The sequence below is a fragment of the Oenanthe melanoleuca genome, chromosome 3 (genome assembly GCF_029582105.1).
Source record: "Oenanthe melanoleuca isolate GR-GAL-2019-014 chromosome 3, OMel1.0, whole genome shotgun sequence".
Classification (NCBI taxonomy): domain Eukaryota; kingdom Metazoa; phylum Chordata; class Aves; order Passeriformes; family Muscicapidae; genus Oenanthe; species Oenanthe melanoleuca.
This window is the reverse complement of record NC_079336.1, coordinates 66,527,559-66,649,454: the sequence shown is the minus strand read 5'-3', so window position 1 is coordinate 66,649,454 and position 121,896 is coordinate 66,527,559. Positions and strand designations below refer to the sequence as shown.

The 121,896-nt window shown below is 38.5% G+C and overlaps 2 protein-coding genes and 1 long non-coding RNA gene across 6 annotated transcripts; 1 reads left to right on the top strand and 2 right to left on the bottom strand.

The window, feature by feature from the left end:
• Positions 1 to 302: 302 nt before the first annotated feature.
• LOC130251525 (uncharacterized) lies at positions 303 to 23,157 on the top strand. 2 transcript variants are annotated; one of them, XR_008840171.1, is made up of 3 exons: positions 303 to 385; positions 4,229 to 4,317; positions 21,496 to 23,157. It is a non-coding gene; the product is annotated as an uncharacterized LOC130251525 (long non-coding RNA). The 2 variants fall into 2 exon arrangements; XR_008840172.1 differs by lacking the exon at positions 21,496 to 23,157 and adding an exon at positions 12,166 to 12,632.
• On the bottom strand, positions 10,056 to 23,680 carry GNG4 (G protein subunit gamma 4). Of its 3 annotated transcripts, none has more exons than XM_056488224.1 (3): positions 23,474 to 23,680; positions 17,134 to 17,239; positions 10,056 to 10,827 (listed from the first exon to the last, which is right to left on the bottom strand). In XM_056488224.1, exons 2-3 carry the CDS (start codon positions 17,227 to 17,229, stop codon positions 10,699 to 10,701), a joined length of 225 nt encoding a protein of 74 aa, XP_056344199.1. In that variant the 5' UTR covers positions 17,230 to 17,239; positions 23,474 to 23,680; the 3' UTR covers positions 10,056 to 10,698. The 3 variants fall into 3 exon arrangements, with proteins under 3 accessions (XP_056344199.1, XP_056344200.1, XP_056344197.1); XM_056488225.1 differs by lacking the exon at positions 23,474 to 23,680 and adding an exon at positions 23,179 to 23,215; XM_056488222.1 differs by lacking the exon at positions 23,474 to 23,680 and adding an exon at positions 17,337 to 17,491.
• Positions 23,681 to 26,688: 3,008 nt separating this feature from the next.
• LYST (lysosomal trafficking regulator) lies at positions 26,689 to 102,561 on the bottom strand. Its single transcript, XM_056488213.1, has 53 exons — positions 102,424 to 102,561; positions 89,355 to 89,439; positions 87,955 to 88,153; positions 86,963 to 87,053; positions 82,883 to 84,959; positions 80,279 to 81,311; positions 79,835 to 79,996; positions 79,042 to 79,198; positions 75,877 to 76,103; positions 75,081 to 75,147; positions 74,162 to 74,271; positions 72,746 to 73,169; positions 71,552 to 71,696; positions 70,590 to 70,763; positions 69,062 to 69,222; positions 67,858 to 68,048; positions 66,227 to 66,472; positions 64,500 to 64,673; positions 64,086 to 64,235; positions 63,346 to 63,483; positions 62,063 to 62,261; positions 60,760 to 60,891; positions 58,110 to 58,740; positions 57,494 to 57,671; positions 56,445 to 56,614; positions 54,822 to 55,052; positions 53,755 to 53,921; positions 53,117 to 53,269; positions 51,718 to 51,909; positions 51,042 to 51,220; positions 49,839 to 50,045; positions 48,326 to 48,502; positions 47,783 to 47,859; positions 46,714 to 46,902; positions 45,840 to 45,985; positions 45,655 to 45,751; positions 44,940 to 45,001; positions 44,525 to 44,580; positions 43,404 to 43,556; positions 42,827 to 43,071; positions 42,091 to 42,157; positions 41,068 to 41,224; positions 40,532 to 40,672; positions 39,916 to 40,133; positions 38,396 to 38,626; positions 37,513 to 37,702; positions 36,495 to 36,631; positions 35,704 to 35,802; positions 32,027 to 32,166; positions 31,630 to 31,727; positions 30,443 to 30,599; positions 30,167 to 30,238; positions 26,689 to 28,793 (listed from the first exon to the last, which is right to left on the bottom strand). The coding sequence occupies exons 3-53, from the start codon at positions 88,144 to 88,146 to the stop codon at positions 28,655 to 28,657; spliced, it is 11,406 nt and encodes a 3,801-aa protein (XP_056344188.1). The 5' UTR covers positions 88,147 to 88,153; positions 89,355 to 89,439; positions 102,424 to 102,561; the 3' UTR covers positions 26,689 to 28,654.
• Between the last annotated feature and the right edge of the window lie 19,335 nt (positions 102,562 to 121,896).

Below are 121,896 nucleotides of genomic sequence, written 5' to 3'. Positions count from 1 at the left end.
CCTTACCTGCCTCTAGATCACGGCCAAGAGTCCTTAAATTCATTATGAAATGTCAATAATCCGAGCTCGGCTTCACCTGCTACCTTCAGCCACCACTCTGAGAAACTCCGTCTGCAGAACTCTGTCCTGGCTAGAAGGGTTCAAATACCATCGGGTGAAGGAGAACACAATATTAGCAGCATCTAGAGAATTTACTTGTCTCTGGTTCTTCTGCACACAGGTAACAAGGAGAAATTTGTTTCGTCAGACTGCCCGAGGATAAATCACCTGAAAAAGTGATGTGGATAAATGAACCAAGACTTCTCAGAATCAGAGATTAACAGAACGGGTCAGGTTGGAAGGGCTCATCTGGTCCAACCTCCCTGGTTGGGAACCCCAAGTTCAGGTGGAACTTTTTGTACTTTTGCCTCTTGTTAATGTATAAACTAGAAGATTATGTGTAGTAGCTGTAAGGCCTAAATTAATAACTGCTGGTGCTAGTCTATTAAAATGCATTAAATTAGTAAAAGAACCTGATCTGTATGAAGTAGAATGGATTTTTTTTTTATTTACAAAAAGAAGACTGATTTTTTTTAAATACCCAAGCCATGAAAAGTGTTTGGTGAACACGTACAGTCCTTTCAAACTGCTTAGTTAAGATTAATTTTCCATCAAGTGGAGTGAGATACTAGAAGGCAAACCAATGATTTTAACCTTTATATATTAGGTTTACAAGCAGCAGGAAAATGTATTGGAAATACATCACTTTTAGTTTGCTGCATACTTAAAATGTATTTAATATGCAATTGGGTACTTGTCAGCAAATAGTAGTACTAGAGAAAGCATTTACACAAAAAAATGCTATGATTAACCACTATTTACATTTGACTTGCCTTTCAGCATGTTTAGCTGCAGAAATAAAAACTGGTCCATCTATTAATATTCATCTATATTTGGCTACATTCCTTGTACCCTATATATTAGGTTCTGCCCCATGCCAGGTGATCTGATGGGGATTGATCTTATAAGCATACATGGGAGTGGTTATTTCTTTGCAGGCAAAACAGAGCACCCAATCCTTTAACATCTTGTTTTTTCTATGGTATTACCTACCATCTTCAAGGATAAGTAACTGTATTTTATACAAACCAGGAGAAACCTGTTTCTCCATATTATACAAACAGGAAATCCAGGTCAAAAGGATGATACATACACATTTTTGTCAGTCAGGTAGGAAATGGTTATTAACACAGTTTAGTTGTAGAGGATTGGCCTTTCCTATTCCATTTTTCTGTTGCATTTCTATGAGATTTTTAAAGCCAAAGATTTTACCTAAGCCTTCCAATTTCATCACCATCTGTATAATACTGACAGTGTGCACCTGTATGTAAATCAGGAGGTGATCAGACCTAACCTTTAACCCAATTTCCAGAAGTTCCCATAAATAAATTTCATTTTGCATTCTTGGGGGCTTTTATGAGGACTAGTATTTTGGCAAAGCAAGCTGATATTGGAGTGTCTAAACACAGCTTCAAGGTGTTGAGTTTTAAACATGCTTTTTAAAAACTGCCCATATAAAAATTCGATTTTTTCCAATATTTAGGAATCATTAATATGTATGCTATCAAAAGAAAAATTGATCTGGTATATAACTTCTAGATAATGTTAAATTACTTTTCTGAAAAACTAAAAAAGTTGAGTTGGGTTATATTTTGATTTAATTCTATAAAAATACACCATTTTCATTATGCTCTTTCTGAGCAGATTTACTCTTCTGACAGTACAGGCTCAGAGGGTACCTCTGGCACACAAAGTAGAGTACAGGCACAACATGTTGGGCACAAGAACTGGAGACAGAAGAGACAGAAATTTTATTCCCCAGGATGCTTGCAAATTTAAGATGCTTCTGTTAAATTTGCAGAGTCCCTCTGGATAAGCATCTCCTGTCTGAGACAGAGAAGACATGATGGATACCAGAGCTGTACTCATGTACCAAAGCTAGCCAGTCCATAGCATTCAGGATTTTTTAAATGATTGTTTGCCTAATTGTTGCCCGGAGTGGGCAGCTGGGATATTTTTAGGACACCAGCAGCAGATGAGAAGAGCAAGAATCAGAGTGGAGCTGTGTATATTTTAGCAGAGTTCATCTCCAGGGAGTTGTGTTTTATTGATCTCTGTGTGCTACATCTGAAAGCAGAGGAAGGTCTCATGAGAGACTTCATTTTGGGGGTTTGGGGCTTAACTTTCTCTCCAGATAGCAGTAACACTGATACATTACTTTTTACAAAATCTTTATGCCTTTAGTTTTTTAAAGAAAAAATATTAAAAGAGATAACACGTCAGGGTATGAAGGCTTTATTTAAAGGGTTGTAAGTTTGCATCCAAATAATGTGTTTTATTATTTTTCCAGTGATCACAATCTAAACAGATTCACTGTCCATATTGAGGATTTATCAATCCTTTCCTTACCTTGCTTAGGGTCTTTACAAGAAATAGATTTTGCTTATCTTCCCAAACAGAAGGAATGTGTTACTGCTTCCCCTTTTGGCTTTCTGATCCAGTGAAGTGCAGATGCAGAGGAGTTCCCAGACTCCTTTTGGAGTGCCTAGTGTTACTCCATCCCAGGTGCAGGATCTGACATTTCACTTGTTAAATTTCATCCCATTAATCACTACCCAGTGTTCCAATCAATCTAGATTCTTCTGTAAAGCCTCCTACAGAGTCAACAGCACCTCCCAGTTTGCTGTCACCAGCAGATCTGTTAATGGTGAGCTCAGCTCCTGCATCTAAGTGTTGATAAATATATTGAACAGAACTGGCTCTAGATGTGAGCCCTGAAAAACTTCCCTGGTCACCAGCCAGATGTGGCCCCTTTCATTATAGCCCTTTGAGCTCTGCCTGCCCTTCAGCCAGTTCTTCACCCAATACATCATGAACCTGTTATCCCACTGTTGGACAACTTATCCAGGAGGGTACTGTGAGAGACAGTATCAAAAGCCTCACTAAAATCCAGAAAAACTACATCCATCTCCTTCCCTTCATCCACTAGGCAGCAACCCTATCACAGGAGCAGATCAAATTAGTTAAACAGAACTTTCCTTTTGAGAACCCATATTGACTGTGTCTGATGACTGCCTTATTCTTTAAATGCTTTTCAGTAGTACACAATATCATCTTAATTTTTCCACTTAACATCTTATGAATTAACTTCTAGTTAAGGAAGTTTTGTTTAAAATTATTTGTCTATTATTTTGCTAAGCTTTTTATTCTTTTAGTTAAGTTTTTGCATCTTCTTGTCTGTTTGGAGGAGTAGCTCTAAGTTTTGCTGAATTAGGTCACAGTTATCCAAACTTACCAATATAGCAATAACAAATTTTACAGTCTAAGTTGACTCCTTGACACCCTCATGACAATCAAAAATAGAAACGGACTCAAAACTACCCGTATGGCAGCAGCTAAATCTTGACAAGCACATCTCAGAGAGCAAACAGGAATGTCTCTCAGAGATGTGGAACATCAAAGACCCAATAATCAGGCAGCAGCCAGCTGGTGGGGTTAGCTATTTCATGTGCAGCTAGAATACAGTTATTTTTAACAAGTGGCACAAAGACTTCAGGATGCATGTACAGAAGAGAATACAGTTTGTAGAAAGTCTTACAGAGACCTACAACAGCAAATACACTTTTAAATCACATACCTGGTAAAGAGATAAGATGCTGGGGATTGAAAAGCAAATTGGCCACAATATTGTTTATCATTTCATTGTTATCCATCACTAGATAGATCATATTCAGGCTACCTTTCATTTAAAATAATTTACATGACCTCTTGCTCTTTTCCCATCATGGTGCTTACTTTGCCCTAGGATGGATGTGATCTGCTGGAGAAAGCACCAGGTGGCTGCTTCATTTGTTGCAGCAAGTGCAAGATTAATGAGGTGGGATCACAAAATAGGGGTTACAAGGCTAAGGGTCATTGCTGCTTGGGAGAACTGACAAGACCAGGAAAATCACAAAGCTAAAAATCTTTCACGTTACCTTTTTTTCCCCCATAGTTTCTATGTGCTTGACTTGCAAAAGGCATTCCAGTTTGTAGAGCTGAGGACTGAGCTGATGGCTGAGCAAGTGGGAACATTGTGTGAGATGGTGAAAGAGCTAACTCTGGAGCAGCAGATACTCACAATCTGTCCAGGCTCTGCCTCAGCTTCCCACTGTAAGATGCAAATAGTTCCACCCTCATATTCCTCCAGGATACTGTGGAGATACTTTGTGAAGCAACCCGTGATGAGCACCACAGAGAAGCTCATCAGGGAACAGTTCTACATGGAAAGCAGAATTTGTGAGTAAATCAGGCCTGGGGCTACACAATGAATAACAACACCAAAATAGTACTGACTAACTGCTCATTAACTGAGCACTGCCTATCCTGTGCCTTGTGGGAATTCCTGCAGTGGCGATCTGGGATAGTAGTACATACAAATGAGAGAAGCAAATGGAATATGCATAAAGAAACCTACCTCTGACATTTCTTAAACAACTGCTTAACTTGGCCTCCTTAATGATCTTTTAATGTACTTTTTCAATTATCCGGATTCTGTTTAAATATCTTCAAATATATTCACTCCCCTGTTGGAAGTATTTGTTTAGCTGGCATGGACAGAACTGTAAAGAAATGTAATCACTTTTATGGCCTTCTAATTTCTATTTCATAGTTGCTTTCTGTAGTAATTTTCCAGAGTGTGAAGCAAACTCAGTACAAAAAGAGCATGTGAAGGCTGAGAAAGAAGACATCAGAAAGGCTGCTATCTCTAACATTCTTTATATTCTCAAAGTTTCTGTAGAGGATTTTTTGCCTTCTGAATCTTAGCACCTGAAGTTTTGTGACTTGGTCTATTTAAGGGTATGATTGACATGTGCATATCAGCACTGCAGGTATATATATTGGAAATCTATTTATGTGTATTGTGTTCTGATGAGTAGGATAGAAGCTGGTATGCTCTCCAGGGAAAAGCCTCTCAGACAAGAATCCACCCTCGTGAACAGTTTTTGCAACAAGAAAGTTAAGGATAAAAAGTCACCTGAACCACATTTACTGGAGACAGATTGTTACACTGTTAATATCTTTGAAGTTACTGCTACTTTAAAGGTTTTTAGAAAGTCACAATAGTTCTTTTCTATAAAATATGGTTTTTTCCTTCCTTGTGCTGAATATTTGTGCATGTCTTTAGAGGATGCCATAGAGAAAGTGAAGGGCTCCAGGACGCCACCTAAAGCTCAAAGACACAAGAGGGTGTGGTGCAGTGAGAAGCTACACGACAAATACGTTTTGTGGAATGGGTGATCTTTTGAAACATCTTTATGCCAGCCTAGTGTATTTTCCATAAAATGCCATTCTAAGCACAAGCAGTGGCCTAAGCTCTGTTCTGGTTGTATTATTGTTCTGTGGCATATGAGGAAGTATTTGGCCCAGACTCCAGTAATTGAAGAACAGCCCCCACCCCCAAAATAAAGACCCAACAGGTAAGAGTGAAGTTGGAGTGTGAAGGATCAGAGCAGCAGTCAGTGAGAGCTGCTGGGTATTCTCTGGGCTGGGGGCTCACTCTGGCCTAGAGCTGAGCCTTACTGCTGTTAGCAGCCACCTCACCTGCTCCAGGGAGCATAAGGCACAACTGGTGTCTCGCCAGCACCAAGGAACAGGACTGAATTAAACTGGAAAATTAACTCCAACTGATACACACAACGACTTCCCCAACTTTTGACGGCGTTTTTAGTCAGACACCTGACCTATTTAGCCAAAGAATGTATTTGTCTTCTGTGTCTTCATAAACTGAGCAGTCTGGAACTGAAGCATGAGGTTTAACTGCACCCCAGCAGTGCAGCACTGCCCCAGTGCCAGGTGAAATCTTACACAATGCAGCCCACAAAAACAGGAGTGCTAGCTGCTTGTTTCAGACAGTTTGTGCATTAATTTAGAATCCCCCTTTTGGTCATTAGTAGTTGGTATTGGAGATTTTCTGTCTTAGTCGGCTGTTTATCATTTTATCAGTAGGTGGCAGTAATAGATGAGCCTGTGTGTTTCTACTTGTAATAGGTATTTGGGAAAGAAAAGACCCAATTTTAGGGTAAAGCTGCTCATTTTGTTTGTTCACAAGCGTGAGTGGTGTAAATGTACTTGACAAACTCAGACGTACATCTTCCTCTAACAGACAGAAATGTTGTTCCCATACCAGTTCTGGTATTTATGGCTGTACTTAATTTAATAGTGCTATAAAGCTGGATTCAATTAGATGCAAATGCACATTATTTACCGAAAGATTAAATGTGCAGGTGCCTGTAAAATTTTATGTAACGCTTATTCTGGTAAGTTTGCACACTCTTTTTCACACATTACTATTTAAGTTAGTCTAATGACTTTAAGTATTAGTTTTCAGTAAAAGAAGCCTGTATTTCCTAGGAACCACTCCTCCCCCAAGTTTTGTTTAGTCTCCTTGACGAAACAAATCCATATTCTGATGCAGACCCAAAGGACAGCCATAATTATGGCATTTTCTAAGAAAATTATGTATACAGATTTTTATCCCTATATAATGAAGAGATAGGAAAACAGATCCTCTGAAAGCACATATTTTGTTACTCCTTTGATATCAGAAATCCAATGGGGTGAGTGACTGCCTTATTGAAGTTTAGGCTTAAAATGCACCTTTACAGATTGTTTTTCCCAAAGTGTTCTTTCCTTCTATTGGAGCTGAATCAGCTGTAAGTCACTACAAAAAAGCCTGGTTACAGCACCCTTATGAATAATTTTTTACCTTAATGCCACTGACAGCCAAGGTTGTATTTATTTTAACCTATGGTGTGAGGTGGAAAAGCTTAGTTTAAACTTTGCTTCATATTTTCCTCCTCCTTTGACCATAATTTCATGGAAGTTAGCTTGCTTATCAGCACCAGCCAAGCACCCTGCTACTAATTTAATACATGATATAGGAAGCAAAGGTGGGAAATTTAGTATATAACAGAGAGGAGGAAAGTTTTTAGGATTGAAATGGTAGCATCTTAAATTCAAAGTAAACCAAGGAGATTAACCTGATGGAGGCAAAACAGCAGCCCCACATGCACTAGTGAGACATTACAATTTACCACCAAGCCGTTGGGAATTCTCATTTTATCAGAGCAGCAAGATTTGGGATATGAAGAAAGATTACTCATAACATGTCCAAACCTCCTTGAATCCAGTTCTGTTCTGAAGTTCTCACTCTGTGAGATGACAGCCCCAACTCACACAGTTAAGAGAGAGCACTCATTACTTTCTGGGCCTGAGCTACAAATAAACAAGCCTAATGGCATATGAAATGAGAGAGCAGTACAGTATTAGGATGGCAGCAGGTCTGGTTTTGTTTTCATTGAAACTAGTAGAAATCAAACAGACCGTTTGATGAAAATATAAACTCCCTGCTTCAGCCTAGAGGAAACCTTTCTGTTAGATAAATCCATGTTTTGGAGAGCTTTTGTTTTATTATGTCATTCTACACTTCATTATTTAATATATATTCATTATTTAGAAAAATATACAAAATAATTCAGATCTTTTTGTGTAGAGCTGAGGCAAGATGCTTCAGCATGAAATTCAAGTATCAATAGCAGATAATCCAAACTGCCTCAAAGGTCAAAGCAGCACAAAATATAATAATGACAAAGACATTTTATGGTTTTCTGGGATTGGAGGAAAATATTTTCTTTTAGATGTTGATTTGTGGATCAAACTGGCATTAAAAAAGAGTGAACCAGATGATGCCATTCTTTTTTCAGAGAGTAAATTTTTTGATAATGTTCTTAAGGAAAGTAATATATTTGTATGCAATTCAAAGCTGTTACAATTTTATTTGAAGTGCTGATCTTTCAAGTTCACCTCACCCTCTTCCCCTTCAAATTACTAATTTGCCAAAAGTATATCTTCATTCAAGGAACTGGTAAACAAGGCCCAAGGATATTAGAGAAAGATGTTCTCTAATGTTTTAATGTTTCACAGTAAGGAATTATGATTCTACAGTTTAACCTCTTCAAACACATTTATAGACATCTTCCTACATAAATATGCACTTTACGGTATTCCATATATTTATTTTTTAAAAAATTAGAAGCATGAAATTATCTTAATAGATACATTTTCTTTTTTTTACCTAATGAAATTTATGAATTGATGAAAGAAGCCACAAATATGGGAACCAGCTATTTAAAACATAACTCCAACACCTTCACAACTCTTTGAAGAAAAATTTTGGAGAAAACCTGAAGATCAAAAGAATTACAGTCTCCTCTTGTGAATAATAATTCTGGATTTTTGTAAATGTGGCTCCTATAACCAGAGACGTTCAAAAGCTCTGAAATGTTTCAATCTCAGGATGTCAGACACTAACCCTAATTGGAAACAGAAAGCAAGCTGTTTGCAATACTGTAATAAGCTGTGGCAATTTTGTTATTTTAGATGGGAATGTTAATGATGAGCCACAAATGCAAGTTGTTACAAAGCCTTTGAGAATAAAGCTGTATGTCCTATATTCTCCTCCCATGCTGTTCCAGTTAAAACCATACATGCGGAAGGACAAATGAAAATGTTGCCATGGTGATCAGAGCAGTTACCAAATCGTGTACACTGTAGGAAGGATTCCCTAAAGAACCTTATTAAGCATTCTGTTGCTCCTTTAAAATAAATATTTTCAGAAAGCCTTTTTTTATTTCACTGTCAATAAAATAGCTACTGAGCTAAACCAAATTTCTCTACCCCCAAAATAAAGACACACCATATGTTAAGAAATATTCTTGTTAAAAGTCAGAAATAGGATTCTTAAACTGAAAACTTTGAAATATGAACCAAGGCTAAGCCTACCAAAAATAAGACCTGTTCAGGACACTTGAATATTATTCAGCAAAGGTATGTCAAGCCTGCTAAGATAATGCTGATGTCTTCAGCTGCCCAGTTAAAAAAACCAAACTTTGAATGAAAGATGTCCCAAAAGCCTATTAGTTAAAAGGAATATGGTTAGGAATATGGTAGGGGTTCTTTACAATAATGTTACATGTGAGACATGAGGTGAGTTCTCATTCCCCTCTCTCGTGTGCCCAGACTAGTAGTTGAACACAGTCAAGTGAGGCACATTATCCAAGTTGAATAGCAAAGAAAACAAAACCTGCACAATGCAGACATCTTGTATTTCCACTGCACTAAACAGGACAACAGACATCGATGGAAATTGCTAAAAATAAGCTGGAGAAGGTACATGCATTTGGGGGAAATGCACATGGCTTTGTTCACCAAGCAGCCCTTTTTAGCATCTAAATTCAGCACTTAAGAATATCCCAAGGCCCTCAGTTCCTCAGCTAGTTTCTTACCTTGCAGGTATTTAAGATGTTTATGAAATACAAGTTTGTGCAGAGGAAGGGAGGACGCTTGATCTGTTATGGGTGGCTGTTCAGAGCCTCAGCTCAGACTGGTGCAGCTCTAATGAAATTGTCTCCTGCCTCGTGGCTGATACATTCTACATATCAGCAACTGCAGTGAGACAACCGCCCTAATGCATCAGATTGGAAGAATTTAATTTTTTTTTTTAATAAGGAGAAGAACAAAAAAAAAAATCTGTAAAGTAACAGTTGCTTCCATCAGTGCCTCGTATGAGCTTAATTTTACTTAATAAAGAAGGCAGTCTTATTTCACACCTCATTCTTTTCCTCTCACTGCACTTTAAAGTAAAAACAAAGAAACATCCCAGAACTTCCACAAATTACTTGCTGACAACTTAACTAATCTGCAGCCACAAAATATACAAACTATCAACAGCACAATGATCTCACTTGCATATCCTAGAACAACATTTACATACCATTAGTCTCCATCCCAATAAAGTCCTACTCTCATGGGCAAAAGCATGTAGAGGGCTGCTCAGAAAATGTAATCCCCCCTCCCTGTGCTGTTCAGGGCAGTTTTACACCCCCCACTAAAGCCCTCAGGACCACTTATTTCACTGTTCAGTTTACTTTCTAAATAATTTAAATCATTATCATTCAAAATAAGATACAAGAAACCACATTTTTTTACAGTTTTATTGATGCAATCCTCGTGTGTGACTATACATCTTCATTCTGCTTGTAGCTACAATGGCACTTTACTAGGATTGGTTTTGTAGTCAAGTTTCTTAGAGTCTTCAAAAAACACGTTTATAGACACCACTTACTGTATAAGACCAATCATTCTAAACATCATAAATCACTGGGACTTTTTCCTCAATAGTGCTACTTGAGGAAAAGGTCACACTACTCTCTTTAGACAGAAATTTGTAAAGGCAATTGAACTGAATTCACCTTCCAAAGAAAATAAGAATGTTAAAAATAGCTTCAAGAATTGGTATGACTCATTTAGGTCCCAGAAAAATCTATGACTGGCAAAGATATCTACAATTTGATACTGTACTTGATATTTTCATTAAGACCAAAAGAATATTTATGAAGAACTGAAGTTAAACTTGTACATTGCTCTGAAAGACAAGCATTACGTTGAATTTTAAGGGCTTTTCTTTTTAATTTTAGGGGGGGTTTTAGCAGAAATTGCACTACCTTTGAAAAATATTGTAGTTAAGGGGTAAGTATTGACATCTGAAGGAAAAAATGCTAAAAGCATGCAACACTGATACCAAGTTTTAGCAGATGACATTTTTAATTGAAAACTGACTCAAAGGATAGTACAAAAGAGTTTCTTCTCCCTAAAGGGATTTTCAGATGCAGGTACAGGAATAATAAGGGGATCTTCTCCAATGTGTGCATCACAATATGCCAATAAATCTGCTGCAGCCTTGGATACCTAATAGAAGAGAAGAGAGAACTACTGTAACACTTAATTCTGAACCAATCTGAATTGCATAAATATTTTTCATAGAACAAATTATAATGGATGCTATCATAAAACAAGGAGTAGATTGCTTTATCCTTTAAATATTAGACACCTCTCTCAATTTGCTCTTCCTAGGCCTAGTAATCCTTTCATACATTTTATCTAACGTAGTGACCATAGAGGTTATCAATTGATATCGCCCATGCTGAGCTGTCCTCTCCATCAGAAGGAGGTCAGGAGCACAGAGTCATTATAACATTTTTATGTCAACTACCCATAAGCAATATGGATTCTCCTTGAAGTGTCTGTTTCTGTAGAGAAACCTGCTTCAGCTCTTAATCCCATTCATTGGTTTTAAGGTTTTCCACACACACTCTCTCTACCCCTTGCTCCTCTGGCTGCCAAATAAAAAGTTCTTTAAGCACATGACCATGGGATTAAAAAGAAATAATAAACCAGGGACAAAACTTGAGCACCATGTGTCATAGCTCTAATTTAAGCTAAATACTGCTCTTTTCAATGAAGAAAGACTAATGTCTTCTGCTCAGTAAATTACTATTAGTAGTCCTTCATTCACAGCATTCATTTAAACTTGAGCACTACCTTAATATTTTTAACTTAATATTTTTATACTTCTAAAATAAAACAATTCTCAACTCTCCAAATTTAGAACATGGCTTTATGCTTACTGAAAAGTTTACGAAAATACAAATACATACAAAAATATAGCAGTGTGTTGAATATTTGCAATGCAAGCTATTTTGCATGAAATGAAAAATGAAATATTAAACCTTGTAATTTTTGCAGCTTTGTACCATAAGAATATTGGTGGCAGTAGGCCACAGTGACTCATTCCTTTTTTCAAGGATTTAGAAAGTATATAAATTTTTTTGTTGTTTTGCTCAGTCAATAAGATATTCACAGCTATCTGTATCTCTTTGTTTTGGTGAATTATTTGGTTTGCAGTATTCTGATAGCTGAGAAAATGAATTCTGGAGTCTTTACAAAGAAGTCTTTTCTCTGAACACCATGACAGCTCGTCCCCCATCAAACACCAACGTCAGCACATTTGCACAACTAGAGTGAAGAGAAGAAACAAATCACATTTCTGGTGTTTTTCTAGCAGGTGTGTCATCAGCTGTAGCTTTAAGCCCTGCTTGCTTTGACATGAACCCAGCCCATAGTAGGTTTCAGATTAGACTCTTGATGTCAATGGGTATTGAATCAGAATTTGCATGAAATTTGAATGAACTTCTGAAGATAGTTACAGCCTCTTTATTTCTTTATTTTCTTTATTTTTAATTTCAGTACGCCTCTATGGAATGCTTAAGCCTATGGAGAACCTGTGGTTGGCACCCCAGTATAGACTATCCCCCTAATGGAGAAAATAAGGGTGTTAAGGTTATTTAAAATTAATTTGTCTTGAATTGGCCTGTAAGACAAAAGGATGCAGAGACACTACACATGAACAAAAGGCTGCTGGGCACAGGTGAAAAATAAAATGGAACAAATCAGAAAAGATGTTCACAAGGACCAGTGCTTCTCAAGAAAGAAGCAAGTAAAGCAAAAATGTGTGGAAAGTTACAGACCTCAAATACAAAGGATTGTAATGATCTTCTTGTAATGATCTTTTTTGTTCCATGCACAGATAAGCAACATCAGCCCAAGCATATTGCTTTTTATTCAATTGAAGAGAAGTGCAATTTCAAACCTCATTCTTAGAAGAGATAAACCAAATAATATAATTTCCTGTTTCTCTGTGTATTGCTGTGCTTTGATATGATATAACAAAAAAAAAAAAAAAAAAAAAGGGTATTTCACTAGAAAAAGCTCAACATACATTTTTGTATCTAACCTGCCCTGTAATGCTGGTAGGAATGTTGTGAAGCAGATTAATACATTCACAGAATCACCTGGGTTGGAAAAGACCTTTGAAATTATCAAGTCCAGCCTTTGACCTAACACCACCTCGTCAACTAGAACATGGCTCTTGGTGCCACATCCAGTCTTTTCTTAACTCCAGGGACAGCAACTCCATCATCTCCCTGGGCACCCCACTCCAATGCCCCATCACCTTTTTCTGCAAAAAGAAACCCTTCCTTCAATGTCAAAGTGTTTAAATCACATTTTAGTTTGCCTTTAAATAATAAGTCAAATTGATTTAGTACAATTTATTTTAAAACAAACCAGCAACAAGAAACTGAGGAACGTGATCATTGTCACAAACTAAACCTGCCCTAGGCCATATAGTTTCATCCTTTAAACAAATAAAAGGTTTTGAGAGGAAAAATCCTCCCACTGGGATTACAGTAGTCATAAAAGTCAATTTTAACCATTTCTTTACTAAAAGCAGAGTAACTTAGGCTTGCACAGTGGAATAATGGCTATTTACAACAGGGAGTTAAATGAGCTGTTCACAGTTCAGGAGCAATGAAAACACGAGTTCCTGCGGCTGTGAGCAATGTTGGCAAAGTCATACCTGTGGCCCAAAAAAGAGCAAAATACAATGTTGCCTCCAGAAAGTTTCCTGCTCTGTGTGATTATTGGGAAGAGCAGTGGCAGAAGGCCTGTGCACCAAGCATGGCACCAAGGCTCCAGCAGGGATGGTGCATTGGCACAGGCAGCACCCAGAGGTGCCCCACGGCCAGGGCTGCGGCCTGTGCTGGACACACTGGTGTGCTGAATACATCCCATTGTGCCATGGAAGGAGTTAAATGGAGCCCGCTCTGTTGTAGCTTTCACTTGCCTCTGGGGTTGCTGGACAGCTTCAAAATAGCTTTTCCTAAGAATTAAAATAAATGCACGTGGTTTGAATATTCAAATAAAGCCAACACATTTATCATGTCAGCTTTCCTAGCAATACGGCTTGGTCTGCAAATTCAAAGTAATTTACACATATTGCAGAAATGGCTAAAGAAAAAAAAATAGACTCCAGTTTGATTGATGAATTCCATCAGAAAGTTAACATTTCATTTTTAAAAAAATCTTTTAAGGTGTATGGATTAGAAGAGATGGAGTATATAGGTTAGGTATCACACTGATCTCACATTTTGTAGAATTACTTTTACTCTCTTTAGCAAAAAACACATCTGGTTATCAAATTAACAAAAAGGAGAAAAGTCCAACAAAACACTCAATTCTGATGCTTTAAAGTATTAGTCTCAGGAGGACTGTGAAATTTTACCATTATATTTCAGAATAGCAGAGGTGATAAAAACTGCCAGAGTTAGAATATCCTGTTAGCTGCATAATAATTATAAGCTTCAGTGACAGGGCAAAATGCTGCAATTACACTGTCTTCTGCCTTGTCATGGATTGTGACTAATTACCGCCCTTGCCACAACAGCCACTCTGCTTATCCTTTATATCTAAAACAAAGAGATTCACACACATTTATTGCCATTCTCACCATTCATCTCTCAACACTATTCAGGACCAGTTAGGAATACTTCCTATCTTCCTAAGGAAAAAGAAAATGGAATGATAACTGATATGCCAAGGGTCTTAAATGTCAGAGCACTCTTGCTTTTCTGCTTGCAAGGAGAAGATTAAGTAGTGCTTTATTCTGAGGACAACTCTGATGAACACCAGTACTAACTTTGATTTCTCAATTTTACTGCTAGCACCTTTAGAAGACACTTTTTTCTGCTAGTCATGAGGTCACTGCGTTCATCTGATTTACTTTGGTGTTTCCTAGCTTGGAAGCTGCACTTCCAGCTTCCTACTTGCTTCTCAGTTGTAACTCTAGCTGTTCCTTTGCCAGGTTAGACAGGTTCAATTATGATTCTTCTGGGATTCCTATGGTTTACAAAAAACCCACAGTAATCCTCCTTCCAAGTACCAATCAATATCCATCCTCCTCTTTCGAGATGTCCTGTTTCTTTCACACCTCAGCAGTGAGCTCTGTTTGTGGAACCTCAGAACATAGCTTAGCTGCTCTGACTGGCTAGAAACTTAATAGGACTTCTTAAATTAGTTGAAAAATCCAGAACACAGTGGGGAATCAGTAACTATCAACATACTTTTAATTACAACATTTTAATCGAGCACACCCAACTCTTGCTGGTTACAGCAGCTACTGTGCATGGGAAACAAAGTGCCTCTGTAGTAGAAAAATAAACTGGAACTTCTGATTTCCCCAGTCAATAACACAGACTCCTCTTCAATGTTAGCAATGTGGTCTTGCCTATTGTGGCAATAACAACTTGTCTATAGCTATTTGCAAAAGAGGGCTTAGTTAAATTATTTGGAAAGCCCTGATCTTCTGTTAAATGTCTAACTTGTTTAATCAGATGCAAAACACCAGAAAAAAAAAAAAAAACAAAAAAAAGAAGTTCATTTATCTACCTTTACAGTGATGATTTCAGGACTTAAAATCTCCTGTTGAAACCACTGGAAAGTCTCTTGGTAAAATTTGGCTGTGCTGAAACACACTTATCTGATTTAAGGTTAAAAAGCCAAGCAGATTTTGAAGGAATAAAAAGCCAGTCAACTGCTTCTCACAATCCCTCATACGCTTGCTCAAAGAAATTCTAGAAATCAAAGCATTTTGAAAAGTTATATTTGTTCAATATTAGTGTAGAAGCCTTCATAATTCTTAAACATGTCAGATTTTCTTTGGTGTGTTTTTGGTCCCAGGCTGTTTCAAAAAGTGAACTAATTGCACTTTCAAGCTACTTGTTTTTAAGGTCTGCCACATTTGCTAATAACTGTGTTCTTTTTAATTAAAAGGACTGTAAAAATAACCTATTTCTTTCTTGCAGCTACATCTTTCTTGCATATGTAATTAAGAATGTTATACACCTAACTAATGAAGCTATTTGCATAACTGGTCTAATGATGTGACAGTTACCACTGCATATATGGAAGGAAGTTTAAGACAATCTACTAAGTATCAACAATTTCAAATGCCAATAAACTGGGCCACATTTTTCCAGCCCTTTCCTCTCTCACCCACACCCTCCCTTGCCAGTTCTGCTCATGCAGCTGCAATCTAACCTGACTTAGGACTAACAAAGGCAGACCTTCTTTTACTGCAGGAAACAAACACCAGTCCCTGTGAACAGGTTATGTGATGAATTTGTGACACACTATGAAATAGAGGAACTACTTTTGCAAATGCAATGGTCTTAAAAAACTAAAAATTAAAAACTGCCACAAAACAGAGCAACTGAAATGTCTTTTTTCATATGAGCAAGACTGACCACTCATGTGAATTGCACTAATGTTTCTGAATTGTAAATACTAATTTTCCAGCTGGTGAGTTTGTGATCTGAGACTATTTTAAAAATCATAAATATATACTACTGTCCCCATGCTGACTACATGCAGACTTTCAGCACACAGCATGGATGGACAAACAAAATGAGTTAAGACTACATGAAGATTTTCATGTACAACATTTCTAAATTGTCCTACTGACTTAATAATCTCAGTTACAGTTTGTAACAACGCAGTTACCCTTTTTTACAGAGAACTGAATAATTACAACACATTACTTTTTAAAGATGGAAAGATGAAAAATTTCTTCCTTGTAGAGACTGGGTTTTTTATTGAAATAATTATTCCCATTTTCAGAGGCAGAGAGCAAAAGAAATGAGTATTGCTTTCTTTAAAAGTACTATGGCATTATTATAGCTTGATATTTCACAAAATTTTAGCCTAGTGGAAAGCAGAAAGATATGCAAGAATAATCCATGGGATTTTTTAGTTAAAAAACCTGAAAACCTCTGTTTAATAGTGTCTTTAATGATAATATTTAATCCACATGTATTTAGAGGCATGATGAAATCAAATCTTCACATACAACAAGTTATCAAGTGGAAAGAATCATAACTGCACACTGCAATCAGACATTTTTTGTGCAATGACATCTACAAAACAAAACAAAGCAATTCAGCTTGTCTCATCATTATTCAAAAATTTTGCAGTATCTTAAAGACTTATTCCAATTCTTAAAGAAGAAAAACCAAGAAACCAGAGCTGCACTTAAATTCAGCTACAGGTGACAAAGAAGAGCGCCCGTGCACCCGCCAGCTGATTTTAAGTATTTCACAAAATACCACTTTTGACAAATGTAACAGACACTCACTCAGAAGCAGACTTGAAGCCAGGCATTGGAAATCACTTCCCTAGAACCCACCAGTCAGTATGTAACTTATTCACAGTACTGAATATTGTTTTATTGCTCAACACAGATTCTTAATTCCTGCATTATTAAAAGCGTGCTGTTCCACAAACTAGTCAGTGAATTCATAATATCAACAATACGTTTACCTTCATTCTATCCATGTATGCTTCCATTTTTAATTGCTCCACAGCTTTCCTGGCTTGAGAAATACTGGTTGTACTGTTTGACACTAGTTCCTTCATTTTGCTTTTCCTGCAAGAGACAAAGTTTAGACCATTTAAAGAACAGATAGCAAATGCAGCAATCGCTGAGAGGACAGTTATCTGAATTTTAACCAACCCTTGCCCACCACATCAACACTGCCAGGCTGTTGGTCATGAATTCAAAGCAGACACTATTTATTTCTCTTCTCTTGCTCTATGGCACCTTATTGCATTACATATTTGCACCCTCAATAGTCAGCATTCTGCCTGCATCCTGCAAATGACATACAAATGCAGAGCACATGACCATGACTTCAGTGTGAAAATGGTTGCCCTGGTTCACGTTGCCAACACAGAACAGCTGTTCACAAACAGACCTTGCAGGCATTGAACAGTTTGGCTCCACACCCCAGTTACACCTAGAAACACCAAAACAAGCCCAGAAATGCATGCAGTGGAAGCGAATGCCCCACTGCTCTCACCAAGCATCAAAGAGGACTTCTAAGATAGAGAGCGAGTCAGAATTGTGACTATCGATAAAAAGTTTAGAAATGAGGTAACAAATTAAGAGGAAATAATGCAGTGGTTTCCGACATTTTGCTTAGACATCCCCAGCAAAGTCCAAAGATGACTAAACCCAGTACAGTACACTGTACAGGATAGGAATGCTTTGTTTTTTAAGAGATCTGCAGCTCTCGGGAAGGGACATCTAGGTAAGGTATGTCAGAATTTGGTTCTGTTGCATTGCTACTCATTGAGGGATTAAATCAACTCAATATCCAGGAGTCCTCAGTACTGTTACCAAATGAGTCGAGACATCCACACTCAGACCTTGACTAGCTTACAATATTTATGCCAGAGGTGGTCTGCATGTTAGACCCCCTTGTGCTGGCACTCTACGCAGCACTGGCCCAGCACAAGGAACAATCACTGTTTTGAAGTCGCTGGAGGTTGGACTAAGGCCACATGGAAAGATGATGGGATACAGATGACCTAGACAGGTCCCAGATGAGTTGTACTACCTCGTGAGACTGGATGTTGAGGTTTCAATCAGGCAACATTCCCCTGTGGTCCTTACCACAAGTGCCACCTGCAGCCAGATTAGTCTGGCACCAAGCCTCAGAAATACAAAGTTCAGCAAAATGCAAATGACACAGGGTGTGAGAGGCAGAAAGGACACATACAAGGAGGCATTCTGCACTGATGCCAAAGGAGTTTTAGGCTCAGGCCTTTCAAAATAAATACTTACACCTTATTTCTGGGTAAGAAACAAACATCTAGAACCACACAAATTTCCCCTCTTGAATCTAGTTAGCTTACCTGATCACTGGGGTGTAAGATACAAACAGAAAATAAATGCTTCTGTAAAAAAACTTGTACATACAATGTCCCTGTTAGACTCAAGAGAAGAACACAATCCATAGTACAGAAAGAATGGAGGAATAATTTTTAAACTACTTTGATTTTCCAAAACTCAAATGCTTAGAGACAAGGAAAAGACAGTTTTTTTCTTCTCACAGCCTGGTATGAAACAGACTGTTTCTAAAAATCAGTAACCTGAGCTGTGAAACAGGATGGTGGAATACAAATGGCATGGTGAGCCATGCTTAACACTAATTTGAAGAAACAATAGAATCTTTTTCCTTCAGGTCTAGTATAAGTCAAGGCGGGGAAATGCTACTTCAGAATATATTAATTGTGCCGAACAAAACAAGAGCTTTAACATATGCCAAGACAAAGAACAGGTTTTCTGCATACACATGTGTCATTTGAATGGAACACAAGTTTCCCCCTTGTGTGCTCTGATGAAATAAAATCGTGTCAGAACACAGCAGGATCTTTGTCTTCATCTTTGTTTACAATTTTCAACTCATATTTCTCACAAGGCATAGGACTGAATACATGTGGAGGAACTGGCTTTGCATAAAATGCCATGTACCATACAAAAATCCACAACCAAGCCACAGCCTCCAATCACTTTTGAGACATGTTTTGACTTGCAGTGGAAAGTCAAACAGCAGAAAGGATCAAGACATTCACAAAAGGAGAAGGTTCTGAATTACTGTTCATCTCTGGACTTTTTATATGACTCAACCCCCTCACTTTTAAGTATCAACCTATCCATAAAAATTAGAATAAACACATTTAGCTTTGTTAACAAAATGATACCCCCCAAGAGTGAATAATTTAAATTTTATCATCTCCACATCTACCTTACTAATAATCGCAAAGTCAAAAAAGTCAAAGTTAAATCAAATCAGAGGCCTTTCTACATTTGCCATACATTTAAATTAAGCTGAATTAAGCAACTGCAACTCCTTGAACAGTCCAGAGAATTGCAGATCTCCCAAGCTTTTCTGGCAATTCAATTAGTCATACTGTAAAAAGTATAAACATTAGAGTTAGACAATTTGAACTGTCACTGGCTACAACAAAGTTGGCAAGAACACTGCTCATAGTACTTCCAGACAGTGTTTAAGCATTTACAGAAGGATTGTGTTAAGTCCATAGTAGAATTTTGAAAAGGCTATTAGGCATAAAAATGCTTCTAAAAATTCTAACCATGTTTCTAAAGCAATGCTACAAAGATAATATATCCTTACCTATATTCTGAAACACGAACTAGGAAAATTTTAAAAAAGAAAATATGTATCTTGCCTAGTGAAGCATTTCACAGAACAAGAAAACACCCACAATATGAGGTTTCATAAAAAAAAGAACTTTAAAAACAAAAAAAAAAAGTCTGCACAAGGCATTTCAGACACTGGAGAAAATTTCCACTTATCCCCAGCAAGAGGTTTGTTTATACTCTGAAGCACAAACATTTGTTCTGTTCCAAATCCTGCTCCAACCTTGGCCTTTACATGCATTTAAATATTTAACTACCATATTTCTGGAAGTGTTTAGCATCCATTTAAGTATTTAATTTCAATTTTTTCCAGACAGGTCTGGTTCCATAACTTTGTGAGACTGACTTCTCATATATGAAGCTATATATACCTCTACCTTCTCTCACTCTCTGCAAACACAGTACATATCTGTGCATCATTTAAGGCCCTGTTACATATGGTGTGATGTTGACAATGAGAATTTTACTCCCTTTCCAACCAGGCTGTGATAAAGGTCCTGGTTGCAGACAAAGCTTTGTATGAGACTTGATTCTGTTCTCCTTAGGAACTATGATAATAACCTTAATATTCTTTGATGAAATAAAATTGTTACTTAGAAGTAAAGCTCTGGAGAAAACAGAAATTTCAATTACAAGAGAATCTATTACAAGCTCATCTCCTGGAATGTGAGGAATCCTCTCCAAGGATGTGTTTCATCTGAGGCTGCAGCCTGACAAATGGATCTGATCTCTCTCTTTAGACGACCCCTCTTACACTGTCCAAGTATTCTCTAGGCCTTTAGTCCCAAAGGAAGGCACATTTATCTTTATATTGTACCTGGGTGAGCGGCCTACGGGATCTGGTTCAAGGCCCCTGCAATGAGCAGGAACATCTTCTACTGTAACAAGTTGCTCAGGGCCCTATCCAAGCTGACTTGGAATGTTTCCAGGGATGGGGCATCCACCATTTCTCTGGGCAACCTGTTACAGTGTTTTACCACACTCATGGTTATTTTTTTCCTTATACCTGGTCTGAATCAACCCTCTTTTAGTTTAAAACTATTACCCCTTGTCCTTTCACAACTGGCCCTGCTAAAAATTCTGTCCCAGTTTTTCTTTTAAGCCTCTTTTTATTACTGTAAGGTTGCAATAAGGTCTCCCTGGAACCTTTGCTTCTCCAGGATGAACAATTCCAACTCTTTCAGATATTCCTCACAAGAGAGGTGCTCCAGCCCCTTGATATCCTGGTGTCCCTCCAGATTAGCTAATCCAGATTAGCTCCAATTGGTAGATCAATGTCCTTCCCAAACTGGGGACCCCAGAGCTGGATGCAGTGTGGGGTCTCACCAGAGCTGAGCAGAGGGGCAGAATCACCTCCCCCGACCTGCTGGCCACATCACTTTTGATGTTTAAAAGGAGTAACTTCTCCCCATCATTTGAATTCCTAAAACCCCTCGAACTAGAAATCCTCACCTGGGTTTGCTATTGCTCATTCCTGGCTGTTTTTATGTTGGATCAATACGGGCACACACAGGTCCTGATAATCACTGTAGTTACAGTGACTGTGCTAACGAGCAGCCTACATGTTACTGCTGCAGCCAGCAGACCTGGGCTGTGTGGGAGCTCATTTATCCAGAGTGTTTTGGTGCAGCACACCGAGTTCACTGACCTGGTCTCTATTGATTCTTTTCTTTTAGGGGAACACCGGCCGCGCTAACCAAGAACAGTGACAGCAGCTACACAGCCCTTTCTAGCCAAGCAGTTTTGCTGACTGGCACCCCACACCAGACAGCCCCTTCCTAAAGCATCACTCCTGAAAGCTGCACAGCGACAGCCTCCCAGCCAGCTGCAGTTTCTGGCATTTTGTTTTTGTTTACCCTACTTCATCATTTTTCTGTGTGCACGTAACTCGTGTGCTGAAGTTCTTAATTTCCCAGGCTCCTAAAAATGCTTGTGAAGAGCAGCTTTTCCTTTGTTTTTACAATGGATGATTGTACCTAACAGCACTTCAAAGGCAAATTTATCTTATGGCAATGCAGAAAGCTGCATAAATATTTGCAGGTATAGCTTGATGCTGCATTTGAGTAAGGAGTGCAACCTTCTCTTACTAAACATTATAAATAATTGTTAGTAAAATGCAGAAAAAGTCTAAAAACTTGAGTAACATAGAAGCAAAATTGAATTTTCAAGCTCTTCGGGATGGATTTCTACAAGTAACAGGGATGAAAAACTGCAATTTCCCCCCTCTAGTTTCAAATGCAATCTTAAAATGCCATACCATAAAAGTGACCTCTAGAATTCAATCTAAAAAGCCTTAAACCAAATTGCTGCCTTAATTTAAAGAGATGGACCTAAAATTACTAGATTATAAAACCTGGGGTTGACAGCTCCAAAGAACACCTTCCACACAAGCTCTGTACTTCTTGGACCACACAGCCCAATAGGAAAGTTAACCCAATCATTCAACTAAATCCCAGTGACTTTAATGGGAATCATCCCTGGATAATGACCCACAAATCACATCCTAAATTGAGGAAAGACCATCACATTTCATTATCCACTTGCAGGAACATAAACAGCAAAATTTATAGTCTCACAGCTGTTCAATGCCAAAGTGGTACACCAAAAAATTCAAAAGAAAAAAAAAGGAAAAGAACTGGAAAGAAACTCAACTTCCCTTGCTATCTCAGTTCTTACTCTAAGATTTACAGCAACTGATGTAGCTCTGTAAAGAGAGAGGCAGGGTAAGGAATCCTTTTCTTTCTCTATCTCATGGCTGCACAAAAAAATACAAGAAAATTACTACAGCTTTTCACTCCGTCTCCTAAGGAGAAGCTTAGTAGTTCAAGCAGAAATTATTATATTAAAGGCAAGAAATATTGTTCACGATAAGGAAAGAATGCAATTTTCATACCATAAGTGTGGTGACTTTGAAAACAACTTCTCCTCATGTAACTGCAAATCAGCCAAACTCCAACAGCTCAGTTCTCATCTAACATACCCAGCCCTATATCCAGTCCAATTGCCAAGTTCCAAAAATTCTTGCCATCATACCCAAATTCTTACTCAAAAATATAATCTTGCTTCTCAACATGAAAAAAAATCAAAGGAAACAATGGCTGAACTAATGTGGTATTTCCCAAGGGCAATCTTTTCGTGCAATATTATTTAGCATAAGCATAAACGTTTTGTGAACATATAGCCCAGCAAATCATCAAAGATTTGGAAAGTCTGAGGCAGAAAGATTATCCCTGGCTACTGTTTTACCTCTTTAGCTAATTCTGAAAGATAGCTGTGAGCTTTCAAAGAAATACACAGGGAATATTGATTACTCCGCTTAAACCCCGCTTAAAACGTATTCGAACGGAATTGTAACCTACAAGGTAGGGAGAGCGCCTCCGGGAAGCTCGGCACTGCATCACCTGCAGGGCAGAAGCGTTTTCCAAGTTGTTATTCCGAGTTTTCTGTCTCGCTGCACTGCCCTAATGGCTCTGCTGTGCAGCAGCTCCCAGCACCGCGCATCAGTGATTACCGCCAGCAGCAGCCGCGCAGCGGGAGCTATTCCTCCGTCAGGGCGAGCCGGGCAGCGGGAAAAGCGGCACTTCCCGGAGCAGGCAGCTGGCGGAGGAGGAACGGGCACGCCGGACAGAGACCCCCTCCCCGCCCGCGGGATACCTGGGCTCGGGGCGGGCTCTCTGAAGGATGCTCCCCGCCGATGGCAGCGACAGCGGAGCCCAAAGCCCAGCGCCGACTCCTGCGGATCTCCGGGAAACTCCGGCTGGCGCGGCCGCCGCCGGCCCTCGTGTACCCGCAGCACCCGCGGGACCAGCGGGCGGAGCGGCCAAGGGACACCGGCGTCCACGGCGAGAGCCCCGCGGAAACCTGGACCCACCCTGCGCCTTCTCCGCCCCTCCCTGCACCTTCTCCCGCCGGGCCCCGGGCACTCCCTCCCTCCCTCCCTCCCCGAGCGGGCGCGCAGGCTGCGGGCGGCCCGGCCGTGGCACATGGCGCTGCGGGGCGGGGCGGCCCCGCGCCCGGCGCCGCCGCCCTCACGCTCCGCCCGCCGCTGTCCCTCCCGATTGCTGCTGGAGCTGCCTCCTGCCCCGGCTCCAGCAGGCGCCGAGCGGTCCTCTGGGTGTTCTCAAACAGAATCACAGATCACAGAAACAACACCAATTAGCTTGGAAAAGGCCTCTGAGGCCATCGAGTCCAGCCTTAGATCGAACACCACTCTCTCAACTGGACCATGGCGATAAGTGCCGTACCCAGTCTTTCCTTAAAAACGTCCGGCGACAGTAACTCCAGCACCTCCCTGGGCAATCCATTCCAAAGTTACCATCTACGTGAAGAAATTCCTCCTACTGCCGAAACTGAACCTCCCCAGGCACGGCTTGAGGCCATTCGCTCTCATCCTGTCACTTGTGGCCTGGGAGAAGAGCCCGGCCCCGCCTGGCTACAGCCTCCTTTCCCCTGGTTGTAGAGCGCAGTAAGGTCTCCCGAGTTTCCTTTTCTCCAGGCTAAACGTCCCGGCTCCTGCAGCCACTCCTCACACGGCCTGAGCTCCCCAAGCTAATTGCCCTTCTCTGAACGGAGCACAGCCCGAATGGCACCGGGGCTTGGGGTGAGAGCCCACAGTGCCTGTGTCCTCACACAGAACTACACAGGGATGGTGCCAACAGCCTGCCGCGAGGAATGGAACTGCTGTGGGAAGGGGGCTCCGTACACTCACCTTGTCAGGGCTGGTATGCCAGAACAATGCAATTCAGCTTCATACGTCTTTTTTTTTATGCTTCTCCTTTCAAGAGCTGTACAGGTCGGCAGCATTTAAAAGTGCCAATTAATATTTTCAACTGAAAATTCTGTCAGACATGATAACCCAGTGGCAGAATCACCAGAGTCTCATTAGTTTTTTCCCCAATGAAATGGCTGTTCCCTCTGGAGGGAAGTATGTTTTCTCCTACTTGCCCTGAGCACTTTTTCTCGTTCCATCCAATGGAGCAGAATTTCTAAGTAACATTTGTTTTCTATATGGAAGAGAACAAGGAAGATTCCTATTTCTAAAGGTGCTTTGGAGCAAGGGTAGCCTCTTCTGAGACAAAGTCAATGGTTTTTGGGGTAGTGATTTGGCAGAAGGAGATGCAACAGGAATTAGGTAAACATCACTAAATATTAATAAGTTCACAGTCTTCCATAACTAGAGTTCCAGAAACTGATGAAAACTTCACTGGCCTGTGCTGCTGCTCTTTCATTCATGTTCAACCACATCACCAGTCTACAAAAGTCCCCATTTCATAGACAAGGGATTTACAAGCTGTTAGACAAACATGTTAGATAGCTCTAATCATGCGACTGTTGTCATCAGAACATTTTTACCAGTGGATTCTAACAATATTGTGACTTAAATAAAAATATAAAGGTGGGAAATGGTTGTTTTAAAATGTATTTTCATCATATACTAGACAGATATTTCTTTTAAACTGCTTTGTTTTAAATCTGCAAACTCTTACCTTCCACCACAACCAGGAGTCTCCCCTACAGGTTCTGAGGCAATACTCATACAGCTAACACAAATTTCTATTCCTTGAATTTACATGAACTTGGCTTGAGTGAGTCTTATATGGGCTTCAATCAATTGCATTAGAGAAGCAGGATTTTTTTTTTCTAGGAATGCTAGCTCAAAGCTGGAGACAGTAAGCAAGCTTCTGTTTTACTCAACTACTTTCTGCTGTGTAGTCCAGAATAATTTAGGAGTTTAATCAGAGCAGCCACATTTCATTTTAATCTTTTTTCAAATATGAAATACACAACAGAGCCTATTACAGAAACCCCAATGCAAAATCAGTGCCTTTCTGACCCCTCTCCAGAGCAGTAATGGCAAATCTCTGAACAGTAGTCACTTGTCAGTAGTTTGTAGCTTAATACAGCAGCAAAGTAAAAAAATGAGGCTTAAATATATAGTGGATAATTTTCAAGGCAAGCAGAGCTTTTAGATAGTAATTGTTTGAGGGTTTTTGTGATAGAGTAGCAGCATATTCCCACATGTGTGACTTCCATTTTCATATGCAAGAAGGAAAAAACCCAATACAGCTTTAAGCAAAAGGCATGAAGACATTAAGAGGTAAACTAAAAGTTTGTTAGTAGCAAGCCAGCAGGTGGGATTTCCCCCACCACTCCATTGTTATCTTTTAATATCATTATTATTATATTTTTGCTTATTTCAGTTCAAGCTTTCTTTCTTTTTTCCTTCTGTTCATTGTCCTAGGTTTGTTTTAGCAGTGGATCTCTAAATGCAAGATCAGGATTCTCTTTCAGTAATGGGCTGGAGATTCCTTCTCCCCACCACAAGTGAATATCCAGCTGTTGCCTCCCATTTCTTACCTTGTCTCTCTGCTATCAGAACAAAGGCCTTGCCCCATGAACCTCTCCCAAACTCTGGCTTCCAGCATAAAGAGCCTCACATCCTGTCAGATGCCTCCCTGAGATCACAGTCTTCAAATTTCCACCCATCCGTCTGAGAATCCATGGAGAAGTTTCTTTTCTGCCTTTGCAGCTCAGACAGGTTTTCAGTGAGAAGGCAGATGGAAGAGAAGGAGAATCTGCTTTGAGAGCCATCATTTCATCCAAATTCTAGTCATGCATCTTATGGGAAGGAAGGACACATGCACACTTGTGCAAAGTGATATGCCTAGTTTCCCACTTCCCATCTTACACTCACCACCTTCAGTATGACAGACACAGGACATAGTCCATAAACAGAACTCTCCCACTACATAATTTTTAAAATGTGAAAGACAAGGGAATCAGCAGAAACTGATATGGAGCAAGGAATGAAAGATTCCCGAAAAGAAAGTTGCAACAAAGCTAAAAACACGTTTCTAATAATCTCAAAATGGTTTGATACAAAGATCTGTTTATTACCCAACAATGTGACAGTATATATACAAAGACAATGTGGAATGTGACATTTACAGGAAATTTAAGTACATCATGCACAGACACTATTGCAATGTTATTTTAATAGTTCCAGAATATTAAGCTGAATAAATATTCCTTGCTTCAAAAAATCATTTTTACTTTTACATAAAAATATATAATATTGCACTCTTTACAAGGCCAGCAGTTTTGCATATTGGTTTGTAACAAGTGGAATTCTACTTTATAAAAAAATAAGCCTTTGTGAGCAACACCCCAAAACAGGGAGCACAAAAGCACCCCAAAACCACAATGTTTTTCTTTTTTCTCTTAAACAAAGCACATCACATCGACATGAGCCAGGAAGCATTTCAGTCTGTATTTGGACCTTACAATAACATTAAGACAGAAAAATATGACTAAAGCCATCCCATACAATGCTGCTACAATAATATGCAGTTTAAAACTCAATCCATACAGTAGGCAGCCACTTGCTTAATCGAATCAACAATGAGCCTTTGTGTCTTGAACTATGAAAACATTTTTAAGTTTTTCTAGTTTGAAAAGTTCTTCAACCAGGAAGTCTCAAGAATTTCTGAAGACTATTTGGAATTTTCAAAACAAGTGTAAAGATTGCTTGTGTGTGTGTGTGACCTTCATCTGAAAATTTCATGTAAAGTGTTCTGAAAGCAGATGAGCATTAAACATGAGAAGATACAGCAGTTTGAATGGCAGTAGCAGAACATGTCAGTGATAAAAAAGCCAAGCAATTCAAAAGGAAAATGTAATTACATCAGACTTGCGTAGCATTCTTGCTTTACCGTTCGCATGACTAGTAGGCACTCAGTCAAGGTGCCAGGTTTAGAGGTCTTAAAATCCATCAACTGAAATACTAATTTTTCATGTGACCTAAGATTTCAAATTTGTTAAGCCGTTCACAGAGGCTTATGTTTCCCCCTCATAAAATAGCACCCAGGAGTACATAACAAATTCGCACAGTGTATCTGTGTGAACCTTTCCAAATTATCTGATGCTTACGAACATTGATTATTCAAGAAGTTAGATTCAAACATTTTACAGTGTATTGAACCTCAATGACACTACAACAGGAGCACATCTGTGCCTTCTTTAACACCTCTTTTTAGAGCTGTGGAAGATAAGCTCTGTGTGTACATAACAGATGTTCTGCCACAGAACTGTGATGGCCAACTATCACAGAGAGTTAAGGAGTTCACATTGCATTGTGATCTAACCACTGTTACATGATGCCATGAGGTATCTACCCATGAGTAAGACAAATTTTACTGTCTTCCATTGCAAAGACTATTACACTAACAGAGAAGATGGCAAAAATTACAAATATAAAGACAGCAGAAATTCAATTTTTTTAGCATTACAATACCATAAGATGGTGCAAAAAGCACCTACTAAGTTCTTTGCTTCTCAAAAAAAGCAATTTTAAGTGGTCATTGATTTTTAAGTTTTGGATTGTTTATCCCAGAGCTAACCATATCCCACTCAAATAATCAGATATACATATGATGACATTTCAATGGATATTTACAGAACTTGATGTTGCAGGTATTTTACATACTAAGAGGGGGAATAAGCATTATCAATTTTTTTAAATACTTCTGTCCAAGAAGTAATTTAAAAAAATACTGTTGGTGCTTCATACTGCAGCATTGAGCGTTTTTTAGTCACTTTGCTGGCATTGGATAATATGACCAGAGCTTCCTGCTGACCTGGATATGCTTCAAGTTTGTGCATGCACATATGCAATCTTGCAAACACTTTTAGGCTGCTCTTTAAACAAAAAATAACCCACCTATTCAGTCATTCTGGAGACATTCAAAGTACTTCTCAGTCCAGTTAAAAAAGAGCTCCTATAACCTACTGGGATTAAAGTGCATCAGAGACATGGGTTAGCAGCAGGCCCCACCATCACCCAGCCGCGTAGCTGCTGAGGAAGGAGTAGAACATGGGCAGCTTCAAGCGCTGCTGGTCCTTGCGGCACCAGGCGATGACATTCCCATCACTGTTAGCCGTGAACAAGTGATGGCCGTCGCAGGAAAATGTAAGGCTGCAAAACAAGGAGAGAGTCTGTCTTTATACCAAATGTGGCTATTTATAATGCTGGAAGACATCAAAGCCCATGAGAGTTCAGCCAACAAAGACAAGCTGTCAGGGGAGGCCCAGTGCCTACATTAACACAGCAATATGTTTGCATATACCTGCTTATCCATTTGTACCCAAACAGGCTGAACTGCAGCTTTGGCTAGCGCTTTTAACATCCCCTGCAGTTTAATACTCATTTCTTTGCAGTGTCACAGGAAAGGGCAGGATTAGTAGCAAAATCCTACCCTCTTCCCTTCTTTTTCTGAGAAGAAAGGATTTTCTGCAAGAGCTCAGTGCCCTCTGAACTTGCTTTGCTGACAAAGGCAGAAACTAAATCCATCAGATTTCATGGCACTGCACAGGACTTTTGTTCAGATGGGCATTTCTTGAGCTGTAACAGGGCTAGGAAAGCTCTTCAGTTATGCCATGGGTAATGTTAGAGAGCATGAAGGACAGCATCCATTTACTGTCACATTTAAGCAGGAAACTTTAAATTATTCAATAGCTACTAAATCGTTATCAACAAGCTCTGTGAAATATGCTGCTTAAGGAGGTAACAAAAACAGACACTGTCAGGCAATCTTTTTAATTTCTAAAAGAGAAAAAAAAAAAAGGCAATTTGGATTTTAAATGGTATTTTACCAACAGTCAAAACAAAAATTTTCAGAATCATTTGTTATTATGCTAACATTAAGATAAAATTTTGGCACAACTCTAAGACCTTTGTGCAGACTTATGTACCACTGGGGATATCAAAGACTCAATCCTTTGACCATTTTCTGAAAACACTTTGGCACGAGAATTCTGCTCATCTAAATCAAGGGGACTCAGAGAAGACTAACAACACAAGCACTCCAAAATGGGAGCTTCCAGGCTACTCTGAGTTTGCCTCTTTCTCCACCATTTCCCTCCAGCATCAGAAAAAATGGAAAAGGCAGCATTTACATTTAATTCTGAGGAAGAAACACTCTGTCTATTTCAGTCTGGCATAGTTAAGATTTTCTCATTTTAACACAGATTCTGAGGAAAAAAAATTTAAAATAAGAGGGCTAGCTATTGTTCAGTTTTCAAGGGAATCCTGCTAACTTCCATCTGCCAGCAGCAGAACCTAGTTATTACTGTCATTACAAATACAGTACACTTGTGCTCACTTTGCTTTCATGAATAATTAGTAGGTTTGCATTGCTCTTTTTAGACATGAGTGTTTACCACCTATTTTCATGTTCAACACTTGAAACTATTTTATTGTGGGGTTTTTTTTTTTTTTTTATTAGTTTGGTTTTCTCCCCCCCAGCTAAAGAGAAAAATGCATTTGCTGTATACTTAGGATCTTTTTACCTTACAATAGGTTTGGCTGACTTCGAAAACGTTATTTCTCGTACTGGCTTCAAGTCCCACGTACTCCACAGTCTGAAAGAAAGAGACATTTTTCTTCACACTTGCTCTTACAAATACTTCAGTGATAAACAATCTATTTAGCAACTGCTAAGACTGGGAGCTGAGTAACAGCTTGTCCACCTTCTTTAAAGCCAAATACCAGCAGGATCTTTGGCTACATGCTCTCAAACTGAGCCTAAGTGATAGAGCATTTTAATAAACATTTCAAACTCTTACCTTACAACTCCATTTTCAAGGCCTCCTGCAATCACATTGACAGACACACCTTCAGGTTGGTTAGAGAAAGCAACAGAGCAAATACTTTCCCTGCAGTGCACGTGTCCAACCAGATCACCATTAACTGTCCAAAGTCTCAAATCACTGCCTCCTCCAACTGCAACAGAATATATAGCACGGGAGTATTATGAAAATAAATCTAGACCAGTTATGTCCATAATATTTAAATATTCCGTGGTAAAGAATTCAACTTCTTGAGAGTTCATTAGGTTTAAATGACTGAGTGATATGTGCAATTACTTCTCTCTCTGAGACAGGAAGCACACATAATGCCAAGTCACTGCAGTAATTTAGAAGCTATCACATCATACTTATGGAACTGCAGTGATTTAGAAGCCATCACATCCTATTGATGGAATATTTTACTTACAAAGCACTATGCAAATTTACTTTTAATGACCAAATTTCATGTACTAACTGGGAAGGCACTAAGATAGAATTCATACCATCTAAGCAGTTGGTTCTCATACCTTAGCTTGCATTTTAAACAAAATACTTAAAAAATAGCAAGCACAGTTCTCTTACCTGGTTATCTGGCATTATTTGGTTCTATCAGTGAGCTAACAAACCAATTACTGCTTTTGCCTTGAAAGGAATTGTCTTAAAAGGAAATGTAATGTCCCTTACTAACTAAAGAATACAATGTTTTGCAGAAAAAAATGTTTTGTGAGCTACAGAAACGGACCTGAAAGTCTCCAAGTAAGTTTAAAAACCTAAATATTGGTTTTCTGAAACTACCAGAATAATGTCCCCTTGTCCTTTAATATCCCTTGCCTGTGCACTGTAATACACGATACTCCCCTGAAGAATTGCACCTTTGACAACAAATCTCTGTTAAAATGAAAGCAGCAAACATCACAAAATGTGAGTCTCTCAGGCACGTTTGAAATTTCAAGTCTTTTTATAAAAAGACCAAGCTGTTTGCCTTTATATCTCTACATTATATTCAAACACCTGCCTAATCACTTGAGAAATTTGTGTATTACTGTGTAAAAAAAAGGAAAATGAGGCTCCTGTGTGACTGAATCCTCAGATGATTAACACACACTCAGTAACTAATTTAATTACAAGTCTCATGATTTATTTGGTCTGCAAGTCAAAACAGCTTTCTTGACTGACAAATATACCTGAATCACAAACTGTTGCAATATCACCAGTGGTTTCACTAGCTGAAACTGCAGTCACAGGACTCTTGTGCCCAGCCAGACTCTGGACGTAGCACAGCCTGAAGAAAACAAAGGGAACTAGCCTAAATATCAGACTCAAACACAGAAAAGGTCCTCTGAGGAAAATATTAAAGAGAATTACATTAATTTCAATCAACATTTTGCACAATCATGGCATTTTTTGTATTTACTGTAAAATTTTAGCACCTTTTATGAGAAAAAACAGTAAGGGTTTGACTTCACAATAATATATACACAGAACAAATTCAACTAACTTCAATGGGGCAAAGACACCCAAGAACAGGAAAACCTGTATTTATAAGAAAGCTATGGGAAAGAGTTACATGTTTACTTGTACCTGTTCAAATCCCATATTATGCAGGTTCCATCTTTGCTGACACTTATCATTATACTGTATGGTTTGCACACAAACAAGCTTGTTATTTCTGCTGTGTGTCCATACAGATGGACTTGCGACTCCATTTCTATCTCTGAAGGCTGAAAAACAGCAAGTTAAGACAATCTGTCATGAAAAAGAAAATTAATGTCTCTTTTTCTAGACACAATAAGCCTAATTTAAGTCTTAGATTTCAAAGAAAAGTTCCCATTGCTTTTAATATCATCATTTGAGCAACTATGTTCATGCTTTATTATGTTCAACACTTTATAATGTGATAAGACATAACTGCCGTTGATGTTCAACTTTGCTTCCAATGCTTTAGCCTCAGCAAATGTATTGATGTGACCTGATGAACCGGAATGAAAAACTAGTGTAGTTCTGTCTCAACTACACAGCTTAATGTTGGCTGATTTGTTTTCTGCAAGATTGCTCTTTCCAGACAGTGAAATGACAGTTTTCAATATTCTATCATCTAGTGGAAGCACTTGGAAACATAAAAGGAAAATCCAGCTTGGAAGTCATCACTCTCTGTACAGCAAATTACCAGGAATTCCTCAATTGGTGCCAAGTTCTTCAAAGATACCAAGTTGGAAAAACATGCAGGAAGTCAAGTTTAAATACAGAAATTGCTACGTAAAAATTAAAGCTGCAAAATTTAACACCAAGCAACACTTTTTATTCAAGTCGTATAATTTGAAATTATTCAGACTTCCTGAAAACTGGCTAAGATGAAGGAGCTGCTTAATCAGAATGCTAATGCTTTATTTAAGACAACTTGCTGTACAGAGATTAGAATAATCTTTGTAAAGGAAGAGAACAGTTTTCTGCTTGTTTTCTCACCCAAATCAGAGCACATCATCTGCATTTTTGTATGAGGGTATAAGATAGCTGGCTATAGCAGGTCTACAAAAAAACCTTGAAAGTTCAAAGAGGCAAGATAAAATTAAACATAAGCTCAAGTCACAATTTGCAGAAAATTTACATCTTTGCACTAAAAGGGCCAATCTAATATATGTAATACTGCAAAAAGCAGTGCACAGTCTGACAACAGAAAGACCTGCTAGTTTGCTCTTGCTGCTGAGCATCTCATCCATGTAAGACATGTACTTTATGAAAGTATCCAGGTGTCATTCTCACTGACACCTCACATATAAATATTCTTCTTTAATCCTTTCTCAGTTAAGAGAAAATTATACCAAAATTTTCTATTACAGCAACAAGACTTGTGTTTTTATGAAGAACTGATTTTGATAACTTTTTTACTCTGCTACTTCCACTTCCTTTAAAAGCGTTTCCTCTTGATCTGCATTTCAACACATGAACTGAAAGCAGCACCCACCTTTAGCAGCTTCTCTCTACCACACTAATAGCAATAGTTTATTGATTCATATAGTAACAATATTGCAATGAGACAAGCTAGAATTCTAAGACCAAGTGTAAGTTCTTAAGTACTTATTAAGTTCTAACTTACTTATAAGTACGTTACTTATAAGTTACTTATAAGTTATTAAGTAACTTAATTTCTAATAAGTCATAAAATAGGTAGTTCTCAAGACTGAAATGTTTTCCCCTTCTTCCCTGTTTTTAGGAGACAACCCCTAAAATGGTATCTAGATGTAAGAAAACATGCATATACATATCTATCTTTAAACAGCAGCTCTTTCTCCCTAGAGCACTCAAATGGGGAATTGAAATGATCACTTCCCAGTTTTACTCAAACAGGTCCTTCAAGTGCACTCTGCTTGCAAGACACCTCTAACAGTCAGCAAGTGAAGGCTGAAATAATGTGTACAGCCAGACACTTGTGGCTGAGGGGCTCATGCAGGTGTGACATTGTCAGCACAGATCACAGTGTCAAAGCAGTACTTCATGGGGTTTTCACCACCACAAGGCAAGGAAAAACAGAGCACCTGAAGCACAACATGGAGCCATTTCTGAATTCTGACAGCATGCCTTTGAGCTCCCATACCAAATTAATAACAGATCTACTTCATGCCCATGCACTGCATTTATACAAATGTGAAACAGGGCGAAATATCCATGTTTCAAGTACTGCATTATAACAAACTGTTCACTTTATCACTGATCAGCTGACAAGATGTATACAGAGCAGATGTCAGGAAGCACATTTGCATTCCCTGCAGACCTGACTTGGGTAACTGACTCAACAACAGGAGCTATGAAACTGACGCAATGTCCCTCTGCCTGGGGCACAAACCTGTCAGTGCTGAGAAATTCAGCAAAGATGGTCTCAAGGAACATCATCTGTGCAGATGAACAAAAATCACTTTTTTCTAGGAAACAGAAGGAACTCAAGAACTATAACCCCACTGACTAGAGTTTCTTTTCAGATTTGCAGAAGGCAAGTATATTTAATTTCTCTTAAAAAAAAATAAAAAATTAACTGGAATCCAAATCTCAGTACAGGTTATTTAGAAGTTCTCTATTCTGGGGAGCAGTTAAGGTGCCTGACTTATGATCCAACTAACTAAAGCTCGCAGGGCTTGAAGCTCTACTTCATTTTCTATACTCAAAGTGCTGCTGAGCTTAGGAAATATGAGTGGCAGATCACCAGAAACTGGAAGAAAGCCAAGGGGGAAAAAAAAAAAAAATCTTAATCGCTGTGTTTATGCTCTTCCTAGTCTAAGCATTTGCTGTTTGCCACTAATGAAAACAGAAAACTGGGTAGGCATAGCAGATCATACCAAGGTTCTCCCTACCTCATGCTAATGTAGGGATTCAAGAGCATCAAGGAGTACACCGCCAAATATGTTTGCCAATACCTGTATCAAGCTACATCTAGGAAATCAATTTAGTTCAGTTGTTGCTATGGGTAATACTGCAGACACATCTAAAATGCACCGCTCAGAAAATTGCCTACTCTTTGTTAAAATTATGGAGAATAGAAGTAACTGCTAAAGTAAGTATGGAACATTCAGATGGAAGCTTCAAAACTCAGTCAGAATCAGATTTTTAATTTGGAGTTCTATTTATACTTTCTATTTATACCACACTTATTAACAAACAGTATTAAGGGACTCTCTACTACTCTCAGAATTTTCCACTAACAGATTAAATAATGCAAGTTACTTTCTCCCTTCCCTACTCACAATTTTTCCCCTTGGAGAATATGACAAAATAAAGAGGCTTGGTGGATAATATATACGCTGTCTGAGAATGCATCCTGGTTCTTGGAGTTAAAGTGCTTTCTGCATTTGAGTTGTTTATTTTGGAGAATTGCATTCCATAGCTTCAGTTAAAGTATTGAAAGGCTCTGTTTCCTTCACAGAAGTTACTCCTTAATGCAGAGAGCTTCAGAGCTTCACTGTTCCAGACAGCTTCAGTTCTAGGCCCTGTCCTGAACACAGTCAGAGCATGTTGTGCACTCAGGTGATAAGGGCTGACCAAAGCTTTATGTAAACAGCAGCTTAAGAAGAACATGTAAGCAAATGTGCCAAGATGTCAGAGGAGCCTTCAAAAATAAGAACTAAAAACATATGTAATTTCTTTTAGCAATTATCCAGAATATGGCTCTTTTTCTCATTTTTCCTGCTGAAAAAAAAAAAAAAAAAAAAAAGACTGGAATACTGAATACACTGAATACTTTATTATGAATTCTATCCAACATAACTTACCGTATTGCTGGTGAATCTGTTCATATACGCTGTGATGACACCAGATTTGCTACCTGTGAACAGCTGACAACTGTCTGGCACCCAAGCACAACTTGTTACCTTGAAAAGACAACCCAAAGCCAAGAAAAAAATCAGACCAGAAAAACTATTCTAACTGCTGTTTTCATTCTGCCACAGCATTTAGTCAAACTGATACTTCATTAGTCATCCTATGAAAAGCGATGTAAAACACCTAAACAAAAGAAATCCAAGAGCTAAGATATAGCTACTCTAGGTTGCATTTGTTACTATTTCAGAAACAGAGTAAAGAGGGAGTTTTATGTAGCCTGGAATTTAGAGCTAAAGAGCAATGAACTAGTGTAGACTTCAAGATCATCCACCAAAATCTTTTTATCAGGGTCTTACCAGTCACTGGATTGTGGCAGAGATCATGCAGCTTTTCCTAACAATCTTTTAGACCATCTTTTTAAATGGATCCTAAACTACAGTGGAGTTGTTCTTCTAACATGAAGCACCTATACGTTTTTTCTGTATTGATTTTTCTTGGGACAGAACTTAAACTTTTTCAAATTCACAGCAATATTCTACAGGAAGGAAAAGCTACAAAAATCAAATTAATTCAAAAGGAATCTTTATCTAGTATAGGAAAACAAGGGAACAAGATACAACAGCAGAGCCATGAGGAACACATTCCAAAGGAAATCAAAAAGATTAAAAGCAAGAGTATCCCACTGCCAAGTCAAGCCAATACTTAAACCACCAATATTAAACAGAGACTGATTTCATTTTACCTGATGGAGCTGTGAGCTCTGTATAAAATTTACTGGAGGCTCACTTTGCTTGCTTTTCAGTCGTAAGATGTTATCAGCATATCCCCAGCTCAGGATCGCTGACCACTGAATGTCAGTGCTGTGCATGCTCCTCACACCTGAGGGAAGGCACACAGGATTGTGTCATGTGCACAGCAAGATTCAATCACTTTAACAGCCAACAACAAAAGTCTCAGGTTCATGTTTTATCACAAGCTAAAATATAATCCCCCCCTCCCAAAGTTTCAAAATAAGGTCTTGTCTGTAATGTATTATAAACAGTTTTCAGAAACTGAACAAACATTCCATCTTCTCCAAAGACAAAGACAATCTGTAACCTGGACAAAACTTTTTTGAAGAAGAGTTGCATCTTTTGAGAACAGAGAAGAGGAACAGACAAAATACCTCCCACCTAGAGAAATGAGTGCTTGTAACTCCAAGGAGAGTATTACTTGTTTTTTGTTGACTAAATGTGAAGTGATTTATTTTTAGAAGGACTGCAGTGTAAGCCACCAAGAAAACAAAAGATTGTGAGAACTTTTTTGTACATTCTCAATAAGAATCCCTCCAAGCAGTTTAACTGAAAGCAGAAGATTCTTCACCTCTGCTTTTTTACTGTTAACTTTTCTCATTGTCTGCCTCTAAAATCCATTTCTTATGTTTCCTTTCTGTTGCCACATGAGTTTTCATCTGTTCTTCAGTTCTTGGACCCAATCTGTTGGCAAGTTCCAAAGTTAAATTCTCATGCTTCAGTCACTTCAATGACAAATATGAACTTAATCACAGAATGCCTCTACTGTAGTTTTGAAAATTATAAGTAAAATCCACACTCCAGTGAAGATACCACACGTGGAAGCTGTTAATGGAATTATAAATTAATCTTTGGCAAAAGCAACTAAACTTGGGAAGTTTGATGAAAAACAATAGTAGCATTAGATTTAATTTTTTATGGCTCATTTCACATATATTGTGTATATAGAGAATAAGCACAAATTCATACCTTGCTCCTTACTATATATCATCAAAAGGCAAAACTTGCTGGACAAACCACAGATAGCTTTAGTTGGTAGAGCCTGGAGAGAGCCAAACCTTTCTCCATGTGGTTGGCTAAAGCAGACAACAGGGTCTGGAGCACTTGGGGAACCAACATATTCTCCCCACTTCAAGCCTTTTATCCATGGTAATGGACTCTGAAACAAGCACAGACAAGGTTCAAATAAATAGAATTTTCAGAAAAGCATAATTTCATTAGTAATGGAGAATGATTCATGACAGTTTCCTGTAAGCAATCACAAGGTAAGGACAGCTGAAGTCTTTACTCTAACACCACTAGAAAGACAAGTTCATAGCACTTTAGTACCATCAGTTAAACTGTTAACTTTAAGGTAGTTCTACTCCTTTAAAGGAGTAGGCAGCAAGCTTCTAGTTCAGTGTAGTTTAGTGAAAAATACAGATCTCTAAATCCAAGGATGCAGTTTCTGACTGGACTTCAGGGAAAACAAGTGCTTGAAGTGAAGAAAGTTTAATTGTCCTACAGCCAGTGAAAAAGCTGAGGATGGAAGAAAGCACAGTATGTGTCTGCTTGCTATAGCTCTGCACACAGATTCTACAATTTATCACTGAAAGTATAAAATTGGTTAACTTAAATGCTTTCCAACACTTATTTCCCAAAACCAAGATAAACTCAGATCTTCGTATACACAAAATATCACAAATGCATGAAGTTAATTTTCACTATCACTTACTAATTTTGTGTATTTTCTTTACAGTACAAAATAGCAAGTAGCACTTTTGGGAAGAAAATTCAAAACCAAGGGTACAAGGTACAACAACGACAGCACATGGATATTAATTAAACCATTTTGCAATTGAAAATTACATACTGGATAAATTATTTCTTTAGTGTGTTCTCTGGTTTCTCTGAAAGCAAACTGCACTAGTAATCCCATGGCAGCAGGAAGTTCTCCTTCCATGATAAGCCTGGATCCAGGTCTACTAACGTGTGCTGCATGAAACAGCTGGCGAGGCGTTTGCCCATATGTTTTTATCATTGTTTCAAGGGCTCTTCTCTGAACAGGATCTTCAACAGCAGAAACATCCATCCCAAAATAGGTCTACAGACAGAAAAGAAAAGGGAGGGGCAAGAATAAGCTTGCCAGGTTTGTCTTTGGAAAAGATTTTGCAACACATACACACAAATTCAGAGGCAGACTATTCAGCTGTTTGCTTAAGGTGTGGACCAGAAGCCATCCCACAATGACTGTGCTGACTAAAGAGCCACTGAGAGCAGCAATCTTGTCACCTCCTCTTTATTGGAATAAACTACCATTTTAAGGATTATCACATAACCTGCTCCTACATATGTGCCATGACTAATTTCTGTCAAAGAGGTTTTCTTTGAGACCTTCACCAATCTGTGCAAAACTGGAAGGGAGGGTTGCTGATGATAAACAAAAGAACTGGAAAGAGTTGGAGAAGTTTGTTTTCATTACCTCTTTTTAATGAGCATATTAAAGCTCTCTTTTGGAGTAGGGAAGGACAAAGAAACCTCATACTTCAAGAGAGTGGAAATTTTTTCCTTCGATTTGTCTTTTTCATGCCTCTCCAATTGTGCACCACACACTTTTCCTCAGTCACACCAAAGGCCTTGACTTTTCACTTTAAAAAATGATGAACACACAAACCTAATATTTGAAGCTCATGGTACTAACTAAATCAATACTTAAGCACAAAAAGAGTAAAACAAAGGGAAGTATTTGGATGGCTACTTGAAAAAGCCATCACTGCCAAACACTACCATTTTATATGCTTTTCCAGCCAAAGAACAAACACTCAAAACATTTAAAAGTAAGGATTGAAGCTAAAGAATGCAATTCAAGATATCCATGTTGCAATTAACCAGTAAAACTCTGGAATTCTCTACATCAAATGAAGACTTTTTTGAAATTAAACTTACTGTAGAGAAAAATGCTCATTAGAGTGACAGAACAGGATGTGTATGAAGGAAAACACCATGAGCTCAGGACTATTTAAATCCTATCAAAAGCTGCAGCAGCACCTGCCTAAATTAAAGGCTTTTGAATTACGAGGAAGCAAATACACACAGTTACAACAATCAGAATGCTGCAAACAACTATCCACAAGGTCTAAACCCCAGACCTGATCATCCCCCACACCTAGCTCAAGGCAAGAAAGACGAACAAAAAAAATCACTAAGTCTCACAATACCCCCTGGGATCTTACAGTTCAATATTGAAATGGTTAAAGCCTTCTCTTATTCTTCAAGATTTCACGAGTGAGGGATCTTGTTTCATGCTTGATGTTTTCAAGCAAGTCAGACCAAACTCTCCCCCATCAAGTTACTAAGGACAGTGAACAAACACACTGCTTAACAAATACTTACTGCAGGATGAAAGACATTAATAGCCTGAACAGAGGCCTTGCCTTTTTGCTTATAACCAAACACCAAGTCAATCCAGTGGCAGATTGTCTGAGAAACATGATCAGACTCCAAAGCCTGACGATGAATCAAGATGAACAGACGAGGATCGTTACGGGCCCAGGGTGGAAGATTGACGTGGTTAACTCTGTCACCATTTTGACGCACACCAAAATCAAAACCTAGAAGCAAGGGAGTGAATATTCCAACATTTTAGTTTTACACAAAAAACTAAGGTCTACAGGGTTCTACAAAACTCAACAATTAAACACAGTGATTAGCAATCAACAAAGCAGCATCCTTAACAAGTCCCTCCAAAACACATTCAGCTGTACTCATTCAAATGGAAAAATAAGAAAACAGCAAACTCCTTTGCCCTGCTGACAAAATTAGGGAAAAATTTAGCTTAATTCCTACATAACAGTTTTTTTAGCATATCCCACAAATTTGTGCCAGATTTCTCCCATATATCTACTACTTAGCATATTCAGCCAAGGTATATAAATGTTCTCAGTTTCAACCCATAAGCTCAATCACATAACTCTTTTGGGTATATAGTTGTGTTGTCCTCTTAGTATACCTTCTCTGTTAACTAGAAAGTCGGGAAGGTAGAAAAATTCTGGTATAAGCTCCTTTACGTCAGTCATTGATTCATACGAAGAGAGGCGCCAGGTTGTATTGGTAGAGTGAAAAGTTCTGTCTGGGATGTCAAAACTTTGATCTGTAAAGAAATCCAAACTCAATTGTTACATTGATGATGGACACTAACAGTTGCACATCTGCAACTTCACGTAGTTAACTGCTCTCTAGTTAGCTGAGAACATTTAGAATTCTCTTATTTTAATTGCTATGTGTTACACATGAGCTGCAAGTCAAATAGAGGTCAGCTTTTTATGCTACAGAAACTAAGGTATAAACATCAGATGACCAGGTTTATGGTCTAGCTTGATAATTTCAACAATGGAACTAACTGTTAAAGCATAGCAGGTTTAATTTTACCAGGCTCAGCAATCTGTAATTGGAAAATCTATGCTAAATAGGGTAACATATAGCATTCCTGGGTTTTTGGAATAAGGCCCCAATGTAAAAGACAAGCAAAAGCAAATGCAACCTTACCTTGATAAGCTAAAAACATTTTAGTAAAAGGTGGCAGCCTAACTAGGAAATGAAGTACAGTTCCACTGTTAGAATAATGAGATCCATAGTGATATGGTTGTACAGGGGGCATTGGATCATCCTCTCGTGCTCCTTTACGGTACTCTTCTTCTAAATACTAGAAAAAGAAGAGAATAAAAAAAATAAAATCACAAACTTCCTCCTTAGATGCATTCCAACAACAAAAATAGGAGCTTTTCTAAATCGCTCAGGAATAAGCTCTCAAACTTTTCAGAAACATACATTCAAAAGTGATCTGGAACCAAATACACTTGTAAATATCTGAAGACAATCCAATTAAGTATCCAAGTCTTTAGCCAGTTTAAATGGCCTATTTTCCATTATTTATTACTTTTTGCTTTTCCCCACTCCCCCATCTTGTTTTCTAACACAGCAGTCACAGAAAAAACAGTGTTTGCAAATAATACATTAGAGCACAGTGATACAGACAAGTTTTAAAGTCCAGCTGCAGATGCTTTAATTCCCCAGTATGTTACTATTTCCTACAGCCTTTAAAACATTTTCAAGAGAAAAAAAAAATCAAAAAGCACCATTATCATAGTAGGGCATGTTAAAATAACAGTACTTGAGGGAAAACAGCCTTTCTCTTATCAAACAGAACAAATAGCTACAAATTCCATCAAAGTAATGCCAACTAAACAGCAGTAAATTATCTTCCTGATCTTTAGGGATCTTTAAATGTATACAAGCTCCAATATAAGGTGGTACCCATTTAAATTCTTCAAGAGTACCACATGGATGGGCTAAATTGATTTGTGATTTCAGGTAGAGAAAAAAACCACAAGTTCAAAGCATTTTATAAAACAATTCCCAAGAAATGTTTCCTGTTACTGGAAATAAGAGTTCGGTAGCCATGTAATACTGTATTTGCAGTTTCTTCTCTGCCAGTAAACGAATGTTACAAAAACTAAAGCCACTGTGTCATTTATAAATGGGACAAAGGCAAGAAGTTATCCAAATTACCTTGTAAGTATCCACATAACGATCTTCTTTTTCTTTAGACTGCACAGCAATTGGTTTGACCAGGTTTCTGCAACAGAAGCAGTACTGATATGTTGTAATTCTTATTACAATATTGATTCACATCATTAAGAATAACACCTTTAACATAATACTTTGGAGGTAAGTTCAGAAAATAAGAAATCAACTTCTAGTTAGTGCTAAAGGCACACTCAGATCCACAGCACAGTAACAGACAAGCAAATGCCAAGCACCTCAGTCAAATCAGAGGCACCCTATAAATGCAAAGACTTAGTGCACACAAATGTTAAATCAGCATAACAGAAATTTATTAGGGTAGGACAATTTACTTGAATCCATTCAAATGAAGACTGATTTTGTAACTGGCCAAGTAATTTACGGTATTATTTCCTTTTGTATTTAATTTTTGCTAATTGGCCTGGAAATCTGTAATAATAGTATTTTAAACATACAGCTTCTATTTAATTCTGTGAATTATACATATCTTACACTGTTGTAGTAAGCCTGATACACTGCATTTGAAGCTACAAACCTGTTTTATTTCAATATCTCAGGCAGAGCAGCCACTTACTGTAAAAGCATAAGTTATTAGAGATAAGACTTGCCCCTGAAGTTCCATTTGTGTGCGTGTGCAGTTTAGTACAATTAAGCTAGAAATTTATATAGTATGATCAGTTCAAGTATTTGGAAAAAAAGAGTTTTATGCATTCCATATTACCTATATACTGAGGGATCATTTAGGTCCAGCGTTTCATTGGTGTAGTCAGAAAGTATAAAAGGAAATACTGGATATTGCATGAGATCATTGAAGGAACGACCCGCATGTTTGTTTAAATGAGTCAGATATTCAAAGTTAGTAATCTGTCCTGTGCACCACAGGTGGGTCAAAGCAGTAATGTTTCCATATTCCAAAAGGTTAGGCAAATTGTTAGTCAAGATGTTGTGGTACACATCATCACGGACCTAGAAGAAAACACCATAGATTTAATCACACAATTTAAAAGTTTAAAACTATCAAGAGTAAGTTTCTTTCATTTTGTATATTTCCAGGTATCTGCTGTAATAGAATAATGTCTAGTATCACTAAGATTCTTTAATGTCATAATATATCAGAGATGTGTTTTACAACATGCCTATGATTGTCCAGAAGCCTAGGCAAGTTCTTACAAAAGTATTAGGCAGAATTTAATTAGTCCATGCAACAGGTCTCCTTAAAAACCTAATGCATGAATATACATATTATAAAACCACAGTGAAATGCTTTGGTGTATTACTCTGCATTGGTGCCACAGTACCTTTGTGTTATCAAAAGCCAGGAGTAAAGTTCTGCCATTTGTTAGAAAGATTTCCACAGCATTGTCTCTTAACTGCCACCAGCGCTTATGAACTTCCTTAATTTCCTCATAGGTCCAAGAAAATGATGCTGGCTCAGTTTCTCCATGAAAACTCTGTAGAATTTGCAATTTAGAAAGTAATTTTACATAGTAAATTTTCCAAACAAGAAACTGTGTAATGCAGGCACTTTAATAACATTACAGCATAAAGCAAACTTTAAAACACTGCTGTGATTTTCTTTAGCTACTTTCCCCATCCTCCACTCTCCTCAAGGCAGTAGGTAAAGCATGACACATGCTCCTCAGCTGCTCCAGTTCCCTACCCAGCACTAGGAAGACATTTTCAATGTCTCTTAAGCTAAAAATATTGGACAGCCGATCAGAGCAAGCAAACCTTTGCTGCAAATCCCAGCTCTGACAGTTCTGTGAAGGACAAAGCAGTTGGTAGCTTCTTAAACCACAGGAACTGTTTGGTAGATGCAAGAAAGAGCTCTGTAAAAGCAGTTTAAAGCTTTCAGTAATGCAATCCATATCTTGATTACTTTTACATGTCTGTTAGATGTGTAAACAATTTACACATCAGAGTCTTCATGTATCAGGAGGATTAGCTCAGCTCCCATTTCCTTCTTGAAACAATCCTCTTGCACAGAAAAAGGGAGGAGCTAAAACATCATATATATTGTAAAATTCAAAAATGAGATGCTGTGGAGCATGATTCATACACCTGTGCCTTTCTCTACTTCATACTGCTCCACCTTCCACTAAGGCAAGTTGTCAGGTGCAGATGAAAGCAACTGTGCATTTTGCTGATGAACTCAAAGCAATGGACTGCAAGATGCAGGAGCCTCTCACATCACCTGTTCCTCATTCCCTCCCAGTCCCAGATTTTCTTTTTTTCTGCTATTTTCACCAATTCCATAGCCAGGGTCAACAGAAGCAACACAAACCAAACTCATCCATTTGGCTAGCTTTGTCCAGAGATCTCTAACTCTAGTACTACTAGCACTGAAATTGCTGAAGAAGAAAACTACTCGGCCATAGTTTGGAAAATTTAAAGCTGGACAATATGTTCTAGCACTTACCGAATTTTCAATTGTGTCTGAAGCATTATCTTCAACAAAATACATGCCACATTTTCCTACAGCAAAAAATAGTTATGAAAAGGTACATGATATTGCACAATACCTCTTTGGGTTATGTAGACAGTATTCAAGAGTTAAGAGTGCTAAGAATAGTATCTGGGGCAAGACAGTACTTGACAGAAATACAATTTATCATTCCACATCTTTTAGCAAGTGGCCTGAAGATCTTAAAACTTACTGGCAGTTCAAAGAGCACTCATGAAAACAGTGGAGAAGAAAGGCAAAACTGATATATAAACTATTTAAACCACAAAGCCAGGCAACAGCTCAATTACTTATAATAAATTAGCCAGGTTTATATATACAGCAGACTTACACCAAAAATATATTTCTAAAGACTGAATCTTCTACTTACCTAGTAACAGTTCACCAGCAGTTTCTCTAGAAGGTGCTACACTTACACATCTTCGATTGACTCTGAAATATTCCAAAGTAGAAATGCTTATGGATTATGGAAATGCCTATCCTTATTGATTTATGTACCTTTCAGCAAACCTAAAACCAACCTAAACCAAACAGCCTCCAAGGTTACAGCTGAAGGAAAGCTGTCCAACAACATGACTAATGGTTCATATCCCAAAGAAGGAAAGAAAACAGAACCTCAACTTTCTAGACTTGCTTATGAGTGTATTTGTACTTATTTCTTTGCATGACCTCTGCAGTTATTTTAGGCTGCATTAGTGCCTGTAACAGGTGGCAAATTGAAACAACTGCAGAGCTGAATAATGCAGTTATAAAAGCAGAGAGGATGGAAAGAGAACTTGCTTTTGAACTCTGATGGAAAGACCTACCAGATCTTAGATATCTAGGACAGGCAGTTCTACTAAGCAAAAACAGGAGATCTCATCAGGTTATCCCACAAGTCCTATCTACAGCACACCAGATGGTATTTGGTAGCTCTAGTCTTTTGCTTTTGAGTAAAGCAAACTGCCTACTATTTTTGACACTAGCCTCATTTCCCACTTTATTTTTTAAAAAATATTTTTAAGACAAAAAAATGTTTTTTAGACAACTGTTTTATTTGACTGGGAAAAGACAGAAAAGGGAAGCAAGTGCCATCCAAAACTTACCTTATATGTTCACTTGCAGCTTTGTCCTTAACAGTAGAGGAGTGAGAAGAATGTGTTTTGTCTTCAAATAAGTAAGACAATGGAGTTTTTATCATACCTATAAAGACATGAAAAATAATAAGGTAGTAACAGTCATTACAATTCAGACATGATGCTACATTCAGCATTGAAAATGTTTTAATTACCTTCCTGTTTTTGCCTGTCTGGGAGAAGGTATTTGTTTGGAATAGTTAGGTAGCACCTCTGCAAGCGGCGTCTCTCTCTGTTTGGGCCCTCTGTTGGATCCAGTTGCCAAGAAGTTGGATAATAGACTGGGTCATACCAGAGTGCTCTGATAAAAAGATACATATTACGAGTTTGTCAACAGAGGCAGTATATGTGCTTATTAATTCTGTTCTTTTTTAACTAGTAGAAAGGCAGAAGTTGTACAGAAGTACACTGTGCAATTATACCTGAAAAAGTATTAAACTGATTTCTGTAGTTCATTTTCATGAGCTATTCCACTGAATGACTTTTCACAAGCTGCTACTGTAAGACTGTTCTTGAAGCTACTCACTCTAATGAAGACAGCAATAGAATGCATCCAATGCTATTTTGAAAACTCTGCTGCTGCGAACATGAGATAATACTAGTTCTACAGTGGTGAAAATACCATAGTTTGGTTTCTTGTCAACATTAACATCCTTTGTTATACACTGTTTAGTGAACAGAGTATCTAGATGCTAATGTGAATAACATGACCCAAAAAATATTTTTTTATTCCATCTATATTGTGCAAGATTTGAAAACTTCAGGACACTCTTCATTGTATTAGGCACAGCAAAATGTCTATGACGAAGAAAACTGTCTAAATGGGATAGAAACACTACTTGGCTACTGATCCTAAAAGATAAGGTAAAACAAAGAAATCAAGTCTTTTACAAGTCTAACTATCAGATGGTTAGCATAAGCAATTCCAATTTTAATATCATCTCCATTTCACATGCCTCTGAGTAGAATGAGAAGTGCATGTCAGGCATCAAGTCTCTCTCACTTTCTCACCGAGATGAGAAAACTCACCGATCATGGGTAAGCTGCTGAACAAGTTCCTGCCAATGTCTGCTGGCACTTAGCTCTGCCTTATACATCCCCCTGATGTGCTGGATTACTTTCTTCCTTTCCATTCCTTGTGACAGCGACACAGCTTGTGTGATGTCTCCAGCTATTTTAGAAATGTCTTTAGATTTTGTATCTAGACGCTGAAAGAGACTGAGGAGAAGAATTATGTTCTAAAATGCCAAATAAACAGTGAAAAGGGAAAGACACCAAAATGCTTCTCAAAATACAATCAGTTTGGCAGTTGATATGTAGAGTTCTTTTTACAGCAGAACAACTTAGCCTACATAATGAGATTCATGAGTACCTTCTGCTTCTTAGTCATCAAAAAACCTATTACTTTAGGCCAAAGACAAGCCAGTCAGAAGATCAACAGCTATGTATTAACGTGCTTGACTAATTCATGTATACTCATTACAATCAAAATCTGGAGTAAAGACACTAATTTACCACTGATTAAATCTCCTAAGTCATTTAAATAATAGTCTTAACACCTGTCTGCATGGACTTGACTAAGCTGACCTTTACAGCTACTGCACTTGCCTACTTCAAAGCACATTGTGTGTGCATCTCAAATCTGATTTTTATGGCAAAGCCTCCAATTTAGATTAATGAAAAGCTCAATCTACTACAATGTATGGAAATTTACAATTATGCCAAGGAGCAGTAGTCTACATAATTCACAAAAATATTCAAATTGTATACTGAATACAATATTTCGTTAGTTGCAGGGACATTTAATTGCACAGACCACAGCAACAGTGACTGGACAGAGGTATAGTCAGAAAATTAAGGGTGAAATGCCAAATGTGCAAAAAACCAATTTGGTATTGAGCTTCACACAATGCCATTTATTATGCAACCTACCAAAATGCATATGCCTATAATATAACAGTACACTTAAAAGCCCAAAAACTAGTGATGCTGTAATTTGAAAACCCCATTGATAATAATCACACAGGAAACTTTGCAATCGGAAGTGCTGAACAGAGAATATTTCTCAAAGTTCTCGCAGCCCCTCTAAGGTACTTACTTCTGCCGATTATTAGCCATCGTCTTCTCCCACGCAGCTTTGTTTACACCTTCTTCCATCTCATATTTCTTCTGATCCTGAATGGAAGTTTTACACATTACTTTTCTCAGATGGACAAAATAAAGAAGAGGAGGCAAAAGGGTATGCCAGTTTTAAAAAGGAAGAGTGACAAAACTGTTCAGCTGATATCTTCACAGCATTTAAAACCAGCAAGGCTTCATTTTGGTTACTGCCATTTTATTATATTTATACACAATTTTTCTCTTTGCAAGAAATCAAAAATTATTTTCTTGAAAATAAGAGATACTAGTAGCTTATTATGAACTCCCATCTTCCTCTGAATTAAATAATATGTTTAACCAAGAAGCTTGTGAGCTTACTGTGAAGAGCTGAAAGTATGTGAGAGAATTATTGAGAACCCAAAGAGAATTCCCAAAAGAATAAGCCATGCACCAAAGAACAATATGCAGTTAAACCGTGATCCCATATAAAACAACTGTCTCAAATACACCAGATTTTAAAGCAAATTTTTTATTCACAAACCTCTTTCAAAGCTTTTATTAAATCCGGTTTCGGTCGTGGGCTCAGTGGAATGCATTTATAACCACAACTTTTCAATGTATTCATTAAATCTCCTGCTGCTCTTTGCTGTTCTTTGGTCATTCCATTGCTGTGATTGTGCATTAACTCATACAAATAGAACACCAATTTAGGCCCATGCTAGAAGATGAAAAGAAGGAAAGAGGAGAATACAGCTGTATGGTCATGCTTGTTTCCACAACACTGAGCAGTATTTTCCCCTCTACTTTTATTTCTTTTTCTAGTCAGACCATGCAGATTTCTTCTACTTATTCTCTAATTTAAAGAAAAAGACAACTTTAATGGTTAAAGATAAACTTTCATAAAACTAGAAAAACATGCTAAATTTTATCCTCACATGATAAAATTTGCCCCAGGATCTTGTGACTTTTCAAATGGCTTGAAAGAAAACTGTTTCTTCCCCCAGTACTCAGATCCTGCAGCCTTATTTATACTTCAGGAAATATGTTCCAGAGGCTTCTAATTTTGCCTGCCACGAACACTACACTTCATTTGATTAATCAAATTAGAGCTGACAGATAATGAAGTTAAGCAGACAAAAACCATAAATGCACTCAACATGACACTCTCACACAGAAGCCACTGCTAGTACATCAGCTCTTTTCTCTCTGAGAAAACTTACTTATTTGAATAACATACACATGATCAGAAATATGTGAGTGCCATAAACTGATCTAATTAATACTTTCTCTCCTTAGTATACAGTGACTCAAACTGTGGCATGTCTTTTATTTCATTCTTGCAGTTCCTGAAGATCTCAAACTGCAACACTCCTACCTGACTTCTCCCTGTGACTCTGAGAAATGATTGCTTTCAAGCTTGCACTAACATAGTACAACTAGAAGCTTTCTTCTGACAAACTCAGAAAAGCAGGGAGAACCTATTCAACTTATTAACTTAAGAACATGGAATACACAATAAGAACTAATAAACGCTAAGTAAGAAAAGAGAGAGTCTGCTTTGGTTGAGGATTGACTTCTCCTTAAAATCTAGTTGCAATCAATTCTTACAAGCTTCAGGAAATATGCAGTTAAGAGTCCCAAAGCAAGGATAATCCCTTCCTTAATTTGCTTTTTTAGGGTACGTTAATTCCTAGTTTCCTAAGTAAAATCCTTCATGTTAAAACTAGTATCACTTTTTGTCTCTGCACTGCACAGGGCATGTTTGATGCAGAACAGCATCAACATACTCCGACTTAATTCTATCTGTCCTCAGGATAGGATAGCAATTGCAGAGGTACACAGAGGTGTTTTGTATGACAATTGTCACTAAACATTGTCACTAAACATTGCCACTAAACATTGCCACTAAACATTGCCACTAAACATTGCCACTAAACACAGCAGTGACTATAGCTGTAAACAACTTGCCACATACAATTCTAAACAATTGTAAAATCTAGACAAAAAATTGAATATAAGTCTTTGAAACTTCTCTCAAAAACTCTTGAGCTTACCTGCAAAGTTGGGCTAAGACAGTCACGCAAAATCTCTTGGTGGTTTACTTCGTGTACCATCTCCAAAGCCTGCTTCCTCTCCTGCAGAGGCCTTACAGGAGACAAGCTATGCACAAGAAGCCTCCCAAGCTGCGTACGGAATGTGTCCTTACATAACAGGAGGATTCTGTTCCACTGCTGCTTTGGAGTGCTCATTCTGCTGGTGCCCTAAGTAATAGAGACAACTTTTTTTAATATTACAGGGTTTGGACTTTCTTCTATCAAGTCTTTCACATTACAAAATAAACATACCTAATATGATAAAAATGCAAAACAAAGGTTTATCTCCCAAACTGTTTTGGTTTAGTATAGTGATTATTATTATGGCTTAAGAGGCATTCTCCTAAAACAATCCAGAAAGTGAAAATTGTGACGTAGACAATTTAAAAACCAGTGGGTTTTTTATTGCTCATTTTAATCAACAGGACTTTTACATTAATCACCAGTTTCTGAATGGATTACCTCAAAAGATTAGAAACCAGGCATTGGAAGGAGGTGTATGTGTTCACAAGAAAAAACCTGTCATCTTTGAAAAGTACTAGAAATATAGCACAATAGAAAGATAATACATCTATCAAACTTCTCTGAGCTAGAAAGAAAACTAGGTAGAACTACTTTTACCAAGATGACCTAAGGAAGAGTAGTGCACACTTTGTATTATCCAAAAAATTGATTGCCTTGGAAAGGCTGACAAGGTAATACCTGTATATTAGAAGACTTTCAGCACTTTACCAAGAATTGAGGGAAAAAAAAAAAAAAAAAAAAAATCTCTCCTTCCCAACTCTAAAATATACTGTAAACAAATTGCTCAAAAAATCTCAACCACCTGTGGATGCACAGAAGATCTGGTTTTATAGGCTTCAGCAAGCCTAAATGTTGAAGTCTAGGAGACCAAGCAAATTTTCATAGTACAAGAAAGTCTGTTTAAGTTGTATGTTCTTGTCCAAGCAGAATTTTGCTAAATGTAAAAGTAAAACTCAGAGCCTTTTTTTTAATTTACAACTGCAAAGTAACTGGGAAGCTGAACAGGGTTTTTAACACCACAGTTGCATGGAGAAAGGTAGTAAGAAAAGCACTGATGGACAAAATACACTATGCATTAAAGTTTCTAATAAAGAAACCTTACGAAGTATGCTTTAATGTGGACAGCATCTAATTACTTACAATGGATACTTTGATTCCTTCCACCAACATTTTGACCGTTTCTTTAAGAAAAGGATTTATTCTGCTAGTCAGTTCTTGCTGGCTTTCCTCTTCAGGAACTTCCAGCTGGGATGCTGAAAGCCTGCTTTGACTTGTATTTTCTGTTATACCCAACACATCAAGGCACTCTTCAGTAGAGGCTTAAAATTTAAGAGGTATATATTGATCAGTACCATCTCAAGGAAGACAATCCTACAAATCTTTAGTTGGCATTATATCAAATACTGTCTTTACTGATATATTTACCATACTTATACTCTCTTGCTTTCGCAGAATTTGAAGTAGCTCTCAAAATCATTAAGTCTTGCTAACCAATGTAGCCATTTCATAGAAAAATTGCATTTTAAGAGAGCAGATGCTCCCTTTGGCAGTTAAATATTCAGGTAATAATTCAGGCAGTTAACACATGAATGGACTAATGCAGAAATAAAACAACTTGTTCAGTTCATTCAGATGAAAACATTACCCAGATTGCTAGTTACATAATAGTGAGAGAAAAATAATGGAGAAAGATGCTTTATGGCTAAATCCATTAAACTTGTGTCAATGGAACAACTTTCCTCTCCAACACTTCAGCATTCCAAACACAAGAATTCATTTCTCATCAAAACAGAAACAAACCAAAGAGAAATCCTACCTAAATAAATGAGTCTGTTAACAGCCAAAACAGTCAGCCTCTGTAACCTTTGTGCAAACTCAGACTCAGTGGCTTGGACAGGATTTTCTTGGCTCATTCTCCGCTGCATCATCATATTGAATTCCTCACTTGCTAGTGAGCGCATTTTCACCAGCAGAGCATCAGACTGAGCAAGTGAAAACTTCCTGGAGCCTTTAAGGAGAAAAGCACAGATAGAATTCTACTAAAATGCACAAAAACTCAAACACTCAGCAACTACTTTAATCCAAAGAGTTCATGAAACAAATGAACCATTTAATGAAACAATCATTTGAAATACACCAGTATCAAAGGGAAGATAAACGTCATTGGGTGTTTTTCTTTCTTATTTTTAATTTTTAAAGCTTTTTGAGAATAAACATATAAACTTCAAATAAGTAATACCATGAAATGAGTTAGTCTAAAGATAAGATTTATTGGTTGACTTCCATATCTTTGTGCTAAACATTCAAAACCACTACTTTTATTCCTATTTTCTGTATAAATAGGATGAAGGATTAAAAATTAGTGATACAACAAAATATTGCATATTGCAGAGTGGGTTCATCAGCACAAATGAGAGCCAGACATACCAGCAAACACATTTTGCACCATACCTTGGTACCTTATTGCTACCAATAGAATCACAATATCTAAATTATAAGACTATTCCTCAGAATTTTCTTGAAATTAACTGGGAGGGCTTGACTGTATTCTTTCTTTCGGAAATAACTATTTCTATTTACCTTCAGTGCCTTACCAAGTTCACTCATATAAAAATATTTTCACTGTACTGAACATGTATGTAGACTATTTCACTAGGTTGATGGAGAGGGGTCTCAAAAGGTGGCCATCTCAGAAGAAACATTCCCATAGTAAACAGGGAATAAGAAGTGTTTACCAAGCTTTTCAACTGTAACTTCTGTGAAGTCTTTAGTGCAGCTTTATTTGTAAGAGACATACAAAATTAACTTACATCCAGACAACTCCAAAACCTTTGCAGAAGGCCTGACTAGCTATCAAATACAGGGAAAGTATTACTGCTAAAGCTAGAACTCAACCGAGGTTCTAAAAGCAAAACCAGTGGCACTTCCAAGTCTAAATGTGGATTAGTAGGTATTTATTTCAGGATGGTCTCTGCTTTGTTGCACAGCTTTTCATTAATCTCCACATGATAGCTGTGTTAGTTACAAGCACTAACACAATTTTGGCATTAACTTACTGTGAGGTTGGCTATGATAAGCATTATGAATTACTTTAAAAACATCTTCATTATGCAACTTGTGAATTCAAGAGAACCCCCAAAGAAAAATATCATGGAATCATCAAGTAATACATACAGGAGAAATACATACAGGAATGCTACACTTCCGCTACTCACCCGCGATGCCTTTGCGCTTCTGAAACATTGCGCGATGTGGCGCCGAGGGTGCCGGGGCTGAACTGGCCTGCTCCTGAGCATCTTGGCTTGCTGTGGTTTTTATTAACTCAATGGCTGCCTGAAGAACTCTTAACTGCAGAACAACTGCCATATCTAGAGAGAGAGGCATACAAAGTATACATGACATACTTTACACACCTTCAGGATTTTTTACCAGATGTTTGTAGCAAGTCAAAACACAAAATGTGTGAAGAACTATAAAACTCTAGATTCAATAGGAGTCACACAAAGTCACCTCACTATTCCACGCACAGATACAGACACTACAGAAATAAGTTCTCACAGAATAGCCATTGAATTTGATAACTCTAAAACAAGCTAAATGAAACTGTACAGAATATTTTCATTTAAATATCCTTAAAGAAATTTTACATTGTTCTTTCAGATTAGCAGTACACAATTCTTGACCACACGGCAGGCTCCTAAGGGAAGCTACTAATTTGAGAACCACTTAGATGAGAAAGATTCATCACCAGAAAACTTCCCCTTCTCCCTCAGCAGGATAATTAAACAAAAAACACTGGGGAAGGGATTTACTTTTCCAGTCCCATGATCCCAAAAATTAGCAGACAACTTACTTTGCATCCTTGCATTTTTACTATTTTGGAGATGACCCAGCAGCACAATGAGGTCTTCAATAACACGAAAATATTGAGAACCTGAGGAGCTGCAGGCATGAATTGCAACTGCTACCAGCAGCTGTTGTATATCGCATGCAAGTAACTTGTAGTCATTCAAGGGAATGCTGCGAACAAAGTTGTAGTTACCAGAAACATGACAATTCTAGTAGACTGTAACTCTTAACAAGAACCAGTATTATTCCCCTTGCTACTTCTGCCAACTACACCTAACATTATGCTGTACTTCATATAAAAATCCTACTGCTGAAGACTAGAAAATTATAACTCAAGACATTTCTTTAGTGTTAACATTAGCAAATTGGATACCTGCACATTTTTGAGGCATTCTAATGTTGAGTGCAGCACAGTTTTATTAGAAATGATGTATTACTATCAGATTTTTAAGTTAAATAACAAATCTGAAATCCTATATTACTCAAAAAAATATCAGAACATTCACATTTTGTAATCATGCTGAACAAAAGCTATATTGAAGTAAAAAATAAACCTTTCCATTTTTTCAGGATACCAACTAATGAACTAAAATAACAAAATCCTGTCTCTCCTTTGTTCCCTGTATAACCTTTTTTAAAGTACAGAATCTTTAAGCTAATAAAGTCACTGAAGTACTCAAAATATCAAATATTAAATCATCAGGAGTACAGGAGAGACTTTTCTTCAGTTTTGATATTGGCATAGATACAGGAGAATGCTATCATTTCCTGGGCCTTTATCTTACTGTTCAGTTTTATTAAGAAAAGCACTGAAAGTGCAGATAGTGTGACAAACTCACATTTTAAGATGTCATCCACTTGAACATTTAAGGTATGGAGGGAACATTTCATATTCCATTAATTGAACTGACTAAACATTAACTTACAGGTATGAAGCTGAAAACCTCAAACCCAGTACTTTGCATATGCTCTGTGATAATCTCAAAAAGTAGAAAAAATATAACACAGTAATTTCTTGCTAGCTTTAAGGCTGTGCCTCGAATATTTGATAGCAACAGAAACAATACTCACTTTGTTTCCAGTCCATTGAGAGCAGCCAGCGTATTACACAACACATAGAGCAAACCATTATCAAGCAGTAGGTCTGCAACTTTTGAGCAGGAATTTATGATTTGCAGGAGGAGACAGAAGCAGTTATGCAGCAGAACATTATCATAGAGAGAATTCTCTATTAGACCCAGAACAGGAATGACACACCATTTTCGAAAGAGTCCAACATTCTTGACATCCTCCAGATCAAATCTGTTAACAGAAACAAGAGTAAATGGCATCCTAAAGAACAAATTGATAACAAAAATAATACATTCAACCAGTTGTGCATCATATGCTTGGCTTTTGGCAAAGATGTCCATGGTAATTTCCTACATCTCACTGTAGTAACAATACCTATCTACTAAAAAGTCCAATAAGAGAAAAATAAACTTTTCATAGAGCCACAAAGAAATGAAGTGCCTAAAACATAAATCAGCTAACTACCAACTGTCTACAATGTAGACTTCATGAAAATAGAGGGAGTTTTAATCACTGTAGAAAAATGTTACATCACCTTTCCAAAAGTCACTATTATAACTAAGATAGACACTATCAAGAGAACAGAAAGATACAGCTTGTCATCACTGTAACAATGCACTGACTGACAGCAGGCTTGATATCCTATATCCATTACTGCTGAAGTTCACCTTTGGCACCTGGCTTATAGTGATTGCAGAATTCAAAGCAGTGCTTCAGACCTCATTTTATTTACGCACTAAGAAACTGCAGCACTATTATAAGGTTATCAGTGCATCATATGACTATTACACACAATCCTAAAAGCTTAAGACATTAGAATTATCTTTCCAGTCTCACAATAAATCCTGAAGAAGCAAAAGTTCTCTGCCTTGGGGCAAATTAAGCAGCCATGACTAAATATTGCAGTTAAACAGGAGTAGTTTTTGAGTGGTGAAGATCAGGTCAAGAGGAAGAAGTAATTTGGCTACAAATCCTGCAGAGGCAGCAATTGAGAAGGATCTTTTGGCAAGATTTTTCCAATGATTATATTTACACATGTGATTTCTGTATAAGCACTAAGTATTCAGTCTAGTTCTAAAAAATATAATTTACTTGTACAGCCGTCTGCTTAAAGGTAATCTCCTTTTCTGTAAATATGAGGTGTCTCTTCAGGTCATGAAAATGGTATATCTCTGGGATTTTCCATAAAAGAGACAGCCATTTAAATCTGGAGCCGAGACAAAGAAGCAGCTGTGGCACCAAGATTTTTCCTTAATTACCTACCAAAATCCAAGAGGAGAAGTCTAGTGACTACTACTTAAAACTTTTAAGGATACAAATCAGTTTCATGTAGGATCAGAGACATAGTTAAACTGATTAGACCATTTGAGTTCAAGGCCTCTGAGGCACTCAAAGTCTGAGTGTTTACAAGATCCCAGCTGACAGTCTCAATCAGATGAAGTCGCTTACAAAGAGTTTAAGGGCCACAAAATAGCCCTAAGGATTTTAATACATTTCAATGTTAAACAAGCAAAACATACCAAAATAGTCTGAAGGAACGTTTTTTTATGGTTGTTGACCAGCAAAGTGCACTGTTTATAACTCACATATTGTTACAGGACATAAAAGCACAGCATTACTTACTCTTCATCCAAGCCAACAGAGCGGCCAAAAAGCATTTCCAAAAAGCATTCTATAACCTCCTGAGTCCCCTGATGAAGATAGAGCTGGTTGGCTAGCAAAGAAAAGCCACGATTCTTTAAGAATTTCTCCTTCTGCTCCCTCCTTGCTCTGTTGAAATATGCATCCAACAACTAAAAATAAATGCATAATTATGGTGTAAGAGTTAAACTTAATATAATTGCCCTGAAAGTTAAATTGTTGTCTGTGATCAAAATAATTTTTTTCAAAATTCAAGACTGTAAAACATCAATTATACTATTGCAGCTGCAATTTACACTGTCCTTGCTACAATCAATATCTGATAACATATTTTTGATCTGAACACTCTTACGCTTTTCATCAAGTTTGGGGCAGATGAACTCACTCACAACAGTTAGTAAATACATACATGAATTCTCCGATTTTCCATATTTCTTCAATCTTACACTTCAGTGTGCATGCAAATGCATGTATGACATTTGTTCTCATTAAAGCCATACTGCCTTATTCTTTTTCAAATTAAAACAGAAATCTATTCAAAGTTTTTTATCAACATAATGTCATCATAAAGAAACACTGTCCTTAATACTACAAAAAACTCTGAAAACATTCTGAAGCCTCAAGTCCATTTCAGTCCACAAATGTGTGAATGATTCCTCAGGATAACTCAAAGTCAACTGTTACAAGTCAAACTAAGGTGCAAACAGTTTTTTACACATTACATCATGTTTTGTGTCACTGACTTTCTACATTGTTGCTTCCTTTTACAATGGTAATACTATCATAAGGTCTTAAGGCCTTTGGCTTACATTGGGGACTACGTTTATCTATTCAAAGAGTTTGTACTTACGCTGCTTTGTGATTTGCTTAGTTTTATTTTTTTTTTAAATACATAAAGTGAAAACTTATCTTAAAACTCAGAACTAAATGTAGAAAACTGAAGAAAGCTAAACAAAAATATTTAAACCCCATCACACTTCCAACATGCTGGTTCACATCTTTTTAGGAGAAAATATTTTATATAGGCCTACTTTAATGACTCCTTGTTGTATGAGAGGAGATGGATGGTTCACAAGAACTATAAGATAATCAGGTTGGATAAGTTTGTCCATCACATCTTCTAGCATGATATCTGGTAGGATTAGGAGAACTCCACGCAAGAGATCATATAATCCACAACAGATAAGCACGAGATAGTCTTCTGCACATCTGAAAACAGAGGAATATGTTTTACTACAGCAGGAAAGATTAAAAGACATAAAATTGCAATTCTAGAGGGACAGGAAGAGGGTTCAGGTTAGAAATTTAGAAGACATAATTTCTCCAATACTCCTAACCATCAATCTCCATTAACACTTATTTTTAGATGTCAGATAGTAAAAAGGATAATCTGACCAGAACTACTTTTTTTGTGAGCAGCTCCCACTTACTGTGCATAGTAAAAATCCCAATTTTAAAAATTTGTTATATAAATAAAGCAAAAACTGAAACAACAGAACATTCTACACACTAAAAGCTTAATAAATTTGTGTGACAGTCATTGAAAACATTCCCTTAATTTCCAGACTTTGAATTTTTTGGAATAGTAATCAAGAGCAAGAACTATGAAATTAAAGCTCATGTTAATTTATTATTTTATGTGCTTACCTGTCATCAGGGCTCTCAGATGGTTTTGGGGTATTCTCATTAGCTGAAGAAAAAGCAAGACTGTCCCAGTCCTCAGGAAGAACATTCTTGTCAGCAAAGCTTGGCCAGCGAGCAATGGCTGATGAAGCTCCAAGAACAGAGAATGCCAAGCCCAATCCTGCAAAATTACTCTGCCCCTTCTGCAATGAAGGCAGTCCTTTCAGATTGTCTGGACGACGTAGTGATACCTCAGCAGCACCACCACCAGCAGCAGCTTCATTACATTTCAGGTCTGTATCAGCTTCTTTACTCTCTAATGCATTTTCAGATAACTCTACTTCTTTTGCAATATCCTCAAATGTTTCGGCAGATGTTAGCTCTGAGTCACAAACTGTTTTTGCAGACTCACAGCTGCTAAGGAAGAGTTCTTCCTGTACTCTCTTTACAGTTTCAGAACTTTCTACCAAACCAATTCTACCCTGAAGATCAACATAGTCACGCTCACCAAGGATCTGCAGGTCATCAACACTGCTTCCCAGTCTTTTCTGATGAACTTGGGGTGAGGAAGTAGGTGATGCTGGTAAGCTTTTAGAAAGCCTTCTAGGTACCTGAGAGGTTATCTTCTGCTGTACACTAGCCTTGGAAGTGCTCCCTAGAAAAATAAGGATATCTTCAGCATTCTTACACACTAAAACCCTGCTTTTCTCAATGTTACACTCTTCATCTACTTAAAACTGTAGTGACCCAAGTTAATTTTATGTGCAAAACTGAATCACACAGCTCAGATTTGGTTAATTAAAGTAGAGATAGTAAACAATTATGTAGCCATATATTTAGCAAGTCAAATGTGACAGAAACAAAATGCAAAGGAATTTTTGCCAATATGCTGGAGTTTGTAGATTTCAGTTAGGATCTTTTCATCTAATCCTCAACAGGAACTTTTAAAGAATCATAGAGGGTAGAGGGCACATCTGGAGGTGTCTACACCAGAATCCTTGCTCAAAGCAGGGTCAAATAAATCAGCTTGTTCTATTTGGAGCTTTGTGTAAGAGGTCCAATCTGCAGTGTTTCAGTGTACATCAAATTACTACTCAGCAACTCTTTTGCACCAAGGTTTTACAGATACTTCAAATTTAGAACAAATGACTACATGTTTTAATTAACAGTCCTTGCTTTTAACTGCACATTTTGACCTGAAACAGTCAAACTTTCAGAGCATATTACAAAATATAGTTTTAAGAGAGAAAGATGTCAGCACACAAGACTGGTAGAAGCAGTTTCCTGTTAGTCTAGGAAAAGGAGAATTTTCTCATTCACAAGTATTTTGAATACTATGCATCAGTTAGTACTAATGCAATGTATTTTTAATGAGAAATATATGAAAGAAATACATGACTATACACACACATGTGCCAACACAGCCAGACAAGGTTGGCCTTCACACAACAAGGGAGATCTACACAACTGCAACAGTCTTACAGTCAAGCCTTCACATACATTAGCAGGTAGTACAACAAACTGCAAACTCACATGCAGTTAGCAGGTTGCTTAAACACACACAAGTTCATATATTTTATAGAATCATACAGTGTTAAGGGGTTGGAATGGACTTATAAAATCTTCTAGTCCCAGCAAATCCTGCCATAGGCAGAACACCTCCCAGTATACAAGGCTGCTTAGAGCTTCATCTAGCCTGACCTTGAACTCTGCCAGGGCTGGGGCATTCACAACCTCCCTAGGCAACTTGTTCCAGTGTCTCACCACCCTACAGTGACAAATTTCTTCCTATTATCTAACCTAAAAGTCCCCTCTTAATTTGTACCCATTACTCCTTGTTGTATCACTATTATAGTTCCTGATTAAATAAAATGTAAGTTATACATTTATACTAAATTTGAATTTCCAAATTTATATTACAAACACTCAAACATCTATCTGCACAAAAAATTATGTTGTGTATTTCTCTGGTACACATGAATAATCTCTATTAAAAAACAATAATTTGGTAATGCTGATATTAAAAAAAAGTACTAAAAATACTCATTTAGATCAATGAGACTTCATACATTTTCCATAAGGAAAAATGACTGATTTAGTAATGAGTACGTTCATCATACCACTTCTTTACTAAGAAGACAAAAAACCCCATGAATAAATATTGTTTCAAGCAAACTAGTGCTTGAATACTCAATTTCCTTTTCCTAAGTAAAGTAGCAAAAATATACCAATTGTAAAAGGTATTGCATATGATATCCAGAATATAGCCACTGGCACATAATCTGAAATGTATGGATGGATGCTAGGGATTTTGCACTAATAAAGAAAAATATCAGCTTAATGCTTTCTGCCCAGATGAGACAGCTGTTTATGGCTCACTACTTCAACTGCTGCCTGGTCAGGGCACTCACATGCATCTCTAGCAGATCTGTTTAACAAATGAAATTATTCTGCTTATCTGGTCCACTTCACTGCCTGAGCCATCAACGTGGCAATCTATTTCAACTTAAAAATGAAGGGCGGTTTAGTTCTCTTCCATCCTTCTTACTCTGCTGTTCAGGCATCAAGCTCCAAGAGACAGGGGGAGCTTTGCAAGAAATATCTGTGGGAAAGTAACACTTCAAGGCACTCTAGTCATTTGCCAAAAGATTTAGTCTTAACATCTTTGTTTTACCTTCCAGTGGTAAAGCTGTAAATCCAGTTGGAGACGTAATCACAAATACAGAATTGTCTACCGACTTCCCACCACTGCTGGAATTTCTCAGGTACCTAAGTGATTCAACTTTCTCCTGGAAAATTTTGCCATCTAGAAAGAAAAGATAAGGAGGAAAGTTCATGAAAGCTTTTTGTTTGCATTGCTGATAAATTAGACTCACAATAGTCAGGTGGTTACATTTTGAGCTGATCATTGGAGGCTAATGAGAAGTGCTCAAGTCCAAACAACTGGGAAAAAGCAGTTTCTGGTTAGTGATAGGACTTCAAAATTTCCTTTAGAACAATAAAAATACTACAATGTATTAAAATAATTACATTTAGAGATGGTCCTTGCAGACATACAAGTTGTGACAACTGACTTTATCATGTCAAAAACAGATGGCTGTTCTCAAAGAGCCTAAAAAGGCTTCAAGTATTAAAACATGCATTCTCCACTTACTCAGAATTTTACAACAGTTAGTATTAGATGACAGATACAGATAAACACAACCGTGCTGCCTTTGAAACTGATCACTAAAGCTTGAGGTACACAGGTATTTGCAAAAGGAAAATATTTCAAACTTGGATGATGCTTTCCACATTTACATAAGCTATAGCTTAGGTTGTACAACGCTAATATTAAAGCATGAACTATACATGATTCACATCAGCTCACAATAGTCATTTTGCCAACATGATCATCCAGTACAGATATATTAAAGCAGCTTCTGTTCTAGGTCTGCAGCCCTCAAAGCCCATAAGCATTGCCAGGAACTTATATGCAATGAACTGATGGTGTCTGACAATGATGTCTTGTAGTGCAAGCCATCAACTGCTAAAAATGCTCTTTATTTTTTTAGGAATTCAGTAAGAGGAAACAAAGTAGAAGTGGAAAACGGACCAAATACACATTTCCAAAGAAGTTCCATTTACCTAGTTACCATTTACTAGATAAGCTATATGGTTTTCTCTAAACTTGCCCACAGCAAGTGTCCACACATTTAGGCAGCTAAACTTAAGCATACCATTTAGCAGCATCAAACTAAGAAAGTTATAGGTACAACCACCAGAGAAATTATCTATGGCTATAGACAGAAGAAAGCTCTCCAAATAAAATCTAATTGTAACCTGTTTCAGAGATGTAAAAGTAGTTTACAGTATTAAGTCCCAACAGCTCAATCATTTTTAATATATAGCCATTAAAATACAGCAAAATTAAAAAAAAAAAATATTAGTTTATGACCAGATTTCTATCTTATTGTTTATCTATGTGGCATATTTACCTATGTGCAGGGAAAAGTAGAAGTTGGTAGGGTTGTGACAAACATATGTATTAGTGGGAGGGTGAACTGCTAAGAGGAAATTGAAGACCAATGTCAGCAATTCCAGGTCTGGGGGAGAACCAAGCACTTCTTCAATTATTTTCACAAATGATCTGCAAACCTCCTGAGGCAGGGATGCAAGGTGTCCCTCTTTATGCTCCTGGAAAGAAAGAGTAGTCCAAATGTAAGCTACTTGCAATTTCAGTTTCACAAACTCTGTTTGTTTTTTTTTAAACTGTCATGTTGCATTAGAACAGACAAGAAAAGAAGCTCATCTAAGAAAGCTGCATTCTTTAATTTTGAGAGGAGCTACATTCTGAATGTTATCTAAGTCCATCATGCACCAAATATTGCATATGTTATGCAAGTTAATTTTTAGAAAAATGAGCATCTGAGCTTCTGTATCTAGGCATTTGCACTAATACAAAATTTTAGAAGTTAACTACATCACCAACAAGTTTCCAAAGTAAGGAATACCACATAAAAATGTAAAAACTAAAAATTTACTGATACTAAAATGAGATAAATATTTTTGTAAAAAAACATTAAACACATTTCATGTGCTTAAGTGAGAAACTCAGACTAAAAAAGGAATGTAAGATAGAAAATAAGAGTACAGGAAAAAGTGATTACAATATGTATTTTCACAAATGGACACATGTTACTATAAGCAGGAAACCTTTTCAAAATCATGCTCTTCAGAAGTGCCCATCAAAGGACTGAAGCATTTCTCTAAAGTCCTTTCTGGCACAGCTATTTCCAAGCCAGGGATGAAGGTACTGTACCAAAATTTTGAGATGAGTGCTCAGACTGAGCACTACAGGCAAACTGGCTCATTAGCTCTGATGAGGTAACAGCACAGACAACTTCACTACCTGCACAGTATCTGGTTTTCAGTACGAAAGACAAGAACCAGCAAGAGACATCTCACATTTTTCTATATAAAAGGGACAGTTCATTTCAGCTCCTGCTGGTGCTCTGGTGTGCAAGTAACTTAGAGCCTAGGTTTGCAAATCACACCAGGTGACAAGCTCCCGTCCCTTCTGCCCAGCAGTAAATGGAGCACCCAGTAGAGAACTGTACCAGTTTACAGCAACAATGCCTGTTGAAGATGGAAGTAGTCTGGAAGTACAGATGACAATCTACTCAACTTCTGCTACAGAATTTAGTCCCTTCTACCCCACCCTCTCCAAATAAAAACGAGTATTTGCCAAGTACAAAGTAGGATTTCAGAGTGGAAGTACCTGCAGAACCTGACAGGTCAACAGGAAGTGATGGACCACTTGAGCTTTCAATAGCTGTTTAATGTTAAACATCTGTTGGTGATGGTTAGCTCGGATCAGGATTTCTAGAGCTGCTAACAAGGTTTCCCAAACACCTTGCTGAAAAACAAAAAAACAGGAATGTATCTTCAAAAATATATTTATGAGTCTAAATACTAAGGAAAAAAACCCCAAACACAAAGTCAAGTTAGTTTTAAACCCAAGATGACTAAATGAGTGCAAGTGGTCAGGTCAGAACAGGTTAGAAACTAATTAGGAAGGTCATGCTCGTACAAAATTAAGCATGTTTTAATGATTAAGATACAAAAAAATTACTTGTCTAAAATTAGTTTTGTACATTCTTAGCTATATTAACCCTGAATGGTTATTTTCAACAGTTTTGTTTTAGTTAAAATAGTTTTTTAAACTCCTTAGTTTCTCCACAAAAAATTATCAATTCAATTCAAATGTGCATATAGCACATTTACAGAATTTAATACATTAAGGAGTGTATTGATCATAGGAGATGGATAATACAAACTGCTATTCAAAGGAAAACAAGGAACATTAATTTTAGAAAAACCCAGTAATTAACTAACTACTACTACTCCTCCAGTTGCTAACATATAACTGGAGAAATTAATTTCAGACTTGATAATAGTTTGGTTTTTTTTAAATATTGACTTTTAGACCTGAAGTACTTCCAAAATTAAAGTATTTACCTTTGCTTTAGACCATATCTTCCAATCAAGCAGCAGCTTTTCTAGCAACTGGACATCTTGAATAACTGCAGTAGAATCTGGGTCAAGCTGGAATTGCCCACTTTCATTTATATAGAGAATCTCATCACTGCAGCATCCTTCAAGGAGAGTCTTAAAAGAGGGGGGAAATTTTTTTTGAGTATCAAAACAAAGCAGTACAGTTGTTCTATTCAAATTATTTAAAAAAATAAAATCTTTAAAGAGGCAGCATACTCTTGATAGCTAAGACATATCTACCTGGTCAATACCAATCTTGCTTCAAATCACTGTTCTGCCTATGTAAAAACTGCTTCAAATGTACAATTAAAATCTCAGAGAAGTTTCTAGATTTTTCCTAATATTGAACAAAATACCATATTTAAAAGAGGATTTTACCTTCAGCATGCAAAATCCAACAATGCATTGTGGTTTGATCAACACCCGACGAATCATAGAATAACCATTACAGTTGTCCATCTCCTGTATTCTCTGCTGATTGTACTTTGTTAAGGATAGTATCAGTTGTAGTGCTAAAGCTTGAGTGTCTTCACAGCTGGTAATCTCTACTACCTGAGGAAAAGGCAAATTTAATAAGGCAGTTTAAGTGAGAAGCATCTAGAAAAAAGCTTTGTTGCACTCCTAACTACTTACAGATTAAATCTCTTCTAAAGCATTTGAGATTATGTACCTAATCCTCATTTTGTCTGTGTGCACATTCAGATATTGTACTTGAAGTGATCATTTCTACTGTGCTAAATTATGATCTGCTAAGGAAATACAGGTCCCGTTACAAGAATCCCTTTCTAGGGAAAAAAATCTGTTCTAAATAAATTTTAAGTAGAAGGTGCTTCCTATGCTACAAAGTCACAAGGTTGTGAAATACATGGGCCACTAATAAGAATAAACTGTTTGCCCTGAAATAAAAGTATTTTTCTGAAGTGTTTAAGCTATAAAAAAGGTTTCTGAAGTTCTAGACTAAGTCTAGCAGTAAATGTCAAACATTATAGTTTTATTTTATCCATAAAGAGACCAGCAATTTTATAGATCAAGAGCATTAATCCCTTTTCCCTCCTTGCTGTCCACAATCCTTGAATCCTAAGAGCAACTAGTATTTTTACCAAAAATATACAAGAATGAAATCTCACATTAACGGGATTTCAGATTCTATAGGTTCTCTTGACATGTACCTATTAATTTGGCTGCACTTACACATTTATACACAGGATAACAAGGATTACAAAACCTGTATTGTCTCACAGCTGATCTATTGTTTGCTTGCTATACTAATGCAAACAGCCTTCAGCAGGATCTACAGCAGAACTCAGCATAAATTTACATCATAAAATAACATGGATTAGCATTTTCACCTTAGATTTCACTATCAGTGCTGAAATTACAACAGGCAGTGTCTTTATAACCATAATGTAATGTGCATTTGTTACTACTCTCATCATATCTTTCAGAGCAATACCAGAGGCATATAAATCAGACACATCTTGGGCCTACAGTAGTACTTTGAATTAATTGTAGTACTTCAGAGACTGCTAGTATAAATATTAGACTCTCCAATGTAAAGGTCACAGTTAGGCAGTAACTAAGTTAAGGCCTTTACTATTTTTCAAATAGCAATTTTTCTTAGGATAAGCCTTTGGACACAGCTGAGCAGTTGTCGCCCAAAAGCTCTCACTATTCACTAAGTAAAAATAAAGCTTTGCACACCATGTAGTTTCATATTTATTCATACTTGCCTTGTGAATATCCTGTGGTTAAAGTGGTTAAAGACAGGCAAAATCAAAGACGAAAAACATAATCAGCTCTAAAACGTCCCTAAAAATAATTTCTCTTGGTAGTTAAAAGCCCCATTTCTAAACCAGAATGTAACTCCCCATCTTGCATACTGGCAATATTATAAAAACCAAAATGCAACAGAATTATAATTACACTTCCAGTTTAAGACTATCAGAATGATGCAGTCTTATGCCACAGCTATTTTCTTTAACAGAAAAGCACCACATGCAGACTTGAGCAAGGTAGCTAGAATAATGTGATTTTCTATCCAAGATACAAGGAAAAGTTTATATGGGAGAACACATACACACACCCCTCTCCTCCAGCCCCCTTACCCTAGCAAAGAGGAAAACAAATGCACCAGTGCCTCCAATCTCATGCAGTATACCCTGAAGTGTTTTATATTCAACTGGCTGAAGTGCTTTTAGGTGATAAGAGTCCAACACATTGCTCTGAACTTCTTTCAAACTGAAAGGTCTCTGAGAAGGTACAGTTTTCACTTGGCCTTTCAGTCTAATCACAGGCTCATATATGGTGTACTGACCAGGGCAGCTTGTGGTATAAACAACAGCAAGACTCTCCTGAAAAAAAAGGAGTTCAATTATTTTCAAGAAATTTAATACAAAACCCCCCCGCCCACAAAGGACACAAAAAGCCAAAGACAAAAGTCACCTAACAGCAGGCAGTAACAACTTTGGCAGTTCATTTCTACTTTATCATTAACTTGCACTGAGGTTGTGTGTGGATGCATGTACACTAAAATGGAACAGGATTCCCAAATTTCAAACTCATGCAATAGCTAAAGCACAGAAAATTAAGAAAACGCTAAGAAATTTCGCCAAGGATTTCCCCCCCGCTTTCACTACCTGAAGAATTACATAACTGTTTTGCATAAAAAACAAAGTTACTAAAAAACTTAAAATAAAATGAGCATATAGAGGTATTTTGGGTAGAGTTTCATTCTCGAAAACGCAAAGTAGAAAATACTGATGTTTTAAAAATCTTCTCCAGCTTTTTGTTTTAATTCTATTCTTTCATCAGCTTTGCCATAAGAAACTCAACACAAGTTTCATTAATAAAGAGACTTAAACCAAAACCAAAGCTCCTATGGAAAGTAACTAGCTTATTTTCACAGAAATGTAAAATGATCTTATTTGGAAAGTTATTTAAAATAGAGAAATAATTTCATTTAAGGAGCTTGCACTGTATTCAAAAGTGCAAAGATTAATTTATCACTTGAGCACATGGTTCTTCTCTCTGTCTATCTGGTGTTCTGTAAGGCAAAATAAGCTTATAAATTGCATGACTGATTTGTTAAGCTTTTATCCCATTCATTTCTTCTTAACCTATTCAAAATTTAGTACCATTGTCTACAAGGATCACATCCAGACAGAATGAGCCTTTGCCTACAGCTACAAAATGAAATTAAAAAAATCCCTCTAGTGGGAACAATTCATACAGCAGGAATCACTACAACATGAATTCCCAGAATATAGCAGGCTTCACTGATAAGCAAGTTTTATTTTATTCTTCTTCTAGCAATAAGTATATTTACACCTGCATCTGGCAGGGATATTTCAGTCTGGAAAGATAAGGAAAGCAGTATCTGCCAGCCGAAAAATGATTTTTCAGCCAAACATGATGCAAACTTATTTCCTCCAAAACCTTCAAGGAATTTGCATTAATTCTTTTGCTTCCTTAAAGCCAGATAAATCCTCATTTCTCCTCTTCTCTCAGTTTTAATCTTAAAAGGTTAATTTAGCAGTCCTTGGCTACTTTTACACTGGAGGGAAGAGCTATATATCCATCCTAGAGCTTTTGGAGGCACCTGTTTATCCACTATGATTTAATGTGCAGTATTATTTATAGATGATGGAACATTCACTTTGGAAGACAGCTGGAAACACATTCCCACTTTCTCAATCAGTTCTAAAAGATTAAGGACCATTTTTAAGTAGAAACTTACAATTAAAAGCCCAATATCCACTTCCTTTTTTGCCATGAAGAGCTCCTTAATTTGTTCACACTGTAGAATTTCTTTACTTATGTACTTTGAGCAGTCAATCAATGTTTTGCCATATTTACAAGGCATTACAGATGTAAAGTCTGGGCCACATGCGTATAAGTAAAATGCTTCCTCTGGTCCAATATTTGCACCTAAAATCCAGAAAAACAATCTGTTAACTCTTTACTATACAATAAAGCAAAATTCATACATTTGGCTAGTAGGACCAGAGACTTTACAAGGAATACCACCAACTGGATTTTGTAGGCTCTGATGATAAAACAATCAGTGCAGTCTAATGCATTCTATTAGCTACAGTCCCAGGTCTGATCTATGGGTGCACGACAACTGTACAGCAGCAAATCCAGGCTCTCAGGATACATCTGTTATGCAGGCAGCAGGCACGTGGCAACCAAACCATGTAGATTCCACAGGTTACATTTGTGACAAATTTCTTGCCCATGGCCCACAAATACACATCTACAAACACAGGACCTGCATGCACCACGCATCCTGCACAAACTTATCTCACTTATGGAGTAGTCCTGACTGGGCCACAGCATCTAAAATGCCAGGTGACAAAGCAGTAGGGTTCCAGCCTTCAGCATTAAGCAAACACCCAGAAGTACTAGGTAAGACTTCCCAAGGAAGGAGGAGAACTATACATTTAAGAAATCTCCAAAGTAACACTACAAGTTCCACAAATAAACATGCTTAACTCAGAGCATTCAGTGGTTCAGATTTTGTTAACTTTTTAAATATGCTTTATATGATTTGAAGGGAGTAGTTTAGTGAAATAAATTTTCCAGGTAAGATACTGAGTGCTTTAAGAAAAAATAACAAACAAACAAACAAACAAACAAACAGAGCAAATACCACTAGCTCTCTATCCCTTACCCCAAGGTGCTATTTTAAAAAATTCTAAGAAAATTGTCATCATTGCACTAAAGAGAAAGCAAGAGAATATGGCAGAAGGACACATTAGGAAGTATCCAATACTGAAACATTTGCCTACATTCTCCCTGATATTACCCTGCTAAAGGGTGTATTGTTTTTACAGTAAAAAACTTGGCATGTTAAAAAAGATATTAAAATAAGCCTTTGATTTTGGAGGGGAAGGAGGAAATGAGCAGTTATTTAAGAAAAAAAAAGCATGCAAAAGTACCATTAAACAGAAGCAGATTTCCAAGATCCCATCTACCCGACAATCGAAGCAGATCTTCTTGGGATGATGTGCAATGGCCAATCATGCAAAATGTTTTGTTACTGTCAGATGATAAGCTTGTTTTCCTTGGTAGTGCAAAATCTAAATTAATCTCACATTGCCTAAAAATACATATAAATGAACAAGTTTAAATATAAGAAGTGATCAATATTGCTAAGATATTCTGCTTAGGTTTAAAATTCATTTTAATATTCAGTAGCCATGCTGTCATCAACACTAAATTACTGAAGTCCTCTTCAACTTCCAGGCACCTTCAAGCTCAGTAACAATAATATATGCATTGCAACACTGCATAAAACAGATAGAGTGCCAGCCAGAGCTGCTATGAAATCAACTTTTCCTAGCTCTTAAAGTTCTTCTGACCTTGAAGAAGAAATGGTATCTAACACTACACACACTTCTAAAATATCACAATTTTTCAATAACTTCTACTATTCCTAAGAAGAGAAAGTCCTTTGAGTATGCTAATACACATCATGAAAACTGTGATTCCCAAATGCTGGAAAACACCATGTTAAGGATTTCCTTGCACCAGGAAACACTGACAGAACTGGTGTGCTGCACACCCACAGGCAATAAGCCTGATGCTTTCAGAAAGCATCCAATTAACTTTATAAACAGACTGATTGGACTGTAAAGGTCATTCAAAGCTTCCCAAAAAAACTTAACTATTAGCAAACTAGCAACTAAATCTATATATAGAGAGGCCTCAACAACTACACATGGGGAAAACATTGCAGTATTTTTAGCTTTAACCCTATATCTCCATATTTGGACTATACTGAATATCAGCATGCACAGACCTGACACAGCCTTCAGAGATCATACTTTAAGAAGAAAGGGTAAAGACTGATATTTAATAAATTCCTGTTTCTCTAATCAGTGAATAATTCATGAAGGCACAGGCCCACTCAACCTAGTATCAGGTACCTCATTTAGGAGCATGGACCTTAACCTTGCAGTGGAAGTAGTACTTATCACTGTCAGTTCTTGTCTGAAATACCTTTTAACTTCTTCCCTATTCATTTTTCTCAGTGGAACAAGGTGATTGTCTTTTCTCCTACTCCTTTTAATTCCTACTTCAAACAATATTGTCAGTATCGGACCTACACCTCTTTAATTTGGATTCAGCCAGATACATTATGGCTACTGCCAACTCCATGCCACAGCTTATTGAGGATCTTACTCAAGATTTTGTAGTACTTGCCTCATTTACTTATTTGTGATGAAGAAAAACATTGATGTCTGCACTGGTCCATGGTATAAACTGACAATTCTCAAAGTAATCCATGAATATTCTGGATATCTTTAATATTCTAAAAAATTCCTAAAAGTGTAACATATTCCCTCTCCTATCCTCCTAGAAGACTAATCAACCTTAATTGCAGCTTGCACCAAAACACTGCAGATGTTTTCTTACCAAAAATATCTTGTTTAAATCTCTAGGTACAACTAATGTGTTCTTTACCTCTGACCAGAAACCCACAGCAACAGCTTTCCATGGAAATTTTTCTTGCCTTCTGGCTTCTGCAGGTATGTTAATGCCAAATGCTGCCACCTGCCCACAAGGAAAACATTCCCTGGAGATTCAGCCTGTGCCAGAAGACCAGCTTTCATCTCATCATTTGGATCCATGCACATACTATGAAAACAACATAAAAGGAAAAATGAGGGTGAGTGTTTTCATATTTGCATTTTAAGCCCCAAATCTGCCCTTTTGGCCTCAGTTAATTTGAGACTGCATTCCTTAACTTTGACAGGTAATTTTTTTGATCACGGTTCTTTGATCACAGTATTTTTAGTGTGCTCAACATAAGCTAGGGAAATCATCACAACACTTGCACTTTAGTTATTTAACCTGTCTGCATAAATCTGCTTACATTTAAGATAAAGGTCTCTATTTTAGAGAAAAGTTGAATTCAATTTATTGAAAAAATGCAGGCGCTCTGAACACTGAAATAAAGTGTTCTAAAATTGCAGTTTTAGACGTATTTCAAGGATACTTGAGGCTTATTTCTGAGAACTATATTAGGGCTAAAATGTGCTCAGAAGATTAAAACCAAGACTGTTCCAGTAAGTACTACATAATAGCAATTTTCACAGTTGAGGTGTGAAAACCGACAACTGCAAAAATCTTTTCAATCTTTTCACATTTATTGTGCCATTTCATTAGAACTTGAATTGCTACTTTGTGTGCAGTTATTTATAAATGACTACATGAAACACACAAGACCAGAAGTTAACAGCTGAAGCTGATAAACCTGTAGATCTGTATCCAATACAGTTACTAGATGTTGCCCATCAGCGTGCAAGATGTCTCTGCTCTAGAGAAATTAGTTCTCTACTTTCCATCACTATTCTTTGCAAGTTGCTACTAGCGGTAATAATTCAGTATGTCCACAGGACAGCTTCTGGACTAATACACCATACCGAAATATGAATGCTCCAGTGTTCAAGTCTGCCCAAACTTGTATCATCAGAGCTTTGGAACCCAGGGAAATTATATGAATACAGCCATCTTCAACAAGTTTGTCTCCCAGGCTTGCATATTCCATTCCTATAGACTTTGTTTCTTCTAGAAATATAAACATGTTGCAATTACAATATCATAAAACAACACCTTTCACAGCATATATCAAGTGTGAAAAGAAACAGTTCAGGTACTGCATAGAATTGGTTTTTGTTTGGTTGAGGCAGTTTGGTTTGGTTTTTTAAGTGGGTTGACTAATAAGCTTGATTCTCTTTAGAAACCTACGTCTCAAACAGAAAGAGGAACCTAACATTAACCCAGCACTTTACATGTTTTTCTTTGTAATATATAAATCCACAGAACTGAATACACTCCACCAAAGATGCTTTTGATATATCATATTACATCCCTGTGTTGAACTATCAGTGTGCACCAAGAAATCTTCCAATTTTTTTTTTCACAAGTCATCCTACCCTTTAAGCATGATCAGTATTCTTACTTTATCAAGCAAAAGCACAGACTTAATAAAAGCAACTCTAGTGAGCTCCAAGATTCATGGTTGGGTTTTCCCTCCTTAAACACAAATAGAACAAAAAAAGAGTAAAGGTATTCCAAGTGTTATGAATGGAAGACATTTCCCTTTACAAATTATAATCCAAAGGATTCCGCAAAGAACAGTTTGGGAGCAGCTGAGTCCCTACAAAAGCATAAACACTAAATTATTGTACAGTTATTGGCATTTACATGGTGCACTCACAAGGAAAGTTAAGAGGATTTATATGGAGTCAGCCTGAGACTAGATCATCAATACATAAAATCAAATGAACTTGAGCATGTTTTTTCCATAACCACAGCTGTAGCATTTATCATTTTCATCATAAGATGAAATTGCAGAAACATTACTGAAGTTAAATTCAATGAGAATACTATATTTCCAAGGAAGCAGGCATTAATCTAATTCAAGAATTAGGGTTGGAAATGTTTCATTTCTAAGTATATGGCACAGCAGTCATGAAAAAATCAGAAATACTACCAGTTCTGTTGAAATTTTATGATTCATACTATAACTTTTGTATACAGTACATAGATTACTAATATTTACAACCAGAATTCTTCAGTGCTACCTAAGCAAAAACAAAATACTATATCCTCACCTGTGCTGTCAAAACTGCTCTCTCTTACAGCTATGAGTCTGCTTCTCTTCTTGACTTTTTTCCCCTTTTCTGTTGAACTTTCAGTTTCATGAGCATACTCTAGACGAAACCACAGTGAGACACTGAAGCCATCGGACATGTGTGGCCAACAGTTTTGCCCAACTAAAGGCAAGTGAATTGGGGCTACATGCCAAGAAGAAAGTAGCTGGTGACTCAAGTTTTCACCATCTGCCTCTTTCTTACTCTGTGACAATTTTGCTCTTTTTAGTAGTCCAGCATTTTTATTGTTGGAAGTGCCAGTGCATTTTTGTGAAGAACTGCTACTCAAATTTGTGCCATTCAGAAAAGGAAAGGCAAGGTATTGTAATGGATTCATATAAATATTAGTGTTTACAATCTTCAATACACCCTTGAGTAGTACCTCCTAGAAGAAATAAAACAAATAAATGAGGAAAAAAAAGAAATTGTTTACACCATGTAGTCAAGTATCATGCAACTAAACAGAAGCCTACTCATTTAAACTTGGATTCGTGTTTTTTTAAGAGAAGTGAGTTCATATATCCAAACCCACACACATTGGCAAAGCATCAGGTAGTAACTTCAATAGACTATGGCCCAAAAAAGCTTTGGGAATTTAGTCTGGGCAGGTCAGACTTCAAGTCATCATGCTTAGGAATCAGCTGAAACGCAGCAGGTGTTCATTGCACAATCTTATCTCACTTCAGTTATGTGCATAAGAAGACTGCACCTTTTGCCCTGTATTTTGAGGCTGGTTAAAAAAGTACATCCAGGACAAGACTTTGTTATTGCCTAACCAGTAACAAAACTAGCTCAGCCCTTAAGCCAAAAAGTTTGTCTTACTATTTGCCTGATAATTACAAGCTATCATTGAAAAATTGACTTGTGACTCTTTATTTGGTTTGGTATTATTTCACACTGCACAGTAATTTCTTTTTTCTTCCATTTCTATTTTTCTACAGACTCTCACAGAAACCAGAGTTATTTTAGCAGGATATCCCACACAAGCAGTAGATTCCAGCATCACACCCACTAAGGACACCTTTGAAAGTAACTCCTGCTGCTAAAGCATTCTTGAAAAAGAGATGTCTCTTAACTCTAAAGTAATTGCTTTCAATTTTAGTATTATTGTTCTATCACCTATAACCACAATGTCAGTCTCCTTGAGAGGATTCTTGGTTTCTTGTGCAAAAGAGAGTGCCCAGGACCAACACACCCTTCAAAACCCTTCTCATCTCCTCTTTCCAGTTTTGAGAAAGAACTACCTCTACATCCAAATTTTATTTGCTCTGACCAGTTCAAACATTGCTGTGTTTCCCTCATGTCCCAAAATTCTTTGATACAAAAGATTTTTCTCATTAGATCTCTGAATTTTGCTATGTGCTACTCCACACATACCGTGCAAGGTGTCTTCTCCAAAAATACCCTCAGAAGAAGAGTTAGCTCTTCAGAACAGGTCTGTGAACTCATCAAGGAAACTAGCAGATCTACCAGCACCATCTGACATGCTAAAAATAAAGAGACAATAATATTGTTGAAATTCATTTTTTTAAGCTTTAAAAATTCACACTGTATGCTATTACAAGGAAAGATTAATTTGGAACTTGAAGTCTTTTTCAAAATCATTTCAAATTAAGGAAGCAGTAACAATTACAAGATGAATTCTAGAGAGATCCAACAGTACATCCTGATACTATCATTTAAAATTTCATTGAATCAATTCCTGCTATGCTAAATTTTGTCTAGGGTTTGCAAAATGGAGTCAAAGCCTGAAAACCAAGTGTCTGCCTTGCAAAGGCTCTCCCCACAAAGCCACTATGGATCCAAGTCCTGGGATGGGTTTACATTACCTCCTGTTATGAGCCATTACGAGAAGCTACCTTATGGCAGGTATTTTCATAGGGCAGTGCTTCCATATTCTTGGATTAGCTAGCTGCTTTCCAGTTAGAAATAAAACTTAAGACATCATCAAGATCTGGGTTACAAAGAAATTGGAAATGCAGACTTACACTGTGATGGAACAAGAATTCATCAGCTGCTATTTTTTGCAAGCAATGTTTAACACAGTCACACTAGTGTTTATGGTTTCAACTATCACTTTCAGATCTGCCAGTATTTCTTTAACTTATTTCCACTAGCTCAAAAATAACCCTATATTTACACTAAAGTTGTGCATATTTCTTACAAGTTAAAAAAGCAGCTGCATAAACTTACACACCAATGAATTTCCTTTGTCAATTTTGCATTGGCATTGTTTGACTGTGAAAACATTAGATTTTAAAAACCAATATTGAAGTTACTTGGACCTTTAACTCACCATGAAAACTAGAATCTGTTTGTGTCAAGATATTTAAAAATCCTCCCAAAAGGTGTTTAACAGCTCCCTGTTGAAAAGAATAGGTAAAATGAATACCTGAAGAATATACACCAGCTCAAAGAACTAAGAAATAAATATTCTAATAAATTCCTGCCTAGTATTAATTTTAATGATAATTCATATCACTTGAAATTATGGACTCTTTATATTTGTCAATGAACAATATTTCATGTTCTGTACAGTTCAGTTGCAGAAGAGAGACTTTGAATATCAAATTATTATCTTTTGAGGGAGGGATATCCAATTCAGTTGTTAAAAAAGGATAACTATCAGAAACCCCAAAGAATCATGAAGGCATGATCATTTGTACAACTAAGTTCTAATACAAACAAAAAGAAAAAAAGCATGGAATATTTTTGAGGTGCATGACTCACAGTTTCTAAAAGTACATATTCTTTAAGAAGTTTAGAATGCTTACATACATACACATATAAGGAGATATCTGCCCTTTTTTCTTAAGGCCCTGACAATTATCAAACCTATATGTAGGGAATGAACAATCTCGATAAAAAAAGACACCTGCAAAACTCAAAAGCATTGTAGGACAAATACGTATCAATAAATTACTTAGTTCCCGGTAACTCAAATGCAATGCAGCTTACAGTAACAGTCATTTACATTGTTTCACATCTTATCAAATCCCATAAAAAGTGAGAGTATTCAAGATCACTATTAGGTAGATAAAAGTGGAGATTCACAACTGCTAAAATGTTGCCTCTATTAATAACATTTTTACCTGTTCTATAAGGACGGTGGTATTTCTCTCCTTCTGGTTGATGATATTCAGGCAGCTTTGAAATACATGAGCAAGCACATCTAAACTTGCATTACCAGCTGAGAGCAAGTTTAATTCTAGCATGCAGATTTCAGGATACATTAATTCTCCTTGATTGATGTTTTCAGCTAGGCCATTAAAATAACCTGACACACCAGTACATCCTGGTTCTGCCTTTGTGTCTGCTCCTAAAAAGAAATCACATGTGTCTTACTGAAACTTAGTCAGGTGAATACAGTTTGCATAATTTAAGCAGAATATCCAAGGACATATCTCCAACCTTCTCATCGGTACAAACCAAAAATAATCACTAGGTTATAAACAATTTTCAGAAATTAGCATAATTTTATATTCTGCTTCAGATTTTTATATTTTCCTCCTAACACAGAAAAGCAAGGATGCAGTTTCTCCCATCACATACTCTTAAACTATCTAGCTTCATTTCCTGGGAATTGGACACACATAGTAATATGCAGTTCATGAAACACAACAGTAAAATAATTGTAATAGAGCCCCAAGCTTCTATACAAACTTTACGCTTGCCAAGAAAGGAGATAAATTTAAATAATTTCATATTAAAAGGCTGGAGGAAGCAATTTCTTATTTAACTGAAAATGCACATGACAGAATATCTGTGTGACAATCAAAGAAAAAAACCCGAACATGTAAGCCTCCCCTGTACATCACCTAAAATTATTTGGTGCAGACATATGTTACATGCAAATGGGTCATGGAAGTATTTCAGATTAATTTTTTAAATGAAAAATGCTTCTAAAATATTATAAATTTATTGATAAAGCCTAGTCACGCAGGTAAACAGCGGCACTTTGATACAGTTTATTAAAGGCTGCTGCTACTCATGCTGACCTCATATCAGAAAATGAGCACCCAGGTGTGTTCAGCACAAAGGAAAAATTAAAGCAAATTAATGTTTAAAATTAATAACACAAACAGAATACAGTAATGTATGTGCACATCAATTGTTTAGAATAAAGAGATATGCTGTATAACAAGGGGGCTATCAAGTCAAATGAAGCATGTGATTGGGAAAAGCCAAACAGTGCTTGACAAACCTGATTGACTTCCACAAGCGACAAACCTGCTGGGTTGACATGGAATGAGCAGCAGATGCCTACCTAGATTTTCTCCAAAACTTTCCAAAGTTTCCCCACAGGCTCCTCCAAGAGAAACTGATGCATTAGGGTGGAGACAAGGGGGCTGTGCAGGGGATGGGCACAGACAGCCTGGCTGCACCCAGAAGGTGGTGGCAAATCCTTTTTAAACTGGACACTGCCACCAACAGGGTCCCCAGGGATTGATATTGAGCCCAACACTGTTCAGTATTGTCCTGGGTTGGTGTTTTGTCTGCTCCTCTCCCGCTCCCACACCTCGCTGTCTGCATGGAGCTGCCGCCGGTGCCCCTTCTCCCCCCCGGGGGGGGTGGTGCCCCGGGGCTGTGCTTGCTTGGCTTGCCCTGCTGCTGCTGCTGCTGCTGCTTGCTGTGCTAGCTACCCCGGCCGCTGCTTCTGCCCCGCTGCTTTTGCCCTATTGCTTCTGCCCCGCTGCTGCTGCTGCTGCCCCGGCTCTGCCCTGGCTGCTGCTGCCTTCCCCTCCCCCTTTCTCTCCTTCAGCTCCAAGATCTGTACCGGCTCCGGACGGGACCTGAGCATCAGAGACTGCCTCCGGAGCCTGCCCAAGAAGCTTCTCGCCCTTCCCAGCAGCGACCGTCCCTCACTTCGGTGAAAACAGTTCTTTTGTCATCTGGGATTGTACTTTCCTGTTGCTGGGAAGTGTTTTTTCTTGTGTTTGTTAATAAACAAGTTTTTTCCACTTTTCCCCCGAGTAAAATTCTCTCCGAGCCCAGTGGGGGGGAGGAATTGTGAGGGGGGTTTAGTTTGGGGGGCTCCTTTGGAGGCTTTCCCCCAGTTTTGTCCTAAACTTGGACAAGTATCTTCATGAGTGATCTGGGTGATGGGACCAACCCAGCCTGATGGAGTTTGCCAATGACACCAAACTGAGTGGGGAAGTGGACACTTGGGAAGGGAGAGCCACCCCACAGGAAGACCTGGATAGGCTGTAAGAGTGAGCTAACAAGGACTTCTGAAGTTCTGCAAGGACAAATGCAATGTCTGCACATGGGAAAATAGAATGCAGGAGTGCAGTTCAGACTGGGACCTGCCTGGCTGGAGAGCTGGGGTCCCAGTGAACAGAAAGCTCAGTATGAGTCAATGGGTGCTGCTGTGGCAAAGAAAGCCAGTGGGATGCTGGGCTGCATCAACAAGGACATCACCAGCAGAGAAAGAAATTATTATCCCACTTTACTCAGTGATTGTCAGGCCACACCTGGAACACTGTGCTCAGTTTTTGTCCCCACTACACAAAAAAGATGGGAGGAAAGGTTGAGAGAACTGGGCTTGCTCAGCCTTGAGAAAAGGCAGCTTAAAGGACATCTTATCACCATTTAAAGGGTGTCTACAAAGACGGTAGACTCCTTTTGTCCAAGGAGCCATGTGGACAAAGCAAAGAATAACAGGTACACATTACTTCTGGGGAAATTCCATATACACAACAGGAAAGTTTTCCCAAATGAGAAATCATTCATTGGAATAAATCTCCCCAGGTAAGTGGTACATTGGATACTTTAGATTCAGATGGACAAGGGGCCAAGGCTATCTTGTCTAGTCTGTGCTTTTGTAAAAAAAGGTTGGACCAGATCACCCTTGGGATCCCTTTCAATCTGCCATTCTATAACATAATTAGACTACTTAATTTTCACCAGACAGTTACAATTCTAAAGAAAAAAAATATTTGAGCACTGATTTTCCAAACAAACTACAGATACATATCTCTGGAATTTCTAGATCACAATAACACATTTGAGCAACATGACTATAGAGCAAGAGTCACATAAACCAAAACAACCAAGACAGAACAATTTCTGTCTTACTGTATTCAGTAGGAATATTTATCATCTCTCCATCTGTAACTCCATCCTATTGAAAGTAAATAAAGTTAATGATTTCTATCTGTTAAAGGTGCTTGCACTGTTTTGTTACATCTCAGAAAACAAATAAGCTTTACTGTATCATAAAGACAGCTTTGTATATTCAGAAATTTCCCATTTACCTTCATTCTTGGTTTCACTATCATCAGGGTTACTTTCACTATCTGCTTCATATCCTTCTTCTTCAGCAAAAAGTTTAAGACTACAGCATTGTGATTCTTCGGTTTCTTCAGAAATTTCTCCAGGTTGTGACACAGGCTCCTTCTCAGGGTAATGAGTCTGTACAATACAACCAAATAGACTGTCATTGGTCAGGAAAAAAAATGTTTGGATCAGAAAAGCAAATAATTTAGAATCATCCAAATGCCTATTTTCTCCAAGCCCATTGGGAAAAGAAACAAATAAATCATACACTTGCAAGAAACATGAGATACATTTAAAATAGTTATTTTGTAGAAAAACTGAATCTGCAAAGAAGGAATTTTCTTACTAACTGACCAAAGTCTTAGTAAGCAGCATTAAAACTGTGTTTCAAAATCACTATCACCATCAGCATGCACCTTGACATTCACTCAAAAGTAAAGATGTCTACAGCCACTAAGGACACTCAACATTCCCATTTGAAGCTCTTCCTTTAAGAGTTCATCACACCATTGTGAGTTGAAAGAGTAAAGAGAACATCAGGTTGACTGAGCTTGCTAATTTTTAGGGCATGACTCATTTCTGAGCAGTAATTGTGGGGACCATATCAATAAACAGCATTCCACTTTCATATGAGAAGCAGAGATTTCATCTTCAACTGTCACAATAATCAAACATTTAAACATTTCCTATCGAGTTTAAAAAGACCCAGAGAACAAATCTGAGAAAATTTTGCATTATTCAAAATTAGACTGTTTAGCTGGTGTTTCATACCTTTTCAATTTTTTCTTCAGAATGATCCAGATCAGCAGAAAAAGTGCCCAATGCAACACGAAGCAGTGAATCAAACAGAGGCTTTGCCAAGTCAGTTTCTATCACTTTTGACTGAGCAAGCTGCTCTCTTATTTCAAGTAAGATATCATCCACACAGGTATTCTGTATTTTGGGGGAGAAAAACATTTTGATTCATGTCACTATTTCTAGCTAACAGAAACAGTCTAGCTCTTTCTAAAAAAGAGTACTAGTCAAGCAGACCACTACTCTTACTTCTAAGCTCATTACTTAGCTGTACACTTTCAGTACTATACAAAACATGGCACCATAAAAACGGCATAAAGTTTTTACCTCCCTGGAAGAGCTTTTGACTAAATTACCGTTAAAATAATATTGTATGAAACAAGCATGAGCAAAGGAAGCTAGGGGAAAGTTGCACAGTACCTGGTGGAACATCTCCCCTTCCGTCTTCTGCTGAATGGTGCTCGCACTGTGTAGACAGATGGTCAGAAGAGCTTCTAGAAGTCTGATACCTTGAAGTGCCCACTCAGTCTCTTCTCTTGCAGAAGTCCTTATCTCTTCAAGATTGGCAACTGAAGAAACCAAAGCGTGTTCCATACTCACAGGACTGTCACAGCAGACAGAGTCAGGCACCAGCTGCTTAGCACCAGCAGGACTGCCAGAACTATCAAGCTCCAATTGCGTCACCTCCCTGCTTTTAGCCAGCTGAACAGAGTCATCCTTGTTGAGAAGCTTAGTTCGAGGACTCCCATGTGAACTTGTGCTGCTTTCAATCAATACTCTCTCCCTCTTTTCTTGCTCTTTTTCCTTATTTTTTGCAAGTTTCTGAATTATCAGGATTATTAATCTCTGGCATGCTTCAAAGCCTCCAAGTCTATGGAATTGTCTCTGGAAAACTGAACTATACAAATAGATGCAACGACACATGGACCAAATATCTGCAGCCCTATGAATATGTTCCAGAGAGGGCAAAGTAAGGCTTTCCAGGGACAGATATGGCAATTTGTGGCCTAATGGCTCACTAGCTGTGCTATCATATCCCGATGTATCTTCACACTCATTAGCTGAATCCAGATCACCATCCGCTTCTTTACTTATACATAAAAAAGCAACACAGAGGAACAGGTTTATGGTGTTGACATGAATGTCTTGGCTCACAAACTTTTTCTTTTTTGGGTAAGCCTCTTTCAAGCCAGCATAAAACTTGCTCAGGCTTTGAGGAACTTCTGAAATAGCAGGCTGGCTACAAAGAGAAGTGGGCAAGTCAGACATAGATTCCTTCTGTTCACTGTTCAGGCCTTCCAGTTCTGATGTTACTTGGTCTTCCTGCTGATCATCAAGGCAGAGTATCAAAGTCTCTAACACCTTCAAAGAATGGCTTCTTAATGTATCTAAGTAATTTAACTCAATCATTTGATTCACTCCATTACAACTCAGAAACAAGTCTCTAATTACTCTGCAAGAGAAAGCACAAGAAAGTTACTTTATAAACCAGCCAAAAATTCATGTAAGTCAGCAATTGCTATAAATTACTGTAAATTAAAGAGAAGAGAAACTTGTCTGCAGCATTCTAGGATCCTAACTCAGCATCATCCAAATGGGACTGGAAAATTCAACTTTTTTTTGTGAGACATAATGTAGGAAATACCTCCCTCTAAAATGCAGACCACAAAAATATATGATGTTCAAACATTGAAGGTGGTTAATTAATTATGACATTTGCTCCTTAGTGGTATTTCCTAGCCCAATTTTTTATTATCAATTGAAATTGGTAACTATCTTTATTTCTCTGTTCAGCGATTTCACCAGAAAGCAGAGATTCCTTCTCAAATAAACTTGATGACATATTCCTAGCTCTCTACTAGGTACACAGATGATGAATTCCAGATAAATTCAGGAATACCTTTCAAGCATAAGTTTTTGTGCAATTGTTATGCCAGCATGTCCAATATAAAAAAAACTTTCTATGTATTTGCTTCCAGATCTAATTTTCCCTTCTTCTACTCTCCAAGTATTATGTTAAGTTCACACAAAAAGCATACTGTGTTTGCTTGTAGATATCCTACTTACCTCCCATCTCCTTCCCACTGGATCAGATTTACTCTAACCAAGTTACTCTAGAACCAAATGGATCATTTATTTATTTACTTATAAGCCAGTAAAAAAAACCAAAAAGGACACCTTAAACTTTTTTCTTAATCTAAGCTTTATTTCTCTTGCCTCTTTGCCACTAAGTACACTTTTGAAAATTAATAGCTTCTGATACAGTTTGGGTTAGGACAGAAGTTAAAACTGTATTAGATAATCCATTTACATAAACTGGAGTATTAGTCTACTCCTTGTCTTGGATAACCCCACTAAATTCACTTCAGGACTTCAAGAGAAATAAAATCAATCTTTCCTGGACAAAAGGACACATTAATTTCTGGAAAGAGTTCCATACATTTATTAAACAATTATTTAAAACATTTAATAATAAATAAAAAAGTATCTATTTTATGCCTTGGGAGAATGTTTGTGCCTTTTTGTGTTCTGGAGTTGTTTTGGTTTCTTTTCTTAAACTACTTTCAAATGAACAGGATATTGTAAGTTAGAAAACAGTTATTTCAGGAAAAGTAAACATCAAGTCTTATTTTTGAAAAGTGGTTTCTATAGTGACCATTCTAGAAGAAAAAAGGAAACAGATCAGAAAACTATGTATGCTAATTCCCACAGAAAAATGACATATCAATCTGTTTAACATTCCTGACTAATTTTAGAACAAGCAACAAAGAGGCAGAGCATGTCACACTGGACAAAGATTTTATTTGTTGCTACAGAGTTTGGCTTGTTAAAGACCCTAACTCCTGAGCAGAGGGCACTCACTTCCAATGGTTTATGAATCTAGGCTTGTATCCTATTACTCAAGCACAATAGTCAAACACTGCCTAGAGTCCAAATAAAACTTACATTCTGATCAGTAACATATATACAAAGATCTGTACCCAATTAGCACGTTTTCCAATAATAAACAGAAAATCAACCAACCTGGATTTTAGCAACACAGGGAGCATCTGCAAATAAACCTGAAGTACTTCAGAAGGCAAATCCTGGCTATGGTAACTGCACAGGAGTTTATCAGCTGTACTTAGTCCAAGTTGCTGTTGAGCATGGCAAGCTAGCTCAACTCCTCTCTGAAGCACGGGATGATAGATGCAGTTATACAGTTTACATTGGACCACTACATTCCCCTTTTGAATTAAGTGGCAAATATGGCTTGCAATCTGTGCCCCACGAAGTTTGTCTTCTTCAAAAATGATGTCCTGATAAGCCTCCAATGCATGCCATCTTAACAACATATCTTCAGATCCAGTGCTAGGCAGAATTCCCTGGACTCTGCAAGAGGAACTAGATGTAGGACTGGTATCACTGGAGTTGCCCTGCAAGGCATCCTCCAGCTGAGCGAGCTGATCAGAGTCAACAGTACATATATTGCATGATGCCTGTATAATTTTTGGAGAAACTTCTGCTCCACCCAGTTGATCCAATATAAATTTGTTAAGGATGTTCAGTATGTGCTGTTGAAAATTTTTTAATATTGGCAACTTGGAAGCATGGAGCAATGGGACAATCACAGACTTTGGGTCCATACAACAACATATTCCTACATTATAAACACCTGAGAGAATCTCAGCACAGGTACTGCTCAAAGAAACTCGCTGCAGCAAGTGCAAACACTGGTGTGCACAAACAGCAATGCAACAGCACCTCTCGGGATAATCAACTTCTCCATCAGCAGTTTCAAAAGGGTTTTTGGAAGCTTGGTTTTTAAAAGCAGATACAGAGAGCCCAGAGAGATCTCTGTGGTGATTCATGAAGTGAGAGTACTCACATCGTCTGTGCCGCTTTCTTGTACACATTGATTGATGGAGCTGGTCTGACTTCACCTTTTTGACAGTGCTGATTATTTTCATGATGCTGTTGATCAGGGCTTTCAGATGCTCTGAGGCTTCCTCAGGTACTCCCTCATTCTTCATACACAACCATTCCATTTGAAGCACTGTTACTTCAAACAGCTTAAATCCCTGCTGCTGTATGAACTCATGAACCAGATCTATAGCTTGGCTAAAGTAGAATGGATTGGAGGCTGCACTTTGTAGGCAGCAGATCAAAATCTGCAAGACCCCTTCTATAACCTCAGGTAGAAGCAAAACTCTGTGACGATACCTAGAAAATATATAGTCATCCTGAACCAGCTGCTGTAGTGTTTTCTTGTATCCTGAAGCAAAAGGACCAGGTTGCTTTTCCAAGCAAATTCTGATTTTTAATGCTGCTTTAAGTAAGTCTGTTAAATTTCTTCGTAAATTGTCAGGCATTGTTTCTGTATTGCTAATGTCTAAAGACATAAGATGCAGTACTGTTCGAAAGAGCATCCTTTGGATCAGAGCCACAGGTTCTTCTGTCCACCCTGCAGAAACTTCTTCATTTTCTGTGTTACTACTTACATTGCAGGAATCTCCAAATCCTGATAAGAACTCTGTTAATGTGGGCACAACACTTGCTGAAAGAGCAGAGCTGTGATTCAAAGTAATATCAAATTTGCACACTTTCTCTAGGAGAGACAGTAAGACATGGCATAAGTCAAAAGGAGAGTTATCTATGTTGCTCTCAGAAGTTCCTGCAGCTGGCTCATTCAAAATCTCATGTGCTAGAATAACTTTGCTGGAACTTTCTAGATTAGAGGCGTCAGTATTAGAACCTGGTACTACTTCGGGAGGTCGGCAATCACTTCTACCTCCAGGGTAGCTGTCCCTAACAGAAGGGCTTAAAAAGGGCTGCAGGATCTGGGAGCGTCTGTGCTTTGTTATCACAGCAGTCTTTTCATCAGAATTGCCTTCTGAATCTGAAGTGGACAGCTGGGACCTCCTCGCGTCTCGCACAGAGTAGCGGTGGGTGGTTTTGCGCAGACGGCCACTTTTTCGAGATCGAAGACTGAGTTTTACAGGAGTCTGGAGAGATGAATGAGCACTTCCATCTAAGTTTAGTTTTTCCTGAGTAGATTTCACGGAACTTGTATTATTCTCTTTGGTCAGGCATATGTCTACTGTAAAGGGTATATTAAAATCTGTTGAAACAAAGATAACAAAGGAACATTAGAATATGTAAAGCATTTTTCCTAATTTTATAGTTAAGTGCTTCCAGATGTAAAACACACAGCAAATTTGTATCTTAATAGATCATGGTTTTGCATGCACATGTGTCAGACATTTTCAGTGTAAAACAAGCAGCAACAACTCATGTTTAGGGGCCATACTGGCTATTTTTAAAGCCTAGGCAAATTATTTCATTTTCTATTTAAGAGTTAAACAAAAGTGTGCTAAAAGGTTTCCTAAAACTTTATGTTGGTATAAGTATTCTCAAAAAACCATTCTTAAAAAGAGATATCTTCAAGATAGGTGAAATGAATTTTTAGTAAGCAAACTAAAGGGATGAAGAAAGATCTTTTTAACTTGATGCTCTATTGTCACTTTTTGCAACTCAGCTGCTATAGGAACCAGGTGTGTTAGCTCACAGCCCTCTTAGCATCCATTAGGACATTGCCAGTATACTAGTGGGTTATAGAAAAAATAAATCTCTGCTTATTATCAGTGCAAATCTTCAAGTATACAGACCTCAAGTCTTTTCACTTCAGCATTAATTAATACAAATACAAGCAGCATAAATAAAAGTAGGGGATTTTAAAATAGTCAGGGACAAAAGGGAGATAGAAAGGAATAATGTTTAGGGTCCTGAATATTCCTACAAAATCCATGACAAAAAACCCATCTTTCAAGTATGTAGTATAAAATTGGTATCTGATTCAATGGGCAAGAACATTTTGAAGAATAAAGCAAAAGTACTACTCCTTCATTTGTATCAGTAAACTCCAATTGAACTATCAAAAAAGCAAGCAAAGAAACAACTCTGAATGTTCTTGGATTAATTCCATTGTTATTTTTAAGCAGTGACAGAACTGTAACTGGATGCTTTGGGCAGTAAAATAGCTACCAGAAAACAACTGCAAGTATCCTCCACTCAGCAAATTCAGTATTTAGAAAAATGTCATAGTTAACAACAGCCTCCACACCCACAAAGCCCCAGAAGCCCAAACACAGTTATATTAAAGCTGAAAGATGCTTCCTTGTAAAAGCATGACTGTACCACGCTGTTTCAAAAGTCATAGCTGTGATACTTAAGGAAGAAACATTTGCTTTGAAGGCAGGAAATTAATCAGGAGTACTTTACCAAACAAAGGATATTACCAGCACAGAAAGAAAAAAGCTGCCTAATACAGCGGAACTTAGTTCAGTTCAAGAAAAAAAACCTGCTACTTAACGCACAACTGGATACATCATGCTTACTCTTTCAGTACTGAGAGAGGGTAATTTGTAGAAGTAAAAGTTTTGCATCATGTAGTATATAAACCACAACATCTTAAAACCTATTTACAAAACAGCCTTTTAAACTAACCCTGAAAAAGCCACTAAGCTGTCACAGAATAACAAAAACATTTTTTTAATTCCACCATGCTTACAGGAACATGAAAGAATGATGCAACTGAGCAAGCAGGAAATTTTATTATATAAAAGCTCTGTAAAACTGGCCCTTTAAAGACTCCAAATCTACAAACATTAACATAAGTCTTCAATTTGGAGGAGTTTCAAATATCAAAAAAAAAAAAAAAAAAAAAAAAAAATGGCCGCAAGAGCTTGCATATGAATCCTTAAACTCTCTCAAACAGTCAGGTAACTTCATTTACTTCATTCTCTTTGTTTTACCCTCTGGAAGGGAAAAGAACACACCAGACAAATGTAAGAGCCCAAAATGAAATAAAAAAATCTAACTCAGATCACTCTGTTCAGTTTTTACACACAGCAAAAGCATTGCCTTTCACACTGATCAAAAGCCTTTACCTTCTCTACACAGTATTTTGGCATTTTTAAAATTTAAATTCTCTGCAGAATCCACATCTTCATTCCATATTAGGGGATATGTACTAGAATGAGCTACTCTTTAGTAGTCCTAAGCTCTGTAGTAAAACACAAATAAATTTTTTACATGTTTAATACTGTTAGTGATAAAATATACCTATTGCTTTTTCTTCCTGGACAGGGATTTTCCACACCAATGGCAGAAGGGACAAGAGGAGGGTCAGAAGTTCTTCTCGACATGTCAGCTCCTATGTTCAGTACAAATAAAAACAAAAGATCTTGTACTTTAAAAAAAATAGATTAACCTTCTTTATTTTACCTAGTTTTTCAGCATTCAGTTTCTTATGCCTTTCTGCTGTTCTAAGCACTGAAAAAACAACCTAACTACAAAGAGTGCTATAATCATTAACTAGAGCCAATCAGAAAGCACCCAAGATATTTATTACACCTCTGCAAATGTTTCTTTACAAAGCTCTCTTAATCCCCCTTGTAGAAAGAATTACTCAAAAAAGAAAACCAGAAAAGTCAAAAGCACAAAACTTAGTAAAAAAACCCCTTAGATTTAAAGAAGTCAACATGAAGCCTCTGACAAGTTCGACTTTGTTCCAAAAATGTATCAGCAAAAAAACCGAAACCACAGAATAACAACCAAAAAACCTCCACTCCCACTGGGATTCTAACACTGACATAGTAAGAACTTCAGTACAGGGAAGAACTGTAGAAAGCACAAAATTCCAACACAATTCTTTTATGGAATGCTTTGCAGCACTATCAGGATGGTTTCAGTCCTAAAGATCAATAACTATCAAACACAAAAAGCTGACTCAAGCATTTTGGTACTTTACATGATTCTGGGACAACTGAAGTCTCTTCTCCTTCCACCCAGCTACTGCACTTGAGCTTCACACATGCCTTAGTCAAATATGAGCTGGCAAACAGGTCTATGATTATCTAGTTTTCCATTTTCTGCTCCTGCTGAAGGACAGAATGCAACTACAACATATCTTATGAATTTCTAGCCTTCCAAATAAACTCATGCACTCTCCCTTAAAAGGAAAGAAAACCAGCACCAAGAACAACCCGAGACAGACAAATCCACACAGTCAAAGCTCAATACAAAAGTTATAACCACTTAAGAAAATCTACTACCTGATCAATTATTGAGTTCAGAGTGGTAAGCAAAATAAACCCACGGCCTTGAACTAAGTATTGTCCCAGTGCTGCCATATGCGTTTCTTCTTCTTCATCTTCCTTGGCTTCTGTCCTCTGTACCACTGCATTGCATAGTCTGTTGACATCAGTCAAGAATTCCCGTGCCAGTGAGTTACTGGCACTGCTCATGTCTGAGCTGTAAGTAGAGGAAAGTACAGAAATTAACTCCATCAGAAAACACATTCCTTATAGACAAAAGACTGGGGGAAAGAAGAGAGCGTTTCTTCCATGTTTCTCACCCCCTCCAATAGACTGTCTGTTGAACTGAGAAATCAATATACCCATGGAGGGTAGAAGGGAAAGAAAAGAACAAACTTAGAGGATTTCAGGGAAACTATATAATGGCCCAGGGCCCCAAACACTGATTTCGTAAATCTAACAAGTAAAAGCCTGAAACCAAACATTCCCTCCCACTGCATAAATGAAAGTTAATTATATTGTTCCAGCTTTTCTTTGTAACCTCTATGCTAGCTTCAATATCTCTCTGCTACTAAAAGGTATTTGACCTGAAGCATATGTGCAAAACACATAGCACTGACACAACACCGTACAGAAAACACATTCTTTAATAGTTTATTTGAACAATACCATGTTATGCAATCCAACAATATGCAGATTGTTTCAAGGGGGAAAGAAAAAAAAATTACTGAGTTCAGATAATTGTGGGAGTTGCAAAAGTACAATGCTTCAGATTTACAGCTAAACCAGACAGTGTTTTCCTTCTGGCATAACTGAGTGGGTAGCAGTCACTACTAGTGTGTGCATAATTCAAGAGACAATTCTGCTGCCATTGTTCAGAAGGAAATACCAAAAATATTGGTTCTGCTTACCAAACTTGTTAATTTTGCTTTGGATGCTCAGCACTAGAACATGGAAAACATTTAACTCAAACAAGACATGAAATGCAAAACTCAGCTGTAGAAAACTCTCAAGAGGATCACAGAAGAAAGCAAAACAAAAACAATTATCAGTGATGGCAGCTATGGAAACAAGATCATTTAATCCACATAAACCTCACTTAATGAGTGCTACGCACATTTAACTCCTATTTCTGTATAAACAGCTTAAGTAAAAGCTTGAAAAGGTCAAATACTTTCATCACATCCAAGCACAGAATGTGCAAAAAAAAAAAAAAAAAGAGCCAAATAACTTTCAAGGTAACATTTAAATGTAACAGATGGATTAATATGCAATTATTAGGTAAAAAAATAAGACCTTGGAAGTAAAAGCAAGTTTGTTTGCACTAATGGTACAGAAAGCTCCCTCTAGTAGCAAAACTGCAAATATTTATACATAATACATATACATTCACTGTAGAAGTAGCAAAAAATTCTTACCAGAATCACTTTGCCAGTTTAACACATTTATCTCCTATCTGGAAGAACAAGCAAATATATTCTGGAAATATCACTCTTGGTTCACCTGTTTTTAAAAACAGAAAAATATAATGGTTAATATTTTTTAAAGTTATTTTATGACTTTTGAATTTGAAATTTATTTTATTAATTTTGAATTTTTGAATTTTCAATTTTTTTTACATTTTAATTTGAAGAGTAGTCCTTCAGGGTTTTTTGAGTTTTAAAGCTCTGGTTTTCACTTTTAGCTTAAGATTGTGCACAACTGAAATTCTATTACAGAGAAAATAATTGGCATACATGAAATAAGTTAATATCATAAAATCCATTAGTTTGTAAAATGCAAAATGAGCTAGGTACACAAGTTTAAATAATTCCCTCAAGAAACAGGATGAGGTTTTAGTGATCACTACCTGCACATATAATCACTGAAGAACTTGCAGCTCTAGGTACACACGAGGGGTAGCAGAAGAACTGAATTATGAAGTCAGGTGTTGACGTAAATGCATCTTAAATCTGTCCTAGTGTGTCCTGACAGAATACCAAATACCAATTCTCTATTACACTAAGCACTGCAGAAGATGTAGTTAATAAAACCTGAAAAATCTGGGAAAATCATCAATTGGAAATTTATCACTGGGAATGCAAGGGGTAGTAACCAAGAAAAGCCTCAAAAACATTAAACTACTAAAGGTGTCTAGGTGAGCACTCAGACATTTATTACATCCACACTTAATTTGTGAAGAAAAAACCAAAACACTACAGACAAGGACAGGAAAGAAAGGAAAGAAAAACACTAAATTCAGTGGTTTAGTATTCTCAGATGGCAAGTAAATAAACATTTCAGCTTAAAGTTATGAGCATGAACACTACATGACAGACTTCCTTAAGGAAAGAGACAAACACTATAGGTTACCCAAGCAAGCACCTAATAATTGGCATCCCTTTGACTGCTAAGAAACATTTGATCCACATCCTCACAAAAAACTAACCTACCCATTCAGCTAATAGTCACAATTTATTGAAATAGGATAGTTTAAGCAGCTAGTGGTTTTGCAGTTGCACCAGACTAACAGACAGAGACAAGCTGCCCATCATGCTTTTGTGTCCTTCCAGCTGACACTTCAGTCTCCAGATTTCCTGCACTGCTTGCCTGGTTATGTAGATTCAATAAACATTGCCATATTCTATCAAAAGGGTGGATTCCCAACACCAGTAGCAAGTATAATTTTGTTGCCGTTAACACATAAAGACATTAGGCATATATTCTTAATACAGTAATTTAATATAGAATGGATAAGGAATGGGTAAGGATTCTACAGTGCAGAAAAAAAAAAAAAAGTAGAGATATCATGCAGAATAATGGGGGACTTATTTTAGGACTTGTTTCAACAAGTGCCAGCTAGTTCTGAGCTGTACCTATTTCTTTTTCAGCAATGAAGATTTGAAACTGACAGCACAAACATATCTTTGGAAACAGTTTGTGATATAACCTAACTAAGCTGTATGGGAGCAGAAAGAAACCTACTAGAACATTGTACACAGTCCTAATGAGACATTAACAGTTTTACAGTTCTGAAATACATTATGTGTCAGAGCTTCATATAGCCAGCTCTTAAAAAAAAAGTGCCATTTCATTTGCTAGAAGAATATGACTATCATACTTCATAAGAATCACCTCTACTACATAGTATTTATTTATAAAAGGAAAAAAGCCACAAGTTAAAAAAACAAAAATCACTTAACTGTGAATAATCTGATCTTCTGCTGCCCTTTACATGCCCATTTTTGCATCATGCTCATAATTCAACCTGTATCATGTCTGCCCTCCGGGCCCTTTCTGCACCACCTCTCAAGGGAGTTATTACCTATTTACTGTTGTAGTAGAAATTTATTTCTTGCACCTGAAAATTGTATTTTCTCTGAACTTCTTTCCATTTTTATGAAGTTACTAATCAACTGAACATCTTAAAGTGTAAGACTGTCTTGCACTTAAGTGGAGTTTTAAGGACAATTTTGGTATTTTCTTACAAAGGATGGAACTCAAAAATAAGACAAATTTAGCTATCTTGAATACTGAATCATTAATATACTAAGTTTGCATCATGCTAATGATTAGATGTTCTCTTACAACAGTAGTATTTTTGGAAAGAAGAAAATGGAAAAAAAAGCATACTAGAGTGAACTGGCCTTTTCCTTAGTTGTTTTCAGCAATACATTGCCCAGAAGGGCCTGGAATGTCCAGTAAACAGAAGTATCATGACAAAACGCAGTACTAAGTCAAAGGCCCATAATACAAGTTTATTACTTTTAGAAACTGTTGCCCAACAGCTACAGCAGAAGTAAGAGAACTAGATAACACATAGCTACAGAAAGCTGTTAATTTATTTACCTTCCCTAATTTTCTGTTTAGGTAAGAGATAAACATTGACCAGGCATGGCAGGGCTACAAGTCCTTTTAAGTACAGATTGCAATGAAGTTGCTTTTTCAGTAGCTATTAAAATTAAAAGCTTTTTTTTTGGAAAAAAAAAAAAAAAAAAAAAAAAAAGCCTTAGTTTCTACAAGGCATTGTGCAATCAAGATTTTTCTGGCCTCTAGTTAAAAAACTTGTAGCCTTTTCTGTATAATAATTAGTCATTCTGTATATTAAAGCATATATATACAAGTCACTTCTGGCCAACAAATACTACATTTAGTTTATACGGTATTTATTTCAATTGGCAAATGTTTATCCCAGCCTCATTGCTTGTGCTTAATGTATATGCTCTGGAAAGCATGCTTGTTACATTTTCAAGGATTTTAGCATTAATATATCAATCATTATTTAATCAGATTTAGTCTGGGGTTAAACTTGCAATTCAAACTCAAGCTTCTGTTAGCAGAGGACACATACATAATGATGAGCATCAGCATCTTATTAACACTTAGACACACCACAAGAGGCTGCTGCTATTGCAGCAAAGATTGTCAGGGTTATTGCAGACACTAAGTTTAGCTTGTTAGTGGCAGACAGCAATTTTGATTGTCTGGTTAAAGAACACTAACAATTAAACTAAGAATGAAATCCTCTGAGCAAACTGGGGAGACAAAGTGCATGAGAGCATGCTATAGAGAAATACATATCTAGTCTAGCCTGGAAGGAAATGGGAAGTAGGGTGCTGCCTTGAAATCTGCACGTGGTGGGAAAATGCAAGTAAAGGCTCAAAGTAATGCACCAGCAAAATCAGCATTCTTCCATTTCTGCTCTTTTGATATGATTCAAAACTTGACAGAAGCTGGAAAGAAATATCCAGCTGACATTGCCAAAATAGGTTACACAGCAGGAGCAACACACAGACAGAAAGTAAACAGGAACCTGCAGTTTAAGCACAGCATCTCTGAAAGCTTGAGACACTTTGATGCTTAGCATTACTGATGCAGGGCAATCAGCCAAAAGAATAGCTTACAAAACACAGCGAACATTTGCTAACCATCCAACAACTCGGTCAAAAACATTAGCAAACAAGAACAAAACCAAAACATTTTAAGTTTGGTTCATTCTCAAAACAGACATACCAGACAACACTCCAGCTTCACAGAAGACCTCCTGCTTAATATTTTCAACCACTTTCTGCTCTGTCCTCTGCTACTGTTTACTAACTATTCGCAGTTACAGAAGCAGAAAAGTAATTACATACTAAGGCAGTGCTGCTCTAACCATGACACTTCACGTGAAAAAAAATCAACCTCTTAACATAGAGAATTTATTATAAGACTGCAGGTAGCTGTCAACTTTTTTGGCTCAGTGCTATTTCTGACCGAGTACTTGATTTCATCAAGGAGTTCAGTAACCAGCTTTTACCCTTACATGTAATCCACTAGATCAGTATTATTTCTGAACAAGTTATTCGGAGCTCTCTCAAAGAAAAAAGAAAAATGTGAAAAACAAAAATGCTTGGTATGTTTGGATAAGTAACACATGCACTGTCCTTTTAACAAGCCAAGGAAGTGTGTCAAGTGCACAAGACAGTAAACAAGTATTATTTTAATGAACCTGCAAAAGTATGATGAGACCATCAGAGTAATGATATTTCAGTTTACACAAGCATGTTGATGTCTGTATAATCTTAATATTGCCACCTCATATATTAACTCCCATCTCATTTAAGAGGGATGTTTGTCTTGCAACACCTGAAGTTTGAGAGTCCTGCTTCTACAAGTATTGTAAACCTTCTATAAGTATGTTGTTTACTGGTGTTCTACTGCCATGGTACTAAAAATTTAATCCATGAAGCTCAGTGCTTATACAACCTGAGAATCAGACAATTTCTACCTCTTGTGGATATGCAAGCATTGTATCTTACACTGAAAAAAAAATTAAAGGAGGTAACTGTGCTTACTGAAAAAAATAGTCCTTAAAGAAATAAAAATACACATTTTCATATTTCATATGGTTAGGGAACACTGAGATGATTGCTCAACTAGTGATTGCTCATGTAGAATAGGAATGCCAAGGGAAAAGAACCAAATGAGATCAGACAAATAACGGGCCAGGTTTGTTCAAATAAAAGAAACAGGTACTTTCCAAAATACCTGTCAGATATCTATATAGATATAAAATCAAGTCAGCAAACATACCCAAGGCTACAGACACTTTGAGCTACAGAGGCATTACAGCAGGTGCAGGCAGGTCACCTTCTCAGAAACAGTTTCAGAGCTGTCACCCTTCTGATCAAGACCCAGACCAGTGGTGTACCACACAGTGAAATAAGAAAGAAAAAGCCAAACCCTTGCTTACTCCCAAATTATAATTTCCCATGGATTTTCAGGCCTCAGGTTTTTGGTTTTTTTTGATAGTTTGAAATCAAACTCATGAGTAATGTCTTTGGGCACAAAGGTTGTTGCAGACTACACTTCTAAAAGTTGGGCAGAGTATTCTTCCAAAACATAACCTGTAATGTATTTGCTAAAGTTTAATCAGCTTTCCTGTGATATATTCTGACCTGTGAGTGTTTATGTCTGCTCTCCCCAACATGTTTCTAGAATTTCACTTGTCTAGCATAACTAATGGTGAAACCAGCTCTAAATGGTAGAGCCATTACTCAGAGGTATCTCAGATTAACATGTACACATTATTCTTGTTTACATACAACAATACACACACACTCCAACCTCCAGTTCATGCTTTTTTATTCAACTGCTTCCAAAGTGTCATCTTGGGACGTTTTTTCTCACAAAAATTCAGCAGGTTCTGCCTTGAGTTATAAAGAACAATAGTCCTTTACAAGTTAACAAATTATCAATAATTTCCTCCTTTTTGTGTCTGGGGGAAATACCACTGAGACAGAACTAATGGCAAAGAACACTACAAGCTAGCTGCATATTAGACAAGTGCTTTGAGACAGTTTCTCAACTTCATTTTATTTAAGAATTTTATTTAGTCTTCAAACAATATGAAACACCTGTGAATACATTCTTGTCAAGCCTGAAATCAAGCAAAAAAAAAAAAAAAGAGAGATGATTCACCTAACAAGATAAAAAGTACAATATTAATGAAAGACAGGCTCTCAAACAACCACCTACACTCAAGTTATACATTAGCCCTGTACATATGCTATACTCAAGTTTATGCTAAGGTTGTGGTCTTACACTATCCAAAGTCATTAACTACAACATAGTTGTTAGCCAAATTAATCCATTCTAGTTCATTTAAAATTTTCATATTTCAGATGACTGCACACAGGCATGGAGAGTAAGCATTCCTTACAAGAGGCATGGGGAAAGCTGGGGGCCTTCAAAGGCTGTGTCACACTAACTGTGTCAAAAACAAACATGCCTACTATCATGGACATCAGCTAAAAAGCACTAAAGAATACAAGGCTGCTACCAATACCATGAAAATGTTAGCAGAGTTGAAGACTAGGATCTCTTTCAGATCTTACCTAAAATGTCAGAGGCCAACGCCTCTGCAAATGCACGGTACTAAAGGAAGGAACTGACAAATATTCCACCACAAGGCGGAATCTATGAAAGATCAGTAAGTTCTTACAAAAGAAAAATGAAGGATGAAGATCATCTGTAAAACATTTGGCAGTGGCAAGGCAATGCTCCTAAGTGAGCCTTGTTCAGAACACTACTCAGAAGGCTAACAAGTTCTTTGCTAAATTAAAATATAAACAAGTAGTACTCCTACATACCTTCTTCCATACTCTAGGTTTGATACTTGAACCGCAGAACAGACTACAAGCAAGCCTTAACAGTCATGTCTACACAGTAACTAAATCTAAAGATCAAGACAACATCCACAGACTCCGCAAACTGAAAGAAAAGCGGCAGGTTACTATGGCAGGTAAGTCAGAAGTTCAGTGCCGGTGTCTCCAGTACTGAGCCCACAGAGACTAGCCCTGCACCACCAGGCAGACTTGGTGATATCCTCTCATGGGAGCCCACAGTACTGGAAATAGTGTGGCCCCTGTGACTGCAGTTGGGGCCACAACAAAAGTATGAAGAATATGAAGAACACCCTGCATTTTGAACAACAAATCTGCTCAAGTCATGACATAGAGAATCATACAAAACCTTTTGTAACTTATAATCTTATACACTTTGATTGCACCAACACCTGGAGAAAGAGGAGATTTCAGCACTCTTGAGTGCTTGAGGCACTCTTACTGAAGGGATATGAATGAGTAAAGCCTATCCTAAATGAAAGCTTAGTAGTTAGAGGATTGAAACTACAAAGTGTTCAAGATAAGTTTTGACACTGTGACTAAAGTACCCACTAAGAGCAATTAAATAAGAGGGGAAGATCAATGATCAGAGATTAAAAAAAAAAAAAAAAAAAAAAAAAAAAGAGAGACATTGAAGGAATTGAAGGACAGAAGACTAATTCCACTTCTGAATCTTTAAAATCGGTTGTAAAGTTGATATTTGCTATTAGCACTGAACTGGCCCCAGACGACCCAGTCAACATTCCAGATAACTACAGGCAAAATGACTCACATCTCACTATACACAGCTTTACTCCAATAAGAATGCAAATAAGAAACAGCCAGGATTTTTAACTTGTTTCTGAAGTTTAAACAGTACTGCAAATTAGTCAGAGTACAGACTCCGACAAAAATTATAATTAATAATTACACTTTGCTACATATAATAATGACCAAAAATATGATGTTTCTCAGTATACCTATTACTAGATAGACAAACTTTAACAAATACTGAATCACCAGAGAAAACCTTTAATCCATTCACAATAGAAAGAAAAAAATAGTGCCAAACTAGGAAGCCCCCAATTATAAATGTGCATGTGAATACACAAAAAAAAGATTTTACACTGCTGAGATGCATGAAGTATGCCAGATGAAGGTACATATGTAGCCAAGTAGCACTTTCAGTAAGCAAACATCATATAATTTTTGCTGCAAATGCTAAGGACTTAGCGGGACTCCAATAATCAAATTGGCTTTAACTGATGTAATTTAGGATTCTAAAAATAGTTCTGGAGTAATTAGGAGTACCTTCTGGAGAAAAAAATACACCCCCACATCCCCCCCAGCATTTCCTCTATATATACAGACACATAAAGGAAGTTTTCTGCTTAGCTTTGATCTTTTCTTAATTGAAACATGCAAATAAAAAATGAAACTACACATTCCTCACTGACTCAAATCTCCCTGTATCATTGAAAGATGCAAGTAATACTAAGAAAAGTGATAAAAATCATGTAGCATGCAGTTTTACACATAAGGGCTTTTGCTTTGTTTCCTCTACAGCAAATTATAAGAATGCTTGATCTCAATTCTTGGAAATTAAGATTAAACTCTTGCCTCACAACAGAAGGACTAGCACTAGGTTAATTTTCATTTTAGTGTCTGTTTAAACTACTGAATCACAACTGGTAGTCAATTTTTGAAACCTTCTAACAATTGTTATATTGTTGGATTTTTATCAGGTCCTGCAACAGAATTATAAACTATCATGAACATTTCTTACTCTAAATCTTAAATATTTTCCTCACTAATTGACATCTTTCCAAAATTAAGGCATTAAGAGATATTCATCCTTTCAGATTGCTGTTTCCATTCCTCATTCTCGATCCTTTAATTAACACACTAAAGCCTATCAAATCAGTAGAGCTTACTGAAGGTAACAGATCTAGTTACCTACTTTTTGTCATTTATTCCCCCAAAGAACATAAATCTTTGGTAAATGCTTCCACAATACTAGAGGAATCGATGATATCAAGTGTTTGCTGAAATAAAACTACACAGAAGTTAACATCAGTTTTAATACTTCCAACAAACCCTTGCATTTGGCATTACCTGACAGTAATTCCTCCTAATATTTCCTCTTTTCAATTTTCTCTTGGGAAAACAGAAAGGTTTTTCTCTACTGTCAAAAGCCGAAAAAGTCAGAAACTCCCTCCTCCCACCTCACAGTACTTCATATTCCTGTACTTTTCCATGGATCATGGTGATAAGTTCTAACTGAAGCCAGGCAGCTCAACTTTCTGGGTGTGGGAAAAGAGAGCAAAGAATTCATAAACATAGAATTAGCTGAGATTGTCAGAGCGGCTGAGCAAGCATCTGACAGACACAGTCAGGCACGAGTCTTCCAACCTTCTTTTGCAAACCATTATTCAAGACTTGCCTTCCACTTCCCACCTTTTAAATTATCCAGGAAGTGCAGGAAAGCTTTCCTAGTGCAATTGAGAGTAATTCCCACAGTGCCTCAGCACCACATGGCTCAACAACCCCATCAAACAGAAGTGTCACAGGGCAAGCCCCAGATGCCTGCAGGGAGCTACACAAGCTCAGAAGTGCAGGAGATAACCCTTTCAGTGTTCCCCACTGCACGGTCACTGCAAAACCTCATCCACAGTAAGAGCAGGCAGTAGGGAGTTATTTATGGGGGAGAAGCTGACTAAGAAACAGAAGACAGAGAGAGAAGCAGAAGAATAGAAGCCCTGGCTCCTTTGTAACACACCAAAAATCACAAAATCCATGAGGTACAGAATGTAAAGGAAGATTAAATGTGCAATAGTGACTAAAAAATAAAAGCTAGGGGAACTTTAGAGAAATATCCAAAACAAAGATACAACAGAAGCTCCAGCAGGTACAGGCACCAAGACACAGCACTATTCCAGGACTTCACTACATGGATGACAATATAACACACCTATCCCTTTTTCAACATACATAAACTAATGAATTTCACAGGGTTTTTTTCCCCACCTTCCTCTTACTCAGCATAAGATTTAATTTGTATCTTCGCAGAACACTGTTACCTAAAAATCACACTACTTTAATTTAATTTAATTGGTACAAAGAACCCGACTTCCCAGAAACAGATTTTAATCAGACCCCAGGTTACAAACAGGAATCAAAGAGCCAACAGCTTACAGCAAGAGAAAACTCAAGACTACACACAGCCTTCTCCTTTCCCATCACACATTCCAGTATCACTCCTGTACAGAGTGCTCCATCTGGAAGCAAGACTTCACCTTGCACTAATTTCAAAGTCCTGGAGAGCCATGTTCAAATGCAAGACCTGAATCTAAACAGAGGGAAAGAAAACCTGATCCGGTGCATACGATGCTGCTTTATTAGTTCTTCTCAACAGACCATGAGAGAATCAGAAACCCTGCTGAACATCAGTAAAAGCCCACATCTCCCAAAATGCAGCTAGGGTGGAGTTATACAAGACAGCCCAGCCCACCTGACAACTCATGACTAGCAAGAAGGTGCTTTTGTTGTTCCCCAGCAATTCTTCTCTTCCTCTAACCTCCAGGACTGCAATCATCCAGTTCCTTCTTGACATGGCCCACCCCGACAGCTTTGCAGAAAACTCTTTTTCAGCTGGAGTTGTTGTTGTTTAATTGCCATACTGAGGGATGAGGCAGTTCTCACTGTCAGTGAAGGGAAGGCTGTGGTGGGAGATTTCCTCCTTCAGCAGTAACAAGCTGCTCAATCAGCTTAGAAAGCTCAGACAAACCACTCCAAATCACACAACAGAAGGAGCCTCAAGTCTCTGCTACCTGATCTAGTCCCAAGTGTACTACCCTCAGATCAGTGCTGCCACAAGAACCAATAGCTGCAATGACACCAGCTCAACTACTTGACACTATCTATAGGCCCGTGAACTTCCAGCAAGCAATAATTTGCCAAAGTACCTGATATTCTCATAATCATCTCAGAGTTGGAAAAGAAAGCAAGAGACAAAGTAATCCCAGGCATATATACATAAAGACCTCCCACCACTGCATATTACAATCCTTTTCTAACAATATAATCCAATTTTCCAACAAACATAGCAAAAAAGATGTAACACAACAGCTACTACAGTTCCTAGCTAAGGAAGCCCACAGAGCCTGACAACTCCTCAAAAAGGAATAAAATAGGTATTAGTGTGGTCTTGTCAACAACAGCTGTTCACTGCAAAGAACTGCAACTCACCCACAGAGGACGAGCAAACTTGTTCTGGACAGCACTTCCAGGTGCAGTAGAATCCTCTTACAAAATCATCACTTCACCCTACATTCCCTCTGCTCCTTTCTGCCCTCAAAAGACAAGTATCAAAACTAGTTTTGCTTCAGATTTCCTTCATGGGCAATATTATCTTATTTGAAAAGAGACCACCATGGCAATGGCAAAATTATGCAAATATGAAGGAAATATTAAATTACAAGCTGAAAGGGTGTACAACTTCTGCTCATAAGGAAGCACCATGATCTATTACAGAAATTACTGACAACAGGAATATAGAGCTGAGCTTCCTGAAGTGCTTGTTCATAGAATCACAATATTTGCTTATGCTCTTTAACCTTGACTGCAAAGAGAACTGTATGAAAGCAGCAACTTACTTTCAGTAAGTGTTAAGAATGCAGATTTTCTTTTCCACTGTTTTTTATAAATCCAGTGTCCAACTTTCCAACAGATCCTACACTATTGTTCAAAGTACCCCAGAGTCTTTCCTTACTATCTTAAGCTACACCAACAACTGATGTGGTGACACATGAAAAACCTACCAGGCTCTATGGTAAAGGAGGAAGCAAAAGAAGCATCAAAGGAGAGCCTTAATTAAATGGTTATTAAACTTACAGAAAAACTTCTTACAATCAAACATTTTTCATGGAAAGCTGTCTTTGAATATGGTTAAAAAAATTCACAGAGCAAGAAAAAAGGGAAGGCAGGAAGAGAGTGACATCAAAAAAGCTCCTCTCAAGAAATCTGTACACAGTCTAATAAACCAAGTGACAACTGACTTCCTTTGGCAACTGGCTTTGATTTTAGAAGTAAAGAATTGAAAACTACATGCTTTTAGCTTGCAAGTCTCTGTCCAAAGAACAAGGAAGAACAACTAAATTAAAACAGCCTAGAAAAAGATGGGTTTCTTTTCCTTATCTATGATAATACACAAAAAGAATATTTTCCATTCACTCAATTCAAAACATCCACCAGAAAACCTCAGAGCCAGTAAACCACAGATTTCCTAAAGCATCTGAGAGGACACTTTCTTCTCTGCACTACTGGTCTATGAGCCTACAATACAGGCAAAAAGGAGACTCAAGAATGTTTTCCTGAGTCCTTACCACACTGTAGGTCCATTATGATAAAAGCTCTATGCAGACATGGTCTCCTGTCCAAGCAAGCAAAATCTGATCCTTTCTTCAGGAAAGGTTAAATGTTCTAGACACCTCTTTTCTGCTACCTAGCACAAGATTATGATACACATGACTAAAACAGAGAGTTGTCCCACCAACACATCAGCAACAGTACACAAGCTTGTGTCACCAGCTCCAAGTTTCCTGTAGATCCTTATAATGAAGTCTTCACACGGCACTACAAGCAAGAAGAAATAAAAGAAGAAAAAACGCCTGCCATCCAGATTTTTTTCTTTAGCAAGTCCAACACATTTACAACCACACTATATGCTTTTCCAACTCCTAGGACATGACATTCAGCGATCTGATCTTCTTTCAGAATTTCTTCAATCACTCTGCTTTCTCTTATACAAAAAGTTTTATTTTCACTCCCAGTGATGCACTTGCTTTTCTTGCCTTCTCCCATCACTGCAGATATTAGTAAAAGGTAGCTCTTTAGTTCCTCAGGGGATATCAGACAATATCCAATTCTTAGACTTTTGCTTTTCTCTCGGAGAAGCGCCTATGAACACTCTCCCCCCCAGTCAAAGAACATGTAGAGCAGTTCCCATCGCTCCTCTCTCCACTCATTTTGATGCATGTTTTTGGAAAGGGGCAGTTCAGGTGCTGAAACGCTGCGACTCTTGCATATTCCACGTCCGCCAGCGTTATCGCGCTTCCGTGAACAGCCCACACTTTTCTCCAACCCTTATCTGCACCACACGCCTCGCTGACAGCAAAGGCTTTGTGTCCGCGCTTTGCGCCAGCGCCTCGCACAGCGCTGCCCACCGCAGGGTGCGCACTGAGCGGCTCGGGCTGCCAGGGACCACAGCGGGACACTTGCCCCAAGCTCCCCGCCCCAGCAGGGTCATCCTAGAGCCCGTGGCACAGCACTGAGTCCAGGCGGTTCTTGAACATCTCCAGTGAGGGAGACTGCACAACCTCTCCGGGCAATCTGTTCCAGCGCTCGGTCACCCGCACAGCATCCCGGTAAGACGGGAGGGGGCGGAGGAGAATCCGCACGCACCGCCTGGACACGCACACCGGGTGTTAAACGTCGCCTTTCGGCAGAGGCGGAGGCCTCACGTCAGCACGGACCGCTCCGGGCCGCCCAGCGCCCGCCGCCGGCCCGGGAGCACTCGGGCCCGAGCCCGCGGTGCCCCTCCCGCCGCCGCTGCCCGGGAGCCCGGGGCGGGCCGGGCCCGCCCGCGCCACCTCCGGCGGCTCCTTCCGCCTACTCCTGCCGCCGCCGGGCTGCCCCGAGCCGCCAGCGGCATCTCCAGGCGACTGCAGCGCCACTGACAGCCCGCCGCGGCTGCCGGCCCCGGCCCGCCGAAAGCCGCGGGCAGGGCCCGTGCCGAGCGCCCTGCCGCGGCCCCGCGCCGCCAGGCGAGCCCCCGCCGTGGCGGTGCCCGCCCCGCCCTTACCCGCTCCTCTCCCCGCCACAGCCGACGCGCCCGGCCGCCCGCTCCGCTCTTATCCCGCTGACAGCGTCCCGGCAGCCCATGGCGGGAGGTTCCTGCCCGTCCCCGCCGCGCCGCCCGCCCCCGTCTCCCCGGCAACACAGAGCCCGCCCCGGCCGCGCCTCCGCCCGCCCCGCTCCAGCTCCGCCGGGCTGGCGGCGCAAGGGCGCTCCTGGGAATGCCGCGGCCAGCCTGGGGCTGCCGGCTCCCCCTGCTCCTGTGCTCGGGCCGCCACAGCGCCCGGCAAGTGCCTCACGGGCAGCCGGCCGGCCTGCAGCTCCCGCTGGGGGCCGAGCGGGCGGGAGGTGCTCCCCCAGGCCGGTTACTCCACCGCCACCACCAGCACCCTGCCCGGCTTTAACGTCAATATTAAAAACGCCCTCACATGCGTGTCACGTATCCGTGGCCACCCTCCGCTGGCGTCTGGGTGCTGCGAGCCGCTGTCCCCGCGGCTCCGAGGGTTGGCGCTCTGCCGTGGCGTTTGCCCGCAGTAAATCCTTGGAGCAGCTGTACGGCTGCGGAGCTGGGCTTGGGCTGGAATGCCCAGCGGAAACGGCTGCCCTGAGTGCTGGTCGATCAACTCCCTGACAGAACAGGTTCGCGTAGGCAAATAAATAAATAGTGAGTCTTGACTGCATGCTGCTGCTCTCGCCTGCTTCAGAAATTCACCGTGCAAGGCCAGGGCACTCAGTAATTTTATGAAAGTGAAAGCAATACGGTACAGGCGATGTTAATAAGAATATGCTTCATATACCCATGCATGCCTAGCTTTGGCATCACCGTCCTTATTCTTGAAATCAGAAAAATATGTATACAGAGGGTGCCCAAGTGCATCCTTTCACATCCTTATGCCTCTTCGTGGTCCATTGGCCTCCTACTCCCTGACCTTTGCTGCCTTTTCTGGTGAGGACCGTGTAATTGCATTTCGCTTATCATCCCAGGGCCTGCTGGCTACCTTGGTGTCATATTGGCTTTGTAAAACTTAAGCCAGGCTGCCTGCAAGGATTACACGGATGGTCAGAGCCAGATCTTGGGAATGCTTCAAACAGCAGGATCCCAGGACCCACCTGCCAAAGTAAGTTTAGATACACACGAGGTAACAGTGGTTAAGTCTTGCAAATATAAACTTCAGTCTGCCTGTACACTCTGCTTCTCATGCTTTTTCCCGTGGCACCCACTTATGGCCACATTTCCTTTTTTTTTTTTCCCTTGTCACCTGCTTTTGGCTGTTGTTCATGTTTGTGCTCACCTTTTTGACAGGAAACAAGCAAGCTATCCCTCTTAGATGAGTACTGGGTTAAACAGGTTGTGGGATATTCCAAACCAGGAGAGCAATTTCCCTACAAGGACCAGCTCTGCAGACCCCAAGACTGTGCCTTTCTCTGGGAATTAAGCACCTAGGCAACACTTCTTCACCCAGAAATTGCTTAAATCCCTCAAGAACAGCAGTCCTAGGGAAGCACCACCAGCATTCCAATAGAACAGGAAGGAAGAGAAAGGAGCCTGACACTCTGCTTTTTTGCTAAGCCAGGTTACACAGCACAGTCACCAAGCTGCAGGTGTGGGAGCCCCAGTGACACCCCATGTCTCTGCTTAGGTGCTCACCCTTGAGAAGCTCAGAGAGATAAGTGGCTTTCAAAGGCACCCAAGCCTCTGCAGCAGCCACAAAGAGCTTAGGGGAAAAGTGGTTCAATCATTGTCCTGGAGTTTAGATGACAGTTAGTTGCTGACTAAATTCAGGCAGACTAAATCCTACTTTTAATCCAGTTTATTTTAAACTCCTGTGGAACATGGTAGGATTCAATCCAGCCCATCCCATCTGGCACTGCAGCTGCTGGAGAGGAAAATGAGCCAAGATTCCCAAACCCAGAGTCAGGAAGTCCTTGCCATAATAATGGTCACACAAATCCTCTTTACTTCCTGCAGCTGAGGAGAAAGAGAAGTCTCTTCTCCCTCAGAACCAAGACTTCCTGTTTACTGAAAAGAGATACCACTTCTTTATCTTTCTTTTAGATCTTACACTTGCCAGACGATGACTGCATGTGTGTGTCCCTGCTCACTGCTGACAGCATCCTGAAGGCAGAGGTTTCTACTGGTCTCTTCCACGAAACTCCTGCCTGCCAATACCTCCAAGGCTCTTTGCTGTTCTTTGTGCTGCTGCCCAGTTTTCCTCAGAAGCAGATGTAGGACAGAGCAAACACAGTGCTTGACATTTGCACACTATCCAGGAGACCAGTGAAGCTAAGCAGGCTGTACATCGCCTTGTGTGATTGTACAGCAAAACTGTAACAGCAGCAATGAAAATGGAAGCAATGGCCAACAGCACATCAACTCATTCTTAGAGTATTAGATTTTACTGTGCAAAGAATATGAACATTTCAGATTGGTAACACAAATTTTACTAAAAATAAGAGTTTTCAGGTGAGAATTGGCCATCATATACAAACATCTGAATGAATCTTCACAAGGTATTTACTAAAATCTTCAGAAGGGAAGTATGCCATAGCCTAAGTAGAACTGCACTGAACAGTTATCATGTGTGTTAAAAAAAAGATTATAAACTGTTTGGACTGAGAAAGATAAGCAGGGACAATTAAAGATTTTATCAGAATGATAATGTTTTTCTCACTTGAACGCTTCAAAGTAGAACCTTTCAGCCCATGCGGATTTTTAAAATAATTACAATAATTAAAGATCCTGCACAGATACAACACTATGCCTGCTCTTCAATTTCAAATCAGAGTTTTTCAGTAAAATACTAAGCGTTCTGAATTCATTTGCATCAATATAAATTTGCATCATCTCCATGAAAGTAAGTAGAATGACACCAGTTCATACTAGAATAACTTCAGATCAAATCTGGTTCTTCTTATCATTGGTTCACTGATGACTCCCGCTATCCTACAAACAGTACCTGAACACAAAGAGTATACTTTGAAGTTATTCATCATAATTCTTCCTGGGTTTCTACTATAATTCTTTTTCTTCTGCATAGATGGAGAAGATAATAGGATGGAAAACAAGGAGCAAGAATACAAGTGGTATTTCCCCACTGTTCTCCTGAACAACAGAACAAGCTGCAGCACTGAGACCTGCACAGATCTCACTGGTACTCAACTTCTTCAGTGTGTGGTATTAATGTTCACAGAGAGTGGATTGAGGTCAATGGTTTCAAAATTTTAGTGTTCAGTGAGCCACTGTCCATTCCTGGAATTTCTTAAGTGCCCACTAGATGTTTTTCAATTAAGCTCCATCTACTCTCATCATAAAGATTTCAGCTGAAAGCCTTGCAAAGGTCACATAGTGTGAGGCCTAGATTTTGTTAGCCACATTTACAGTCTCTTTTTCTCTCCTTTCCAATGAATATGTACCTGTCTTGGCCAATTTACCTGTCTTTTAATGATATAAGATATAATAAAAACAATATTTAAAACTGTGGAGTAATTAGTATAATATGTGATCTGTCTTAAGTCCATGATCTTAAATCGGAGTGGTTTGTGGAAAGGGCATCTTTTGTCAGCTGAGATGAGCAGTCTTTCAGCAGGGAATGAATAACAGTCTGTTTTCCCAAGGAAGCACATTACTCCTTTATTCCTATACTACTTTTAAAAAAATCAAAAGAGTTAATAAAATAGAAAAACAGTTTTGCACTTAGGAAGTAAAGGAATGGTCTACAAAACCATTCAAAAAATACTGATCTAGGTGTGGGTCTATCTATATCATGAGGAGAAACAGTCTCTGATTATCTACTCACTTCCAGATCAATGTTGGAGGAGTAAGCTGTTGAATGAATTCAAGGACAAAGATATACAGGCTGAACACTCTTCATGTTTGCATTCTTCATGTTTGGCTACAGTGGTATAGAAATACCAGAGACAAAAGAAAAACATTATCTTGTAGGTAGAAGGCAAAGGTGAAATTATATGCTTCCTGAAGTGTCTTAAAGCACAGGAGTTGTGGAAAGTCTTCCCTAGTTATTTATAATTCTTGTTTAGGTTTGCCTAGTGCAAGCAGGACTCAATTTCCAGTAATGCTTGATTTTTCTCTGCAGTTATTCCTGGGCAGCATACTCTGACACCAGGATAGTTTTACTGATGGTTCTAGGGCTTATTTCCAGAGCAGAAAAGGAGGTAGCCAGATAGCCTGGTGGAAACATGTTGCATCACACTTAAATTTGTTCAATGTCTAATCTAGATGAAAGAATTAAAATGTACTTGCATTATTAGTTTTGAATCAGTGAATCTACTTGGACTATCCTTGGATTTTCCATTTAGAAGGAATTAATCCAGTTTAAAGTTTATTCAAAAACAGCTGAGATAAATCACTGGTTACAATGTATGTTGAACTAGAGTTAAATTGCCTTTTGTGCAGTGAGTTTGGATGATGTAAGAAAACTTGATTTATGCAGAAATTTATGCAGATTGAAGCTAGAATAATTCCCACTACAAAGAAGGAGAGAAGCCTTATGAGAAATGCAAATGGTTTAAAAATATATAGACAGGACTTTGAGTCTCAATTTGCACCTGCTCATGGCTTGTAGATGCATTAATTATACCAGGTCATGGTCTCTTACAGTTACACATTGTCATGTGTCTAACAACTCACACCTGTTCTGCAGTAAACAGTCAGCTAAAGGATGTGGCCTTTAAGTCAGTTCAAGAGGTGAAACTGAGACAAAATCTCATTAAAGGCATGTCAGACTGCAGTTTTCACATGTGCTTGTTAGGCCCAACATTGTCTTTAGCTGGATCTACACCCTATAGGAAAATACCATCTTCCTAATCTACTGCAAAAAGCATCTCTGCAGTTCTCAATAACACACATGCTTTATATTATCTTGTCCCAATCAATGCTATGAAATTGCATAATTCATAGAAAGTAATATTATTTTTTAAAAACTTCTTTTTAGTAGTGGTTCATTAGAAAAGTCCTAGCAGATTTTAATTTTCACCTGTTATCTACCAATTCTGAATTTTTGCACTTCTCTTCTTGAAAAAATAAGATTGTACTTTGGAGTTTTGAATGGGTAGATATTTTATAAACAGCAAACAATACAAAAATTCACAAAAGCATGCAGAGGCCCCTAAAAGTGACCTTGTTTCCAGATGTGCATTTCTGTCATCATTTGCTTATCCATTAATATCCTAATAAATGTTATCCCCAAGAATTGGTCAAGATAACAATCAGTTTTTTAAAGGAGCTTATCATCAGATTGGTAGCTCTGGGAACCACAGGTCTAAACCCCACTTGCAAGAAAGAAAAGCCTATTTATTTTTCCTGGGCATGGTTGAAACCATCTGATACAGCTCACTAGTCTAGTGACAGCTAAACTTTCTTTATTGCTGTTCAGTTTGACACACAGAAACAATTTTTGGTTTTGTTTCAATGCAAATACCTCCATGTCTTTTTCACTGTTTCTGTCTCCTGATGGATTCCGGTGTCACCAAAATGGCCAGTCTGGGTCAGAGCAGACCTGTTCATCCCAGCATCAGCTGCCTGCAGAAGGCTACATGAACAGGACAATAGGACATGTATATGGTGACACTTAGTACCTGTTCCAGTTTGCAGCAGTCTGCACTTCAAGAACATCCTGGGACAGATGGGGTGTCTTCATGGTTTATAGACTTTTGATTCATTTTTGTTCCATTGATTTGTCCAGTAGCTGTGTGAGCCCCCAGAAGCCTCTGCACCCACCAAGTCCTGCAGTGTTCTAAAGTTGAAGTACATGGCAAAAAAGCACCTCTTTTAATTTGTTTGGGACTTTTTACCCACCCATTTCTCTTTGTTTCTTCTAGTTCTTCTGCTTTGTGAAGGAGGGATCAATGACTCTTTGGTTCCTCTCTCTACATTGCTCATGTTTTTAAGACTCCTTGTCAACTATCCCATCTGCTTCTTTTGTTCCACCCTGAAGAGTCCCCAGCTATCTAATCATTCACTGTGTTCCATTTATTCAGCTTTCTTGCCCTTTATAAAACTGTCATAACTCAGGGATCTCTTCTGCCCAAGTAATAGGACTTCTCTCTTCAGTACTTCTCTCTTTGCACACAGTGTTAGGATTCCTTTGACAACACTGATTTTTTTCTGCCATTTTAACCCAATAACTCATAGCATGACATCCTTTTTTTCTGGCTGACTTTCGTTTTTGCTGCCTAGAGGAATTTGCCATCTCTCGCCTCAAACTATGCTTCTTTTTCCAGATAACTTCTATGTCAAACAACACAATTCCAGGGTCAGATTTCTGAGACTTCACTGGGGAGTTCCATCTCTTTCCTCTGCCAAAAAAACTCCATCGAGCTGTGAGATATTTTTTTCTCTAAAACTTATACCTATTAATTATTCTTCACAATATCACATATATTTATACACCTGCTATTTACATTATGTATTTTCTACTAATTTATTTCTGCAACCTTTTTTATGAAGGCTTGACCTCTTTAAATTTAATGAGTTTCAGTGTAGTCACATTAGAAAGACTCAGCAGCAAAATTTGTCTTTCACAAAAATAGTCACTCTATATTGATTAGTTTTTGTTTATGTTTTTTTTTTAAAGAAAAATAGATAATGCAGGTCAACCACACAAACCTATTAATCACAAGACTATGAATAAATTATGAGGCAAGCATTACAATTTTCTGGCAAACTGACTATGACTTTTACCAATGTATTAATGATACATAAAAAGAAAGAAAGAAAGCCGTTTAAAATATTTCTGCATAAGACTGATACTGCATTTCTCCCTGTGAATTCTGATTATTAATCTAATAGTTCTGTTTTCAGTCCAGCAATTAATTTCTTAGTGACTTTGCTGGAAAAGAGAAGGTAATTCAGCAAAGATAAATGTTTAATATTTGCAAACACTTTTCCCCTGAGCTTTGGGTATGTCCATCTTCAGAAGAAGTAACCCACCTCCATTCAAGGAGTGCTAAGCAGCATTCAGGGTGCTCTTTAGCTGCTGGTAAAGCAGACACAGAGCAATCACAAGGGTCCAGCTTGAGAAAGAGCTGAATCAAACAATGGAACTCATTTCCAAGACAACCTTAAAGACACTTGGGTCAAAGAGCATGACATTAAGTGGTTGTATCACATTTCCTGTTGTGCACATCTCTGGAAAGATCCAATGGACTGTTAAAGACTACACTGACAGCAATGAGAGGTAGGATGTTCAAACAACCTACCCCTGTTTTGGGGTGCAAAAGCCACCTTCTTAGTCAACACCAGAGGGCCACTTGGGATGGCCTTGCCCAGCCAAAACTTTTGCATACCGTAGAAGTGGATAAACTTCCTGTAGTACACGTTAAAAACATGCTGGGGAAAACCTGGATTGTTCCTGTCTCAGGCAAAGACAAACCCATCCATGGGACTGCTTTTGCTAAAAAACCTGGATGCACTTGGTGGCAGGATGCAGAAGTCAAAGGAATTTGATTCTGGGTGAAAATAAACAATTAATTACAATGTTATGACTACCCAGTGGTGATATTAGCACTTCTATGGTGGCTAAGTGTGCATCACCTCACTGAGCATCTCATGGCATTGGTCATAGCCACAAGTGTTCTAGGGATCTGAGCCTGATTTCTCTGTGATTGTCACATTCACACCAATGAAGAATGAACTTTGATAAAACAGAACACATGCAGCAGTGCTGCAATGAGAACTGACTCAACTGTACACCATGCACCAATCCAACACCTCACACCATCTTTCCTGCTTGAGGGACTGTTACCAAAGACAAAGGCCAAAGTCATGGAGTGAAAGAATTCCACAAACCTTTTGGGTTTTTTTTTTGGGGGTGGGTGTGTATGTGGGTGTGTGAACATTTGACAGAGGCATTCCATAGACTAAGAGAATGATGTTTGTAAGTATATCTATCAAAACAGATGGATAGGGAAAGTGACAGGATATTGGGCAGTGTGAAACTTGGCATGGTATAATGGTATGGAATAAGGGGTGGATATTGTCCTGGTTTCAGTTAAGGTGGAGTTAATTTCTTCTCAATAGCTACTAGAGTGCTGTGCTTTGGATTTGTAATGAGAATGGTGTTGATAACATACCGATGTTTTGGTTTTTTTTCTAAGTCACTTATCCCTAGTCACTTCCTAGTCACATCCCTAGGACTTTTTTTTCCTTGTGTCTTGCTCTGCCAGTGAGGAGGTAAGCAAAAGAAACTGGGAGGGAGCACAATTGGGGCAGGTGGTCTGAAGTGACTAGAGGGATATCTTACACCATGGAATGTCATGTGCAGTATATAAACTGGTGGAGTTACCTGGAAGGACAGCTGATCTGGGGTCAGGAAAGGGGATTCTGGCATCAGCCAGCAGATGGTGAGCAATTACACTGTGCATCACTTTGTGTTTTTTCTATTACTATTACTATTACTATTATTACATTTTAATATATTTTCAATTATTAAAATGTTCTTATCTCAAGAGAAAAGTTTTAGTTGCGTTCTCTCCATTCCATTGTGTGTTAAGAGAGAACCTATGTAGTGTTTCATCTCCAGTTGGACTTAAAACCACGACACAGCTTCAGCTCTGGCAGAGTGGGGGAATCTGACAAGGAGAATTATGGCAAGCAAAAGGGTGCAAGAGAGCCAGCATGGATGGTATGCAGGATTTACATTGCCTGTTTTGGAATAAACCCAGCACATGAAATAGTCTCTGTAACAACACTCAGCCATTGTGCTTTTCTACTTTTCTGTCTCCAGATTAGCATTTTTGGGTAGGCACGAGCTCTGAAGACACAACAGGGCACAAAACATGCTCTATTTCAGACACTGTCACTTTCTAACAAGGAGCAGGAGACTGTTCCTCAGCAAGAACCTTTCTGACAGTGTTCTGTCAGTTCACCTGCACGCTCCTCTTACTATGTTTTCAGCTCTTTCTCCAAGTGTGTTAAGCATTGCCCCAAGCCATGGATTTACTACTATAACGTAGTGATCAGGAAGAGACAGTACTATGGATTCAAGTAAAGGGAGTGAGCCAGTTTCGAAGTTTTATGTAACTCATTGGAGCTCTGTAGTTATTTAGTTGCTTTTAATAATTCAGTGGGTAGGCTGTCTGAAGTGCAGCAGCCTCTTTGTTTCTTTCCTTTGTGAAGGGAAGGGTGATGCATGCTTGTAGGGCTTCAGACATCTACCCAGCAATCGGCGCAGACTTTTTCAGAGTCACATGCATTCAGACACTATCTCCCAGCACCCGCCCAGGCCCTCTGCCAAATCTTCTCGTTTTCACACTACAAGGCAAAATCCTGTTCACAGTTTTGTCAGTATTACTCTATTGCTGTCAGCAGAGTCATTCCAGAGTCACACTGGTGCAAATGGATTTAATACAACCTTTAGTGTTTCCCCAATCCAGCACACACCATCCTAAGCCTTCTGCCCTACTGCCCTACCTGTCCAGTGTTTCTCCCCTGCCTGCTGACCTAGCATACAAGCTGATGCACAGATGGCTCAAGTGCTAATCATCCCTGAGTCCTCACACCAGACCTCACTAGAGACTTCCCTGCTAACTTGCACCCCAGGCAAATGCCCCAGCCACCTCCACTCAGGTTAATTTTCCTGCACACCCTCACACACCACTACCACCATTCCATGGCAAGAAGAATAACCCTCCTTGGAGGACTTTCTTCCTCTCAACCATCTCTCAATTTCCTTGCAGCTTCCCTTTCCCTTAGAAATTAGACATCACCATAAAGAATAAAAACTGTTTGAAAACTTGTAGAGCATACCTGGTTTCCTCAGAGAGTTGCTACTAAAAGACAAAGGGATGTCAACACAGAATTACGTGGGCATCCACTCCTGGGCACTCCTCTGTTAACATTTGACATGGACTCAGCCATCTGCACAAACTGCTGCAGTGGAACCTTGAATTTTCTGTCAGACTGCTGGATGAAATCACAGCTTCCTTGCTGGTATGCTCTGGCTCCTTTTCAGCTTCCCACAAGCAGCCTGTCCTGCAGAGGCTTGGAATTCAAAAGTCGCTTTGGTTTGTTTTCCTTTGAGTTGTTTGTATGCTGCTGTGTCTGCAGTGCTGCTGGAGGAAAAAAGCACATAGGAAAGGAAGGAAAGAAAAAGGATTCCTGCAGGCTTTTACTGTCAGTGGTGCAGGAGGATGAGTAAACAGTGCAGAGACAGCTAAAAAGACTGTGCTAAGTGGTGAAAGAGTCTAAAAGCTTTCCAATGTGCCATTCCATTGTGTTTGCTTGAGTTTTGTATATAGGCGTATAAAGAGGGAACAGTTTGGCCTTAGGCCATACTCAGGAACTGAGACAACTGAGTGAAAAATTCAAAACTCTGTCCTGCTCTGCCAAAAAGGCTCTGAATAAGCAATCTGAGCTGATCTGCAGAAATTGTTTCTGGTCTCCCGCTGATGTCATTTCTCCAAGCACAACATTACTAAAAAAAATAAAAAAAGGAAAAGGTTGACCAAACATCCAATTCAAAGTCTACATATACCTTTCAGAGTCTGCAGTCTCCTTTTGAATTTTCAACTGCAAGAACAGCAAGGCCAGGATCCCCTTATTCTAGTCACACTAAAGAAATTATATTTGTTCTAAAATACCAAATTACTTGATCTAAATGTGTGTGATCCCAACTGCATAGGCATCAACTCTCTTAGGGCTATTACTGGTATGCAGGTTTCAGCAAAACATGAAGAGATTGAGAGCCACAAACCCTTTAAGGCAGCGATCTGCCTCAGCACTGTGAGTGTGCTAAGGTTTCAAAAACAAAGTCACTAAATCTTGATGCACCTCCCTGAAGCTGTCAGTGTAATATTTGTGGGTTTTATGAAGAGTTGATGGTTGAGACTGCTTCTTTGAGCTTTCCTGACACATATGACCATGCTGATCTACCTACTAGTCATAATTCACTGAATTACCTTTATGGCTTCTCCTCTCAGTATAACATGGACTTGGGATTTGCCTCAAGTATTTGCTGAGCATATTAGTTTTTTGCTTTCTGTGTAGTCACAGCTACATCTCAGGGCACAGTTTCACTAAGCCCAGGTGCTGGAACAGGAGTGCTCATGCTTGTCTGATCTTGCAGTCAGCTGGGTCAGCCCACTGACCCAGCTGAAAAACAATCTGCTATTTTTCTAGGGCAAGTTTTCAACTGGATCAGCTTGCTGATCTCTTTGATGGCACAGCCATGAGTACTTTGCCAACACAAGGCAGGAGGGGGACATATACCTGCAAGATGAAGGACAATGCTATTCCTTTTGATTTCAGTCTGGATGAACATCTCTTAAGCCTCACCATGAAGGCAAAGTTCACCACACAGTCAAACAGTACAGTTCTATCATGCTTGAATCTGTATTTATAGTCACCAGACCCATACCACCTTAATTTCAGAGGATTTACTACAAAATTATAGCTGTCTGAGGGGTAACTCAGGCAATCTCTGTTCAAGGAGCAGCTGGTATGAAGGAAGAAGACACAGATCACTGCCAGTGCAATGTTGTTGAAAATATGTAATCACTATTTGATTTGACTTCTCAGCTTTGCTAAGCTTTTGGAAATTTTCCAGATGTAAAAGTCCTTTCTTTTCTTATACTAAGAGGAAGCTTCTTCTGAATTTCAAGGAGACAAAGTTTTCTGTCTGACACAGAGACCTAAAGCAATTCCTGCATTGGTGCTGTAGTACCTTCAGGTGACCAGGAAATCTGTTTGCACATCTGTCTGGACATTTCTAAATATTTTGATGGCATTTAGAGTTTTGCCTGGAAGTCAGACATCTGCAGTAGGTAAATGGATCTTGATCTTTGTCTTACCTAACTTCTCCCTACAAAAAACTAGACATGCAGTCGAAATGAAAATTCTTACATTTGTAAGTGGGGGGAGATAGTAACCTCCATCCTTTTCTGGATGAGAGTGAGAGCATTAGGCTTACATCTTTATGCATGTTGTACAAAGTCAATTTGTCACTTGCTGGCTCCAGGCCAGGTAGGATTTTAAACAGACATTTCTGCTCAGACAAGAAGGCAGGTGTGTGTAATTTGGGAGCAGAAAGCCTCAGTGCTGCCTGCGCTCAATGCTGAAGCAGTACCATTTCCAGGGCCTGTGTGTGTCACTGCTGACGGCAGTGGAGCCTGAGTGATGGAAATGGCTTCCTCCAGGCAGAGCAGGTTTGCTACTCTGCTATTTCCTAGCCCTCTGCTTACTTCTGTTACTGGAAATGGCTTATGTTAGTTTCTAAATCTGTGTCTATTGATTAGCACTTAGTAACTGGCTGCACAGCTTAATATAATGATCATAGCTCTTGCTTCTTTTGTTATTCCTGATGCACAGAAGACTGCTCTGTCTTTTTTTAGTTGCAGAATGTTCTTGTCAGCTCAATTTAGCACTGTGCATACTTCACAGTTCAGGGTATTTGTGGTTTTCTTTTGAAGCATTTTATACTGGCCATGAAGAGAAAACAAAGTACATAATATTAATTTTGTTAATGTCTGTTAATATTTGCCTTTAAAAGATACTCATTGCAAATACCACATTATAAAATTACCATTACCTGATCAGCTACTAGATCTTCTCTGTACTGGTTTCCTGACTGGAGCATTACACTATTTTTGATTATATCTCTAAATCACTTTTATTTACCTCATGCATTCCAGCTCCTTTCCTGAGGAAAACCTGGTATCAGATATCAATTATTGGTTGCAGTAATTTATTCAAGCATTTTCTTCAGCAATTTCTACAAACCTTTGTCCTGATAAGAGAGTTAATCGAAAACACATGTGGTTACACAAGTGGTCAAACCAATTCTTGCCAATAGTTGCTGTAGATAGATGTTCAGTCAGATGTTCAGCAAGACAGCAACAATAGCTCCAGTGTAGTCCAGTGGAAAAAGATGATATGGACCATTAATTGTATGCAGTGTGTCCCTTCATGTGATATTCATGCCCAGCCCTACCCACAATAGCTCTCTAACATCTGCTGTACCACAGATCGGGTTAGGTTATGGTTCTTCAGGAGCAGCTGGGGAAGAGGATCAGACTAAATTCCTGTTGAGGTTTTTTGGGGACCTCATCTATCAGCATTTCCAGGCATGCTGCTGTACCATTCAGCTGGGCTTCCAAACACTGCAGCAATGCCCACTGCAGGTGTCCCAGCCATAAACCACTGTCTGGGTGATACTGCCTACAATAAAATAGAAGTTTCCAGATGGCTACCACTGTGGTCCTTTTCAAACTGGCAGAGCTGAGGTGCAGAGGTGCCAAACTCCTGATGAAGACTCAGATAAACTGATTTCCCCATCCATGAGTTCTACAAATGCTAGTCTTCTTTGAGACCCAAGAACATCAGTTTTTGGTCAGAGTCTGTAGCTAAAAGAGGTCACAAAGTATTGTTTCAGGTGCAGCACGGTGCCATCACAGTAGGCTGCTGCTAGAAGGTGCCTGATAACAACATCACAAATTTTGGAAGTGGTCTTTGAGACTTTGGTTCTTCCTACACAGTCCTGTCATGACCTGAAATCAACTCAGACATCTCTCAGCTATTCATGACCAGTAGAAAATGAAAGCAGATCATCACCTTCATCTGTCTTCTTAGAAAAGAACTTTCAACTGGTGTTGGCACTAGGGGACTGAGTGGAGTAGCCCAGCAGAATGTATACAGCATCCTCTCCCACTGTACAACAGGGTCCCTGTTTGAAAACTTAGAAAAATCTAGTGCTTTAGGTGCCTGGCACTGGTGTCCAAGTCACTATGACTACAGACAGAACTCATATGGATGCCATGGAGACAGAAGAAGGACCCTTGCACCTGGAATAATGTGTCTACAGTGTGTGAGATCAGTTTTTCTTACACCGGTGATGCCTTACCAGGTCACCTCTTGACTACATATTTTTCACAAGGTGATGCTGGAGACCAGAGGCTCTCCTCTGTGGCATGCACTCTACATAGCAGTTGCTTTAACAGATCATTACTTGTACTGAACATGCTCAGGAAATCCTGCTCTAGTACTTTGGATGTCACCAGAAGGGTCAACTCAGCAGCACTAATGGTGTCACAGCAATGCTAGGCCCTTTAAGAAAGCGAGATGTCTGTTCCTGTTAACACAAAATCTCTAAGAAATGAATGAGAAAGATTGCAAAAATTAGAAGATAATACTAATGTAGACAGCTGATGCTCTTTTAGCAGCAACATGCAATAATTTTTAGTCATCCTTCAAAGGACTCTAATCTTTATCTTGTCAGGATGGTAAACAAAATCATAATCACAGGATGTATGAATGACTCATCTGGAGGGTTCTGCTTCTGCAGCTCCAGTGTAATGTTCCACCTAAAACACAAAAATGCAGAATGTAATTTAAGAGTCAAGAAAGGCTGGGAATGGTACCTTTGGCTCTGTGCTCCAGTGCTCCCACCACAGCCTCCTTCCTGACCCTGTGTACAGTGTAACAGCTCCTACATTCTGCTTGCACAGCTGTAAGAGAAACACAGTGCAATTGAGTCACAGATGGAGGCTGTCATTGCAATAAAATGGCCAGAATCAAATTATGGGCCTACATTCAGGAAGATAGCCATTTTAAAATGAGGTGCTAAGAAATTTATTTTCCTTAACTTCACCATGACCTAAAATAATAACAAACAGCAATACACATCCTTAATCTTAATATTTAAGCACTTTCTGACAAAAGAGAGACATTTTTGTCTCATTTCAGACTGATTTTGCTGTTGATTTTATTTATTAAAACAGAAGAAAGGATGGTCTTGTGATTACAATCAAAGGCTACAAGTCAGGAGATCAACATTAAGCTTTTCTAATTTTTTCTCAGTAGTTTTGATCTCTGTTTGCCCTAGGAAACAGTGAGTGGCGTGCTTCCTTAGCTTACAGGATTGTAAGAACTTTTAAGAATAAAACAAAAAAATGCTGGATTTAAAGTCTGGTGCTTAGATAAAATTTTTGTTTTGGGTAGTTGCATTCAAATTTTGTTAAAAGGGCTAGTTACATTTACAGCAGAAAATCTGACTAAATTAATGCTCTGTATGTGTCTAAATCAGTGTGGCTGCTTGTGTTAAAAGCAAGCTTGGAGGAAGCATTCAGTGCTGTAGTGACTGGCCTGTGGCTCACCTACAAGATGCTGTTTCCAGGTCATGGCCACATAAACACAAAAAAACCAGTTGCCAAATACATTACAGACTGAGATTTGCTGCAGTAATGTGATGCAGAAACATCATGTAGTGTTACTCATGCAATCTTGTCAATCTGGTACATTGACAGAGCAGTACTGCCTGAAGTTTGTCCTTGGTTCAGGGTCCCACTGGGCCAGGTGGGGTACAAATAAATTACCTTCTTTCTTAAAGCAGGTTTTGGAGCCAGAGAAGATCTTGCTGCAGTCACTGCAGAATTATGTGCTTCATCTGACAGTGTGGAAATTGTAGAATCATAGAACAGCTTGGGTTGGGATCATCTTGTTCCACCCCCACTACCATGGACTTTCACTTTATGAGGAGAAGTTTACTTGGAGAGAAACAAATACAGCAAGATAAAGCAGAAAAGTCTGCTGCTTATAACAGCATTGCCAGTCAGAAAGTAGACAGCCCTAAGAATGAATTCTGGCTGCCTCAAGCTGTTGGAAACTTCTGAGAGGGCAGGCTGTGGCAGGAAATAAAAAAGCACATTGAATAAATCACTTGATGCTCTGATTAAGAGGCATGGGACTGTGTATCATGTGATAGTTAAAGCCGTAAGCTCCAGCCTTGAAGATATTATTTGGTACAAGAGCAGTCTGAATGGGCAGATGGCATTCATGAGCAGGATTACTATTTCTAGCAAAGCAGGTCAAACCAAGTCACTTAGAAATGGAATTAAAATGTAGATTGTTATCTCTGAAGGTGTGTGAATTTTAAAAGAGAGCTAATGAATCAGGCTCATTATAATTGCACTATTTTCAACAACAAAAACATTCTGGGTAGTAGAGCAAAGTTTTGCCTTTGTTTCCTTTCTGTTAGCTAACTACACACTCATTTTCCAGCATGAAATTTGCCTCCAAATAGGAATGGATCAGATGACTAGTACTGACCAAAAGTATTCATTTTCCTACGCTACAGAATAAGGCCACAGACGGAGTGACATCATGTAGTGAGTGAGAGCAAATGCTGCTCATGAAGTGTAGTTCACTGACAATAATGTCTATCCTTATAAATAGTAGCCAGACTCACTTCTCCATGGCTTTTCTGTTAGCAGGCACCTTCATAGGTTGCTGACTGCTCTGAGCCAGGGCTTAAAACAGGTTGCCTAGGCAGCTCAGGGATGAAACTCTCTGCCTTGCAAAGGCACAGAATCACTAAAAAAACCACGTGGCAGAAGTACCCACATTACTTCCTATGGCATCATCTGATTGCTGGCTAGACTGAAGCAGAGGGTAGGAGGAGCTGCTGTTGCAAACAGAGGCCTTTCAAAACCTGTCTCCCCACAGTAAGGGAGGAGAAGTGACAGTGATTCTGGCAAGAGCCAAGCAGCTGGATGGCAAGCTGGAGCAAGGTCTCTGCAAAGGACCAGAAGTGCTTTGTAAAGGCCCTAAGGGAAGGAGACATCCCTCTGCCTTTTCTATGTGAGCATCAGCTCTCTGGGACCATTTCTCACAGAACCATTCCCAGTATCCTTCTTTGCCATAAGAGCTCCCCAAACCCCAACACATTAACAGAGTATTAGCAGGAAAACATTATCTAGGTTGACTTAATGGACATGGAGCACATGGGAATTTCAAGTGCTCTGCTTTGTCTTCCTGCGCTTGAGTGGTGAGACCCTGCTCAGCTCCCTACAATGTGCCCAGATGCCTCTTCAGCCCTGGGACAGCCTCCAAATCTCCCAAGCAAGGCTGGGAAGCCTCGCTGGAGCCCATGCCTTGCCCAGCAGCCTGCAGAAATGAGCAGCAGCCCAGGCCAGCACGTGGTGCTGGGAGTGAGAGGCAGCAGTGGCCCTGCAGCCCACAGGTGCAGGGAAGGCGCTGCCAGCCCATCTCCCAGGGCTGCTCTGGCAAGCTGGGCCGGCTGGGGCTGTTGGAGGAGGCACGCAGCTCCCGCACCTCAGGCAGGGGAGGAGGCAGCAGGCAACAAGCTCACAGGCCAGAGCAGAAAGAGGCCACCAGCCTGGGACAGCTCTGCCTGCTTGTGAGAAACTGGGTGTCTCTTCCCTGCTCCACCTATGCCACTTCAGCATCACCAGTCCTGGGAGTGTGAGGAAATTATACCTGAGGCTTCCACCACGCCTGTAAAGGCATGGACAAGAAAATACACAGTACCTTTACTCCACTGGCTGTTGGAGCTGTAGTGTGAAAAAGCCATGGAGCTGCAGAAGAGTGAGAAGGTAAAAGAGAGAGGTGGTGACTTAAGGAAGTTTGCCACAGAATTAATTACTCCTTGAAGACAATGCTCATCATCAGGCAGCTCCCATATGAGACATGATTTCAGCTAGGTCTTCAGAGACAGGAGGATCCAAAATCACCTTGTTACACCCCCAGGACAGAGGGCAGTGCTTTCCTCATACAGTGGATGGGCTGGCTAAGCACCACCAAAAAGGCTCAGATTGCATCTGGACGTTTGTGTGGTGAGCACTGCACAAACCCACAGTAAGGCAGTCTATGCTGCAAGGGGCTGACACTGCAGGTTGGTCCTCTAGTAAAAAGTAGAAGAAGAGAGGAGAAAACAGACCATTACAATTTTATCTGGGGGAGGAGAGGAAGCCAAAGCTGAAGGAGATAAACCATGGACAAAGGACCAGAGAAAGAGCAGGCAGTGAAACCTGCTGGAAGTGAAGAAATTGGGAAAAAGGGATGGCAAAGGGTTTGGCTTGATAGCCAGTCTGCAGAGGAGGTAATAGGGACACAGTACAGTCCAGGAGCAATGCCAGCCAGCTTTGCCAGCCAGTTCTGCCAGTGGGGTCAGAGAGATGGGCTGGCATGTGCAGAGCACATGTTGAACTCTGCAATCCTGAAGAGGAAGATTGTGTTAGCTCAAGACCATACCAATGTCTGTGCCAGAAGGTGCAAAAGTGAGCAACTATTTTGGCTGACTGCTTGATACATAAAAGATGCAATCTTGGCCACAAAGTTGGGGTATAACAAATTTTGCAGTGACACTTTTATTCCAAGCTTCAGATTTTACTGCAGCTAACCAAAATGTTCTTTGTGTTTCTTCTACCCATGCCCACATATGAATTTAATATGCATGATCAGGACACTTGTGAGAAATACCAAAACTAGGATTTTGGAAAGTAAAACTGTATATTTAACCACAAGACATAAGCAGGGCCTTAAATGTGCCTCATTCAGGTACAGGGGCCACAGACATGGGGCAGAGGGGTTGCAGCAGTTTGCCTCCCACAGGTACCTGCTCCTTCCTCTCTGGGCTCAGTCTTTCAGCAATGCTGGCAATTCTTGGCAGCTGTGGTGGTATCTGTGCATTGGCCAAAGGCTGCCCTTTAAAAAGTCTCACCTAAAGGACATTCATTGATTCTATGTTTCTTGTGTTTTCCTACTCTTTTTAAAATATTTTATTTTAATAGATTGGAAAGCAAGGTATGGAAAGCAAGAACTAGCAAAGGGAAACCAGGAAATCAGTGACATTCCTTTCTGGGTCATGGAAACCAGAAAAGTTGCCAGTTTGTTGGCAAATATGCAAAGCACTGAATCTAAGCACATTCGTTTGATGTTGCAAACGGGATTTAAATGCTGCATTAGGCTTGTGACTTCTCTTTTGACTTCTACCATCCATAATTCATTATTTGTTGCATGTGACTCGTTAAATCATATGCATTTTTTCTACTATGTAGTGAGTTTATCTACAACTGGTCTATTAAAAAAAGACTCCCAGAAATGTCAGCAAAAAGAAACACCTTTTGCAAATGTTGGTAGAAAATAAAAGGAAAACAAAAGCAGGGTAAGTTGAGCAAGCATGGTTCTTGTATAGGTAAAATATCTGGAAATATTTTATTTCTTTTTTCACTCACGTCCTGTCAAGCTATGCCAATTCAGCCAGAGAGAGACTAGGCACAAAGGATGCAAAGGTTATGTCTGATACAGATAAACTTCTCTTTTATCTCTTTATGGTCTCAGTTTCTGAGCTGTAATTTGAACTGGAGATCAAGACAAAGTAACAAAGACACAAAACATTAGTCAGACTTCAGTAGGCGCAGGTCCTGAGATTCAGTTTCCAAACTTTCCAGTTTGTTGCTAGCATCAGATGTCATAAGCTGAACCTCTATTCTTTTGAAAGAGTTCAGTGGTCTGAAGGGAACATCAGAACACCAAATACAAATTACAGTATGCAGGGAGTTAGGTTTTATTGCTCTTTTTTGCCTTCTTCCTCTGTTTATCAGATTTTATTGTAAAGTCTAGCTTGTGTCTTCACAAGCACCTTTATTTGACAGTGCACAGTAGAGAAGCAGCATTTGACAGTTTGGCTTCAACCTTTCAGAAAGAGAGGGAGAGAGGGAGAGGGAG

Excerpts from the sequence above, each read along its gene's own strand:
- LYST (XM_056488213.1), bottom strand. The coding sequence starts at position 88,146 with ATGAGCAGTGCCAGTAACTCACTGGCACGGGAATTCTTGACTGATGTC. Across the intron at positions 73,170-74,161 it reads TGGAGAAGACACCTTGCACG|GAGGTACTACTCAAGGGTGT; the intron begins GTATGTGTGGAG and ends TATTTCTTCTAG. Across the intron at positions 53,922-54,821 it reads CTCAATGGACTGGAAACAAA|CATTCCCTTGAATGACTACA; the intron begins GTGAGTATTGTT and ends CTTTGTTCGCAG.
- GNG4 (XM_056488222.1), bottom strand. The coding sequence starts at position 17,365 with ATGACCAACAGCCTGGCAGTGTTGATGTG. Across the intron at positions 17,240-17,336 it reads AGCCTGGCAGTGTTGATGTG|GAAAAGCAAAATGAAGGAAC; the intron begins GTGGGCAAGGGT and ends TGTCTCTTGCAG. Across the intron at positions 10,828-17,133 it reads CATACATGGATAGAATGAAG|GTATCCAAGGCTGCAGCAGA; the intron begins GTAAACGTATTG and ends CTCTTCTATTAG.